Source organism: Tauraco erythrolophus, chromosome 5 (genome assembly GCF_009769465.1).
Source record: "Tauraco erythrolophus isolate bTauEry1 chromosome 5, bTauEry1.pri, whole genome shotgun sequence".
Taxonomy (NCBI): Eukaryota; Metazoa; Chordata; class Aves; order Musophagiformes; family Musophagidae; genus Tauraco; species Tauraco erythrolophus.
This window is the reverse complement of record NC_141469.1, coordinates 29,785,814-29,909,337: the sequence shown is the minus strand read 5'-3', so window position 1 is coordinate 29,909,337 and position 123,524 is coordinate 29,785,814. Positions and strand designations below refer to the sequence as shown.

Here is a 123,524-nt window from a genome sequence, read left to right as displayed (position 1 = left end):
TGAGATACATATTTTGTTTGTTACTTCATAGGGCACTTGCTCTGTCGAAGAGATTTCCTGGTGCCCAAGTGAGACTCAGTGATACGTTTTATATGAATAGATATGTGCCAATTTGCCTGTCTTCTGAGAATGTCCTATGCAGAATCAGACCTGTCTATTTTTAGCAATATCTATGTCACTAGACGTGTTGGACAGGCTTAGCTGGTACAAGCACATAGGTTTATTAATGTTTAGGAGGCTGCTCTAATAACTAACTTATGACTGATATTTGACCAAACATTGACCTCTTTAAGACCTGAACAAACTGGTGTCAGATGCTGTCGTGAACTTAAAACATCTGACTTCACTCTTCTCTCTGCCTCTGTGCATGCAGGTGTGCACGTACAGGCTCTCCTGAGAGCAGGAAAGGAAAAAGCAAGAAGCTAAAAAGTGATTGTTCTGAAGTAGATGAGGTAATCTTTTCAGAACCTGCTGTGTTTCAAGACACTTGCATGGTACCAGACCTTCTCCTGAGGAACTTGGGGAGATTCCTTTGATACCCGAAAAGTCGGTGCAATTGAAATTGAACTTTCCAAGACTTGTTTTGGAGTTTTAGAAAGCGGCATTCTTTATTACGGTGCCAGGTGCGTGGGGACTATCTCCTCCCAGCATACACACCTGGCTTCCGGACAGAAAATTAGTTATACACTGCAATCATGCATATTCATAACATATTTACATATTCTTAAACAATTGGTTAATTTTCTCTTGCTTTACATGTAAATTACTTCGCATGCTCAGTTCTCTTCCTCCGCCCCTTTCTTTTGGGTCTGGGGTATGCTTAAGGTAGGAGGTCCGTGAGTCGGTGGTCACAATCTCCACCTGCTGGAACTACCTTTTCCCTCAGTCGCTGCATGTTCACAGTTCAGAAAAACATGATAACAAAGCTTATACATTTTCTGGGATGTTCCCTCCAAGGGCAGACAGTTCTTTATCAAGAGTCTCCCTTTTGATCACTCCTGACAGCTTCAAGGATGGCCATCTCTTGTTAATTCCTTTAGGTACATGTAAATTACCTACTGCCTACTAAACCCTTCATTAAACTCTTACACAAAAACTTTAACCCCTTTATTGTTGGGTGACACCTTCTTCTGACTCTCAGAACATGGTTCCTGAGTAGCATTTGGTGTTAAAACATACTTACTCCTTCCTGGTAGAAATTTCATGAACAACAGAAGACAATCCGTTTCTCTAAGAGTGCTTGACTCAAGCCCTCAGTAGCATGTAAGTTCGGTTCTAGTGTCTGATCCTTCATTTGGTGTCATTAAAGTCCATAGCGTCTCTTCTTTTTCCTCTTAATATTTCAGTAAAAACTGTTATTGGCTGTTCCTTCATGTAGGAGAGTTGGAGACACAAGCTCTCACGACTGATCTTGCTTGTGCTAAAATTTTGTGGTCATACTCTGCATTGATCCAGAGCTGTTGGCTAGATGGTACCCAAGTTCTTCCTAAATGGTAGATCTACCTTGTTTCCTCCTTCCCTCCCCACGTGCTATAGGCACTAACAGCAGAAGTAACTCTGCCTACACTGGATTTTAAATGTCTTTTCTCCTGTTGGAAAGCATTTCAGTCTCTCTTTTTGTGAAGAGCTTTATGTCCATTAAAAGCTGTCCCACTGAGTTATAAACAGATTCTGTTTTCTGTGTCTTCTGTGATAACAGTGCCTGTGAAATCATCTCCTGAAGTATTTTGGCTTACTCTTACAGACCACCAGCTACCTCTTCAGCATTCCTAAAGTTTGAGGCCAGGGAAGCTAATAGAGTTGTAGACATGCTAGGTGATCCATCATACCTGAGCTGTCCAGGTAAGAAACATTGCCAGAGCAGTTCTCCATGCCTTTTCTTATTTTGTTTTTTTTGTGGCTGAAAGCTGCCCACAGAGTGAGTGTGTGTGTGTGGGGAGAGAGAGAAATCAGAGCAATGACTTGAAGGAAAATGTAAGGCACCTTACCTTGAGATTCTTTGAGCTATGTATTAACAAATGCATCTCCCCTTCTACAGAGTCCTTTGTTCTGGATCGTGGTTTGAATCCGGTAGAGCAGGAGCACTGTAGGAAGGCCCCATCCTTTTATACATGCTGGTTTTCCATGAAGGAGGCAGGTTGTAGGCATGTCCTGGGAGTTGCTGCTCGAAAACCCGACATCTTCAGTTCGGATGTTCAAGGGTTTAAATCCCCACAGGACCTACAAGAATATGGACAATGTGTTAGAGAGTCTCCTAGAGAGCTGCTGATGAGCGACCTTCTTAACTTGGTAATGTTCTTAGTGTCTCAGCTGTGTCTGATCCTAGAGAGTTGCCTTTCAGATAACTACGCTTACTCCCTCTTACCCTTATTTCATTAAATCATGCTTTTCTTCTGTTCTGCTCTCAGGCAACTGGCTTATTTGTATAATTTTTCTTTTTTGCCTAGAGCACTAGATGGGTTTGACCTGTATCCTTACACTGACTACACCCAAGACACTAGTCCATTTTGGAGTTCTTCACATTTTAAGACCGTTTTTTTAACTGATGTGGACTACTTAATTAAATGTTCAGTACTGCTTGGGAGAAAACTCCTGGACTCAGTTTACATATTATCATGTCTTTGGTTGAATAAACCTTCAGATCTCTGCTGCAGAACCACACTTTTCCTTTGGCTATTTCTTATTATTACTATTTATTATTTTTTTATTATTATTCCTTCTAAATCCAAGCCCAGAAGAAGCACATTTTTAAAAAGAAGTTTGAGTTACTTGTTTCAAATAATAACTCTTTTTATTACTTAAATTATTTCAGCTCCCTTTTGTGGGTTTTGTTATTCCATCTACACAAAGTGATGATGGAGGCTTCTGCTGGTGCAGTTTAAGAGCAACACTTCTTTTTTGGTTAAGAGGGTTTTAGTGTTGACCCTGAAGTGCAGTGGTGTCCTCGCTCCCCAAAGCTGTGGTGCCATCATGTGGCCATTTGGTCAGGTACAGGTTTTAGTGTCAGCACAAAAAATGTGTGCATTCCTTCGGGAGTGCTGATGGCTTTGGCTTGTTTTTTTTTTTTTTCTTTTTTACCTGTGTAGAAATGTCTTGGACACAAAGCTGGCTTCAGTATTGTTCAGGAGCAGCACAGCATGGCAGAACTTCTCTCCTTACCTGGAATGAAGGAAACTCCTGGTGGCCTCCTTCTTGTTTGAGTTCAAGATCTACCTAGAACTGTTGGAGTCTGGTCATAATTCTGATACAAAGGTCCTCCTGATTGGAAGGCCCGTCCACTGCGTATGCTCATAATGGTTTTGCAGGTAAGCTACTGAAGAGCCTTTAGAGGATAAGCTGAATTTACATTGCTGGCTTGCAGACTGTTGACTGGCTGTTGACCTATGTTCCTGAGCTCCTGTGCTGTTTTATGAGAGTTGATTTGTACACCAGGAAGTGCATAAAGAATAGGAAAGGAAGAACCTTGCATCTGAAAGGAGGTTCTGGATTCCCAGTCGCTACCCAAGCCAGCCCATGGGATAGTATGTCCCATGGGTGTCAGGAATGCTTCAGTGTGGTGTTTTTGTTTCCTGCAAAGGAGGAAGCTGTACCTGCTGGCCAGTGCTCCCTCTATGTGCAGCCAGGTTGTGGTAATACTTGCAAGCTGCGTTGCTTGAAGAAAAGTCATTTTCCAGGTAGAGGATCTGTCAGAAGCCAGCTTCCAGTGTCTTGAGTATCTTGTTCTTTTCCAGGCAATAGATGCAGTCTAGGTGCAGCCCAGATACCCAGGTACCAGCTCAGCAATAGGGTGCAAATCAGGAACGCACTGCCGAAGAACCATAGTCTTGTCAAATAGCTGGATGCAGTACACCAGGGACCATCATTTGCCCCAGCATAGTGGGAAGAAGATAGTTCTGCAGTAACTAGCTTAGCTTGGAGCATGGCAGTCATTTGGCACTGGAACAAGCGTCTGCTAAGTCTAGGACCCCAGCAGTGACAGTGGAGTGGTGAGTAATCATGGGAAGAGCCTAAGGATATAAGAATATAGTGATCTTACTGCTCTCATCTGCTGGCAGTTAAAAAGGATTTTTTGACCTTAGGTTCACCCAGTGACCGTTACCATTTTCAGACTGATGGGTATGTTTGTCTGCTTTCAGCTTGTGTTCCTCTCCTTTTCACCATCCTCACTGTAAATGGGACCTCACCTGGGGATTTTCACCCCCACAGCACTTACTGTTGCGTCCCACTTAACAAAAGCTGGGGCAATGGCAGCTAATGCTTGATATTGTGAAGAGGGCTGATGTTTGAGAGACACTCTGCTCAGTGTTTCTTATTAAATAAGTAGCTCTCCTTGTAAAAAGGTCACTTGGATATCTAACACCCAGGTGACTTGCAGCCAACTGATGCACAGTCTGGGCTGGCCCTCAGGTTTGTGATGCCTGGGTAGCTCAGAAATCCAAGTCTGCCTCAGCAGATGAAATCTCTGTCAGCACTTTCTTTACTTGCCCTGCTTGGATGGAGGTGTGGTTCCAGGCAGCTTTCATCAGCTGTCTTCTCCATACTAGGCAACATCTGAGAGTTGATACGAACTGCAGACGTGTTTCAGCAGGATGCCACTGCTGTCTCTGCCCCGTAAGGAGCCAACCAAGTTTTGAGACCCTCCAGGGCAGGGGCAGTGCCTTGGTTTATTTGGGGACACAAGGTTCACTGTCCATGGAAGAGCAACCAAACTGACAAGAAGGCGGCCCTGTGCCAGCCTAGGACATCGCTTTTGATCAGCCATGACGTTTTTTATTCTCTGTGAAACAACTAGCAAAAGTATTTAATCTCAACAGAGACAAGCCAGGGCAGGTCAGGAGTTTATAAATTAACCTATTTGTACTTCTCTGCCCTGAAGTGGCATCAGGCTTTTCCTCTTGGAAGAGTGATTCCAACTTGCTCAATTGAGAGGAAAGCAGCCTGCCTCACCTCCCAACTGGGCTCTGGTAGCTCATCCAAGAAGAGAGCTTTAAGCGCATGGGAAGGGGTTTAAGATACAATTTCCCTTTCTCTTCTGTGTGTCAGGCTGAAACTCAAAAGTACTGTCACAGTGGTGAGTGTCAACATCCAGTTCTTAAGTGCTTTTCCAGTATATGTGTGTGTGTGTGTGTGTACATGTGTGCTGTAGCTGCTCAGGGAATGCGTGATTTGCTCTTGGGACTTGGGTGTGTAGAGAAGGCTCCCCACAAACGAGGGGTGCAGTTTGTGGTATGGAGAGGGGACTGATCTGCTATCAACTCCTCTAGCAGAATAATCTCACTGACAGCGTTTTGTCAATGCGCAGGGCTGCTTCATCCTACAATGATGCTTATGCAGAAGTTGTCCACCACCGCAGATTCTCAGCCCACTGGCTGGGCTGTGAAACCAACGGTCCCACACAAGTCTGGGTGGACCTGGACAGACTGACATCAAACATTTTGTGCAGAGACTTGTAAAACTTACAAAGTTGAGGTGCGAAATGTCTTGAGAGCTTGCCTGCATGCAGAGAAAGGGCAGACCTCCACCGCTGCCTTGCCCTAAGCAGTTGGGCAGCATCTCTGCAAGGGGCTGCCACGGCTCAGTGCTGGGCCTGAAGCTGTGTCCTTAAGTCTGGTATTTTGCTTGCTAGCAGTAAGCAATCCAAGTTAAGGTCGTGTTTGACAGTGGGAAGCCAGCTGGCTACTGACCGGCCTACACCCACCCAAGCCAGTGATACCAGAGTCGAGAAGGCTGCCCTGTCTCCATTCATGCCTCATGTCTCCATGAGGCATGTTAACATCAACAGACTGTTGCTGCTGGAGACAGGAGGACAAGACAGTGTCCTTGGCAGAGCTATGGGTACCAGAGAAGGTCCTTGGCAGGAACTGGCAGGTGCTTGCGTCTCCTGTGGCAGGGGCTGTGCCTCTGCAGCTTGTGCAGGAAGTGCCTCTGGGCTGTGTGGTCAGGGATGGTGTGAGAAACTTCCCTTGTGCAACCTCCCGGCCCATGCAATGTAGGGGAGCAACCACACAATGTGTGGGAGAAACCACACATGCAGCACAGTGCTGTCAGGGCACTATGTGTGATGCCAAAGTGACCCTACCTGAGCCTCGGTGAGGAAAGTTTGAGGGTTTGGGTTAGTGCACACTAGCTGTTGGCTCACCATGTCAAGCCCTATGGAGGATCTTGGAGCACAAAAGACATGAGCAGCATGTGACAGTGCCTGGTCTGCTTGCTGCACATGTGGCTGGGGGGCTCTGCATGCAGAGCATCCACAATCCTGCATGAGTAGCCAGCTGTTCCCTGAATTTGGGAGAAGATGGAATGTGCATGAGATGTGGGATTCATCTGTGTGCAAAAGGAAATACTCTATCACAGTGGAGGCTCAGCAATGCTGATTACTCAACCAATGGGAGCAGAGGGAAATGAGAGAGGATCTCTCGACGCAGCTGCAAGATGAGGAAACCATGGGGACACCCGTGTCCTTCGGCAGCATTCAAACAGACAGGAGGACCTGGCCTCCAGGCATGAACAGCAAGCAGGATAGCCACCACATAATGTGGAAAATGGGATGGAGCCTTCCTAAACTTAATGCCCTCACCTCAAAATCATCATCATCAGGATTGTTGAGTTTGATCCTGATTGCAACAACTCAAAGCATCAAGTTTAACACCTTGGGGGCAACAAGGAGGGAGTTAAACACTGATTGGGAAAGATCTACACTCACCAGAGGGTGAATTTTGGTTATAACATGGTTGGTCTCGATTAAAATGGGAGCTGCTATCAACTGTGGACTCTTCTGCGGTTATTTTTCTTCTTGCAGGAAATCCTGGGTGTTTAAAAAAAAATGAAATCCTTTCACTTGACGAAGTCACGGGGGGCTGGCCAGCAGCCAGGCACAGGGCTTGTATACGGCTCTGCCTGTTCTTCTCTACGAGCCCATCACTCCCTCCGGGGCACTTCTCCTGCTTGTGTTTCTGCACACTGTGAGAAGAGCCTTAGATCAGCTCTTCTGCTCAGTGTTTAGTTTGCCCTACATTCTGAGAAGGCCAGTAATGTCTTAAGACCTGCTGTAGTCTCCGAACATAAAACCCCCCTTTGTTGGCGGGAGGTTGACTTGACTGAGCCGCATGATCAGTCAGGTGACAATACTGGGCACAAAACCGGAGGAGAATGAACAGCTGGATGTAGGAGATTAGCTGGTGATCTTGCCTTTTGACAAGCTGTGTTACTCCTCAGGAGAAAATGAGTGCCTGGCCCTCTCCTCTGCTTTGGAGCTTCACCACAGCGTGTTTAACAGGTAAGTCCTCCTGAAGCAGCGTTTCTCTTCGCTGGCAGAGCACAAAGGTGGGTAAAGCCATAATGGGCTTGTGAAAGCGATGGGCTTCACCGGCTCAGGGTGCTGCAGAAGCGGGGTGGAAGGCAGGAAGGGAAATAAGTGTTGAAAGATAGGTGGTGTTGGAAGAACATGGTAAAAATAAAAACTTGCTTTTACAAGGCTGGGGGGAAGGAAGAAAAATAGAGTTCTATTAATCTGCATATTGAGGATTTGTAGTGGCCCCTTCATGGCTTTATCCTAAACCCCAAGGAACGGGATGCCCCAGTAGGTTCACTTTCTTGGGGTGTTTTGGTAACTGGCTCTTCATAAAAGAGAGAGCATATATAATCATGTCTCTATCTGCTCTTCTCCTTGTTCTTCTCATCCTTTTTTATGCTTACCTATCCAAGAAAAAAATAATCTGCATTCTTATAGTTAGTTTTTTGCTATGTAAACTATTGCTATAGTTTATATTTTGCTATATGCAAAACTTGTTGCACTTCAGATCATGTACCTTCCAGGACAAGTCTGGCCATGCGCTACTGGAAGCTCCTTGGGGTGAGATGCTGCTCTGCTCCCTTCTCACTGCAGTCCACCTACATTTGGGGTTTGAATGCTGCCAAGGGGCCTGCAGCCATCTCCCTTGTTGGAGTATGAACCCGTCAGCCCTGCTAGAACAATTCGTATTTTACAGAGTTCCATGGCAAGGGGCAAAACTGCTTAGAGCAATTACCTGCCCAGCCTCATTTAGCTCTGTGCATCCAGGGCAGCCTGAGCACGTAACAAGGCACGAGCCATAGTCTGGCACTCATGAAATCAAACAATTTGCAGAAACTCTCCATTTCAGGAGCTAATTATTCACCTGTTGAATTCACCAAAGATGGTGGTTATCTTTACCTAGATCTGTAACTGCTGACTTGGTTGTGTTTTGTTTGGCTTAAAGGATTAGTTTTTCGGAATGGCACGCTGTGCAGTTGTGCAAGACAGAGAGAAGAAGAAATAAGGGACTGTCCATTCTATTTCTGCATCTTGTGAGTTCCTGGCCAGCGTCCGTGTGCCTCACAGGTCACAGGGCTGTCTGCCTGATAAACCAGGGAGGATTAGTTCCGTAGTTAAGAGTTCAGTAACATCCCTGACATCTTCAAGGCTTTTGGAGTGAAATATCATGTAGGCATCACAGAGAAACCCATCCTTGAAATGTCCCTGGAGATATTCTTGTTGATTCACAGTGCCCCTAAAAAAAAAAGTCTCCAGAAAGTGAAATCCCCGCTCCCTGGCATAGGCAGTGCAAATGCAGGAGAGAAAATGGTCTGATGCAGCTAAGGCTGAGTATTGTTTTTTCACACCTATGATACTATAAATGGTAAAACAAAACATCACCTGTTTTTATTACTTGCTCAGAATGATTTTTTCCAGCTTCACTACTTTTTTTTTTCTTCTCCAGAAGTTGTTTAAATTAATTTATAAAGTACTGGCTACTGAAGTTTTGCAAGCAGCAATTTAATGGCTATTTTAGTGACATGTTATGAAAAGGTATTTTCAATTTTTTTGAAAAAAAAATTCCATCTTAACAGTACCACTGTTTAACACCAGAACCAACCAAGGAAAGCTGATGAAGAGGCAATATTCAACTTAAAAAAAACCATTTTTTAAAAACCCAAACAAATAAACAACAAAATTCAGCCAGTTGTGTGCGTTCCAAGGTATTTAAATGCACTATGGTGTCTCTGGCTGGCAGAGCTGAGCAAACGCTGGGGACAGGCTGCTCTGGGAGACCAGACTTTGATCCCAGTGGTCCTTCTGAGAGCTTTTCCCAGGGGAACCTCATGGTGCCCTTGACTTACTGCTGGTGTTTCCTTTGAGATTAGTTTAATAAAACCCAGGACTGACTGGGCTCCTCGCCAGATGCGAGGAAAGAAAACCAGACTGACATCAGCCCTTAAGGCAAGTGAGTCAGACAGGGGAAATTGTGCATCTCGGTCCTGGGTGGAGGCATGGCCAAGCTAGCAGTGTCCTCTGTGGATGCTGCAGAGCTGCTCTCCTTGCCTAGGACCAACGTTGGCATCTCCAGGTCACTTGGATTTGGACTTGGGGCAAACAAATATGCCACAAAAGGACCACTGTTAAATTCAGTGGCTGTTTTGGGGTCTATAGCAAGAAAATATGGGCAGTGGCCCAGACAGCTGGGTGCTCATCTGCTTTACTCAATAGTTACGGAAAGAAGGGGCTTTTTGCCCTCTGCAGAGTACAAAGCAGGCAGTATGCAACAGGAAGGAGCACTCTCTCTCCTCGTGTGATTGCAACTTTGCAAGGACTCTTTTATTCAGTGTCCTGATTTTGCTGTAGAAATTTAACTAGAGCTATTAATCAACTTGGCCTGTGTGGTGGTGTTCACACCATGGCAGTGCTAAATGCTGGTACCCATGGTGCCCAGCCTCGTGTGGTATAGCCCAAATTGAGAGAGAAATCAAAGGCTGGGGGAGAAGCAGGCTTGGGAAAAAGCCTGCAGGAACCTGGAGGTCTGCAGCCACTTTGTACTTGTGCTGTGCCCCCTCTGAGTCTCCAGCTTCTCATCCTGCTCATGTCCTTCCTTGTCCACGTCTTGCTGTTGGGTGTCAGCTGTGCTCTTTGGGCTCCTCAAAACCTGTAAAGCAATTTCTTAGAACATTCCTTTTATTTTCCCTGACAACAGCCACCTGATTTCAGCAGGCCCACTTGCTGTGGTGGCTTAGCAGGTGTGTGCTGGTTGTGAGTGCATAAACATCACATGATTGACCACAGTCGTGTACTGATGCTGTTTGAAGTCGGATGTGCTCAGAAGCTGCAAATCCCTGCCCTGAGTTTCCCGCCCAAGCTGATGTGACGTTTGCTGTGGCAGGAGCTGGCTATTTTGTTTTTCCTTAGTTGACTTAGTACCACACTGCTAAATTAAAACCAATTTGTGAATTCTCATGTTTAGTTTTATGGGTCTCTCCTCCTTTCGGAGACTGGAAGACATTTGCATGGTTGTGTGCTGAGAGATGGCTTTCACCAGCAGATACGTAGTGGACTGAAATGCTATCACAGCAAAACAACTTGAACTGCAGTAATATCCCTTTTCTCTGAAGATTACAGCTGTCCCTGCTCTGACGAGGGAATTTCAGAATCAAAGCAAGTCTTGGCCTGCAGGTTCTCCTCTGGTTACTGGATGTATCTCCAGAATAGCTTAAAAAAAAATGATCTCCTAAATCTATGACTTTTCTTTGCTGATCCTTTTAATGGAGATGGGATAAACCAGCCAGCTACTTGACAAGCATCTTAAATCAGATTGTCGTGGAATCTCGGGGTAAACTGTCTCAAGGAGCTGCCACTAACAAAATTGTTTCAGGCAATTCTCACACCCTTTTATCTTGGAGTCAGACCTCCTGGACATGGGTATCTACCCAGTTGTGGCCTTGAGGACCTTCTAATTTATTTCCTTGATAAGTTTCTCATGTGCCAGGGATGCTCAGAAGCTGCCAATGCTGTGTGCTTCCTTGTTTCTGTATTGCTCTGAAGCAGGACATAGCAGAAAGAAGTTTCTGGACATTGAGCAACAGAGGTTACGCAGTTGGTGAAGACCTAATGGGAAGCCTCTGTTAAAGAGAGAACAGTAATTTAACCTCTAATGCTGTTTTTGGTTTTGTTTTTGGTTTTTTTTCTCTTAGGTATTGCTTTAGGCCAGACAACCAACACCCCGATCCCTATTACATCAACCCCAGTGCCTCCCAGTGCAACCACCACCCAGGTCCGTATTGTATCTACCTCAGTGCCTCCCAGTGCAACCACTGCTGCAGCCTCTGCTCCCTCAACTGCCTCTGCAACACTCTTGGCTGGAGTGGTATCAACCACTGCAAACCTTGTCATGTCCACGGCAGCATCGTCTGCTGATCCAAGCACAGAAAATCCTGCTCAGACTGTGCCTGCCACCACAGATGTGACCGTCCTCATCTCTGGCAGCACAGCCACCTCTCAGGCACCTACAGGACCAGCCCTGTCCACCAGCACCCCAGCATCCTCTCCAGGTGTGACTATGTCTCCTGGGGTTCCATCAGCAGCTCCATTCCTCACCACCACCAAGCCCTCGAACTGCAGCAGAGTGAACATGACAGCCTGTGCCCGCTGCTCCCCAGGGACGTTTCCCAGTGAAGGTAAGAGTCCTTGCCCATTCTGGCTTTCATGTTAGGTGGTAAAAGTGACTTTTCAAGGGAGGTGAAACCAGCACATATTCTCTTATTGGAGGCTTGGACAGACAGCAGGAATGGGAGTTAATTCTTGCAGCTTCCCAAGGAGGATGAAGAAGCAGTAAGGTTGTGGCTGCAAAGAGTAACACAAGTGCAACCTGATTTATTGGCAGGAGGATGTTGTTTTGAGAGGTGGTGCCAAATATAAGGGCAGCTTCCAACTCTCTGTCTTAAATGTTTGAAAGAGAATCTCTGCTATAGAAACAGCCTTTTCACTTGGGCTTGAATCAACCTCTGGTGTGGTCAGGAGCACAAAATATTACCTCTTCCAGAAGTTATTTATGTGTTGTAATGTGGTTGGTTTGGTTTTTTTTAAACACCACCACTCCAAACCCAAAAAACTCAAATAAAAAAAAAAAATCCATAAAATACAAGCCATGTACTTCTCGCTTACTTGCCTTGCTGCAGGGCACTTTTAAAAAGAGGAAGCAGCTCTGCTGCTTTAGGGTAAATCCGCAGAGGATGGGAGGTAATTCCCACCTCCCTTGTGTGCAAGATATTCCTCCAGAGTCTTCTCTAGCACGTGCTTGGTTGCTGCAAGTTGGTGGGACGGCAGGTCTGGTGTGTGCAGCTACTGCAAATCCCACCCCATTGCTCTGTGTAGCTCGGATTTATTTTGTGGAACAGAGAGGGTGAGTTTGTGTCTGGTGAGAATGCCATGGTGCCTGTGCTCAAAGAAAAGCTGTTACTGCTTAAGGGTTTTACTCTTCAGTTCTGTTTCCTACAAGCCTAAATTATCAGCAATCCAAAGGAGTATGTTGGGTTTTTTCTTTTTTGTTTGTGTGTTGGAGGGAAAACAAGGAAAACCCTCCTGGCCCCTCCAATTAAAAGAGGAAAAAGCAGTTGTCTTAATTACCATATTGATAGATTTGAGACCTTAGATGATCTTATGGCTGTTCTTCAGCTTCCTAACGATGCACAGCAGCATCATTAGCATTAATATTACAGTTTCAACCCTCTAAGACTGTCTTTCTGGAGGGATTGTATCCCACTTCTGCATTCATGGCAGTGACCTGTCCCTGACAAGCAGTGGACTTTAAGTCTCAGTCCTGATTCTGACCTTTTTGTTCTGATTTAGGCACCTCAAGCTGCTCGTGCTGTGCTGAGGGCTCATGCACGGACCCCAGTGCCTGCACCTCCTGCCCACTGGGCCACTACCAGCCCGAAAGTGGGCAACTGTTGTGCCTACCTTGTCCACAGGGGAGCTATGCCAAGTAAGTGACTGAGCCCCTGGGCATGGGGTGGTGGATGCTCTCCCTCAAAACACTTCCCAGCCAGAAAAGTCTCCTCCTTTGGGCTAAGGGAAAAGTGCTGTTGTCGTGGTTTAACCCAGCTGGCAACTAAACTCCATACAGCTGCTCACTCCCCCACCCCCAGGGAATGGGGAAGAGAATGAAAGGGGAAAAGGGAAAAAGACCTGTGGGTTAAGAAAAATTTAAGACTAGTAATAATAATATATGTGTGTATATATATGTATAATGATAATAATATACACGAACAAGTGATGCACAGTGTAATTGCTCACCACCTGGTGACCAAGGCCTGGCCCAGACTAGTGATCCTGAAACAGGTAAGTCCCAACACTGCAATCCTGGATGAGCGAGAGGCCCAAAAACAGAGAGAGCAGTCCAAGTCTGAGCAAAAACCCTCCTTTCTGGTCAACTCTTATTTTTATACTGGGCATGACGCTGCATGATATGGAATACTCCATTGCCCAATTTAGCTCTCAATCCTAAGTCTCAGTTCAAATCCTAAGGGGAGTTGTGGACCCTCTGTCCCAGCCATGCTCCCCCCCAGCCTGTTGTGCTCCAGCACACTGGCAAGAACACGGGAAGCTGAAAAGTCCTTGAGGTCCCAGTACCAACTACGAACATCAGTGCACTATCAATGTTCTTCTCAGAACAAGTCTCAGAGTAAAACCAAAACACAGAGCTCTTCTAGCTGCTAAAAAGAACAACTAACTCTATCCCAGCTGAAACCAGGATAGCTGCCAGGGTGGCTTCTCAATTGGAAGTGCAGGGTTTTGCATCCCCAAGAGGAAAAGGAGCCCTGGACTCAGTGTCCCAGCACTCACTCATGGTGCAAACATTGAGTGGTGGCAGCAAGAGGCCACGTGCTCCCCAGCTTCTTGCAGGGCTCTGTGGCGAACTGGATCAGGGACTTTGTTCACTGCAAAGCCAAAACAGCTACGTGCCTGTTAAAATAACCTACAAGGAGTCCAGACCCTGGAGAAAGTCCCAGGCTGCCCCTCAACTGTGCTTTAGAAGAGCTGCCCGTGGGGCAGGTAGAGGTGTGTAGGTGTGTGCCTCTCCAGCACTGCTAAATTCTTCTCACCAGGAAACCCTGGCGTTGGGGTGCTTGTACTGTGGGCTTCTCCATGGCACCTCTAGTTCTCTGTGGGCTGCCTTTTTTTTACCATGGTCTTTTGTATATATTAGAAAGGAATACGGGAGGGTTTTTTTTGATGTAGGGACACTTGGGAGTGAGGTGTGGGGTTCACCTCCTCAGCTTTTCTCTGAGATATCTCTGGCCAACTGGCTTCATTCTGAGCTTTGCCCAGTTACTTTCTATATTTTTGCCCAGTTACTTTGCTATTTTTGTCGTCTCCAAGGGATCTTACTACATCTAAGTTTCTGGCAACTAAAGCAACATCCTCAGCTGATACAATGTGGAAAAGCCAACAAGACACACAGCCCAGCTGTGCGATTTTTCCCTTGTCCTGGGGACACTGTGCAAGTGTCCTCTGGCTGCGGGGGCGCGTGCACGTGCTGCTCTCACCAATTCCCATTGTGTTTTCCCTCGGAGTATCCGATGTCTTCTGCAAGCAACCAGTAGGTTTTGCCCTCCGGCAGCTGCAAGGACAGGAGGGGTGGCGAGAGCTTCCCGGGACCATATTCCCTGCACAGTGGCTCCGTTTGAGTCAGCCTAGGGAGGGGGAACAAAACCCGGCCGTGGCGAAGGGCGACCTGACCGTACAGTTCATCTGCAGCGCCCCCCAGTTTGAAGCCCCCAGCTCCCTCTTCCATGCCCCTCCCTTGCTGTTTGTGTTGTGAGGACCTGCCTTACCTTATTTCCCCAAAAAACGCTTTAAAAAAACCCAATCAGGATCAGTCCCCAGGGCACTGCACAAAGGCTCCTGTTGGGATGTCCTGTCTCCTGTTTGCATGTGCCAGGGTGGGAGGGACACACCAGGAGAAGGGGGGATGCAGAGCAGAGGAGAGGGGGTTCGGCGGGCGCAGCGTGTGCACGGCCATCTCCATGGCAGCTGCCCGGGCCTCAGGGCTCCGATGGGATCGTTTAACATTTTTGTGGTATTTGGAGAATCCTGGCTCTCCTGAGCTTTGAGTTGCTCTGACTGGCGCAGGCCCTGTTTTGGTTCATTTTAAGCAAAGCATTTGCTACATTTCCAATTGATTTGTATGTTTTTCTGCAAATCTTGCTCAGCTCTGGGGTTTCTGAAGGAATTAAAGAGTGTGTCCTTGTTTTCCTCCAAATCATCCCTGAATATGTTAACAAATTCTTATACTCGCATCCTCGTGGTTGGGGATTTGACCCTGTTAGTGCTGAATGCAATACCTTTCCTCTTTCTCTGCTTTTCCCCCTCTTCCTCCCCCTCCTCCCGGAGGTCTGACATATTACATCCCCTTTCCCACAGTCCCTGTTACTTGAGGTCAGGACTCTCACACATCACTGCCTGTGGTTTAGCTCCTTTTTTAGCTCCTGAGTGGCCTGACTCTTAACAATGGAGCAGCTCCTTTTAAAATTGCTGATGGCTGCTGAACATCAAGCACCTTTCCAATTCAATTCAATTTCCAAGTGTGGATTTAAAAGCCTGACTCTAAACCAAGGACTTAAAGCCTGGTTACAACACATTTTTCAAGACCCAGATTTCAGACTCGGAAACCCGTTCCTTTCCGTATAGCCCACAGGCACAGGATGTCTTTAGTGTTAATCACAGAATCATAAAATCATTTAGGTTGGAAAAGATCTTTAAGAGTGAGTTCAACTGTAAATGTAACACTGTCAAGTCGACCAGACTTCTGTAATGAGGCAGAAATTCTGTAGTAAGGCAGAACACTTATTTCTTTCACTGGACCTTTAACACTCAGGCGAGTTCAAGTTGTTTTCCTGCCTCAACTCCTTCATTAGAATTACCCTATTTCTGGACTTGTTAGTGGAACAAAGAGTTGTGCTCTGCCCTCTCGTCTTCGAGTGGGTAGAGGCTCGGGTGACCGAAACCAGCACTCTCCTCTGCTCCCTTCCCTCCCAGCTTCACAAGGAGCACCACATGCCTTCCCTGCCTGCCTGGCCATTATGCTGATGAGTCTGGGGCTGCAGCCTGCAGAGCGTGCGAGAAAGGTAGGCTTTGATTTGTGCTCAACCCAAACGCGTTTTTATCAGGCTACGTGATGGTTTTTTTCCCCCATGGCCAGATGCAATTACCAGGTAACTTAAAAGCACCGAAGAGTAAACAGTTGATTTTGTTCAGGCTGAAAATAGAACAGCAGATCTGTTCCTGTTCTGTTATTGATGTTTTTATTAAAATGAAAAGAACAGATCTCAGAGTCATGCTTCTGTTTGCAACAAGCTAATACTAACACAGCAATGAAAGCCTTTTCCAGAAAGTCAGGAAAGAAGGTTTATGAAATTCAGTTACAGAATGAGGGGAAGGAGGGTGTCAGGAGAATAAAGTATTTCCCTATTTTTAATGGTGCAAATGAGTCTAAACCATCTTTGTTTTCAGTTAGGCAACCTTCCGCAGTCTGAATGCTAAGTGTAATACTCTCCTTTTTCCCCAGACATTAAAAACTGGATTTTCAGCGAGCTACATTGCACCTGGCTAATGCAATATGAGCCTGGTACGATGCGTTCGCAGGCAGTGTGACAACGTGTTCAAAACAGACTAGCATTTACTTATTCAAAAAACTTCATTAGCACAGGCACTGCAGCAGCTATTCTGTACACAGATGAAGTGCTTCCAAATCTGCCCACCAAACTGTTTGGCTGGTTCTTGGCTATCTCTTGCTAAGTTTGGGAGGAAAAAAGTCCTTAACTGGTGACAGCACTGCGATATGTCACTCCCTTTACTCAGCAAATTTGAACGCTGTGTTAGACCACAGAGGAGTCTGTGGGGGTGGCCCCGAAATCATGCAGTTATAAATTCTAAAAGTTCCTTTTTCCTTTCAGGGAGAGGGAGGTTGGTTTGTTTTCATCCTGCTCTGCCACAGCCTCTGCCGCTTGTTGCAGATCTGGGCTGGTTTGAAGGGCATGAGGCAGATCTTCCCCACACCACTTCAGCTCCTCTCTGAATGAAGGCATCTTAGTTCTGTCCCATGTGGACCCCTGGCAGTGAACAGTGTTGGGTGTCATCAGGCACGTTCCCAAACCTGCCTCAGCTCCCAGGCGATGTTCTCCTGCCTTTAGAGGTTCCTGTTGGTGTGGCAGGGACTCGCAAGTCAGGTCCTGCCTGCCCCCCCTGGCCAGGCCATGGGTATTTCAGGACATTTCATTCCTTGTTGTGCTTTGGGGAAGGGTCTGTATGTGCCCTTTGTGGTCCCGGTGGTGCAGGGAGAGAGTAAAAGGTGGATTGCTGTGCTGAGCAGAGCCAGCCTGGTTGGTGGGTCTTGTGTCCTTCCTGTTGGGGGGGCAGGAGATGCACCCCAGACTTCCTGAGGTGGGGGAACCCCTGAAGGGGTGGGGGTGACTGGAGGGGTTTCCCCTGACCAGAGACCTGCTCCAGCTGAATAACCCAGGAGCTGACACTGGGATCACCTATTTCAGCTTCATTCCTGTTCAGCCTGTCATGCTGGGAAGGTTGTATCAGGTCTCTCTGTCTCCCTGGCAGGGTTCGGATGTGAGTGATACCAGGGAAACCTGCCTGAGCCCCCCATGCTTCCCTCAGCTGCAGCAGAGGTCATTAGGAAATTTTGTAATGTTCTTTCAGGGCTTTTGACAAATAGAAAACCAAATGTCCTGAATTAGCCCATGAAATGCCACCTGAAGCGTGTTGTGCAGAGTTGATTTGGTTGCTTGTAAAATGGAGTTGAGCAAATATACAACGATGTGGGGCAGTGACGGTGGAGGGAAGACCCTGAAGCCTTACTCTTCTCTTTTTCAGGCTACTTCAGCTCCAAGCAAAATGCAGTTTTTTGTCTGCCTTGCCTGCCTGGATCATTTTGCAAGTAAGAAGTCTACTTGTGGTGCTGGCTATCAGGTGGACACAGAGGGGTGGTTTTCTTTTAGCCACTGAGCTAGAAGACCCAACATAGTGGCTGAAGACAGGTCACCTGCCTCTTCAGCTGGCGGGACGTTGGTGCTGAGCCCCGGTGAGAGAGGGATGGTGTGATGGAGGGGAGGATCCTGGCTGGATGTGGAGGTACCTTGGGATGAGGTGGTAGAGCATCAGCTTGCAGCCCACCTCTGCCATCCCCCCAGCTGACGTCGCTGCGTTGCATGGGCATTACACACCACTGACAGAAAAACAGATGCTGGTGCATGGGTTGAGCTGAGTGTCACTCTGGGTTTTGTAGGTTTAAGCTGATGGTTTGTCTGTCCTGAGTCGAGATGTGCAGAAGGCAGGGCAGTAGCTAAACTACCCCTGCTGTGCTGTCACCTTCAGGGTGGTGGGAGAGGTGATGATGGGGGTACCTTGTGATGGGCTCCACACCCTGCTGTGTAGGGATGCCTGCACGGAGGTTGCAGAGTCTATATCCAAATCAGGTGAATTGGCATGTGAATACTTACCTTCCTTCTGACCTCGCTCATCCATGTTATGCAGCAGATCTCTGCTGAAATTTGATTAAATTGCCAAAAGACCAAATCCAGGGCTTTACCAGGCTGTATCTCTAGTCTCTCTCCCCAACTCCTTTCATTACCCTTTGACCTGTTCCAGCCAAGTTTGCTAAGGAATAGTGACTTCTGGGGTAGCAAGTTCCTTTAAGTTTCATGCAAGTAAGAGGACAGAAATGCCATTATGTACCCAGCTCTAATTAGACATGGGAGAAACCACACTGCAGAGAGACACTGTGAATGGCCACAAAATGGCGCAAAAGCTTTGTTCTTGGTACACGCTGGAGATTTCAGATGTAACAGAGCTGGCTTTGGTGGGCTTGGCTGGTCTTGGAGGTGCTTGTCCTGCAGCATGGTCTGTCTCCTCTCCCCTCCCCAGCACCAACAGCTGCACGGAGTGTCTGCCTTGCCCCGGTGGGCATGAGGCTCTTCGGGAGGCATCAGAGGGGTGCGAGCCTTGTCTGCCAGGTAACTTCTGCAGTGGAGGGTGGGGGGGGGCTGTGATAGCCCAGCTGGGAACATACGGCTTCAGCAGGAAAGATTTCTTCCTGAGACTCGTCTCCCTTGCCCCAGTGGACCCTGGGAACACGAGGTGGCCTGAGGCTGGGAAGCCACAGTGGCAAAGGGCACAGTCAATGAGGGGAACTGAGGAAATGACTCTGCTCCTTGTGTTGCTGTCTTAAATAACACCAAACCACAGTGGGTGAGTCAGGGTGAGAGCAGAGCTCCCCACATTCCCACAACCACTGATGGAGAACCTCCTCTGCAGGGAGAGCACCAGTGATTTCTTGTAGTCGAGTTGCGTTTTAAACACGCAGAAAAGCATTTACTGCTTTGAGACCTGGGACTTCTGTGACCCATGGTTCCCACAAAGCTTGGGAAACTGAGTCGTGCTTTAAACTTTGCTCAGCAAGTTTCAAACAGCTGGAAAAGGTGTTTGAATCCAGAATTAGAGAGGATGGAACACTGCTGACCTCCAGCTCCAACCTTCGCTCTGCTTCAGAACCAGAGGTCACTACTATAAACCCGTCTCCCACCATACTCCTACTTACAATTACTCTATTTGCCAAGATCTAACCCCAGATATCCTCTGGTCCCTCTGTCCTTGTTTGTTCTGTCCTGCCCCTTTGCCACCGAGAAAAGACCAAAGTCCAGGCTCAGCTTTTGCTATGCACATGAAGTATTTAATGGTCTTTCTCCTCGTGGCTTTAAAGTTGAATCATCCATATGCAATTATGAAGGCTCAGGTGTCTAGTCCCAGACCTTAATTTTGTGCTTATTTGCTATTTTAGGTATGTTCAAAGGTCCCAGTGACAACAAATGCAAGCTCTGCAGGACGGGAGAATACCAGTTACAGCAGGGCAAGGAGAGCTGTGACCTGTGCCCAGAAAATCACTACTGCCCTGTGAGTCTCCATCAGCTGGTTTGTCAGCCTGGATTAACAGATATAGCTGTCCTGGGGCAAGCTAAACACACTTCAATTAACGGCATTTTTATCTGAGCATCTTTCCTTTCCTTAAACAGAGACAGAGCCCTGATAGGGGGAGATGGTTAAAGTTGTGACACCGGGAGTGCGGCTTTGTGCCACCCCTGGAGCTGCCCGGTCTCACTGGGCCATCGGGGGAAGGCAGAGGATAGTGTATCCGTTAATGAGGGGGTTTGATGCATGGATGTGCTGTATCATGACACCTGCACTTCACCCTACTCTGAGTAACACTACGGGGCAGACGAGCTGAATTTAATGACCGCATGTTAATTTCTTGGTTATTTTTCTTCTGTTTTTTTTCAATGCTGAAGTGTCACCTCCCTTCGCACTAGCTGCTTTCTGCAGTCTTCCCTGTTTGCTGGTGCTGAGCAACTTCTTCTTTTGGGCAGAGTCCAGATGTGAACCCGGTCAAGTGCCCTCCTGATGCCTTCTGCCCCGCGGGCAGCACTGAGCCAGTGTACTGCATGGAGATCTTTCTTTACAAGGCAGGGGACTCCTGCCAGCTTACTCCCCTGATGGTCGTTCTCCTGGCTGCCTTCTCAGCAGGTAAGTGTCGGTCTTCTCTGTCCCCTGGTAAAACTAGACACCCCTCTGGAGATGCGTGCCTTCGTGTTATGCCAGCAGTGTTCTCTGGGTGGCGTATTTTATGTTTCTGGAAACCTGGATTTCTAACAAAGGTTGGTTTCAATGCCAATGATAATCCTTTCCCCACTTCGAAGGAGGGATGTTGCTGTATTTGCTCTGAAGGAAGGTTAGCAGAACACTGAATGTTGTTTGTCCTTGGCAAGCAGGTGAGAAAATTCCCAAAACAGGAATTTCTTGGATGCCCCAAAAGTAGGAAAAGACAATTTCTTTTTGGTATGAGACTTTGTTTCCTAAAAGCATTCCCCACTGTAACTCCAGCCTCAGCATCCAGCAGGATCAATGCTGTAGTGTACCTTGTAACCAACAGAAGACAACCAGAACCTACTGAATACGTGGAGCATCCCTCATCCTAGATGCCACCTGCTGTAACTAGTTCATTAGGGCAAAAAAACAATGGTGGGGGATGAGCTTTTCCACCTGGAGCTACACCAGGAATACTTGTTCCAAAACACTGAATATGCATTTGTAGTCATAGCAAAGGAAAAAAAATAAGAGTTTAATCAAAATTTAGGGGAGGTTCAATCAGACGTAACAGTTATGATGCAAACAAGCAACTCTTACTGCTATGGATTGCAGAAAGGGCGGAACAGCAAGCGGGGAAGAGGGACTTGTCTCCTGTGTGCAGGCAGGTGAACAGAAACCCCAGTGCAAGTGCTGCTTATGCAACCAGCTCTCTTGACACAAGATTTTAAGTCATAGAGATGACTAAGTCACAAGAGGATAAGGAATTAGAGCCTCATATCCATGGGTTTCTCTGTTTTAAGCTCAACACTTACGTGCCTCCTGAAGACTCGTTCTCCAGTCCAGCTCACTGCTATTAAAAGACACTGGGGAGGCAAAATAGATGTGTTACTCCCTGCAATGAACAAGAGAGTGCGAAGCTGCTTCTCCGACAACAAAGCAGGGCTGGTTGTTCTCATCAAACTCCTCTCCTGGCATCTGAGGAGAGGACCCCATGGATACATAGGAGGAGGAAAGGGCTGGAGGGGCTGTAGCAGTAGCAGCACTGGTAGACTGCTCTTCTCCAGAGGGCTGAAATGTCCTGGTGGGAGCGGATGAGGGTTGTTCTCACAAGCTGTGGCTTGGAACTGCCTGAAAGCTCCTCCGCTGGCCCATATCCCCTTGTGCCAGGCTGTAGTCCAAAAACCTGCCAAAGCAGATGCCATCTGAAGTGAGTATTAATTAGAAAAAGCAGATTAAAATGAAGCATATAAAAAGCCCGTCCACATCACGACAATGGCCCATTAACCAGCATTTCTGATAAACAACTCTGAGGGTCACGGAACAACATTCCTTAGTGAAGTCCTGCCTGTCAAAGAGCTTGCTCAGAAGAGGGATAAAAGAACCAGCCCACACAGGAAACTGCGAGTGTTTCTCGGCTGGTCTAACGGATCAGTTGTTTACCAGGAGACTGTCTGCTCACACAACCTACATTTGGACGTATTTGTCTGGCCATATTGCATCACAGCGACAGATTTGTGCTCTTCTGTTAAGATCCATTTTCCCTGATTGATTATGCTTCTGCCAGAAACAAACAAACAGAATGTCACAGTACTTGATATTTGCCAATTATTTCCATGTCTATGCTCAACCTAAAAGTAATTTTTCCTGACAGTCCTGATGTCAGTCTAGACTCAAAGTTAATCCAGGTCAGTCACTACTTGCGTTCAATGTAGGCACTGCACAGAGCAAACTCATTTCTCAACGAGATCCTTCAGTGGGATCTGCAATGGACAAGATGCCAAGTGGAAAATAACAGCTGCACAGAGTAAAGGGGAGTAGGAAAGCAAATTAGTGAAATAATTCAGTAAAACCTGTTGTTATTCCCTGCAGCTTCCAGAGTAAAACTGAAATGCTGAAGTTGAATATTTATTATTACAGCTAGCCAAACATTTCTTTTTTTTGTGTGTGTGTGTGCGGAGTATGTAGGAGAAAAAACCCTTGTTTTACCAGAAGAGATTATTTGAGAGTAAAACATCACCTAATGCTTTACCTTCCCATCTGAAAATAACTGCCCTTCCTTACCTTCCAGGTGGGATTCTTGCCATCTTTCTAATAATTCTGAGAAGAAGGCACGAATACAGCAAGAAACCATTAAAGTCTCTGTTGCTACCCAGAGGCTCAGGACGACACACCACTTACGGGGGGACTGAGCACACAGAACCAGTCTATGCTGGCTGGTAGCACAGGACATGCTCTCAGCAACCACCTGCTGCGTTTTGCCATGGGGCAATACAGCTGTGTGTGTACGGGGAAAATTGTTTAATTGTGAGCAACCTCTTTCTGTACAGCTAATATAAGTGCTGTGAAATAAAACTCAATTTTTGAGTTGTGGCTACTTGTGCTAACTCACTCAGCTGCCTGCTCTACTAAAATGGACTGATGGAAAAAGTCTTCCCCTTTCAATTCCTGGCTTCGTTCACAAGTAAATATTTTTCTCCTTTCCTCAGGATAACACTCCAGCAAACAGTTATGTGTCTCTCTCCATTTCAGCAGTCAGCTCAACAAACTGAGTGAGGATTGACTGCTCCAGCTATTGGGGTTCCTGTGATACAACAATCGCTTACACCTGAGCAGGAACTAACATGAATGTGCTTCCTTTTGAGAATCTGCAATTATTTTTTTTTTCTTGCTATTCTCAAAACTTTACCATTACTTTAAGCAAGAGTAAGTCAAAGAAAGGGATCCCAAGGGTTTCCTCTTCCTTTCAGCTGTGGGAAAATACGTGCAATTAAATAATGGTTGACTCCTGGACCAATATGTCCCTTTTGTTTCCTGCTGTGAGATAGTGCTTCATACTAGAGCCACACAAGCAACTTCCAAACTTCCCAGCAAACCTCTCAGGAATTGTTTCTCCTTCGTGCCACACCAGTAAGACATGAAACTGTGGCAATCCTTTGGAGCTAAACGGAGCAGCATGCTGCAGCCATGGAAGATGCCTTGCATGTTTTTGCACACCTGGGAGATGTACTAGACTTGTTGCTTAAATGCCTGTGCAAAGTTCTTGCCTTGATCTGTGACACCTGATTCATTCCCCACCCATGAGAGCAGCATGTGCAATCTGTACCCCTTCTCCCTGCACGGAGCTGTGGTACTCCAAGCTGTCTCCTGTGCAGCTGGCCTAGTTTAACCAAACCATTGTTTGCTGTATTTTTTCCTATCATGTTCTTTCTCACAGTGTTTTGCTTTCTGTACCTGGTCCTCATGGCCTTTTGAGGTCTTGCCAGTATACCAGGCACTTGGAAATACCCATCGACTGTAACAGAGCCAGCTTCAACTGCTCCATGTGATCAGTACCTGAGGTCTCTTAACCTTCCCACCTTGTTGCCTCCTGTCTCCTACAGCAAAATTTGTACACATAGCAGGTGTGCAGTGTAACCCCAGACAGACCATCCAGCTGTGACCCTTTGTCACACCACTGCGCTTCACTGGCTCTACAAGCACTAGTAAAAATAATACCTACTCTTTAAAGATCTATGCTTTCAAATGAATGTGCACAGAGGAGGAAGCAGGTGTTACATCTCAGGTTTGTCTCATCAGTGGGCTAGTGCGGAGGCAGAGTCAGCTGAAGTGACCCAGCTGCTGGGAGGTTAAGTGGTTACTGCCCTCAGCTGCTCATTGTCTTATCCCCAGGGGAGGTGTTAGTGTTTGTTTAAAAAAAAATATCTGATCTCTCTCGACTATGTCAGATGAAGAAATGGATGGGAAGAGAGGCATGTTGTCCTTTGTGGTCAGATGAGTTGACCAGAGAAGTTGTGGCTTCCTCATCCCTGGCAGTGTTCAAGGCCAGGTTGGATGAGGCTTTGAGCATCCTGATCTAGCAGAAGGTGTCCCTGCCCATGGCAGCTGGCTTGGAACTGGATGATCTTTAAGGTCCCTTCCAACCCAAACCACTCTGTGCTTCTAATCTGGATCAGCAGCAACATGGATAGTAACGCTAAGCACACCCCAAACTCCAAGGCACAGCACGGGCAGAGCACCCCACGTCCTCCCCCGTAGTCTTCCTCACACTGCCGATTTAGTAGACAAGCATTAAGTTTTTCAACTGGCAAAAAATTGTGGCTTTTCACAGGTGCAGCAAAAGGACAGAATCCTGATGCACAGTGCCAGAGGATCGCAGCAGAACAGTAATCCATTAGCATCAGAGCAATTTTCTGAAACGCTTTAAAAAAACCAATGCAGCCGCTGTCAGACATGGGGGATTCCACCCATGAAGTCAAACCAGACCTAAAGAAAAAAACAACTGAAAAAGCAAAATGCAGTTGAACTCAGACCTGACCCAAGAGGAACAGCACCAGTGACAGCTAAACGAACCCAAGGGAACAGAAGTGGTAGGACTGGATGTCTCCAGCTCAAAGTTGTTAAAGGCTGTAAAATTCCAAGCAAGAGAAAACAGCACTGTAACAGGAAAAACAGTGCTGAAAAAAAAAAAAAAATTCTGTGATAAGCAACACTGTGAAAACAAGCCAAAGCACAATCGTTATCATCTCCATATAAGCTTAAAACATTATTTCCACAGAGTCTCTTAGGAAGTGTTGGAGTGTACTATGAAAGGGCAACATCCAGTTCCCTCACTGCCAAACCATGCTTGCTTGGTACGTATCATTTCACTTTTTTTTTCAAAGAAAAAAAAAATTGGTGCAAAAATAACTATATAAAGCTGTTGTACAAAAAAAGAATTACCAACTTCTTAAATAACTAGGAATAAATTTTAATATTTAATAAGACACTGAAGTTTCTCAAGCAGTCAGACATGGAATAATGTGACTCAACAATGTGGAAAAATCCCATTAATACCTCTTTCAAGATATTTCGCTTTTCCAAGTAATTAAAATTAAAAAAACCCAAACACCTAAAAACTGACCATGAACACAAAGCTATTGAACAAAACAGACATTTAATCTGATTATTCTTCCTAGACTGTATGAAAATACATTTAACATATTCAACGGAAAATTGTTTCCATGCTTGCTTGTGTGATAAAAGAACAACAAATTCTGAGTTTGGCTACCAGGTACCGGCTTTTAAGAGTTTGCTGGAAAAGTAAAGACATCTTTCTACTTTGATGGGCAAGACACTAAGTACATAATTTAATGCCACATAATATGCCATACTCATTCAGATGAATTTATATCAGAAAATCTTCCAAGTTGCTGAATGTTAAAAAGTATTGAGTTGCATCACACAAAAGCTTAATTTTTCAAGACTGTTTTCCCTTATGTTTGAACAGTGGGAGAAGGAAAACAGTGAAACAACTTCTCTTTTGTCTTCTTTTTTTAACAAAACTTCAGCCTATTTTCCCAGTGCCACAGAGCAAGGTACAGAAACCTTCATTAAAGACACCTAAACACGACCTTTCCTGATTCAGAAACTAAAATTCTACCAGATCACCACCTGAGTGACACTGCTGAGCTCATGGGGCTACATGGTCAGTACATATTAAGGGAGAACATGATCCACGTTTCAGAGATCCATCTCCAAAGTATGTGATCAGCAGAAGGAATGAATCCCTAGCACCTCAGAAGCAAACTCCTAGTTTGCAGTCTCAGTGACGCAAGCCTTCATCAGCCCAAAGAGCTGAGTAGTAAAGAGCAGAGAAGAGGTAGAAGGAAGCAGAAAGTCCAACAGCCACTTGCTAAGACCTGTTTGTGTCAATTCAACATGATGAAAAGAACGCCGAGAGGGAGTGCTTTGAACGCCGAAGTCTTTATTTACCCACAGACAGATACAAAACGGGTGGCTGTCCTGCATCCTGCCGTACTAAATGTGCTTGTGAGCCCACCCGCGAGGCAGGCAGGGACTGGGAGGCTCCACGACCGATCTTAGAATGGGTGCTGTTACTGCTGCAGTGCCAATCAGTAGCTATTTGAGATGCTGGCTTCTGGAAGTGGGTATCTGCCTCTTAGGACCTGGGGCATAACTGCTCCAGGGTGCCAGAGCTGTTACACCTATATATGAAGAGGAAAAAGCAACAAAACAACTAAAAAAAATTAACAAATTATAAAAGCAATGGAATGTAAAGGTAAGATTTTATAATAACTTATTTAAGGTATTCTTATAAAGCCTTCCTTACATGGTATAGTATTCAAAGAGTGGTCCCAATGACATCAAATTCCTTCATTTTGTTTAAAAGCGATGAGGAAAATCTTTCTGCATTACCACCTGATTTCACTTTCCTCCCCTCAAAAAACAATATTAGAGAAACATACATAATACTATTTTTTGGTTCTGATTTTAGGCACAGGCCTATGCTTCGGTCCTGGTATAACAACTATCTATAGCAGAGGGAAAGTTTTCCTCAAAGTCAGTTAAGAAATATGGAGTTTTAGCTTGAGTGCAAGGCTTGGCATACCACTTTAAAAAAACACAAACATGTAACACTTGCCCCTATTTTGAAATGTGCTATTTTTTGCAAAATTGCTTGAAACAAAATAACCTTCCAACAGTGTTTCTAAAAATTGATTAAAAGAACAAAGCAATTGTTTGGTCACAAAATAGAAACCAAGGAGTTCAGGATAAGGCAATGCTACATTTAAAACTTCTTTCAATTAATATCTTCTAATAAACGCAAAGTTTTTACGAGTTGGGAACAAATGGGGATTTCAATAATTCCAAAAACTAAATCTGCAATCAAACCCTGAAGAAATACTTTGGAAAAAAACATACACTTTCATGATATAGCAAGGCTTCATTTTCAAAAGGGCTACACAGTTTCTGCTCTATTAAAGGCAAAACTAAGCTAGAACATACACAAATCACTAAATGGACATGAAGGAGCACATTGTGTTTACACAGGCTAGATAACAATGGCACAAGTCAAAATTTACTTGTAACACTGCCTAATCACACACCAATGACATGCACTGGGAAGAAAACAGGTAAAGACATTTTTCTTTACCATTTTTTCCTAGTTCTAATATTATTTCCATCAATACTAAATCTTGTATATTTATCTCACTGCAAGTGTGAGAACCTAACGGGAGCAAAGAATTCAAAACAGCTTTGCTGACACAGCACAGTGGCGATAAGATAGGCAAGAGCAGAGCTCCTAAAAAAGTAAAGAATGATTTCAAACAGTCTGCCAAGTCAAGTAGCCAGTTTTATGCAAACTTGAGCAAAAGGAACAGTCTCAGGCTAAATTTCATGTTAAGAATTGTTCCTTACATGCTTCTTAAAAAAAAATAATCTATTTTAATTTGTTGTTTTGAATCTAGTTTTTGCGCTTTAGTCAAGTTTCACCTTCTGTTTCATTCATGGGGGTTTTTTTTTGTTCCTTTTTGAGCATTTTTTGCATTATCACAACTTGCAATGCTTGGACTCCAAGCATTCCAAAGAAATGTTTGCCTCTGTGCTTTATTTGACATTAAAGAAAAAAAAAATCAAGTAATTTTTTCAAATAATAGGTTTTATAAGATTTATTTTTATTAAGACATAAAAATCCTAGAGTATTGGGCCTAGATTGCAAGACAATATCCCTTTAAATCCAGACTCGTACAGCTCTGCAAGATCAACTCCTTTTTCGCTGGAGTAAAATACAGGAAAAAACAGTATAGAAAAAAATCTCTTACAATGTAAGATTTCCCCTCTCTGGTACAGGGTGTGCCTTTCCCACCACGCACTATATTTCTTGGTGGAAGGATATTTAAAAACATGTTTGTTTAAGAATCACCGGAGAGCTATTTTATAAGAGCGCAAAGAAATTGTTATGTGTGTGGTTATAGCGAGAGACGCACCTGGATCATGAACGGCATTCAAGCACTTGCTCAAAAACACACAAGGCAAAGCAAATCTCATTGGGACCACAGACCAAGCCATTTCTTACTTAAAAGGACTTGAGAGCTAATAACTTCTTTCAAGGATATACTATTTTAAACACCTGTTGGTTGACAAATACTATCTCAAAACCCTACATTTACGCCTACCTGGTTTGATTTTAACCTACCTCCAATCTGCAAGCATTTTGGAGGGAACCTTTTACATTCGTAACAATTCAAGTGTAACTGTAATGCTGAGTAACAAGTTTGGTTTGTCCTGAAATTTTTTGAACTATGCAGTTCGTTATCAGTGCAGAAGCAGCAGAAGACTGCTGTGGTTGGCTCAGTGGATTTATAAAAACAAAACAAAACAAAAAATCCCCCCCCATGTAACCTTTACAGAATATATGTAAAATTGTGTCCTTCCCTGGTCATATTCACAACTTATCTACAAGATAGTGTTGGCAGTAGAAACTGCAGTCCATGACTATTTGCATTCAGCTCTCATCCATCTGTTCCTCTGCTTTCTCTTCGGCTTCAACTTGTTCAGTTTTTTGCGGGGTTTCTCAGTCTTCTGAGTTTCAACAGAATCCACCCCAAGAACATGTTCAGAGCAGCATAACTGTCCATTCAACATAGAATTTAGTACTGTCCCATCTTGATGTTCCTTGCAGAAAGAATTTGGGCAGAAGTGGCAGAAAGACACAGAAGGTTTGCCACAAACGTCACAGTGGTGCCAAGGACACTCCCACTTTCCTGTGATCAAAACCAAAGAGTGCATTAGCAGGGAGTAAACCACATCATCGTCTTTCAAAAGTTTTGTGTTGTAGAAGCAGAACAACACATGATGTTCCTGGCTAATCTCAAAAAATCAAAATGCCACATCGTACTACTAAAGCTCAAATGACAGCAGTAAGTACCAGACTTGACATCTTTTCATTTAAATACAGCAGTGAACTCCAGCTAGAAGAAATTATTCAGGCTTTACTCAATAGCATTTTACAGAACTTGCATGGTGGTAGAACATCCAAATTTCCAGTCAACCGCTGCCTACTGTTACAATGCTCACCTGTTTGTTGCAAGTTTTGCTCAGAGATGGCTGGTGTGCTTTATCTTCAGATGTTCTTTTGCCCCAGCATATTTTACCAGTCATTGTTTCACTTGTTTCTCGGATAACAGGCTTTGCCTGCTTTGCTTTGTCATATCCCACCTGACATGGCTGACTGGAACCAGGTAACTCCTGTGGAATCTGGAAATGCGACCTGATGTTTGCTGCCCTTAACGTTTTCCTACTTGCCTTGTTCCAGATGCTGCTGCTATTCTTTTGGCTTGAACTCAACTAGCTTCATGCATTTATTAGATATTACCAACTTCCCTATGACAGGGCCACAGTGCTCCTACCAAGTGATGTACTCAATTACATACATTTGTAAAACAAATGGCTCATTTTGCCAGAGGCAGGAGGAAGGCCATCATTTTGCCTCCATGCTCAAGAAGAGCTCCTACATGATGCAGGAACAAAGTTCTTACCATATGAAAAGAATGTTTTCGAGAAGACACTCTTGACAAGGTTTCAGTGCAATAAATGAAGTACCTGCACACGTTATGTATTCACACGAGTTTAAGAGGAGAGCCAACTCACCAAAAGGACGTTTCACCAAACCAAGACAGGAGAGATGATAAGCTTTAGTACAAGATTTCCGGTCACACAATACCAGCTGGCCTCCATCACCACAACGGAAACAATCATCTTCAGATTCTTTCTTCCCTTCATTTTTCATTCTGCGTCTCCGTGTTCTCTTTTTGGTCTTTTTGCCTTTTTCTTCTGAGGCATTAGTGGAAGAATTCTAAAAGAGTGAGATGCAAACCTGTAAAAGCCAGCTTTGCAAAGGAAAAACATTACACAACCTAGCAAAACTGGTGCCATGCTTGGCGGACTGTGCACACAGGCAAAAATTTGACTTGATGCAGACCTGTCTAGTGCCTCGCCACACCTATCTGTGTTCATAACAAAACCACACTGACCCTTGTGAAAAGTCGCTGAAACCAGATCTTGTCCCTACAGTCCCTTCCTACTGGAAAGCTCTTCTACTTTCTTATCACGGAAAAAAGGTCTTCCAATTTCCAGTCTAATCTACCTGTGGCTAATTTACACCCATTTTGTTCTTGCACTACCAATCGCTTCACTACAATATCCATTTTTCTTTTCCAGTTGTGTCTATTCATGTGGGAATTACCAAAATCAGTCTCCTCTTTGAGGAACGGACACCAGAATTTCAGGAACTGTAGCTCTGCCCATGCTAGAAAGAATATACCAAACATTATCCCTATTTCAATCTGACATTCTGCTGCTTGTATTTCAACTCTCCTTCACCAAATCTGGATGATTTTTTCAGTATCTCTACCATCATTCCCTCCCTCACCCCAGTAATTATTACCTGCTTTCTTTAAAATTAGCCCATTCTATCTACCAATGCAGATAGTCCTGCAAAACTGAACTGTTAACACTGTATTTCTTCATGGCTGTCTGCGTAAATTGATCACGAGCTTATGTGAAAGCCCACATAAACCTCTCCCTTAATAAAATCCAGCTATGCGAATTCTGTTGATTTTAAGTCCACTCTCTGAAGTGAGAAGACACGGTCAAAATCTCTTGATATATTACTTGCCTTTGGTCTGTCCCCAAGAAATCCACTGCAGTTTGGGGCACCACATTTGCAGACTGTTTTTTCATTGCCCAGACAGTCAAGGTTGTAATTAAAAGTCAGCTCTGTCCCTGAGTGAGATAAGACATACCCTGTCATTATGAAGGACAAGGTAATGAAGTCTATCAAAATTATTACAAACAAAGATTTCATTATCTGTATTCTGGTTTTGTACTTGCTTGCTGATCTATTATCATAGCTACAGATGCACATAGATATATGTCTATGTCTTGTGCGTGTGTGTACACAAACCACAACATACATATTTTTAAACATCCTTCTTGCCCCACTCCTTAAGTTTATTATCATCACTTGAAGAAAAGATAGAAAAATCTTGTTTGAGATCTCTACAAAAATATATGCACTGATTCAGTTAAACCATGACTGTCCCACTCTTAACCATGCAAAAGGTTTAACTTAGGGAGTGAAACGAAAACCAACGTAAGCTGATATACCTGCAGGAATATCACACACAGCAAACAGGCCGACACGAGTGTCTCCATTTACTGTCCATTTTAGAGTTTCACAATTTGGTTGGCAGCTGTGATTCATAAAACGAGAATAGTTTCCTTTGGGGCCAGCATCAATAATACGGTCCTGGAGATCAAACCAGTAACAGAATGAATGTTTTTTATCCCCGCTTACAAAAAAAACCCTCCATAAATTAATTAAGTAGTTACATTCAAAACACGCATGGTGTTGCTACCCAGAAGAAGCACACAAGAAAACTGATGGCCCATGTTGTATTGAAAACTGTAGTGTCTCATGTGGCCTGGAATGTGACACTCCCAAAGCAATACTCATGTTCTAGCTCACATTTTCCCAGAGCTCATCTCAGCCACGTGGCAGGACAAGTGTTCTTGTGAGCACTGTGGTGGTGGTCATGATAAGAACCCTCTCCCTTCAAAACGCCTCAAAACTCCAACTCAGTCCATTTACCTTTTACTTTGCATTCACAGAGCTGTGACACATTTACAAATACTGTGCTTTATAGTATTTACTAAGTCACTGCATGACTACTTGCAGAGATCACCAGTTTCTCACCAGCTTTCTTTCCCCAAATCAGCCTAGTTTAAACAAAAACAAGCTTTTGGTAAACAAAACAAAACAAAAATATCCCATCCCTACACACAATTGCCTTTTAATTTCTATCACCACCAAACATACCAGTATTAACACAAAACAAAGTCTTGAAATAGCCAGAAGAATTTAGAAACTGTGATTCTTCGCAGGGCTACTTAAGACAGCTTTGGTTATTTATGGACAATTACTACCCTTTCCTTCTAACTCATATTTATAATGTACGATTGTCATGACTATGTGCACACACATCCAGTCACTCTAATTGCAAATACAGCTTGGCCTCATAATGGCGCGGGCATTTTTGAAAGACAGAACCACAATGATCATTTATTAACAACGGCGAGAGTTGAATACATGTTCAGTTCGGAGATTCATAGATTCATAGATTTCTAGGTTGGAAAAGACCTTGGAGATCATCGAGTCCAACCATCCCTAATCCCCATTAAACCATATTGCTAAGTAGATCATCCACCCTATTCTTAAACACATCCAGGGATGGGGACTCAACCACCTCCCTGGGCAGCCTATTTAACACACTGACATTGTGCATTAGTTTAGTAGCAGGGTGAGAAACTGAAGTGCTTAGAGAAACATGGATTCATCCTTCTTAGGTGATAACTCCTGTGCAGGAACTCCTCAGTTATGGGACTAATAAAAACAGGAGCTGTGGAAATAGAGAGCAAGACCATCTTGGGCAAAAGAAAGGTGATGAGGACTGAAAAAATATGCAGGACTGACAGGCAACTCTTGTTTTTCTCCCAGGTAGTTGTTTGGGGACTAAAGCAATATAATATATGTAATGAAGATCCCCTACCATCTGGATTCTCCGCTTTCTTCTCCTTCTCAGGAACAAAACACTCGGAGGTGCACACAAGAGAACCACAGATGCTGGATTAATTTACTGCGTCAATTAATCTGCTGGATTAATTTGCTGCAGAATCAATTTGTGGAGTGCTGGCTGGCCACCAATGCAGATAGTGCTTTCGGAAAACAGTTTCTACAAAAGCACAAGCCTAGTTTTGCTATAACCAAAGAAAGGGACGGATAGTTGCAAAAAAGATTAAATGCTCAATATAGGACACTGCCTCACAACTACAGTTGACACTACTCTCAAGTGGGATTTTTTGTTATTGTTGTTGTTGAAATTTTATTAAAAGGATTGCTAACAGTGATTCTTTCAACCGTATCATTACCATTTCCCAAAACTTCACACTTCCTTTTAAGACTAGGCAGATAAATACTTTTGCTGTACTTGATTTCAAAGAAAAAGCACAATTTATAGACCTTAATATATTCTTTATCACATTAATGAGATGCATGATATATGTAGAATGGAGCGAGCAGGCACAGAAGATACAACATTGTGAATATATAAAACTGGAACAAAGGTAGCAGAGTGCCCTACCATGGTGATCAACAGAAGGAAGAGAGATCAAAATAATGTTATAATTAAATAACTGAAAAAAATGTAAAATACTCTACCTTATCAATAGTAAGCATATAGAAGTGGGTAATGTCATTTTCATGTGCATATTTGATTCTTGCCATACATTCCTCTTCATCAATCAGCTCACCAACGTACTCATTCACGAACTCTCCCTGGAAGATACCAAGTATCACTAGTAAAGTATATACCAAACCCACAAACAGCATCATAAGTCACTGATTCTTTGCTTGGCAAGAATGATTCATACCTTTTTAATATCCCTCTTAGCAACCAGACCCCACCCTTTCCCATCGGTTTTGATGATCTTTGTCTCTGGGTATTGACGTTTTGTAAAGCACTGGTTTTGGCACCGTTCTCCTGCTGGGCAAACTTGTGGATGGCATTCATACATCAGCATCCGATTTAGGCACTCGGAATCAAAGCCACACGGGTTTTCATCTGTGGGTTTGCAGTTGCACTTGGGAATCTCAGAAATGTCGGCAGTATATATCTGCACTTTACCACAAGGTTTATTCACCTGAATAATACATTAAAATAGTCCAAACATCACTTTAAAGCATTTGAATTTATTGTAAGAGTTACTACAGTGGTTACTAATTTGCTTTTGCAACACTACATGTTCCAATGGAAGCAAAATTTCATCATCTTGTGACTGTAAAAGCACAATTACCAGCATGTCATTACAACCTCTCCTCCCCATCTCACTACTCAGCTCTTCCTCTCCAGGGCTGGCTTAGACCTTTGAGTATCCAGTGTAATGTCTTCAAACTTTACCTTAATATGCTTGTATGGTGGAGGTTTACGTTCACTTTCTTGGGTTTCTTTGGCTTCTCGCTGTAGCTTTATTTCTCGAAATCGAGCTTCAGCTTCTTGCAAAGCTAAAGAAAGATTGTTGTATCAACAGAAATGCTAGAAAGAGGATTACTCCCCCCCAAGTTGACTTGCTCATTCCAAAGTGTGTGCTTAACAAAGAATCATCTTCTACTTCCTAGTACCATCATTCAATTTTCTTGCAAACAATGCTCCTGGTGTATTAATGCTCTTAACAGATGTATCAATTATAATCTTTCTGTCTCCCAGTTACACTCATCATTTCCTTTCTGGAAAGTAACAATTATCAGAAATAATTCCAATTAGATGCTAGTCTTTTATAAGCCATGAAAATAATGCTTTCATTTAAAGTTAGTAATAGTGACTGCTGCCCAGGACAGCGAAACAATTGTTTTAATTCAATATTGCAAAACAAATGTACAAAACCAATCCTACGTCTATGTGTGAAGGAATGAAGGCATGCATATCACAAGATTATTTTAGTTTACTTTTAGCTATGTACCATTTTTGAAGACTTTTCCAATTCCTTTGATCCCCTGGTATCTACTCCCTCTGTCTCCCTCCATATAAGGGAACACCCGTGCTTGGTGTGTCCAATAGTAATCCTTAGAACCAAAGAAAAACACAGGAAATTCTCCAATTTCATGCTTCATTTTCTGGATATTTGGGGGAACATTTTTCGGATGGCAAACTTCTGCAGGCCACCATCTAGCACAGAAGTACAAATAAAAAAATGCAGCACTTTAGTCACACTCTTTCTGAAAGAGATAGTTTAACAAAATCACCCTAAACAGCAGAAACTGATTATTATTTCCAAGATCCAAGCGGATTAAAAACCCTCTCCTCCCCCCACTCACTAAGCAACAAGAGAAGGCAGGACTAGAAAAGGAAAGCCGACACTCAAATCTGCGGGACGTTTTGCCTGCCTGCAAGATAAGCATACACATAAAGCTTCTTGCATCTGGTTAGCAAAAGCATCGTCTCTAATAAGGGCTGCAATCACTGTAATTGTCAAAGATCAAGAGACAGCTGATAATAGCTATTAATGCTTTCTAGGATAAACCCTGCCCACCCTATCTCACTCAAATCTCAATGAAGTGTAAAACACTGACAACCTGAGTGACTTATCTCCCAGCCTGCAAGGTAGTAATTTAGCCAATTACAAATTATACCAGCTTAATTATTTGAAGAGATCTCTGAAACAAAAGGGGTTGAAGGCTCGTACACTGGAAGCAGATGTCAGAAGACTACAAGGAATCCTGAAGGGGTGACGCCTTGGCCGAGAGCAACAGTGAGCTTCAAGTCTTTGAGTTTAAAGCTTGCAAGGAGATGGGGTCCCTAGTTCACAGAGGAGTGAGACATCTGTGTGCAGCAAGGCTGGCCTACAGAAGCAACCAATTGTATGATCCTTAACTAAACCTGCTAGTACTGTAAAACAAAATAAATCTGTTCATCAGACCTGTAATTTCCCAGTTTAACCCAAATAATATCCTGGAAATGGAGCTTCTTCCCCGCCCTGCAGTCATTGCAGTACCAGCTCCCATCTGGCATTTCAATGTTTAAGCAGTCTGGGTGAAACGCTGCAGGACATGACTCGCAGCACAACAAGCTTCCTCCTTCAGAGAAAAAAAAAAAAAAGGTTGAAAAACATCAAGACAAAAATAAAACTTCTGCATTCCAACCAGGTTCAAAGCAGCGCGATACACATGTGGTAGGTTCGGTTAGAAAATAAATGGTTAAAACATGCTGGCCTGCAACAAATACAGGTCGTTTAGTTGCATACAAAACCCAGAAGGTCCTTCCTAATTTGAATGCCTGGCAGACTCGGGTTAGTAATACATACAAAATAACAAGCAAGCTAGCGATAAAGCCAGAATAATGCACCGCCAACTATAATTACTTTGTTTAACGACTATAATATATTTAACATAGTTTAATATATATTACTATTTCACTGTATGGAAAATTTTAACAAGAGATTTCTCTTATGTTTTTTTTTTCCTGGGGGGAGAGGGAATGAGGTTGTTAGTTTGTTCCATGAATTATCAACTGGAGAGTTAGCTGCAGCTTAAAAGCTGCTATGCTGCACATTAATTTGTTAACAAATCGGGTAAACTCTCACTGCTACAGTTTAATCAGCACTATACATTTTGTGGTTCTCTGTAAGAAATAAATTTATTGTACGACATAAACCAAAACACCTTTACTTAGTGGCACTCCCAGCAACAACTAATATTGATTCAATTTGCTGTCTGCTGCTAAACTAAAAGCAGCTCTTAAAATATGTATGTTTTAATATTATCTATCAGCAATGAAGAAACACAAAAAGCTTCAGTACATTGAACACAGGGGAAAGAACAGAGAAATAACTTCTCATTACGTGTCTCTGGTAAATAATTCAATCAGGCTTCTGGTTGCTGGACAAAGTCCAAGTAAAAACATTCTTTAATAAATTGTATCTGCAAAAAAAAGGGTACTAAGAAAACTTGAAGCGGCACAAGCCAACCTTAAGTTATTTCAATACCTAACAGAGCCTAACTTAATATGCCACATTTCTAATAATTTTCTATAAACAGATTAGTAAAATAAAATTCAAATTGAAGAATAAAACGTTTCGATGCTGCATTTATGAAAGAATTTCACATCACTTTACCTTTTGAACACACAAAGCACCAGCTCACATTGACATGCGCATGATGACTTTTTCCTTTCATGGCAGTGAAATGATTCGTACACACAATGCTGTTGGAAGCGATGACTGCACATCCCGCAGCAATGCACACGTCTCCAGCATGGTATGCAACAGGACAGCGAACACAACGCATCATCTTTCCTAGCAAAGCAAAACACTGCCATATTATTTTTGAACAAAACTGATTTATTATTTGAGCTAAAAAAAAGCTAGTACTGCCTGAGGTAGCTTATACACACAAAAATATACATCAATTACGTTTTCAGAATATGCATATTTGCACTTAGCAACAATACTGAATTAACAGAGGTTTTTAAAGAACCCTACACTGAGTTTAAAGCACTATAATATTTGAATGTGAAGGCTTTAACTGTGCACACCAGGGTAGACAAGCTTTCCTCAGCCCTGCAATTTTATCTATGGATGTTGCCCAAAGCTAAAAATATACACAGAATCCCACGTCTCCACACTCAGCGAGCCCTGTGCAGCATTTGTACGTTCACAGGTCTTGCCCTTGCTCTGCTCAGCCTGTCTCTCATCATCATATATGCATTCTAGATTTCATCCTCGCTTGAGAAGAAAACATGGTTAACTATAGATAACTGAAAGCTAGTTAAAAAAAACCCCACAAACACAGTAAATACTAATGTTGACTAAAAATTATGCAATTATTCGTTTTTAAAAAAATCTGAATCAATCAATAGTCCGTGCATGCCCGACAAATTGCAGCTAGCGGCTGCTAAACGGACAGATTCCTTACCTTAACATACCATAAATAGACTTAATTATCAGTCATAAAAACGTAAAATGAAACTACCTTTTGAAATTCGTGGATGTGAGGGGTTACTAACATGACAGCTTAGGCAGCTGTGGAGAGGACATCGAAACCCCCTGTTCTCAAACACAGTAAGATGAAATTTTTTCACACAAGCTTCATGGTAGAATTTTCCGCAGTGGGATACGACACAGCGTTTCACATCTGCCTTTCTCTCTTTACACACAAAACAGGTATGCACACCTAGTGGCAAAAGTAATAAAATAATGTAACTAATTTTTCAACCAAACACAGGAATTTAAAATGCTTCTGTTGTGAGTTTTCATTATGCATGGGTAAGTTGCTTTTGTTGTGTTTATTTTTTTTTTTAAACACACTCAAATCAAATTCTATTATTTGATGCAGCAATCTATTTACTTTAACTCTTTAGTGTTAAATACTAATCTGCTGAGATACAGATAAAATAAAGTTACAATGCAAACCCGAAGCCTCACCGATCTGCTTTTACATTCTTATTTATAAGCCTCAGTACACCAGGATGACTGTGATTTTTTTTTTTTTTTTTTTTAAAGCAATGAAATAGGATGATGTGTTGCCTGTGATCCTGTGAAATTTGAAGTAGGTCCACTAACCAAAACCAAGCATCCTCTAATCTCTCTGGATCACTTGGAACAGTTTTATTTTGAAGCAGCCTTGCTCCAACAAGGTTTACCAAAGTGTACTGAACTGAGCTTATGAGCAAGAATGCAAATCTTCTATGTAAAGTTTTAAGATTAAGAACTTCCAAGCAGTTATTATAGGATTAAAAGCAAATGGAATTAATAGCAATAAGGTAGTCTTTTAATAAGAAAAGCAAAAGATTGACACAGACACACAAAGGACTGAAAATGACTTAAAACATTTCACTTGCTGCTTTTTTTTCTAGGATTTCTTAAGTCTTTGTGACAGACTTTAATCTGTAATTGTACTCAGAGAGCAAATATTCTGCAATCATCAAGGCAATGGAATTCAGATTAAATCAGCCAAGTTGCAAGAGAGTTTTCACTGAAAACAGAGCGAGCTTTCTAAAACATGGCACACTTAATGGTACTGTATGAACTCCCACCCTGTCAGGCACCAAAGGACAAATACGGTTTCTCCAAAGATATGTGCTCCGTCCAGGAGGATTTCCTAGAACAATGTATGCGAAAACTACAACTTTTTTTTTTTTTTTTATTAATAGAAAGGGACAAACTTGCCTGATGTACATTCACTACAAATGAATTTTCCTGCTGGTCTTCCAGAGAGCCCAAGGCAGCTTACATGAAAAGCTCGATAGCAAAGTCCTTCACACAGTAGGAGATCACCTGTTTTTTCACACAGCTTTTACAACACAAAGGCATTGAATGTTAAAGAAAAGTTCATATGTGGAAGAAAATGTTTTCTTTATTCCTTTTCATATATTGCTCCTCAATATCTCTTTTCCCATTGTTGAAATCAAATTCAACAAGTGAAAGATAATTTTACAAATATCATCACATGCCCTGGCTTCCAGTCAAAACAGATAATAGAGTCGTTAAACCACTAGAAATCACTCATAGAACCATGGCTCACGAGTAAATACAATCTGAGAGAAAAAAGGAAAAGAAAAAAAGCTTTAAGAAATTTTCCCTGAGCACACTGATGCATCTGAGTAGGGTTAAAAAGCATCCTTGTTTTCCTTCTCCTTGGCAAAAGGAAATTAACCTAGATGGCACAATGATACTTCTATGTCCAAGTGGTTAGCGATGACACATGCATAACTAAAAATGAACCAAACAACAACGCTGGCAGAATTTAAGGGATTAGCCAACATTTAAAGATATATATATAACCTCATCGTCACTACGTACAAGAAATGGAAATATAACTGCTTGCCCAAGTCTCATGGAAAAAGTCTGACCTGCCCATTTGTATTGTGTTACCATTTGATAATCTAAGAACTCTTCTGGAACAGTTTGAGAAAGCTTTTTGCTTTCAATTAACATGCCACCTGCACGCTGCTACCAATGCATCACTGCAATCTCTGCTGCAACGCAGAAGCACAAAACCACTGGGTTTTACTTCCTCCTCTTTATTAACAGATAAGCCAGCAGCTCTCCTCAATCATTTAACGAGTTACCTGGCAACACTCGTGCACTTACTCTGAGGTACAAATTAGGCTTATCTTACAGATCTGGAAACTCAAGCAGAACGGCTAAGTCACTTATTGGAGGTCCAGAAAAAAACCAGTTAAGAATGAAGAATTCCATTTACTGGCATGCCACCCTCATCACTAACGGACATCTCAGACACACACAATAAATGTGTTTCTGGCCTAATATTGTCATTTTCATATTTAAAAAGACCCTTTCTAGGACCCCTCAGGAAACATGGCTTGCTGCCACAGCTAACATCTCTCACCTGACACACATGTTCTTTTTTTGTTCCTGCTCCTCGCTCAGATTTTTTGGATGATATAGACACTTCAGTCTGAGTTTCATCAGCACTTTCATAGGGAGACTCTGAGCGCTCATCTCCTTGGCCATCGGAGATCTGAAGATTAAACAGACGTGTTAGAGAAAGCAGTCATGTATGGTCAATTTTGTACAGAATATCAACTGAAGGAAGCAAACAGACTGCAAATTCAGACTAGCAGATTTAGGCACACTCTTTTGGTTTTGTTTCCCTCAACTTCAAAAAAAACCTTGATTAAAACTAGAGTATGCATTTGTGGAAGTCTCATCAAAAGGACTATACAACAATCATCCTCACCCACTCAACAGCAGCCAAAACAAACCACCAAAACTTTGTAATACGGCATTTTATTTATACTCAGTTCTGTAACAGAGTTAGTTAGAAGCGCCTAGCCGTAACACAGGGATACCTTCAAATCCTTTGATTAAAGTTTGAATATGTGAAATAGTCAATTTCAGAAAGAAACTTGGTAAACTTCAAGCTGCATATGAAAGTCTCTGACCCAAATATTCACCAAGAAAGTGGGAACAGTATATAGAAGACAGGAAGAAAGAAAAAAGCGGCTCTCTGAATAGGTCTAAGGAACATTATAGCTAACAATGAATTCAAAATACTACGAAAGATGTTACAGATATCCTGTTATGAATAAATCTTATATAACAGATCTAGCTGTATTGAAGATGGAGGAATTTTTAAAATATTCATAATATACTTCAAAAAAACTGACAACCCAAGTAACATATTAAAAAAAAAAACCACAGGACAGTTTTCAGTTTAATAGAATTTAGGGAGGGAATGGACAACCGAATCAGCCATCTTATCTCATGTTACATCAGAAGATGCAGAATTTCCTCTTGTTGCCCCCAGATGGTACTCAGTGAGTTGTGTTTCACTAAGCACATTCCCCAGGAAAGCATTACAATTTGGAATTGCAAAAGAAACCTGCTATTTCTCTTCGAGCTTGTTCTAATGCTTATTCACACATACCATCAAAAATACTGCCTCGTGTCCCTTCTGAGTTGTCTGACTGCAACTCACAGTCGATGATGCCTTCTCCAGGTATTTCAGCTCTATTAAAAGTCCTTTGGAACCAGACATTTTCCTCCCGTGGAAGCATGCTGCAATTAAGCCCGTTTCAATCCTTTCTGGTATGTCAGAACGCCCTCTTAATTTTCTCCCTAAGGAATTTTTTCCAGCCTTCAAGATAATTTTGGTGGGTTTTCTCTAAACCTTATCTGTACTTGAAAAAGGCTCTTGAAAAATCAGCTACAGAGTTGGAGGCAACAGCCCATTACAAGTCTCATAAGTACAATATCCAAAGCAAATCAACATGCTACTCTTCTTCATCGCTTCTGTTCTGCTGTGTAAGGACCTCCCTAAGTCTTTTCAATACAGCACTGAAACTCACTGTAAATCGCCGCAGTACTCAAGAGATCATTTCGCCAACAGCCGTTTGTCAGGATACAGATGCCCTTTATATGAAGAATTTGCTTTCTGTTTTCAGACATACGATCTCACATTTATCTACAGTAAAACACATTTTGTTAGAAATGGCCCAGCTTACTTAGTAATGGAGACAGTTATGTGCAACCTCCCTATCAGCCAATCTCCATGTAATGTGCAAATTTATTAGAAGTGATTTATTTTGAAATCAGAGAGGAAAACGTAAAGCTGAACCAGGCCTAGTGTTAGTTTTTATAAAATCCCTTTAGAAACACTGGTTTTGAGTGATCACTTCCCACCATTGCTGCCAGCTAACTTGCATTCCTCCATTTCGCATTTGCTTTCCTTGACCATATCTAAAAATATTTTGTAAATTGGATCAGATTGACAGTTGTTGGCTTCCAAATTACTTGCAAGGGTTTAAATCCATTTCCTCTGTGTAAATGCACACTATCAAAGTGATTTGTCCCTACACTTCACCCATGAATACTTCTGCAATGGGAGTGATTTGGAGATTCTGCCCGACTGACCCTTTTAGAAGTGGTTAAAAGAAACTGCATGTAAAATCGTTGCTTTGGTCGGGCAGAAACCTCTGTCCTGTGGAAGGAGCTGAGAAACATTAAACTGCAAACGCAATCCGAGTGCATGGCCAGGAGCAGGCAGCTCTTGCTGGGAAAGGGCAGATAAAGAAAGGTAGCGTGGGAGTTCAGGAAAAGCACAAAACTGTTTTCCCTTATGGTTTAGGTAAACTTACACACATTCTTATTTCTGTTTAAACTATTCCCACAGAAACATTAATTAGTATAAGCAGAGCACTGCTCTAACGTTTTTAGTGCCTCATTATGTTCCTGTTTCAACTAGCCAAAATTAGTCATATTTAGAAAAGAAAAAAAAAAGAAAAAATAAGCTGGAAGGCCTTAGAGATGTATTTCTTTTCTATCAAAAAAAAAAAGAAAAAAGTATGCTTTATGTTCTAAACTGAACAAGTGATCTTATGTTAGCCTGATACCTACAGTTGTCCCCGATCTTTTCCACACACCACAAAGTACACTTAAAACCCTGAGAAAAAACATTTGTGCAGCATGTGTTAAGATAGTCTTTCCAGCAGCGAAGCTTGAGGAAGGCACTCCTCTTCCCCCAGCTCACTACTTTTGAAGGCAGAGCAGAGAAACAGAACATTTCCAGTGACAAATATGTTCAGTCACAAGAGAATAAGGTTGGTTTCAAAGCAATGGTTTCCCAGCTTTTCTGTGGTTTATAGACTTGTAAAATGTTCATGGAAAGGTAACCCTATTGGCAATTGAGTTTTTCAGAAAGCCCCTAGATACAGGTCACCAAACCCCAGCCGTTTGTGAACCCTAGGTTGAAAGCCATTTTCCTACAGAACTGAGATTTTAGTGCCTCAGAACTGATGAACCAGCCCTTCATTTAGATTAAATAGTTACTGAGCCAAAAAGGAGCAGTGCTGGCAAGAACCAAACTCTACATCACAAATGCAGCCACAAAACCCAAATTCTATCAGCCCATTCAAGGTAAAACTTGGCAATTTACACCCGCCTATAGATGAACGCTGGATTTCAAGCATCAATACCAACACACATAGCATGAACAAAACATCTTTAGTTCACCAACCATACGGCTACCAGACTGAGAGTATCTTTCAAGATCTCTCCTTTACGGCTGTCAGGAGCCTCACACACTTCGCAAATCAAACGCTCTATTAACCACCAGTTTGGCACTACACAGACAAGCCTGGATACCTGCTCACGGCCGTTGCAACTCCTAAGAATCAATATAGTCATAAGAAGCTCAGCGATGTACTTCTACTGCCTGAAGCAAGCTGCTGCTGCAGAACGCACCTCTCAATCCCTGCTACCACAGCCAAAGGTTCAGCCATCGCATCCAACTGCCACGTTATCTGTAACTCACGTACAGCTCGCATCTGCTCCACCATCATCTGAAGAGTTTGCATGCTGGCTAATTTTAGGGGGCTAATAAAGGAGGAGGCTGGCAGATTCCCCGTGGTAAGAGAAGGAAGCATTTCTTCAGGATAATCCAGTTTGACCCTACTGCCGCCTTATTTGTATCTTGCAGAAGGTGAAACACCCTCTACCAGCCATCTCCCTTTGCAAATAAGCCCTGTTCTATACAACCATCTTTTAAGAAAGCTCTGTCTGTGAAGAGACCTAGAATTCAGCTCGGCTCCTGAAGCTACCCTGGAAAAGCTAATGGAAATATCATGGAAGTAAAATGAGTGTCTGTCCCTTCAGGCCTGTGTAGAAGAGGCTGATACAACCTTCATCTAACGTTTTTCAGAGAGGACTTACAACCTAATGACAGGTAGAGCACGAGACGGTTGGGAAAACTGTATTTGTACCCGAGGCAAGCGGCAGCAGCACTAACAGGTTCTGATTCACCGAGGGGATAGTCGAGTTTCACAATAAAAACATCTTTAGATTAAACAAGTCCCTAACTAAAGATGATTTCCAAGACAATTGCTGGAAATCAGTTCATGCTGAAGCGAAACACAGCCACCTCTAAAATTAAACATAGCGCGTTTGTGGTTTGTTAACACAACTTTCCATAATGAAAGGTGAAATAGTTCACGACAGTGCCCAAATCACAGCCTTCAATAAAAATCAGTCAGGTTTTTGGGGGGCTTTTTTTTTTTTTTAAGTTACGAACACAAATCTCTCCCTCATGATCATGCCAGAGCTTGTCTTGTCCTTACTTTTGTAATATAATCTCCTTAGCAAAGTAAATTGCATGTAATTAACTTTTCTGATATTCAGGCCAAGATTCAAAGTAATCAACATTTAGATTAGTGGCAAAACCTGTTAATTAGCAATTTGTAGCGATTGCTGGTTGGCTATTTTGTTCTGGTTTACATTTTGAGCAATTTCTTATTTCTCACAAAGGCAAAATACTATTTTTAAGAGGTCAAGTTTAGGGGAAAAAAGGCAAGGCCGTTCACTTCAGGTTTATAGCAAGTGACAAATTTCTGCAATGAAATTGTACCCGAACTCTATAACCACCTCCACTGTTCATTAGCAATTAACGATGCTGCAACATGGAGGACACCCTTCTTCTGCTGAAGTTAGTATCAGCGCAAGCACCATCAAACTTCACATTTTGCACATCAGTCAGGCTTTCCTTCCCATTTCCTTCAATTATTGAACAGCAACATTATTTTGGGAGGACTTGCCTGTAGAGGCTTTCACATCACACTGCCTGAACACGGAGCAACCGGGTGGTATTTCACAAATCAAATCCAGCTCGTTTTACTGGAAACTGTGCATCTGCCTACACGAGTGGAAGGGGAAAAACTGGCCTAAAAACCAAACCACGAGCTTTGCTCTCCACTGGGGCTGGGCCAGAACTTACTTCAGGGATTAAGGAGGTTCAGAATACTGTTGCTCGCAGAAGCGACAAATTTACAGTCAGATTTCCAAGGCAAGCTTTTCGTTCCCACATGTATCAGTTATTATTCATTATTCACACATGTAAGACTTGAAGGGAACATGTAAGGACACGTGACTGCATTTTTCCGAGTTCTCTATAGCTTTGTTATTGGAAAAATACTTGCTATGGAGTCAAACTGGGTCAAAATTTTGGCATCTCGGAGTTCTTTGGGCTTAGTATTGTATTTTCACCTGTGAAAAGATACAAATTGTGGCAATGCATCACTAGTTTAAGAATTGGGTCTACTCATCTCAAGGTATTTTGATCACGCATTTTATACTACTACAACTTTCTTTTGGCAATAGTTACTCAGAGCCACAACCGAACAGGAGTCAGCATGTCAAGACCTCGTATCCCCAAAGTCGTCATAATATTCTTTTGAATTGAGCTTTTCGTATATGCTAAAATTCCCTGTTCACAATAACCAAAAGAAGTGTTTAATGGATTCTTCCAGACAAACACTGACCTTTGTTTAGAAAGACTATGTAAGAATGCTTATACAAGCAATCTTTAGCATTAGCTCTTAACTGAATGAAGATGCTTTGCATACTGCAATATTTGATGTATAAAGCCAGGTTACACCAGCAACTGCCACTGAATACTGGGTAATTGTTTAAATGATAAATATAAGGATGAGATGTCCTTTTTTTTACTGCTTCCCAAACTACTTCTCCCCACTTTGTGCAAAAGGGATATACAATGTGCACAGGGATGCCACAGATGTCTGTGGAATAACAGAGTTTCCTTCTCATGATTACGCTGAGTAAATAAGAATTTGGTTTTGAAGGAGGCTGCCCGGCAGGCTCAAGAAAGGAGGAAATGTGTGCAACTCCATACATTTAAAATAAGACACTAGAGTATTAAAAGGAATTAAATTGAGTCAGCTATGTGCATTTTGTGAGTTTCTATGATTATATTCTTAATTTTGTCTTTTGATTGAAGCTCTCTAGAAAGATTAAGGGGGCAGACAGGAAGACTTGACAGCAGCATTGTGTACAAAATCACTTCTCAAACATTTTACCTACTGCAAGACTTTCCTCAGCTGCAACCCTGACTTCAGTTAACTGCATAGTTCACTGCACCATCAATTCAAGCGTTCAAAGGTGAAAGGATAAGCACTCACGCAGGGAAGCATTTCTCACACCATTCAGCACATCTAAATGTTGAGTTCAATTCTACAACTTTTTAAGCTTTTTTTGCAACCAGGTACCTGATTCCAGTCTTAACCACAAACCTCAGCAGAAACATGAGCCAATTCTTCATTCCCTCTGGCTTTTCTTTTTTTTTTTTTTTAAAAAAAAAAAAGAAGTTGGATGCAAGCTGGTAGGTATACTCGGCTTGCATATTTCTAAAATCACGTGGGCAGACATTGCAAATGATATCGTTAGTTCCACATCTGATGGCTGAAATTTCACTTATTAAACAAACAAACAAAAAAAAGATAGGTACTGACGTACTCTCAGTAGGCATCCAATCACACTGATCCATGATACAAGAAAGGATAGCCTGGAATTTAAAAATTTGAATGGTCCTATGTTTCGAAGAAGCAGGTGAGGATGAAGTGCAATACTTATATGTGGACACTTGCTCCATCCACTTACCCACTTGAGGGGAAAAAAAAAATAATTTCCATTTAAAATTTTCCACTTCCTTTCAGACAGCTCCAAAATCAAATAGTAAATAGCAGTGCCAGCAAAACAATTACACTGTAATTCCAAGGAAAAAGAGGTTCAAAAATTCTAGGTCTGAAAATAAGTGGCTGTACTCATCCAATTTGCAGCCTAAGAATTTTAAAAGTTACCATAGTAAGAACATAAAATGAAACTGTTCTGCTTGTCAAGACTGGCCCTCAATCAGCCGTTGACCTGGCTATTTAAATGTGCTTTTTGTTTTGGGCTTAGAATTAAGTCTTCATTTTTAGAAGCTGATCTATAAAAGCATTTTTGCTGGCTCACTGTTATCCTGGGGGTGAGGAGGGGGTGATGGTGTCTTTTTTTCTTCCCTGTAAGTACCTCCTGGCTAAAGGATGTCCTGAAGGACTAGAGTATCAGTATTTGTTGAGGCAAAAACTCATGCCTCACGGAGCAGAGCACGTTTCAAATACTATCCACTGTACGTTAGCAATTGCAAAGTGAACAACACTCACACTTCTGTGCTTATTAGCTTCACTAGGACTTCTCTTCTCCTAGATCCAATTCAGACAAGCTCTCCCTGCCCAGTGTTTGAACGTTCAAAACAAATTTGGAAAATGTAAGTGAAAAAGTTACTAACATTTATGCATCTATGGTGCCCATACTGGAATGGGCTCCAACAGTTACTACTCCACCAATCACACACCTTTTCAGATTTTTCTAGCTATCAAAGTGCATTAAAAAAAAATTCCCCAGAAAACTCACTTTGACTCATTCAGTCTTACAAAAACACTTCTTATATTACTCATATATGCCTGCTTAGCCTTTCTTAAGCATTAAGAACACAAGCTTTGATCTTAGTCATATTCAAGACAACGTTGTTCTGTCATGTTGTGCTCAAGCAGTTATAAAAGTAACTAAAGGGCAAATTTTTCCAGAGCCAAAAAATTTAACCCTCCCACTTCCCCTTGTTTTACTCAAGCATCTCTTGTTTTATAATCCCAGCTGTAGAACATCAAATGAAAATGAATTTCACTATCTATACTTATTTTAAAGCTAAGGGTATACAAAATGAAAATAAATCACAGTGGAAAATTGTTTCCTCCTGCTTTTCTGTTCGGTAGGCAAGTCGCCTCCACAGCCGGATCAGCAGGATCCATAACAGAAAGAGCCCATAAAGAGTGACCTACCACTCTGAAAGAGTTGTCTTAAGACACTCAGCTGACTTAAGTGGCATCCCCTCTCAGGTTATCTGCTATCTTTAACAGATACATTGCATCTTTCTAGAAGCATTTTAGAAGCATGTTTCCATGACTTCTGAATGCTGTCAGCTATTAAGTTCCACCTCGCTTAAAACCAAGGACACTGCTAGAAGCTCAGACTTCCTGACGTGACTTCAGAGTCAGTGATTGCTATACCACAGTCACCCAGGAGGAAGTGGTCCGGTCTGGCTAAGAGCTTTCTCTACAAAGCTTGGCATATGCATGTTCTGATAAGCAAACTCTTTCCACAGAAAAACACCAACTGCATTTTTTTTTTTCTTATTAACAAAATCTCAGTAGCTAGAGGGTTGAGGGTTGGGGTTTTTTTCAGTCTAAGCACAACTTGTATAAGAGTAAGTCAATAAGCAACATACAAACAACAGATCAGACTGTATTCAAAAGACAATCTATCGTGCACCCACACGGAGACAGAAAAACTGACAGAGCCAATTGAGTTACAGTTAACATTTCCTTTATTTCAGTATAAGAATTCCTGAACTGAATGAAGAATGATGTTTTGGCCCATACTGCTAGACTAGATAAATTCTTTAAGTATGCGGTGCCACAAGTGTACACAGTACTATAATAGCAAAAAAGACGGCCTGGGACAAGTTTCATTTTTATTATTAGCAGGAGTTAGACGTTTCAGATAAGAATATTACGCATTTCTGAATTTGCCTGGAAAGTTAATTAAAACTCTGAGAACATTTTAAAACATTATAAAATTGCCTACAGATACTCATGATATTGTGGTAGGGGATGTGGAATAAAAACCTACATCATGTAAACATTCAGTAAACAGATTCTCTGCACTCTGAAGCCTAAGTAATACACAAGATGAGAATAATTACATAAGAAACTTAATTTTCTACACAGAACGTGCTGCCAAAGAACGAGTGTCAAGCCTAGAACCATGTGAAAGCAGAAGCATCGTAACAAAATTGTATGATCTGGCAGGCGATGCAGGTCATTTCAATTGTTAGAGGCTTTAGTAGAGGCTTAGCAAGAAACAAGACCAATTACTTGCAGTGTTCTTCAAAAATGTACCCCTGACTGCTTGCTGGTGCTTTGAAACAAAGGGGAGAAAATAATAAAAAAAAAAATCTATAGGCATACAGAAACAAACAAAGGAAACAACTGTCCGCTAAGTCAGAGGATTTAAAGTGACACTATAAATTATCCTTAAGTATTGTTTTGAAGAGAAAATTATCTTTGAAGGAAGCTAGAATGAAATGCTAGTGAAAAGCTAGCACACCCATTTTGTTTAACAACTCGCAAGGTTAGCTTCAACTATTTTTTCTTTAGGGCAGTAGTTTGTTTAAAATATCATGAATTCCTTTCTTCTCTTTCCTGTTCTTAGGACCTCAACGACAGTTATTTTTACCTTCAGTAAGCGTGCCTAGAATATTTTAGTTGTATACTGCAGTACTAGACTCCAGGGTCAATAAACGGAGCTGACGTACTTTTTTAGTTGCAAGTTGTATGTGTCTCATGACTGCCTTCTAAATCAAATATCTTACCTTTTAATAATTGTACGTGTTTTCTCCCTTGTGTACACATGTTAATACCCATTAAAAAATGCAGATAAACCAAATCTGCCTCAAATCAGTAATGAGAAAAAATATACTGTTTAATATGCAGAAAAAGAGCAAAACTTAAGGCTTGTGTTATTATAACTTGCATTATTAGGCCTTAGAAAAGCAAGAAGTTGTAGCCATAACCAGTAACTGAGCTTGTTTCAACACTGGATGCTGCAGAAAGAATTCCCTCTAGGGAAGATATAAGGAATTTAATAAAAGCAACACCTTCAAAATCTTTCACAGGCTTCTTTAAACTGCCATCTGCTGGTCAGCTCATACTTCATGAGGATATGATGAATGACAGACTAGCTAAGAATTTAGAGTATTACATGTTCTTTATTTTGTCCTCTCTTAGAAAAAAAAAATTACAATTTCTTTGACAAAGATCAGAAGTAGTATCTAGACCCTGCAGGACACTATTACACTTATCTGCTGTCAACAAATTCATCCAATTTAATGAAACCAGTCAATAACCACAAAAATCGAATGAAAAGGTAAAGCAGATGTGTTTCATGCAAACACACCAAGTGTGTCGATAATCCAGCAGTAATGATAATGTAAAGCCTTTTTTATTTATTAAAAAAATACTGGTTACACTCTACTGGCACCTACTACGTTATTGAGAGGTGGAGGGCCAAGGTTAATAAAGAAATGAGAATACATCACCTGTATCTCTTCTCACAAATATCACGAGCTTTTGGATGGTTACACCAAGTCTTACATAGGCAGTAAAAAACCACTCCAAGCTTTTGCAGACTCTGAAGTGTTCGGTATCTTTCTCACATCGGGCCCTACCAGTCGTTCATTAAGAATCAGATTTTAAACAAAATTGTATTTCACATGAAGTACTGGAGGAAACGACTACTGATATCAAGTGCCTAGAAGTAAAATTAAGTCTTTTGTTTCAAGATTAAATGCAGGTATGGAATTAATTTATTCATTCATGTGTAAACGCCTTACTGCTTCTGTTCATCCATGTTAAACCAAATTCAGTGCCCAATTTTTCAAAGGCAGTGAAAGCCTACCTTTAAATCTCTGATACGCCAGGTCTATAAATGTTTGTTTGTTCTGAAAGCAGAAATCCAGACCCCCATCCCTGCCTCTCTCCCTTGTAAATTAGATACTCAAAGTAACCTATTGATTGAGAATTTGGCCTCAACTAATTTTATAATATCTCAAGTAAACTTCATTAAAAAAATAGTCCCAATAACAACAAAAAAGCATCCAAAATATTTTTTAAAAATGTCAAATAAGATGCATCTTTCAAACACTAAAAATCTGAGCATACCCCTCCTATTGAGCACATCTTTCCTAGAACTTAGTTGCAATGGACTGACATTTAAGAAGTGTGCAGCTAGCAACAGTCCTTTACAAATAACAGCCATATCCAGTTTCCATTCTGGAACCAGCTGTCTGCAAACAGTGGCAAGGAAAAAAAAAAATAAAAAAAATACCAGGATCCACTTAGTATTGCTTGTGGAGGTGTATGTGCTTGTGGAATATGCAGAATTTCTCTATCTTTGTTAAGAGAGCATCTAAGCCAACATTTAGAAGTAGTACAGTAAACACAGAAATATAAAAGTTAATCAGTAAATGTATTTAATGTTGAGAAGAATCACATCCTACTCAACTAGCAAGGCTTTCAACATTGCATGATTGTGTTTGTTTTTTAAACTCTTTCCCTTAATGCTCTGGAGAAGTTTTCTCCCTGGGTGAACGCTCTCAGGGTACACACACACTTAGCCATTTAGACAAGTGCTAACTAACAATAGAAAAGGGAAAAAAGTTTTTAAAGCCAACCACACAATCCAAAATGTTTATCTTTCCTTCTTTTGTAGAATAGATCAATAGTTAAGTTCAGAAACACGCCTGTCATTTTTGTTTTATTTAAAGGCAAAATATATCTAATATCATAGGAAACAAACTGGGTCCGATCCTTAGTTGGTACAAGTTCAGGTCAGTGCAGCTTTAAACCACCTAAGGATCCGGCCCACTAATCTACTCCCCCTTGCACCCAGCCCCACAAAAATCTCCATTATTTGACAGGGTGTGTTTTCTGTTAGGTTGATTGGGATTGCTTTGGTGTTTTAAAACCTTTTAAACCCTTCAAAACAATTAAATGACTTTCTAGTTTCTGTATCTGTGTTCTGTGAGCAGTGTATGATGTTATTTTTCCTCACATCTTTTGCCGTTTAGCAGTAGCTGACCAAATTAAGAGTTAAGTTTTAAAACTTTCATCTCAGCCTATAAAACCATATCCTTTTTAACATGTGAACCGTTAAGTCACAATCCAAAATTCTACAAAAATGAGCCGTGTGCTGAGAAAGATTTCTGGAGATTTCATTTTATAAACACAATATATAGAAATAGAAGAATCTTTCTCCTGAGATTACAATATTGAGAGACGCATATTTAGAGCCAAAAAGACAGTATGTTCCTTAAACTGGACTGGCTGAATAGATGGTCCCAAACACAAACAGCCATTACACAGCAAGTCCCAGCAGTAAAGCTAAAACAGCAGAAGCTGGTAAGCCATTAGATGGGAGTTTCTCAATCGAGAGAACAAAATGAGAACAAGTATTACTTTACTTGACTGACGCTATGGACATTATTTCCCATGGGACTTCCTTTGTTTGTTTTATTGGGGTACAGGAGGGAGAATTTGTTGGGTTTGTTTGTTAAAATATTTTTCCAGTTACAGTAAGATATACAGCCATTAACATGCAAACTTTTTTCCCCACCCGAAGGCAAACCATTTACTGAACATTGTCTAGATATTTTAACTGCATCCATCATCGTGTCTAAGCACCTCATGCATTTGTTAGGGGACATCAAAGAGTCTCTAGGATAGCTGTAAGCCTTACTCTCTTGTTAGCAGGCAAGTATTTTCTCTACAGCTTTTGTAATACAAACTGCTTGAAGCTGTTTGTCTATGGATATTTTACTAAATCCTACCAACTGCATTTCCAAACCCACCTGCAAAACAGCATGCATACTTCACCCTCATGCTGCCACTTTTCAGCTGATTGGTTTTAATAGTGTAGATGACTTGGGGAATGGTTTAATGTATTGTATGAATACACTTCTGGTACATACATTTCATTTATTGTATGTCAACTGAGAAGAATTACAGTTCCAAATATGCAGAGCAAAGACCATGACTAGTAAGTATCAAAAAGATACACCCTTCACTGCCTGTTTAACTCTACTGGGGATGAAGCTATTCGCATCACAGAGAAATAGCACTTAAACAGCCTGAAAACTAATTTGAGCTTAAAAGGGCTCTGCTCAGAAAACTGTCCAGTTCTAGATCAAACAGAGGATTAGGAAACTTGCTTCAATATAAAAGCTATGGCAACATGACAATATTGAGTTACATTATGTAACTAATGTAGTACACTTACATAAAGTCTGTAGAAGAAAATACAGAACACACTGGCATTTTACTTTGCCTCTAATAGAAGGTTACAATTCTAAAACTTCGTTGGTAAATACATTAAAAACCACAATAGTATCTTGACGTCCCCAAATCAGACGTTCGTGTTACAATAAATGAATTTGCAATGCACACATGAACAGGTTTCACAGAGGCCAAAACTGTAACTTGTCTAGAGCACCAACGTTAGAGAATTCGCTTTTGATTTTTGTTTTTAAACAAGATTCACACCTGAAAATTTCTGTAATTAAATGGCTGTGTGCAAACACCACTTTTTTTTTACCTCATTCTCAGTTAAGGAAGCTGAAGGAGATGAACTCTTGCTAAAAGCAAGAGTTGAAGATTCTGCTGCTGAAGCCCGATTTCGCTTCTTCAGAGGTTTACATGCATCAGACAGATTTTTCGTTGCTGTAAAATAATTTTGGTTTACAAAGTGAAGTTTGGAACTTTAAAACGTTATCTCCCTGAAGCCATTTAAAATATTCCTTCAGATAAAGGAAGGAATGATTTAGGCAGGTCTTCTGGGCACCTACGTAGGGCTGAGAGAACACGAAGTAAGTTTCTGAAACCATGTGTTATGGCCTGACTTTAAAAATAAAGAGGTTTCTATTAATCAAATACGTACTAAAAATGTCTAAGAAATATTTTCCAAATTTTTTTCAGCTCAGTGCTATTAAAATCAAAATATCTTGTGACTTATGACCTCTTTAAAGCAGAGGTAATAGTTATCTCCTTAGATAAACAACAGAAGGCCTATTTGACCTCACCACAATCTGGGTACCACTAACGTCTTGTTAAGAGAAATGTTTTATACAGGAGCCAGGTACCAGACATTATCTATGGCACATTGCCACTTCTACATTGTGCAGAACTTGCTGAAGCTTACTTGTCTTTGGCATATCATTATAATACCTAAAGACACGTGCTCTTACAGAAGTTACCTTGAACTTGAGCATCATTAAAAAGTCTGACTTCTGGATTTTGGCCCAAGGTTATTTAGAATTCCATCTCGTGCTCCACACTGCCTCCCATCAAGCAGCATTTAAAAGGATTAAAATCACACAGTAACTGATTACATTGATGGTCACTGCACTTGTTTTATTGGGCTGATGCACAATGACAAACTGAAGCAGTACAATTTGTGTATCTGCTTGCCAAGACCACAGGGCAACAGCTTTAATTTGGTGCCATCAAATGGTGAACTTGTGAACTGCTGCTCTAAATCGGCAATACACAATTTCAATAAAGTATAATGTTGCAAAATGGTGGTAGTGAAGGAAGAGGGCACGCTCCCCCCCATCTGTGGCATAGTGGCTGTAACTGGTTATTGCGTCAGCAAAATTTAGCCGGCTGCCTCAGACAACCTGTTTATTTTAAAATTATTTAATTGAAAAAGTTACATTAAAACTTATTCTGACCACATTACCTGACTGGTTCTTTTGTGAAGAGGAGGTTTCTGTGACCTTAGAAGAGTTTGTTTTTGCTGTTTTGTCATTGCTTGTCTCCCTCTGTCACAAAAAAAATATGAAAAAATAAAAAAACTCCTAATTTATGAGTGGTTGGATAAAACTGGCAATTACTTCTGGATTTATGTTATAAAAAAGAAAGTGTCTTTACAAGTATCTGAATGGTAATGTAGTTAAGCTAGCCCCATTTAAGTGATTTTTAAAACTCATTTACTCTACAGGGTACAAACCCGTAAACAAATGAGAAAAATTAAAGAACACAGTATTCCAGCATCCCACTTATCCATCCCAAACTCAGCATATCAAAAGGGGAGCTCTAAATGAACATGAAACATGTAAAATTATCCTTACTATTCTTTGTCTAAACTGGTCAAATTAAAACCTTTAATTATAAAAGGTAAACTGCAGAATTAGTACATAATTTTGAGAATAAACCCTGTGCACAATTTTAAGTCTCAGAGAGGCTTGCTTTCAACTCCATAACTTACAGTAGTGCCATTGTTTAAATTACTATGGTTAAGATTGTTTCAGCATTTCCAAAATAAAAACACTATTTTCAAGGGAGCATAAACAACACAGAAATTTGCTCCAGATTGAGATTTATCATTAAAAGTTTAGGCCAAAAACTGAGGAAGTTTTTGTCAAAGCTTTGTCAAAATTAGACACTTCCTTACACATGCCACTATTTTTTTTTTTGTTTTTGTATGTTACAAATTCATTCAAGTAATGAGTCACTAAAATTCTAGCCAAGAATGCTTAACCCTGACAAATGCTCACCTGATCACTAAGAATAATTCTACTGAACAGAAGACTTTCCATACATTTTCATACCCTTCATCTGCCATTCAGTTTCACAAAAGATGTGCAGATGAACGCCTCAAAGGCCAGAGAACTGGTTTCCTTTGTAAAAATAAATATGAACGGCTACTGTACTACAGATGTGCTACACTTACTGACTTCTCAGTAGACTAAGATGCCCTACCACTAATGCCATTGGAGGCTCCTAATACCAGTTTCGTAAGAGTACTGTTACACTTCCATGTATAAAATGAAGGAAAATGTACAGTATAGTTCACTCTTAAATTTAAAGCATGCTTTACAGAACCCCCATTTTGTTGATGTGCATTTTATGTACATCATGAAAGCACTGATAAAAACCTTAGTTTTTCAAAACTTCCATATGGGTACTTATGACTTCGTTACTTTGTGCAAAAACATTCAGATTTTGTAAATCAGAATTAAGGACAAAAAGGAGAGGATAATGCACAACTCTCATGCAAGAAGTAAAACTTCATGAAAAAAGGCCATTAAATCTCCTCCTATCCAAAATGATTGTAACAAAAGCCTGCAGGTAAACTGAGAATAGCAGAAGGAAAGTGTACAGTTAGTGTCTGCTTTTTTGAATAATTACATAGACATTTTCACTGTCATTCACTAAATATTTTACTAAGCAGCAGCATACATAGCTAGAAGTACCCTAGGCTGGTGAAGGCAGGAACCAGACTAAGAGATAATTCATAAAAGAAACCGCAAAGCAATGATTCTACGATACCTGACCCTTCTGTGGGCAGAAGCAGGAACACTGCTATACGCGTTTAGAGTTTCCAAATTACTTAATATTTACACACACCAGATTCCTTGTAACTAGTTCTGATAAACAGATCAGATAGAGGACGACAGTTTTAAAATGCACATTACTAAGTCAGTGTTATTAGCGGTAGGTATCTTATGTGAATAATTAATCTAATTTATTTATTTATTTTCCTGTTCATACTCACATCTGTATCACAGCATCAAAGATACCAGAACCTCCTCTGCATGAACTATACTGCAACCACCTTTCATTCTACTTGTGATAATGTAGGCTAATTGTAGTGTACAAATGCTGGTGGGACAGTAAAGAAGTAACTTTAGGGACAGTCAATACAAGGACTTCATAGCAGGAATTAATTACAATAAGTAAACTTAATTATTCCATGGATCTAGCGTATTACAGTGAATTCAAATCAATTAGACAAGTTTAAAAAGGGTCCAAAAACTTCTCCTAGAATATAAGACAAATATTCAATGACTAATCTGTTAGAGCAAGAAGTGCAAAAACCAGTTTTGGCCCTTTCTTTTGCAAAGGTAACAACATTTCTCTAAGAATTGTCTTTGTCCCTTGCTAATAAGCTAATGAGCTTATTAGCCAGCTGAAAATTCAATTTATTTTTTTACATAGAACGCTAAACAAGTTGTCTGAATACCCACAATACCGAGGCACTAAAATAACCGGCCTACCAAACAAACTGACGTCTACAAATATGACCTCCGCAATTCCTTTAAAAAATAAATCCACTACCTTTCCTTATATTAGGCTGTTTCATTTAATCACTGTATCACTAAAGTCCTGAGATGAGGTCTGCGATGCTCACACTACAGCATGGTACTGTAATAATGAATCTGAAAACACCTGTGAGGTAAGCTTTTCACACAAGGAAAACCCATGAAGTTCACTGTTGTACGAGCATGACTAAATAAGCCTATGCTTAAGCATCTACAAGATTTGGGCTGCATCCATATACATACTTTCAGTGACCTATGCAAGGAAAATTCTCTTTCTCACAAGTAAGCTAAAGTAAAAAGGAGCCCATGATTTGCGCAATAGATATACTGCAATTTATTTTATTTTTTAAAATTTATTTTATTTTTTTTATAAAAAAAAATTTACTGCAGTCTCCTAACTCAAGAAATGGGTGAGCATGCCACTATAAAATGTTCTATAGGCTTCCAGTTCTTGAAAAGTAGTTTTTCTGTTTTGCTTTACTTCTTTCCTCCCTCCCCCTACTTTGGTCTAAATTAAGTATTGACTAAAGATTTTTTTTTTTTCCACATTCTTGTATATATCTCTGAACTCCAATTCAGGAGGAAAGAAAAAGAACTACAAAGCATGACAACATGGAAAGGTCATGCCTCTGCACATTCCTTTGGGAAACAGATTTTCTCAGTATACATTTTCACCACAGTTGCTACTTAGTCCTATCTCCATCCTCAAAACCAAATAAAAAACACCCCACAGCGATAAGCTCACACGTATCTCTGAATATTTACAACAGTTTGGTTTGATATATAAACATTACTTTTTTAATCCTGAAAACGGAAATGCTGACAAACTTAACTACAGCAATGTGATCGGTGCTGCTATAAATCAACCCAAACAAACCAACGACATAATTACCTTCCGATTATTCTGTTTATCCATCCTGAGTCTTTTCCTAGGTGCTTCCTGAACTTCAAAATCTTCTGTAGGTTCCTTTGTCCTCTTTTTTTGGTTTCTTTTATTTCCATGTAAGTTACCTTGGGATGGGGGATGGGGGAAACTTACATGAAAAATAATCTAAAACCCACTTTCAAATTATTTTGAACTGATCTAGTTATTTAAGTTACTTTTCTTTCAGTCATTATTTTTAAAACATGATTAAACATTAAAACAGTTTGATGACCTCTTAATGCTTAAGGTCTGGTTTCTGGTGCTGAAGACTAACTCTGGAACACATCCAAATCAACTGCTTCATACTAAAGTTATTTTAGAAAGGTAAGTCTACCTGTATAAGCACTAGTTTAAGATCTGAATATCACTGCCCAACATTTGTTTCATATTGTCAGACTGCACATGATTGACCTATACAGCTTTTAACTCTCCTGCCACTTAGTAACAGTGTCTTATCACTGAAATGAATTTTTAAATCTCCTCCTTAAGTCTCCTTTAAGTTCTCCAAATGATACAGATGAAGATAGTGACGACATCTATCAAGGGACATCTGGAAAAGACAAGATATCACCAACTGTACAGATTAATTCTGGTATGGCAGTTCCAGGCTCTCTCACACAAGCTTACTTATATTGTACAGGAGACTGTAAGATCCCCATCCTTTGTGAAAGAAAATCCTAAGAACAGAATCAGGTTGGTCATTTTAAACCAACAGACTTATTCACATATCTAGATGACTGATCACTGTAAAGTTCAAGCAGCTGTTAAATTACAAAAGGTCACTGACTAACCTACATACCCCTTTTCCACAGGTTTAGCTATTGTTTGCACTTGCTCTACCTATCAAAAAGACAGATGAATGTTTAGGAAGGTCTGTTTCATCAGGATGAAATGACAACATTATTACACTCTCCAGTGCCTCTAGTTTACGAAGCTACAGAGTATTATTAGCATGAAGATTGCAAGCTCCAGGGGCACAAACACATTAACTGAAAATTGCCCTACAGCTACCAGCATTCTATTCCAGTGGGAACAAATAGCTGTAAGTATTAAAAAGAGAGCAACTTGAAAATATGGATAATTTTCAAATTAATGTTCTCATCTGAACAATCTAGGACATGTTCTATTATCAGACTCTGAATCCACAAAGCAGACTGAAATGGCTCCAGGAGAACCTGCTACTTACAAAAAGCCAGCAAAAGAAATCCCACAATATTCTTCCAAGTTTAAGATATGAGGATTTGGGTACGGGAACGATTGAACTGACATGTTTTCATCTGTAGATAACTATAAATGTACACAATATATGTACTAGAAACACCTGGTACAGGTACAATTTCAATTACATTTCTTGCAATATGACACTGAGGAAGGTGAACAAAATTCAGCACTACAGTGTTTAGATATTTAATTTGGGATCCATTAAAATTCTAACGTCAAGGAAGACAACATCTGAGATAAAATAAAGAGATTATGATACGTGGGCGATTACATAAAAAAATACACTCAATAGCTACTTATAACGATGAACTATTTGCACACAACACAAATTTCAATTACTTCTGGATCTTGATCTCCTTTTAGGTGAGTCTTGAAACACTTTACGTTTGGCCTCTCCAATATTCTTCAATGATGAACCTTGAGAGATACAGAATGTGGTTTTTTTTTTTTAAACTGATATCCAAATGTTTGACACTTAAATTTTAAAGTTAAAAACTTTTCAGTTTTCCACAAAATGATGTTATTTCACACACACACAGATAGTTAACAAAACTGACTGCCATTTTTATACAAGTTTTTCCAAGTCTCACAAACTTTCAAACACTCCCTCATTCTTGTCATTGCCCAAAGCAGCACCTGTTTGTTTCTAATACTTCCATAATAAGACTTCCTACAGTGCTGTAAAACTATTCAAATTTGAAAAATGATAGCTAGATAAATTTGATAAAGTTCATGCAAATGCCAAACTACCTTCCTCCTTCTTTCTCAAATAAGTGACTCCAAAACCCCTCAAATATTTTGCAAAATAATTGAGAACGTTTATCAAAACCAAACGCTAGACAACAGCAACAAAAAAATAAAAGGAGAAAAAAAAAACTATTTGCAATCTTTTACAATGTCCTAAAATCTTTGAGTAGCACAATAAAACGCCAAATGGATGAAAGTTTCAGAATAAAGTTTGGAATACTTCTTCCTGAGTTGACGATGATATGAGGTAATATATTTTCGGTATATATGAAGAAAAGGTGTAGCACTAATTAAACTTTTTGAACCATTTCCTAACTATTCTATAAAAAAAAAAAAAAAACACACTCAAATTTTACTAATAGCAACACTTGTGTCTTCCCTTCCCACCATCCACTCGTAACACGCAGTGGATGCAATGGCAGCTGCTTATGGGCAGAAGAAGAATGAGAAATCGGCAATCTCTAAACAGTAGAAGGTTTACATATAACAACTTTTCAGAACAATGAGCAAGAAATGTAGACTTCATGGGTTGCGTTTATTGTAACCATTGGCATTCCTTTGCTATTGGCACAAACACCAAGAATTAAAACTGGAAAACAGTGAAAACCGTTTTCCCTACAGGTCTCAAATATGTGCTTAGTTTACCACCACTATGTATATCAAATTTAGTTAGAGTACACTAGCACAGTTTTACGTTTACCAGAGTCTTCTTCAGATTTGGGAGAGGTCACTATGGCAAACTTTGTGTTATAGCGAGCTTTCTGTTTTTCACTAAGCATGTTCCACTGCGATTCGAGCAATTCTTCAATCTCCTCACTTGAAGCATCTGGATGTTCAGCAACCACCTATACATGCAGAAATAGGGTTGTATTAAAAAAGGTGACCATTGAAAAGAGTGGCGTACATACTTCTACTGCTCTGGAAAACTGGATACAAACAAGTTATCTAACATTTCTGCTTTAGACAGAACTAGATTAAAACATTCTGTATCCAGTTTTTCTTTGAATACCATTTCTCTCTCAAAAAAGAAAAAAAATCTATTAGCAGATTCAGAAGTAGTAAGAATCATTATGGAAGTATCTATTTGCCTTTCAACGTTCAAAAAAATGGAGTGAGTGTAAATCTTGTCTTGTGGCCACTCATAAAAATTTCTATTATTTCTTGACGAAGTTAAATCTATAGCACAAAAGACAGACAAGCAATACTGGAATATATGCTTGCCTACAAAGACATCCATCAATTCATAGGAAAACTCATTCTACATAGAACTCATTACACCTATCTTAGCAGAGAGATTTACACGAACTAGCATCTGATGCAACATTTTCCTATATTAATTCACCCTTTTATACTATGTATATGAACATTAGGAACTCAAAAAGCTGTGCATCTTTTCTTAATAATAAGAGCATGACACATAATAGCCATCAGCAAGGAATTTAGGAGAGTTTCTAGACGCTTATTCAACAAACAGAAAATCCAGTATTAAAAACAAAGAAAAAATCCTCCCAGACACCTTCAGTACTCCCATACTTCTACTTAAGGAAAACCAGATTCGATTAATCATAGAAGTCAAAAAGCTCTAAGAGTGTACGATCTACAGAAATGAAACAGTAGCTTTAAAAACAAACCCTCCCATGTCATCACCTAGGATCCTCCAAAATCCTATTAGTGGAGTGATGCAACCAACACCCCAAAATCATGGAGCGAAATAAAAACTATGCCAACAAAGCCAAGCATTCAAACAGTAACATCATTCAACAGAAAACAAATACAAATTTTCTGTGATAAGTGGAAATGATTAAACTTAATTTCTTAGAACTCAGTGTCTTAAAATTGCATTTCCTGTTGTCAAACAAGATGCAAGTGTGACTGAAGCTTCTCCAGGGGTTACAATAGTTGCACTACCTTCCTTCCACTGGGATTATTCAGTGCCCGGTAGGGAAATTCATACTGTGATTTTTCCGTTAGTAAAGCACTAGGAGTTCTCTTGCTTCTATATGGCATAATCCATTTGCATAAAGCTTATAGAATACAACTACTTTTGGAGGCCTCTACTCAAAGTTTGATTAAAATCCAACAATGTCCAAAAAGTTACTGAGTGGAGAACAAAGACAGACCCACAAGGTACCTCTCCCACAAATGTCACTTGTTTAGGTAAAGAAATTAGCATCAATTTTGATCATTGCTGCTAAGCGTATATTTCTTTGTGCACGTAACTAGCTTTGTTCGCACAAATGAGATACAAGTCAACATCACCTCCAGTCCCACCAAAATATGAATAAAATCAACTTTCAACTGATTCGGAGTGCTGTGAAATGACAGGCAAAAGACACCCATGGTTCTTAATGGTTAACGGATCCTTAAAAGGCGGTCTCCAAGGAAACTGCCAAGCAGTCTTCTCCAAAGTCTTCATACTGTAATACCCAATCTTGGCATACATATGGAATGAAAACTCCTCGATGTTCATGAAAATCATACACTTCTCCCAGGTACTTATTCTAAGTCTACGCTACAGAACACATAGAAGATCTTTTCTTAGATCTGGGAATTAATATCACTATAGATGTGGAAAACATGGCAATTAGACCAGACACATCCTAGCTCATCCAAGCAAAGCGTATTATTACTTTCACTCTTACTTGTCTTGATGTTCAACAACTCCTTACGCATGCAGAAATGTTCAATTGTAAACCCTACTAAGTGAAATGATTTCTTAATTTCGCTCAAAATAGACTCAAGGCCCAAATCAATGAATGAATATAAACAGTATAGCTGTCTGCCTCTCACTGAACGATACCTCTATCTCAAGTCAGACACTCCGTTCTAATGATTACTATAGTTAATATTTCACAGAGAAAGTGCATAAGAATGCCAACAGTACAAAATATATATTTACTCCTTTGGTAACAGCACAAAATACTTAATGTGTCACTACAACCATGAAAGTGCTACAAGCTTTCAATGCCTCCCTCAGGGAAGGATGCCTCTTAAATCATTAAAAACACTTTCCTGCAGTTCATGTAGTCTTCCAGCAGCCATCATTAATTTCTAAAAAGTTCAACTATTTCTCACCCTCCTATCCCCAGAAAAAGTAACATTAAAAGTAGTAACTAATAAAACCAAACCGATATATGAATCCTACTACCATGTAAACCTGGACTCCAAGCAAGACACAGCAGAAATGGCTCTACTTTTAAGAGAGCTTGTGAATATTAGAGGCCCCAAAAGAGAAGAATTCAGTCATTCCTTTCCATTCTTTCCCAAGTCTGGGAGCCAAAGATGGATCCATAGTTTTCCTTTCTTGTAAGTTTCTACGCGCAAAGGCTAAACAATGCAACCAATACAAGTAGCTGTAGGTTGCATTGTTTAGCCTTTGCGTGTAGAAACCTACAAAAGAGGTCTGTATTTTAGCCAACATTATCGCTTCTTATAAAGCATCCAAACATCTACAACAGCAACAAAACAAACTCTTGGATGGAAAGCAAACCATGCAAGTTGAACCAGATAAGCCTAATGGAAGGAGAAACTCCCAATACTACTTTGGATGCAACCTCCACCTTCCACCGTAGGCATGCAACTGCCGTTTTCAAAGTGACATGACAGGCTGGAAGTATAAACTAAACTCAGGTTCTGTGTAAGAAGCATGAATATCTAAAATGGTGTTTCCCATTTTTCCAGTTAACTTCAAATCAAGAGAAAGAAAAGACAGACTCTACCTCCCTGATCGGTTAGAGGGACTGTTATCTGCAGTTTTCATAACCTAGTTCTGTTCTGTGCACAGTGCTTCTGCACCTATTAGAATGCATCACACAATCAGGTGGACTTGGGTTTTCATGACTGATCTTATTAAAAGGTATTCTAGGCAGAAATTGTAAGATGTCCTCTCTCTAAATATATGTACTATTTTGAAACTTTCTTCCTTCTACTTAAAACTCTGTGCAATATTAGCCACTATCATCAGTGTGATTTTCAAGCTCATGCAAGTTTTTCAGTTTCACGAAACAACAGTGAAGACAAAGCAATTCCTCAATGTCAAATATTGTAATAGTCTTCATATTTTCCAACTATTTATTTGAGATTTACAGTATAACCATAGTAGGGAATGAAGCCTGATAACTAGCAGAGAATAGAGATATAACATCGGAGACTTGGCATGCCTCTTCTGTGGTAAGATACGTTTGTCTAAGAGTCCATAAAACCAGACACAATAATCTCATTTCTTCCAGAGAATTAATTTTATGACCCTCAATATTGCACAAGACTTATTGCTACCTACCTTAAAGGACAAGGAAATTCCCCCTTGTCATTGTACAAGACACAAAGTTACTTATAGAAGAACTGGAAATAGAACTCGGGTCTCTAAAACATGAGACAGCTGATTTACCCATACAGCTTTTCATAATGAGTATGTCAAAATCTGTATTTAATAGTCTGGCTACAAACCCCTTTCCTTTCTGGAGTCAGCAAACTGAACTGCCAATGCTTTTCTCAATTAAACAAAGTGACTAAAGGTGTATGTAACACTGTGTTCACTTGTATTCTCAATATTAGCTTAAGTTGCAATGATCTGTAAAGATTCTAAGTTGAACCACTACTAATTGACTTCCATGCAACAGAATCTGTTTTTCAGTTTTTCTTTATAATGTAAGTTTGTATCTATTAATGTTTTCTAATACAAACATCCTATAAAGAAGTCAACCATTCATCACTAACTTTCTGGTCCTTCTGTCGGTGTTTTGGAATAGTACAACTACATCAAAATACGAGAACTCATGCTTCTTCCAGTGCATGGAATTGTACTGCAAAAGGAGCAGAGGGTTGTAAGGAAGAAAAACAATGGCGATGATCTTAAAGCAATGAGCTAGAACAGCAGTACTGCTTTTATATCTCTAACAGTCTTCCTTAGAAATGTTGATATTAAGGTATTTATTTATTCTACTTTGTCTTTAAGTGTAATCCTCTCAAGAGGACCTAGTTTCTGTCCCAGCAGACTGCACACTAACAGTGATTTTCACAAGCTTTGTTAACTAGCTTCTTTTGAAGCTCAGCAAAAGATTCTAGGTGGGTAAATGGAGTTTTTCAATCGTTCAAAGACGAGGGAATAAACAGAAGGAACCGAGCCACATCTTCAAAAAGAATGTACAAGCTAACTACAAGTAGATTGTCATAAAAAGCACAACCGTTACATTTGCCTGAGCATATGTACGCATATCTACAATATTTTACATACATTAAAAAAAAATATGGCTAATACAAAAGACTACTAGATTATGTAGGAAGATACTAAGATGACTTACACTTAAAGTACAATGGCATTATCACTATCTTGTTTATATTGCTCATCTACATTCCTTTCTAGACTAAGTTTTGATTGCAGGCATACCAAGTCAAGGTCAGAGTATCATGGATTCTACCGTAACAGCTAGTTTTTGTCAACTGAAGTAAAGAAGGTTCTTTAAGTATAGAAATGAGAAGAGGCAATCAACAACAATAACAGCTAAAGGAGACTAACCTCATCTCTGTGCTTCTGACAAAAGACCAAAAACTGAGATACTGCATCGCCCTTTCTGCTTCGTGGAGTAGATGCTGGAGTTTTCTTTCTATTGAGAGGGGAGCCTATCCCTCTTTTGGATTCTGCCTGTTCGGATGACTTCTGAGGAGTAATATTCTTAGTCCCTGACAGACTGCTTTCTTGCGTATCATCAGTGGCAGAAAATTTTGATGTCCTTCTCCTCCTCTTGTTAGGAATGCCAGATTCCTTCACCGATTTCAGATTCTGAGTAGTTTCTTCGTTTGAGTAAGATGACTCATCTATCTCCTCTAACGGTTCCACAGCAATGCCAACTTCCTTTGCCACTCGAGGATTAAGATGAGGTCTGTCCCTAACATAGATGAAAGTATACTTGGCCTTCCGTTCTTCCACTGTCATGCCTACTGCTTCACTCGCTTGTTTAACACCCATCTCCCACTGTGGCCGCAGCTTCCCTGAAACAGGCTTTAACATCTGCAAGATAAGACAACAGTGTGAGAAATTTGCCCTCATTTGATTTCAAAATGTCAACATTAATACAAAGCAATTCCGAGACTAAGAGTAATGTGTAATTGTAATTCAGGCATTCAAATGTAATTGTATTTGATAGTACTGATACCATGCATAAATCAATGACAAAGAAGAGTACTGATTTTTAATAAGTAACAAACAGTGGTAAATCATCCCATTTTTTGCATCTATAAGTATAATATAAGACTACAAGCCTGTGTAAAACAAACTGTCTTTAAAGCTTTCCAAAATATCTATTTGTATCTGTACATACCTGTAACAGTAAAATAAAAAGCTGCAAATCTTGTCTGACTCAATAGCCTCTTACCTTTATTTTCTCTGCTTTAGTGAGGGCTTGTTTTGCACTTTCCTGGCACAATTGTTCAAACTGGTCTTTTTCTTTGAAGGGCACAAGGCTCTTCTCAAATATCCAGGCTCGCTCTGGGGCATCTCCAAAAAACTGAACATGATATTGGCGAAAACTCTTTTTCTGTCCTGAAAATTAAAAATGAATTAAAAATTTTATTTTTCTGTCCTGAAAATAAAAATGAGTTATATCTTAAAATTAAGATATAACTTAGGTTGTTCTCTGCACTTGCTGTCTTGAAAGCTTTCGTAAGCTGCTGTATTTGCCATGAAAAACGCACAGTACAACTGGTTAACCTTTCAAAAGCCCACCTAACCATCCTGAAAGTCCCTGAGCTATAATCTATGAAGTCGGACACAAAAGCTCAATAGTTTAATTCTAAACAAGAATATGCTTTGCTAAATTAAGGTTACAATCATCTGTCAGTGCTTTCCATGTATATTAACTTATGTGTAGGCCTGGATGTTTCTGAAAATGCTACATTTGAAAAAGTTTCCAAAGCTTGGATAGCCTGTGCACTCAGTCTCATCTCTGATTAGCCTCAGCTTTATCTCCTAATATGCCTGAATAGAAACACATACTTCAGCTAGTTTTGACACTTGCAATCACAACTTCATCTTAACCAAGCTTTTAAGGAATTAAAGCAAGAAATGAAAAGATCTGGGTGGTGGAAGGGAGAGTGGGAAGATAAGAGAACAATTCTGAAAACTAGACAAGAAATAATCATTCTTCTAAGATTCTAAAGAGGTATACTGGCTCACTGTAGTTAAGATACAGGCATACAACCTTTCCCTTCTAAATATCTCAGCTATTCTACAGTCAAGGGGGAAGACAAGACTTTCAAAATTCACAAAAGAGTTCACAATTAACAACAAACTTCTAAAAGGCAGTGGTAAGAAAATCAAACTTAAGATGTCCTCTAGCATCTCTATTAAAACTTGCAGATTTGTCGTCTAAGTGCTCAAATTAGGGTCTCATTTAAAAATAGAGAAGGTTTTAACTATGATGACCTACACTTCTGTTTGTAATTTCAATCCTGCTACAAAAGGATCAGTTACGCCCCTCCTACAGTATCTATAGTTCTTCAAGGTGTCACCACATTAGTAGGTCTAACATGTAGCCTGAGAGGAAATCAGGTAAAGATGTCTACCCAGTAAGAACAATTAACAGTCATAGTTCTCCGTTATAGATGTCTTCACACTACATCTAGATTTTGCCAGGTTATCCATACACTGCACGTCTTCTACTTTAATCAGAAATAGTTCTAGTTGATTGCTTCACACACTATTATTACTGGGTTTTCTGAACTTAAAATGACTCATCTGAGAGCAGGTATGAGCATCTATAGAGGGATGGCATAGGGAAAGGTTTTGGGGCTGTATGCATCATGTATCCAACCCAGTAGTATAATACATGTTCCAGTAATGCAATACATGTTCCAGTAACGCAGAATCAGAGGCAATTCTCTTACACAGTAATTACTTTGTCCTCATCAAGACAATGTTGCTTGACTAGTGACTACTGAGCTCCAATGACCGAAATCTGTCTATGATGACATAAAGGATAATTTTTATATTTTACCAGGACGTCCTAGCTGCACACAGAGAGATGGCACAAACTATATTTACAACCACCTGTAAAGATCTGCCTCTGAGCAGCCAACAGCCCAATTCCAAGCCGACACAAACACTCTTCCTTTTACAATATAATGCTAGACAGCTGTAACTGCCTAATTAAGGAGTGTAAGAAATAGTGTCTACCACTCGAATCTTTGAACTTATTTGCCAATCTTCAGATACCTTCTGTGGGCTGAATTCGTATCAATGCTCCTGGATAAAATAATGGAGTTCAATTAAGGGTTGTTATATACAAAGACATCATTTAGGGCACACAGAATCCTGGAACCACTAGTTATTAAAAGCTTGGGAGAGCATTCTGGGGACCCACCACCATTACTTGTTTTTTTCTGTACCCTAGCATATGTGGTTGACCACAGTTAGAGACAGGATATGGAATGAGATGGAGCATTAGTCTGACTCAGTATCGGCCTTCTTACACGAAAGCATGCATCCTGCAAGTTGAAAGTTATAAACTTTTCTCAAGCCTAACCAGCTGGAATGATGAAATCAAATATTAGGGTCCAGAAATTCAGACTGTTTATAAACACTGTTGAACCTAATGAGAAATTAAATGAAATTAATGAGAACCTAGAAATGAGAAATAAAGAGACATAGCTGAGTACTTCTACAACTCCCAGACAAAAGAACTCTTCCGTTTGGAACAGGAGACTTTTGATAGTGCCTCAATAGTAAACAGTAGGTGGAAAATCATACAAGACCGGAAAAACACAATGATGGAAATATGCATATCAGTGTGCATTTCTCAGTTATGATGGCTGCCCAAACCCAGTTAAACTTCCTGAAGGAAAAGGCAGGCCCCAAGCCAACTCCAGAGCAAATATCTGAAATTACCCTCAGCCACATTACTTCAAAGAGATGCAAGTTTAATAGACCTAATAATCCAAAGACTAAAGTCACAGGGACTGTCTGATCAAGACTCTGAAAGACCGCTACAAGAAAAATTTGCCTGGGAGTCTATATTAACCATTCTAGCAATCGTATGAATGCTTGAAAGGGTTCTCAAGAAGCCATTTAGTTTAATACCAACATTAAGTCTAGCAATAATCCCAGAGATCCTCATTCAATTTGTTCTTCAAAACCTCCTATGAATGAGATCACACCATTTCTCCAGGCAATCCACCCCAATGCTTCACAATCTTTATCCCCTCCAAGCTCTTCTCAATATGTAGTCTAAATATTCATTGCTACTAAGCTCTCTTCTTCCCACAACAAGAAGAGTTTACGCCTTTTCCTATTTGCATGTAACTTAAATTATTTAATGCCAATTACTGGGCTCTTCTTTAGTTCCTCCTTGTCAGATTACACAGCCCCAGCTCCTTCAGTCTGCTTGTGCAGACTCCTAGATTTCTCTTCATGCTGTCCTCAGAACCTTCTCCATTTGGTCCAGGTTTCTTGACGAGATGGCCCAAATGGGATGAAATAAACAAAGTACTCCTGCTGAGGCCATGCTACCACTGGAAGAGCAAAGATCTACTTCATGCTTTTTATAAGCAGCACTATTAATTTATGTTAGTGTGACTTTGGTCTTTCTGGAGAAAACTACAATGGGTTATTATGACCCTCAGATTCCTTTCTGTGAAAATGAAGCTTTCCACTCATTTCCCAGCTTGATCATTTACCACTGTAAAAATCCAACACTTACTCCTACCGAACTGAATTTTTTTTCAGACCACACCTTCAAAGTGTCAAGATTATTCTGATTTCCAATCCTACATGTTTACAGTCCTTCCACATTAGAAATTTGTAATTCCTGTGTAAATTTTAGATGTGTATTCTAGTCTATTCCCATGTAAATTTTAGATGTGTATTCCAGTCTATTTTCCAAGTTCTCAATGCAACCTTTAAAAATTACATAAAAACTAAACCACAAAAACACTCCTTTTCCAGATTTGAAAATACATAGTTCAAAGTTACTGAAATCTCTAGCGACAAGTAAATGTCCTACTCTTTTCATACCAATGGAAACCAATACTTTTGCCTGATCTAATAAAATACATAGAAGTATTTAGACACAAAAATATCAAAACAAAGTTAGGTGCTCCTACTTTAGTTTGATATTCCTATTACTTCTTGCTTTTCTCCCTTAATCTGCAAGTCTTCTAAACTTTCAGTGCAGTTTGGTATAAATATAGCAAAAAATAGTTTACAGTGCTCAGTTGTGGAGTTAAAACTAGTGAGAGAGATGCAATGTGCAGCAAGAAGATTTCCTGTAAATACAACAGTAGCAAAAAGGCGGCTAAGGAATGCTAACACTGGGGCAGGAAACTGAGTGACAAAGGTTGCAGAAAACGCTGGGTTACGCTTTGCCTTCTCTCAGTGTTTTTTTTGTTTGTTTGTTTTTTAAACTGTAACATCTGCCCCCAAGCCTCTAGGTCCCTTAGTCTAGTGATAAAGGCTGCAAGACTGAGCCACTACCCACAGCATATTAAGAAAAAGTCAAAGCACACTTAATCAAATAGGACATCTATGAGATTATGGGACCAGATGGGATGCCTCAGAAGGAGCTGAACATGTTGGCCAATGTGACTGCAAGGGTGATCTCTCTAATTTTTAAAAGGTCACAGCCATCAAGGGAGATACCTGATGACTGGAAAAAGGCAAACATTGTAAATGTCGCACCCATCTTCAAGAAAAACAAGAATAATCTGGGGAACTACAAGCAAGGCTGACTAGCTTACTCTCAATGCCTGCAACTCTATGGGGCAAATTCTCCTAAAAGACATGTCCAAACACATGAAAGACAAGAAGGTGTCCGGAAAGAGCCAGCACAGACTCACCAAGGGTAAATTGTGTCTAATCTTTCTGATTCACACAGTGTAAATACAAAAAGGCAACAGACAGAGGTTGAAACAAAGGAAATCTCAACTAGGTAAGGGAAAAGTCATCTTGCCATAATGGCTGTCAGTCACGGGAACAAGTTGCCCAAAAAGGCTATAAAGCGTCCATCCTTGAAGATACTAAATATTTGACTAGGCAAGGTCCTGAGCAACGTGCTCCAACTTGAGAGACCATATGATATATAGAAGTTCTTTCCAACCTGTATTACTTTATCATTCTACAATCAGCACAGATAAGCCAGAAAAGTTTCAGGTATCAGAACAGAGAACAAAGCTGCAAATGAGACTAAGAAATCATACAGATTCCTACTTAAAAATTTCATTAACACTTGGTAGTCCCTGTCTTTAGAATCTACTAATGTTGTCTGTAGATAACTGTATTGATTCTATGAATCACGGAAAATTTTGATGCTTGAATTACAGATTGCTTCTAGTAAAGCATACTTGTCAGAAGTATTTCATTCCCATTAGTTTTGAATAAAATTTTTAGCACTATCACTTTTCCAAGCATAAAAACAATGGAAAGCACCACCAGATAATTTTTTTAATAAGACTCCATAGAGTTTCATAGACCACAATTTTTGTATCTTTCAGAGAATGTTCAGCATTAAAAAGAGATTGTGGAAAAAAATCTCCATCTGCTATATGCTCAGGAATAGAGTTTACATGATTTTAATATTCCCTTCACCACAAAGAGCTGATTCAGTTACTGATACAACTGAATAGATAAAATAAACAGAATTTACCCAAAATAATGGTTACGTATACCAGAAGAAATCTGGATGTTTGTAGCATCATTGACATACCTTTTAGTTTAGTGTAGGAATGGAGAACGGGATCAGCAGAAACCATACATGGCCACCACGGAAAACCAGACACTTTTGACCACACTAGATCTCCTATATTATACTTCAACAGATGGACTTTGTCTTCTTTGACGGTACTTTGAGTTGGATCTCTCTTAGCAGGAGCCTTGAAAGAGAAAAAAAAAAAAAACCACCATATTTCTTCAGATATCCACTAGGACTACTAAATAGCACACAAAAATAAACAACAAACTACAGTTCATAATCTGCTTAAACATTCTCATTACATGCAAAAACACAGAGTGCTAATAGAAGGAGGGAAATAAGAAATAGTTCACCAGAATAAAGAGCTATCATGTTTGCTAACAAACAATAATTATATTTCATGTGTAATAAAAACTTTAGCTCATAATTTTTGTTCTCTCACAGAAAAAAAATTCCAAGTTCCATTTATGTTTTTGGTTTTAGTTAGAAATATTACCAAGTAAGCTGTGGTTTGCCTTTATCTTTCAAGTAACTGCTGAGAGATCATCAGGAAGGCTTACTTTAATTTCAAACACATTAACTGAGCATTGGATGTGCAACCTCCCTCTGTACTTAATATTATTAATCAATTTAAGCGCTACACACACAAATGTGTTCTTAGATTTAAAAGAAAAAAAAAAAAAAAACCAAAAACCAACCTGGAAAAGACTGAAATACTGTCTTTATATCTGAATAAAAACTACATAAATAACCAGTTAAAAAACCCCAAACTCTGCATCTTTCAGCTGTCTTTTTACATACTGAGAATTTGTGACATGAACCCTTCCCCACACCCTTTTCCAAGATTTTTCTTCTGTTCCATTCTAGCAATAAAAGTTTGTGAAGGCACAGCTGGTGCTCTAAAGCTATTTTAGCTATTGGAAAACAATTACAGAACTATTTCCACTTCAAGGGATAGATTTAACTAAAAGGGTGTTTTGTGTTCCCCTACAATAGACAGACATTTTTACTACATCATAACAAAGTTCAGCAACACAGACATTTATTCACCAACTCAAACCATTTTATGAAGCTAGTTACATTTTGTCTTTTTGGCTTCATCTGTTCTATTTGATATAAATAATGAACGCCTTTATCTAGGTGAGCACTAACTCTGGATGTAAGAAAGCACAGAATGTGTCTCGTTACAGATATCCGTAAAAAAAACCCACATATTTTTAATCTGTTTTTCTGATTTTGTAGTACTAAATTTCTGTGCAGCACATTATATCGTTCATCTTATGTAGTACCAGCTCAACATACAGAAGGTGGACCAGAGCTTCAGGCTTTCAGTGGATTTAATGTTAGCGTTGGCGCAAAATTCTTTTTTAATTAATCAAAAGCAGCACGAGGAAAGAACAAACACTGCTAAGAAATTGGAAACCTAGAATGTGGAAACAAGTATCTGGAGCGTTATGTTGAATCAGAGTAGATCAGGTTACCTTGTACAGATTTTTAAATCCAGAGAATACTACCATAATTAACTACACATTATTTTCCAAACACAAACAACAAAAATCTTTGATGTGCTTGCAACAGCATAGAGGGTTTTTTGCAACTCAGTCATAGAGGTACATCCAGTCAAAAAACCTAAAGCTTAAATGTACTCAGAAACTGCTTTCCTCAAAGCTTTTAAAGCTATGCCTGGTAAACACACATGATGCTGGGTCATTTGATTGTTAGGGACAGTTACTTATCCAGTGATTCAGCTTTTCTGATGAATTCAGACTTGGTTCACGTGCCTCCAGCTGGAGCCATGCTCCCATGTCTCAAGGTTTTTGGCTCTCTAAGGATTCTGTAAGACTGTCAGAAAACCCCTCCCGCTGAGCTTGCCTCAAATCCAGCACTCTCAATAGACCTAAAAGATTCCAAGCAGATGTGAAAAATCAAATGCTCCTTCTAGCAGTTAAACATGACATGGAAGGCTATGCTTAAAAGCTAAAAATTAAGAAATACGTATGCCGAGAACAGATCTGGAAAAACTTCAGCATTTAAATGAAATAGGTAGGATGAAAATATTTTTCAATTAGTTACTTTTCAAAAATGGAAAAGTTACTCAGGATTCTGAACCTCATTTTTAATTTATGAGTCCCTGTATTTTTCAGAAAGGGCAACTAAGCTGCAAAGATTTACGACTACAGTCTGAGAGGGAGCCGGCTGGAATAATGAGAAGGTTCTAGCAGTGCTTCTTACTACAGCATAATCTAAAATGAGTGGCAGCACAGGGGTGAATATTGCATTTCAATACATTTACAAGCACTTCACAAATTTTAAAAATGCCCAGAATTCTTTTACTGTACTGGATCATGATAAAAAACTTGAAAATAACAGGCTCTGATAAAACCTGAAAGGTTTATCTATACAATGCTTGCTGTATTTATGTTTTCTTTTATTGATAAAATGTGCATATTCTAAAAGAACAGCAAAATACGGCACAGAATTCTATATACAAAGAGCTCTCATATGACATTATTTAAAAACCTATACAAAACATCATCATGAACTCGTTCACTTTCATCTTACTTTCCCACATTATTCTGGTTTAGTTTATTTTTTCATTCTGGGAATTACTCTCATCTATTTAATAGGTATCTCAAAAGTAAAGAGTGAGGTGAAATTCCTAGCATATACTTCTGAGACAAGCAGCTGTAGGACATCAATAGTCTCTTCAATATTTCCTCTCAAAAATATTTTTGCAAACTGCTAGCATAGCATTAAATGCTTAAGTATTTAAATTGTCTAAAAACATCAGAAAAAGCTAGATACCAAACAGTAGTTATATGCATAATTTTACTTCAGTATCCAGGTTGTTTTTTTTTTAATTTGGGATGGTCTGAGATGGCAGGAAGAGAGCATTTCTAAACAAATTTGCCACCTAGCCCCCGATGGCATCTATGTTCTCATGCGATGAGAGCTGGAACTCTTTTATGAGACACTTGTACTCTCTCCAATTTTTAAGAATAGGAAATCACCATTCGAGTTACAAAGTGGTATACAAAAAGTAATTTGACTTGCAGGCTTTTTGTCTTCCAGAACAAAATAGAAATTGTTGTTTAGGCAAGTTTTCATTCTTAACAACATGAAATCAGACAGAACAGGGCATCTGATTGTGGAAGGAGAGGAAGGACTAGAAGCACACTCTTGGTGGTCAGTGTGAACGCACCAGAAGACAGGGAATACCTCCTCCTGCAATAGCTGATCAATTCTTTCTGTGATGATACTTTAGCAAGCAAATTAAGATGGGAGACTCCTGATTTAGAGCACAACTGCAAAGCAACGGAAGGTCACACAAAAATTTTAAAATCCCTTCTCCTCAATTTTTGGCTCTTCACGTCCTTTTGATGACTTTTTATTTCTTGAAATTGTCCTCATTTCTAACTAGATCTCCTACCCATAAATGCCAACAAAGTAAAGCCTGTCATGCTTTCTGTGCTGCAGAGGAACACAGACAGTCTTTGCTTGCTGTCATTGCTAAATAAGTCTGGACTGCTTTGCATATGCCTCATCCTGTTACCTTTTACTGCAGTTTTGACAGAAGTAAACACATACACATTTAGTCACAGAATTTCCCCTCCCTCTCCTTCCTTAATTATAGGCGAGCTCTGCAGCCTGTGAGATCACCACCACCTCAATCACCTTAGCCTCAAACTTTAAACCAGTTACGCTATACAGAAGAAGGAAAAAGCTTGTGATCGTATTTCTTTTCTACTTTGGGAAGGAATTCCAGCGTTTTTTTTTCCCCCTTTTGAACACCAGACTGCAGAGAAGTTACATAAATGGGCAATCAAAGCTTGGGTGAGCAGGTGATGACTCCCACACAGATCAGTTCTAACACCGAATACACAGGCCATTTGACAGGCTCTGCACTACTCGTATGGCAGACATCGAAATTCCTGGCTTTCCAGATTAGTATCCTAATGAAAGACTTGCTCTGAAAGGCAGCTAGACAGATTTGATTTTATTTTGTCTAGGGGTGTGTGGAGCGTGGAATGGAGTACTTCCCTTACTGCAACTGAGTTTTTCTGTGATAAATTATGCCTTGAAGAGTACCAGCATCCTTAAAAACTCATCTGGGCCAGCAGCTGCAATAGGCTGAGAAGGACCCAAAAAGGAAAAAATATAACATGCCTCTCCTCTTCCCTTAACATTTCACAGATTTGTTTGTCATTTCTCTCAGCACTTTCATAACCGATGAGTGACAAGCAGATTGACAAGAATTTATGACACTGCTGTCAGCATTCTACCAGCCTCCGAAGAAGTGGCTTGGCCACAGAAAACACTGGCATTTAATTAATTTTGCCTACATCTGATCAAAAGAATCCAATTAGTTTCCATTTAGTTCTGGTCTGACTAATGAATATGATGAGACAAGAATACACCATGAGCAATGGATAATTTCAAAGCTGAAAACTATCATAAAATGAGCAAAGAAAAATGCATTTAAAGGCAGCATCTTTACTGTGTTGAGAGCTTCAGGTTTGTTTGTAGACTCTGTTATGAAAATACCATGACGAGTGTTTAGTAAACAACGGACAAAAGTTTTTTTATTTTAAAAAAACAAAAACAGAAGGCTTACTAGGTGGAGTCAGACCAAGATAACTTTATCCCTTTTAAAGTGATCAGTGGTAGAGATACTAATATTGTCTATTTTGTATATATATGCTCGTGTGCATACCTGTGCAAGGAATTAGAACTCCTCAAAATTTATTTATTCAAAATTATTGTGAATTACCTTAGGCATCAAAAAGCTACTATTTCACTATACAAACTTGGAAAGCTATAGAAATCATTAAAAAAAACACTTCATCTAGCTGTAAACTGTCAAAAAGGGATTAGACAAAGAACAATGTTGAGGACTGGTGAATAATACATCACTAGAATTTAATACTGGACAAAAAAAAAGAGAACAATTAAGACAAGTGAAGATAGTAAATGCTTGCCTTTGTGTAACATATGGGAAGGACACATTGAACAACTCGCAGGTATCTGATATCTCCCTTTCTGTTTTCATCTTCAATTCAGTTCCGTCCTGTACCAAACAACTTCCACTGGACTGCGCTGTACCAGAAAGCCATGCTACAAACACCAACTGCTGGAAGTCTGCTTGCGCTCCAGAGTAAACAATCTACTATCATTACAAAGAAACTAAACCAAAATAATCACAGTCCCTAAACAGAATACATTCAATTAAAATGCACTTTGAATCAAAGTTAGAACACACAAACTGAGACAGTCAAATGTGTTTCTTTGCTATGGAAAAGATAACATTGCTTGCTGACCAAAACCACATATCTTGCTGCCTACTTGTGCTGTGTTTCATCCACTAATACTCCTATTTTCTATCGTGTACTTATATAATAAAAATAGAAGTAAAAATGTTTTGTCTTCTCTTGCCTCTCTATCAGGAAAGATAGTGAGCTAAGGAAGTGGTTGTAGAACAAACTTCATTTCTTTCAGAGGTTCAGAAGATGTAGTAGGTTTGTCTGCAGAAAAAAGGTTCAACAGAACAAAAAAGATTATTTTTGTAATTTTATTCTGTCACTTGAGTTCACCAATGATGAAGGACACTATAAACAAGCAAACAAACAAACTAAATAAAAGGGCAATGATTCGAAAACACTTCTTCCCTGAAAAGCTACCATCATAATTATGTCTTAGGAAAGCTCTTGCTTCCTGAAAAATTCAGGAATTTCATCTGACAAATACAAATCACCATTCAATCTTCAGGAAAAGGAACAGAGGGATGCAACTACCTTTCCAATTAGTGATGTCCTGTCATTCAGGACACAGAAATGGCTTCTTCTCACTCTGTGATTGAGGCCAAATCACCTGTGAATTTGAATGAATTTAATCACTTCAAAACAAAAAATTACAACTTGAGATGATTTAAATCTATGCAAAACTATTGCTTCAAATGAAAAACAGCAGCAACATAAGGTCTGTTAAGAAATGGCCAGTGCTCATTCCAAATGATTCTGTCTATGAAAACAACAGTATCCTCACAAACTTAATTGCCTTAGCACGTAATTGTAGAAGCTTTTCTTGTTGCCCTTGATGTCCCTGGTCAGACTGAATTCTATCAGGGCTTTAGCTTTCCTAACCTGATGCCTAGCAGCTCAGATAATTTCTCTGTATTCCTCCCAGGCTACCTGTTTCTGCTTCCAGCCTCTGTAGGCTTCCCTTTTGTGTTTGAATTTGTCCAGGAGCCCCTTGTTCGTTCACGCAGGCCTCCTGGTGTTTCTGCCTGACTTCCTCTTTGTTGGGATGCATCACTCCTGAGCTTGGAGGAGTTGATCCCTGAATATTAGCCAGCTTTCTTGGGCCCTTCTTCCCTCCAGGGCTTTATCCCATGGCACTCTCTAAACAGATTCCTGAAGAGGACAAAGCCAGCTCTCCTGAAGAGCAGGATAGTGAGCTGCTTGTGCTCTCTCCTCACTGCCCTGAGGATCTTGAACTCCATTTCATGGTCACTGCAGCCAAGATTGCCCTTGAGCTTTACATTCCCTGCCAGCCCCTCCTTGTTGATGAGAACAAGGTCCAGCATAGCACCTCTCCTCGTCGGTTGCTCTATCACTTGGAGAAGAAAGTTATCAATATATGTCTCGTTATATATTATCTAATGGAAAAAAGCTGTGTAATTACATATTCAGCAAACCACTGCCTACAGAGAGAATGTTTCAGGCAGAAAATTAAAGAGTATACCAGACCCTCATAAGAAGATTAAAAGAAAATGCTGAATTATTACTACAAAATGGAGAAAGATGAGGAAACGTGGAGAAAGAAGCAATGAGTTGGCAAAGGTTTGTGTTCCATCTTCAGTAAAACAGAAAGGGACACTTCAGTAGAGCATCCAAAGACGGTAGTCCTCAAAAGGCCATTGCATCAATCTCTGCACAATTAAATCTGCAACACCTTCATAAAATATGCGTTATATTATGCAGTGAGGTAAAGACTAAGGGGGAAGAGGACATGAAAAGTCTAGATCGAAACAAAACAAATGAACAAACTATACTGAGGGTTGACTTGTTAGTTTTTCAGATTTCTAATTGTTTTATCCCAAGCCAGAGATTTAACTAAAACTTTCCAAATTCAATTTCAAGAGCAATTACATTATATGTATTTCTTCAAGTTATCTTTTCTTTTCTTCTATTACTAGTGGCTTACTTCTTTTCTTCTATTACTAAAAGAGGGTCAAATCCAGATGTGTGAAGAATTACATTTGCAGAAGACTAAGTTTGAATCTTCTTGTCACAACCAGGATTTATTTCTTTTTTCTTCAATGTGCTTAGATGGTAAAGCTATAAGACAAGACAACAAAAAAGGCTGAAGAAAATCACTGCTCTAGTTGCAGATCCCCTGAAAACTCTTCTGTGCTGGCTGACGCTCTTTGAAACTAAATGTAAGTTTTGTGACAGTGAGTTTGTTTTCTCCACTTCTTTCCACAAACTCATCTATAGCAGTTTGTGGACAGCATGTCAAATATCACCGTGCAGGAACCTCTCCTCCAAGAGGAAAAGCAAGTAGAAGATAATAAAAATCCATTTAAGTTTGGACAGAGATTCATAATGTAGATTACAGATTTTAAAACAAGATAAAAGCTCAAATTTGTATTTCAAATCAACCACTAAACTCCTGGTTACATTTCAATTCTTCTTCCTGGATTTGGTTCCCTCATTCGCAAGTCTCCAGCAGATGAGAACTTCTTTTTAAGATGCTTTTACATTTAAAAACAAGTCTGTCTATCCAAATCAGCAATTTTCCTTTACATAAACACTATATGAGCAAGTATTTTAGAAATCAACTTAACATGGTATTTTAGTAACTAGGATACAACCCCTTTTTCAGCATAAAGAGTTCAAGAGAAACAGATAGATCCAGTAAGATGCAAGTTCTGGAACACTTTCTCACTCTTAATCTTTCTTAAAAATGTGGAGAGCAGTTTCTTCCAGCTGCTTTACTCAATTTCTGCATTTACATTTAGATGACCTCTTAAATTTTAAGTTACTGGCTTATTGTTGAAAGGTTCCATGTTTCAGAAATTTAAATTAGATAAGGCTTTATCAGAATGAATGAAATCTTCTTTTATACTGAGTATTAGAAAAGGATTTCTGCCTACATCCAACTTGTCTAACCTTCAGCCACCCTCAAAAGTTTGCACTTTTGATGTGGTATCTGGGTGTATAAGACAGCGTGGATACGAGATGCTACAGAAGTCTGGAAAAGCGTAACTGTAGAGCCACGAGGAAGTCTGGAACAGGAAACTGTTACTTCTGAATAATTTCCATATGAATTTCATATGGGATAACAGAAATAAAGCTAAATCATCTCAGAGTACCTACAGATTTTCAGAATGCCATATCCATATGTATTTTGTTATCTGCATGTACAATGGTTCCACATACTTTCAAGATCAGAATCTTGCCTTACCCTTAACACTCTTCTATGCCCTTACAGAGCTCAGTAGGAAAGAGTTTTCCCAAAACACTTTCTTAACAGATATCCTCCTCTTGGCAGCTCAGAAACATCCAAGGTAGCACAGGTAGATGTTCTGAATTCTAATATTCTTGGTAGAAAACAGAAAACCTTAAGAATAGAGAATACTGCCAACAGGCAACTAGATTAATGGAACATTTTTTTCTGGTGAAGGCAGATAGTTATCTCTATGCTTTTTTGCAGCAAGAACACTTCTGAAAGAAGCTGCCTAGGCTTAAATAGAACAAATGCTGATTTGTTATAAAGGGGCTCTGTTAGCAACTAAAATTTTGAAACAGTTCAAGAACTACTTTGCCTTTAAGATTATACCTTTAAAATTAATTCCTATATCTAAAAGCAGGCTCAGGATATTTCCATCCAGGTTGTGTTGTTACATATACCTGGTAGGTCCTCCTTGTCTAGAGATGAAATGCAAGAAAAAGTTTCAGTGGTTAATCAGCCTAAGGGTGAGTGAGAGGAAAAAAAACCCGAAGAACCTAAACAGACAGACAGTACTTCCATTTGGAAATGCTGAAGCATATTCCTGAAACATTCCTTATTTTCAGCAATAAAGATGTACAGAAAACCTGGGAAACCTCAACCAGAAATATCCCAACCCCATATGAATATTAAAATAGTGCAATCATTGCAGTAAATCATCATGAAGCACATGATCAAAGTGCTATCAATTCCACAAGAACTAAGACTCCAAATTATTTTACTTCATCACAAGCATCCTCAACATACACTTGAGTTCACATTTATTTACCAAACCAAACCAAACAACAACAAAGAAACAAACCCAAGCTTTTCTAGCATTAACTGCTGCTATGAGGCCACAGACTCACTTCTCTTCTTCATATAAGTGCAGCAGGACTTGTTCAACAACGGTCTGCACAAGATCCAGTTTTCCCTCTTGCACTAGGCTTCCGAAGTAAAGCATTTTTATGAACTGTCTTTCTGAGAAGGGAATTAATTCCTCATTATTGACAACTTACCCTTTCAGCTACTGCCCATTTTATGACGCACAAGAGGACAACTCCTGTAGGTACTTCAAGTATTCTCAAAAAGCAGAAATATAAATGTTAGTCTGGTTGGACCTATTTATTTATCATAGGGGGATAACAAAACATGGTAATAGACAAACATAAAATTAGTGTCTGTGAACAAAGACCTCTTTTGGAGGTCCTAAAGTTCACATGCCCTACACGAAATTCACTCCAGAACAAGGAAACTTGTAAAGGAAGTTGATATCACCGTTCCAAGACAGATCAAAACATTTTGATTTTGCTACTTTGCCTAAGGGTTACTACAAAGCATCTTTCTTTCTTGACAAAAGGGGACCTTAAGGGCCAGAAATGACATCTGGTACAGATCACTAAAGTTGACCAAAAAATCTGCCTGTAAATCCCTCCAAGTAACATAACTCTGAACTGTACATCTAACTCTCAGCTAAATACGAAAGTTACACACGTTAATTTGGTTAAGCAAGACACTAAGCAGAGCAACAGAAATTTTAGCAATAGCAACACTATTTTTGTCCAGATTTTTTTGGACAGAAAATCAGTGAAAACAAGCAGATTCCTTGCCACACCAACTCGTAATGATCGATATAATGTAAAGAAGAGATGCTGAGATGACAGCATTCATTTAAATCATGACAGTATCAGTGCAGCAACCAAGAAACAGTCTGGTCAACTTAAAAAACAATTAAACCAAAAAAGTGTCGTTAAACTCTCAACTGTGTTATGGGACGCAATCTGCTATTGAAACATAAAGGGAAGTTAGTTCTTCCAGAAGATGGCCTATTCACAGCTTTATTTGATCTGTCATGTCCACCACAGCACTCACAAAGACCAAAATAAAATTAAAAAAGTCCTGGAATGCAGAAACCAAAAATGAGTATGAAAACAAGGCAACAATTGCTGATATTCTTCAAATTTGAGTTAGATTACATCCATGAGCTCTTTTGCACAGAAAACTGGAAGAGTGCTCAGAAGCAGTCAAGAATCAATGCAATGCTAAGTGTTATTTATAATGAAAAATCATCAAATTGAGAAAAATGTAGAAAATCATTAACATGCCACTATATGCATCCACAAGACATCTGTATCTTGAATGTCCTGTACTGTTATGGTCCCTCATTCTCAAAAAAAGAGACAGCAGAACCTAAAAGGCATTGCAGTTTAGAAAAAGGATAATAGCAAGAAGTAACATTCTAGAATGTCTCCTATATGTAGAACAACATGCTAGGACTCTTCAAGCTGAAATTAAAAATAGAGCAGGTTTGTGAGAAATCTATAAAGCTATCAGTAATACAGAAGTGTGTCCATGATCCCTTCTTCTAGTATTATAAGAGAATCAAGTGAGTCAAGCAGGTGGCAAATTGAAAGGAAAAAGACCTGCTCTATTACTCTATTACTTAATGTCATGGATGCAAAAAGTTCACACTGGCTCAAAAAGAAACTGAGGCCTTCTTCCATCAGTTTAGCTATCTACAGCTATTAAAAACAAAGTCACCAGCTCTAGAAACCTCTGAGTCACAAACTGCTGGAGGCTGAATGTATTCAAAGAGAGCACCACTCCGTGATTTCCCACATCCATACTCTCCATTATGCATCCCCCACTGAACCTCACCCCTGAGCTGAGGTGCTGAATTAAACATCTCCTTGATCCAACTTGGCAGAGCTATTCGTATATAGCATTTTTGTCATCACTTCAAGATATTACTTCATATTTGATTTGGATTCTTCCCCCAATGTGTTTATGTCAAGAGAAAAAAAAATGTTATTTACATATTATTTATTGAGGCGACAGTTTTAGGCAGAAAATATACTTAATTCAGGCACTTTTGCATACAAGAACAGGAAGTGGGGTATGGAGAGCCTTGTACAAATACTTAGGCTTTCTGTAATTAATTTTGTAGCCACTGAGTATACTCATAGCTTCTAATCTCCCCTCAAACCAGTATATTTTTGACACTGCATGCTTTTTGGTGCTTCTTAACCTACAAGTAGCTCTTTAAGATTCTTTTCCAATGAGGCATTACGAACAAACAATTTAAAGTTCCAGAGTAACATTTACTGCTGCACATTGTGAGCTGCTTAGCACAAACAAATTTTCAAGGCATAGTTAAACATAATCCTTTTCTACTGGCCAACGCAAACCAGTAGCTCAGGAACCTTTCCAAAAAGGAGAAGTTATTTCTCTTGTTCCTCACTCAAGGGATCACTCAGAAGAGATTTGTAGGGTTACTCCTACTCCTTTGGGATTCTGATGACATCAGCCAGATAGCCTGTGTTATCATTTGCCTGAAGACAGGCTCTGATACCTCAAGAACAGCCTGTTAAAAAAGTAACTCAGTTAATTTTACTCTACAATTACAGATTCTGTCTCCCGTGGTAATTTAGCTGCACATTTTATGACAAGTTCAGTAATTGTACTTGACCAGGAATTCCTAATAACTGATTATGAAAAACAATCAATCAAGCCCTCCTTCTGAAAAAGACACATTTATTTGACTTCATTTTTTCTTTTTACTTTTTTTGAAATTAAAAAAAAAACAAGTCACCTCAGGATCCGGCTGTAACAGCTATAGTAGGATTGGATGAGCACAGGTCTCCAGTCTTATAGAGAGAACTTGCTGGTTTCTGCTCATCTCTACTGATTAGAAGCAAGTGTAAGAGCAACATTACCACCTTCAGTGGTCCTCATCTTCCTGTATTTAGTTAGCACAGAAGCACAAAAAGCAGCAGATAATCCTCAGACTGCTTCTGTTCTATCCTTACTAGGTTTCTGAATCTTTGCCATTCACTGGGAAAAACATTATAACAATATGTAGATGTCGGATATAATGGAGTTGGCCAGGAACAGTTTTTCCCTGTGAAGATGAAATGGCAACACAAACACATGACAAGGACTAGTAGAATTCCTCCAATAACTTGCAGTTGCACCCACGTAGCTGCTGCGAAGTCATTATAGACTGTACCGAGCAGAAAGAGTAACAAACTGCCAACTTTCTGGTACAATACTAAAAGAGGACTACAAGAAAACCGGATAGGAAGCTATGTGGATTTGGATCATATACATCTTACACAGCTGGAATCCCTAAACTAGCAAGTATAGCAGCGTGTGGACTTCCAGGTTTGTTCTGGACACAGCGTTGCTCCTTTTCTGAGCTGCTGCACCCATGCTAGGAATTCATGGCAGGAAGCCATGCCAAAAGGGCAAACTGCCACTTACGGGCCCAAACCAGCTTATGCAGAACAAGCTCAAATGTGCCAATATCACATACTGAGCTGCTCTTAGGGTCAGAGAGCACAGACCTACTTTGTGACCACCAGCAAGAGAGCTCCAGATACATGTACTCTCTCTATTACCTATACAGAAACTTTAGATTGCTCTAGGGATTGGATTTGGATTACTTCATATTAGTATAAGAAGTAAACCTCTGTCATTCTCCTCCAAACATGACTGTTTCACTTCTAACAAAAGCACTGAGAAAAATCTAGGAAAGTCCTTGCTCCTAACTGGTAGCATTGCAAGAACTGACAAAACCAATGACTCAAAAAGCAGCCACCACCACAAAATCTAGTACTGAAGTGTACTGCCACTCTCATGAGCAGCACTATCAAGTGGACAACTATTGGAGTCTGTGGGTTTGGCGTTGATTCAAACATCCAACACGTGATACCTACCATCAATAACACAGAACATTTGGAGGTGGTGTCAGACCACCGTAAGTGTAGTGCCTTGGCACAAAAGTTGCTAAAACAGACCTTATCAGAAGAGGCCTGGATTTTAAAGTGAACTTCTTAAGTGAAGAGATATCAGGGCGCGGAGGGAAGAAGGGTGAAAGGTAGAAGGGGATGGAAGAAAGAGCCATGGCTTGTCCTACTTCCTCTCCTTTACCTGGGGAAAGTGAAAGCAGTACAGCTGTTTCTTGGAAGCCTGGAAAAGGGGGTGGTTATCACCAGAAATCTAATTCATGTCAGAGCTGGGCAGATCATGTTTATTCCGAATTGAAAACTGACTTGCAGATAAAGTTTTAAACAGCCTTCCTTCAGGTTAATGAAAAATGCCCAGGCAACAAGAAAATGCAACAACAGAGCACGGGAATATTTGTTAAATGATATACCTCTCACCTCGGCAAGGTAGTAATCTGCTATGTCCGTCAACCAGAGATATGATTACCTTACACAAAAGGCACTACTTGAACCATGGTGATTTTCGCTAAACCAAAAGATTAAGAGCTTGGACAACGAGAAATTGAGAGAAGAACTAGCCCAGAAATAAAAACCAGACAAACAAGTTTTACATTAACTTGCAACCTACAATAAACAGATATCTAAGTGCAAATTTAATCAGCTTTCAGTCCAAGGATATTTCTCTAACTTCCACTTTGCAGCCACAATCAACTACATAAAACCACAGTATGATGCATTAACATTAAGGCTTTGGATGTTGGTGATGAAATAACAGCTAGAGCAGGGGCCTGCAACCAAAACACACCAATATTAAGATATTACAGTTATGATCCCACAGAACACATGTATATCACTAGTCTACATGTGGACAAACATTTGAAACATCTTCTTCAACATGCTCCCTCCCTATGTTTTTCTTCCTTTATTTTAAACCCACATAGCTGCAAACCCTCCCTGTGAGAGAAAGAAACGTCTCAGACTTTTTACAATGAAGGAGCTATATCATAAAACACCACCTTGTGACCTTCAAACGCTTTTCCTTTTGCCTTTTGTGCTTTAAAGTGCACTACACAAGAAAAAAAAAAGCCAGAAGCAGGACCCTCTGTTTCAAGTGTTCTGAAAAGAATAGGGTTATAATATTATATGTAATATCTGAGATTAAGCAGGTGTGGTTGTCCTAATTTGATAGTTTGGTGGCTCACTGGTTTGGCACAGGATTAAATAACCCTATCACTCTCCAGCCATCAAGTCTCAAGCACTCTGGGAAACAGCGTTGACATGGATTTCTCCTGATCATTTTGTGCCAAAAAAACAACTCAGAAAAGCCAGACCAACCTTTCTTTTAATCTTAAATGAACAGGTCACGAGGAAAAATTAAAGGCCACCTTTAGTCAACAACCAATGTGAAAGGCCTCAGAATAAACTATGTAGATGGGCATATTAAATATTGTCTCCTCTTTCTAAAAAAAAAAAAATAATAAAAAAAAAATCCAATTTATCCTCATCAACAATGAACAGGACAAAGAATTACTCACACTATTGACTGTATCCATACTTTTTACCTCTCAGTAGTGATTCAGAAAAGTCTGAACCAATTAGTGTTAAAACATTCTCTTTAGGAAAATTAAAGAAAACAAACTCTTTAATAAAATTCCTGAAAACATCAGTATTGATCATTCTAGGATGAATAACATATTCAAATCATAAATAAATGAGAAAATATTTCTGATACTTAGAAGAACGTTTACACAGTTCTGTAAACTCATTCATTAAGCAGTTTTAATGAAAATAAAGGTAAATAAAACAAGTAATACAGCAGCTATGTGTGTGGTGGTTCTCTGCACGCGTGATCTAAGGAGCAAGTAAGAATCAACATTAACTAGTAAACCTGCAGTTAACAGAAAACTGTAACACACATTTCGTGTTTAAGCTGTGTAAAACCAGAACCTGTTCATTAGCCAAAGCATTAACGTTTACCATTGTTATATGATGCTATTCTGCATTACTCATGGAGAAATTTAAGATATATATAGAAGTATCTCTGCTATGTAGGTTTCTTCCTTCAAGATAAAACTATTACAAACCACATTCCAGGAGTCTAGCAACAACAACTAAATAAAAGGGTAGGAGGGCTCCTAGCAGCATTCTTATTTACAACTTGGTAAAGCAAATAAAAAAAAGTGAAACTTCTATTTCTGGCCATGTTTAAAACAAGTAAAAAAGAGATGAATCTGACCACAAAAGTTAATGACATTTAATATAAATATCTAGATCCTTTAAATGAATACAATTCACTACATTATAGCAAGCAAAACCAACTCTTTTCAGATGACAAATAGAGTAGGGATTACATATCAGCTGCCAAAATCTGATGGTAAAGAGCCTAGCTTATCAGCCAACTGACAGCTGAGTACATTTTTAATTCATAAACAGGACTATAGAAATAGTTTTTTGGGGTTTTTTAAACATCTGTTTATTAGGGAGCCAGAATACCTCATGCTCCAACAGCTAAAGGCCATCTCTAAATTTGGAGGCCTTCTCAGCTCCTTTGCCTAGGTGCACATCCTGGCTAGGTCTTGGCTGCATGTCTGGATGACTGGATGAAGCTTCTGTTTCATACATCCCGTACTACCACATGCCCTAATTTACTCTGGAGACTTATTTTACTTATATGGAAACAGAATTTATAGGGTACTCCCAGCCTAGACAAGAAACACAGACCAGAACTGGAGTGCATCTGTCCTTCGTTGAGACAAAGAGAGAGCACCACAGAAAGTGACCTGTTTATGGGAAGCACCTATTGAAATACTCTAAATGAACATTAGCATATGAACAAATGAAATCTCAGTATGATTAACAAACCTACCAAAGGAACAAATGATTAAAAAAAAAAAATTACTACCTTCTTTTCAGTGGGGCTTGAAGTCTTTGATACTAACGCTGCTTCAACAAGACCTTGCTCAAGTAAGGAGTCATATTTTATGCTTCTTTTTCTGTTTCTCCTCTCCTTGTTTGCTGGCTTTGGTTCATTTTCCTCTGACTGAGACACATCGGCACCATTGTCTCCACAAATGGAAGATTCAAACAGAGGCTTTCCATTCATATAGGTTTTAGTGATTTTCAGCTTAATTTCTGGAGAGCCATTCTTGATAGGAGTAGTGTTGGGTGGTGTTCCAACTCCCTTTATTTCCTGGGGTTCAAAGCGCAGCTTGGCATCTTGGGCCCCAGACTCGCCATTAAACACACGAGAGGTCAGATCTTTCAATTTATCAGCTGGAATAAATGGAAGAGCCTCATGGCCATTATATTTTTGCATGACACCTTCTTGTAGAGTGGCAGAAAGTTGTGCTTTGCCCAAGTAGACAGAACATTCACGATTCACTTCGCAATTCTGAGTTTTCCCATTGGTATTTCCAAGGATCTCTGGTACCTGCTTCATTTTGATGTAGTTAATTTTTCGAGTTAACAGTTGAGAACTCCTTTTGATGCTAAAGTCCATTCAGCCCAGATGTTTCCAGTCTTACACTGCTATATTAAGACAAAAAGACAGGGAATATTTTTAATAATACAGAAACGTAAAAAGATACCAAGTATTCAGAAAGATATGTCCTCACTCATATAACACTCAAGGTATTTCATTCAAGTTTTACTAAAAAAAGTGTTGTTTACAATCCTCATAACCAAAATACTTCAGTATCTGTTAATATGCATTACAAAGAAGTCCAAGAAAAATAGACTGATGAACCACCAATTTAATTAAAACAAAAGCAGAGACAAATCACAAGAGCAAAACAAAATCACAGCTTTCATTTTAACAATCTGTTAACAATCTACAGCATGAATCTTACCCACATCAATTAGCCAAAGGTATTGCACTGTTTAAAACAAGTTAGACCTAAGATAGTATCATTAATAACAACGTAAAACAGATGAGTGTGTTTCTAAGAGGTTGTGCCAGCGTAAAAAACCCACGGGCTGTGTATCAGCTACACCATGGACAGCAGCATCACAAGCTTCTCCTCCTCACTCTACAAACAGGTCCTCAGTCTTCCATCAAAGCACACCTCCTGAAGAAACAACACAGCTCAGTCTGTAGATGTATCCCAAAGTGTTCTGGCTCTGAGAAGAGTAACAGCTGAGCATTTGGTATCATGAACACCAGCCCATTGGGAAACAGCTGATCCTTCAGGCCAGAGGCCACACCATGCAAAATTTAAACGGTCAAAGTAACTACTGGAGTTCCATCTTTTTAGAAACAACAATAACATCATCTAACACTCACTTTTCATATAGAAATTTGAAAACATCCAACAAGCTAAAACTGTACTATTATCTGCCCTAGACAGGTTTTCTGAGGGTTCTCGATGCTAACCCTGCCCATTTCAACACTATACTATCGTAGCAAACAAATGAATCCGGCAGGATGACTCCTTTGTGCTCCTAGACCAGGCAAAATGATTGTTTTCATTTTTAAAATTCATATGCATGGAGTCTTCATATTACTAGGTTCAATGTATACATGATATAGAAATATATACCATTATAAATATTATGAAAGCTCAGCACAATAATGATTATATCCGTGCTCAAGGTAACCAATTTCATATATGATTAAGTCTAAGGACTATCACATCAAATCAAAAACTCATCAAATCTAGTCTCATATGCTTCCAAAAAAGTGCGGTAAAAACCACGATGAATAACTATTGAATTGTCAGTTGCTATGGAAAACATCTCTTCTGAATCTCATCACCTTGTTTATTAATGTACACAGTTACAACGCTTATAACTGGCACATTCCTGAAACTTGCATATTTGCTACCTCTACATCAGGAGTACCAATGTACAAACTGAGCATTATCCTAGCCTGGTAAAGCTTCTTAACGGTGTCAAGCCTGAACAATTGGCCAAAACAATTGGCCAACATGAAACCTCTTCATGCACAAAGATGCAGAAAAAAAAATAATCCAAAAATCGTAACATAGTCACAGCTCCCTAACAAATGCTCCCATCTCCCTAACATGCTGCTCTAAGGTACCTATAAGATAGAAGGGTATCTCTATATACAACCTATATAGATTCATTTGAGAGATGAAAACCATTCTCCAGAGACAAAAAGCCACCTGAAAAGCTGGCGTTAAAACAGGAAAGAAGAGCAAGTATACCTGAACTCCAAGTGAATCTGTGACAGGAAAGGTTCTAATCTTTCCTTAGTCAGATGAAGTCTGAATTACCAATAAAATATCTGATAAAATGAGTGGAAACCAGCTAACTGTATTAACCCTTTTAAAGAGGAGTAAGAAGTAAAAAAAAATTCAAAACTCCACCAGAACAGAATAAAGAACTCACTAAGCTGAAACAGAACTCATGTACTTTCACAGATCTTCTCTGGAAACATGGTCATGAGACAGACTCTCAACCCAATTAAAAATACAACAATGTTTCAAGCTGTGATTCAGCAGATTTAACTGAAATCATATTTATTTTAATAAACAGCTAACAACAAATATTTATTTTAAGAAACAACTGAAAGTAAATTCTGTAAATCTCTAGGCAAAAGGCAAATTCATTACAGAACATGCGACCCTTATGGTAACAGAGACGACAGCAAAACTCCTTAAAAAAAACCCATAACACTGAACTGTTGCAAAATCTGAACTTCCTTCTCACAGATTCTTAACAGAGTAAACCAAAATGCAAAAAAGAGATTTGATTTGGGCACCTAAATTCCCTCTATCCAAAGAGCAAGCCTACAAGCGAGCGGCTTTTCCTCGGCTGCCCACGCCCTCCAGCGGCTGCCCGAACCGGCCGGAGCAGCAAACTGCGCAGCTCCCACTGACCTGCCTGCCCCACTGCTGCTCAGCACAGCTGCTCGCAGGAGGACCAGTCCCAAAAAACGCCCTGTGTGACTTCCAACTGCCCACCGCCTACACGGTTAAGTTAAAAACCATTTTTTAATATGGCTCCATTAGCTGCTTACCACGGTCTGGATTTCTGGATCGAGACATCTGTATTTTGTAACTCTTGTTTTCATCCATAATTCTACTAGTTATTTTTCTGTCTGTCTTAATAATAACTCTTACTCTCATCACTTAACTTCTTTAAGCTAGAAAGCCATCAAGCTTGAAGCAGACCAGGCCAATGCAAAGAAAGCAATAAACAATCAAATTGGACGACGTTATTGGTGTACTCAATCTCAAAACAGTGGATGCGTTAAAAAGTGATAGCTCAAGAGTTTCAAAACATAAAAATCATCATAGAATCACAGAATAACTTAGGCTGGAAGAGACGTCCTCAGATCATCTATACTAATCCCCTGCTTAAATGAGGGCCAACGCAGATCAAGCTGCTCAGGGCCTTGTCTGGACAACAACCAGTCAACTAAGTGAGAAGACATGGCTTAAAGAAATCAAGTTACTCTCTAGCTAATAAACCTAAGGGTAGTAATTCCATATTATACAAATACAAGGACCAGTACGACCATGCAGTGAAAGACCCTGAATTTTAGGAGTTACCTTGATTTGCCTAACATGTTTGAAGATACCCACTATGCACATTTTACAGCTTCAGTAAGTGAAGGTTCAGTTTATGATTCTCACTTAATACAGGTCACCAAAAACCACCTGAAAGCACTGAAAAAGGCCTCTCAAATTGCTGGAGCCTAGAGAGACAACAAATCCAGCAGTGTACCTGGTAAAAGGAACTCAATGTACCCAGGCCAACAGCAAATGGCAAGATGAAGACAAAGGCAAGTAATTTGAGACAGGAAGATTAACAGAACCAGGAGATACAGATTATAGAACATGGAAAACAGATCATGTTTGTAGAAAGACTGAATGGAGCTAAATGAGAAGAGACTTTAAGTAAGAGGGAGAATAATAGGCAAAGATAAGAGATGTGAGTACCTATAAACAAATATAGCCCCACTGGGGAGATGAGACTTGTAGGGAGCAACTTGCAGGTTAGTCATCATCTCTGGGACAACCAATGGAGGGAAATTGTCGGTATGCATCTCAGTCCTCCTCGTAAAAATTAAGCTACATTGTGGAGTCTGGTTAAATGGAAGAAGCTAGCAAATCTACACACAGGAATAACAAAAGGTTTCACGAAAGAAGGGCAAAATTGAAGCTAGTTAAATTTTGCACAACCTTTGCTATCTAAAATTTATGGTAGTACAATACCATAAACTAGAAGAAGGATTAGGCTCTTTGTGAGAAGAGGGCAATTTAGCAGCAAAGAAGAAAAGGGTCAAGGGAAGAAAATGATCAGCAACAGATAAACAAGCAGTAATGTGAACTTAGAATTAATGCAAGGAGATCTAGAAGACAGGACACGAAAGAATGAAGTGAGATAGATCACAGACAAGATCAGGTTGATCACAGTTGTAAGAGTAAGGTCCTGAAGCAGCTGAGCATATGATTAGATTTGGTAGTTAAAGCAAGTGCACTCATGCCGGATCACCGCATCACACAGAAGCAAAAGCAATCCCTTATCATCTTCTAGATAACTCTGTATCTACAGAAAAGGAAACTGGGGGGAGGGCAGGGAAAGGACAGGGACAAAAGCACCACACACTAGTAGCAGCTAATGAGCTTAAGCTAGTATCGTCCCATCTCGACTGTCTGGTGACCCAACAAGTACTATTTTCACTAACAAAGAGGAAAAAACATGATAGCCAAGGAGTCTGCTGAATAAACATGATATTTTGGCTTGCGAACAGCTTTCAGTAAGCAAAAGGAGATTTGACATATCAGAGAAAGGTCTCTAGGTATTTCAACTGGACAACAACAATCAGACAATCCTTGCAATGGCTTTGTACACATTTTATACTAAAGAACCAGGTTCTACATAAGAGAAATTACTTTGCAGACATTTTAAATAATGTTATTAATTACTTGAAGGTCCATCATCTGACAGGAGTCATGAGCCAAATACAGTTAGTCTGCATGTCAGATTCCTCCTTCACTGTCCAGGCCATTATCATTTATGTGATATTTATTATTCATTTCTTCCACATCTGCTGCAATTTCAGAGATGCTTTTCTTGTGTGTCAGAAATAATGGAGTAGTCCATTCCTTCCAATTCTGCCAAAGGGAGTGAACAGAGTAAGTAATCAACAACAAGCATCACTATTAAATACCACTTTTGTTTGGTCTAAGGGTTTTCTTAAAGCCATTTCTCAGGTGAATTACTCGGGGCAGGGGAAGACGGCACACCTAAATACAAATTCACAGTAAGAGAACTTTATCCACAAAAGCTATTTTTATTACCTACAAATCAGGCTTTCAGCTGGCACTGAAAAAGCCAGTAGATGGCTGCTGCTTTTTTCTATAAAGATAGCTTTCTGTTAAGACTTCTCCATTCTCTCATCAATTTTAAAACCAAAGGTTATTCCTATTTTCAGATCAGAATGAGACAAAATACTTAAAGAGATTAGTAAAGTTACAACACATTCTTGCCAATATATTTGAAAACTTGAATATGCTTATTCACATTATCTTGTATAAAAAACCTAAAATATCAAATAGGAGTGAGAAACATACTCACTATCACGCAGTACATTGTGACTGTTCTTCAATAAATTAAAATAATGAAAAATTACTACAGGATCTAAACAGAATTTCCTTTTAGAAGAAAACACGTAACTGAAAATTGCATTGTGAGTTTGCCAAAAATTGTTACAAACCAGCTCTATCCAGCAAATTCAAAAGCATTGTCTCTCATGAAGAAAACCATTCCTGTAGTAGCTGATAGAGAACAGAAAATAATTATACCAAGCCTTTCCAACAATTTACCGCTAGTCTTAGAAAAGACTTAAAAAAGAAAAAAAAAAAGGAAACTTTAGTTCAAAGGAGCCAATTTTAAGTTTAAAAGCATCTGAAGTAAAGACTTCGTTAGTCTTGCAGTAGATATACAATGATTACAGTTAACTAGTCAGCTGGCAAGGCTGATCTACAAGGTTTTTTTTTTTAATGAGTACATGAAAATTTCCTTACAGTTACAGTACAGTGTACTTACAGTTGCAGTTATACTTATGTGCCACCAAATATTTTTAAAAAAAAAAATAGTAACCATCTTTTCTAATTTGTTTTGGTTTTGCTTTCCTCCAATGGATAAAATTTCAGAACTTAATTGTTACAGTCTATTTTCATCAACTGAAACAACTATTTATTGCCTTCTCAATAGGCAATACCAACTTGCACAGTTAAGAACTGTGGAATGTCAAGCAAAGAATTTCTTCACTTTAAATGTTACTTGCTACTGCAGAAAGTAAGCTTACAAAACTGATGGACTTGACTTTTTGCTCCTCCTCAGATAAAGGTTTTGCAACCAATCCTTGCTGCTGAGGATAAGGCTAGAAGATTCTGTAACAGGACTCCTCCCCATTAATTAGTTTTCTTCAAAATCAGAAGAAATATTCTTTTTTCATTGCTGCAGAAACTGAATTTTGTCAGTTCCACTCCTGCTGCTGAAGGTGGGTGGTGAAGGAAGAAGACAGATTTGTGTAAATTCAAATTCTTACAAAATGTTGTATTTCTGTCTGAAGAGAGAATACAGATGCTACTGTGGTGGGACCACAAATCAAATAGAAAAGAATTGCTCCTCCTCTGCAGATAAGCAAAGAGGAACATTGGTGCCTAAAGTAGTAGGAACTACTGGATTTATCACCAGTATTTAATAAACACTAAAAAGTAGCCCTCAACAGGTGCTTAACAAATGGCAAAAAGTAAAAAAAAAAAGTTATGTTTTCAAACACAAACTTGAGACTTTTCCATCTCCTGGAGGGTTCCAAATGGTTGAAGGGAACGCCCCCTCCCTAGCAAAACGGGACTTGACAATCCAATGCAGCCAGAATGCTCATTCAGTCTAGGTCTCTGCTCACCAATGAAATGACGTCTGCCTCTCCGCTGGGCCAGAGTTGTGCATCTGGCTTCTGCTTAGCTTGGGAATGAAGAACCAAATGGCATCACAAATAACTCAGCACTTAGGTGCAGAGCTCCTTCCGTATTTACGCTACTTTTTCATCTAGTCCAAGCCTACTTTAGTTTCTCACCCCTTCTTTAATCCCATCGCTTTTTCTTTTCAGCATCCTACCTCTGCTCCTTGCGCCACACCTTCAGGACACGGATCCTCTCGTTCTACGTAATACTCACTGCAGTAGAAAAACGCGCTATTATCTGTTTGTTTCCTCTTCACTGTGGCAAACGATTCTGCCCTTATTCCCATATGTAGTCACGACAGCATAGCAATTGCCTGAAGCTTCACTGCGAGTATCATGAAAATTTCTGATCGTGCAAATTCTGAGAAGGGAAGATCAAATCTGGGATGACACCACAAAATAAGTTATCAATAGAAATAATGGATCAAACTATAGTAATTAACACAACGTTATCCACTACACCTCTACAGAAATAAATAATGTCCAGATCAGGACAGACAGCAACTAAATTTTAATACAGAGGATACAATCACTTTGCCTAGACCCTTAAAACTCTGCTAGCTTTGTCTATCACGGCATTAAAACCTGTTCATCCAATTAGGAGGATTTAGATGCCAGAAACACGCTTGGTGCACTGGAACCATTCTAAAAAGTACTGTTGTGACACTAGTGATATAAAAGGCCTTGTCAATAGTACGAAAGTCTAGCTATATGTACACATAGGAGAGAATCATAATCTTCATCATAGAAGAGTATTTGGTTATGTCTTCTGTTGTTTAGAAAAACATCAACATGCTGCACTCATAATGTACCTCTCTAATGTGGACAGGTAACGTGTGAAAGTATATATGATTTCTTTCATCCAGTACATTCAACTTCACATCTCAAAACATTAAGTAAAGAACTGGAAGGTAACGTTCAGAGATAGTTAATACTGACTCAACAGCGCTACAGAATTTTACTTATAGACTAGCACATTTCATCAAGAACTGTATATATCCATATCAGACCAACGTAACTATGTTTATAATGTAATTATGGCCACACTGTGCTATTTCTGGTCTACTTTATACATAGACTGCTACTATATACATGCAATTATGTTAATTAAACTATCAATGTATCACCTCAAAGCAAAATACACACACACAACTGGCAGACGTACATGTTGAGGAACACTCAAACGAGGCCCAAGACTTGGAACGCTACACACTCTCCAAACAAATCCAAATACTTGCTATAAAGTGGCCTTTCCGGTTCAGACATTTTTTGTGCTGGGGCTTTAACATGCTCCTGACAAAATGCATTACTACCATTTGCATGGTTCTTAACTTCCTTTCTAATTTCTCTTGCTAAGTCTACATCAAAAATCTCTCCAGAAGAGTGATTAGCATAACTGTTACAGGTAAAAGGTCTGGAATTCGAGGCAAGTTTTAGGTTTCTGCAGATATAGTGTAACTTACCTATTTAACTTGGACAGAAAGATAAAACACTTCCTTGTCCAACAACCAATTTCTTCTTGTCCACTTTCCAAAACATCTGTGTCAAGAGGTTTGAAAATGGGTCTCTTGCCATTTTTGCTCTCCTTTCTTTCAGCACTAGTTCTGTGGATTACTTCATTGCCTTATCAAATTTAGTTTTTCAGATAAATTCTGTTGTATCTACTTCTTATGGGAAAATCCAAAAAGTACTGACTGTAGAAATAAGTCATGTTAAGCAACTGTAGTTGCTACCCTGACTTGCAGAGCTTCTGAAGACTCAACTGTCACTACCACTTTTAAGCCAAGCACTCACCTGACGAATAGATATTGTACATGCACTTTCTACTACACATTTTAAGCCTAGTATTTGTTTTTTGCACTACTGCTGAATTTCAGTCATGTTCCATGTTTAATCACAGCATTTGTTTCTGGTTTGTTCAGGAGTACTACTATAAAGCAGCTTCTGATGGTCTGCATTTTGCACCCACAAAAAAATAACATTAATTTAATTCTGAAGGATCCAATTGAAAGTTTTTGCCAACTATTCCATATAGTGAAGTGATCCATATTCCTCCTATTTTTCATCCTACACTGCTCTTCAAGGTTCATACTTTGGCTTAAATTCCTCTGGCTTTATTATCAGACTAGAATCTCAGCATTCTTTACTACAGAGGTAACTCCTCAATTCAGATGTTTCTGAGTGCCAGTATGGTCAGGTTCTTTGCTCCGATGGCATCCCACCAAGGCTGGCAAGTTCTGCAACTGATTTATCCGATACATGGATCTTGGGAACCTCAGCTCCACAGACTAACCCATGCCACTGCAGGAACATTTACACTTCAACTTAATATAATGAATTAATAAATTAAATGGGTCCCAAACGCAATGACAGGAGGCTGCATTGCTGCATCTCCTTCCTATTGCTTCTTTTACTATCTTATCAGTAGCTTTTCAAAGTATTTCAAATGGTGTTTATATCACATTTCTAATAAAATCTTCCCTAACCTCACCCTTCTTTCTTGAAAATATTTTTGTCAGAAAATATTTCATCTTCTACTCGCTGGTATATCTTTTATTTAGTACAGCAGAACTCTGAGAACAGGATGACATTCACTCTCTATTCTGTTTTTGACCATGGCAAAGAAAATATGGAATTCTGACGTTGGCCCTCAAGGCCAAATACGGTTAAAGATTATTATTATTATTTTAAAACACAATTTTTCTAATTTGTTATGTGTGCTTTAGCACAGATGTGAGATGTCAGTATTTCAATATTATGATACAAGGCACAGGCCAGAAGAGGTTTCACAAAGACACTTAAATGGCCATCTCAGTCAGCCAACAGAACAAGAGCACCCTATGCTTCTCCAAAGAGATACACAGAAAACTGACAGTATCCTTCACTGACAGCAGAAGAAAACCATTAAAGCTTCTGTGAAAGTCTACTGCAATAGCACATCATGCTACAGTTTTCCAGTCATTTGCCACATACGTATCCTCACCCCAAATATGGATGAATATAAAATAGCTCCAATTTGTGCTGGGGAGCTGAATACCAAAGTTCAAAAGAAGATCAAATTGCTCTCTTGCACTAAGATAAAAATAGGACAAGTTAAAAGGATGGGAACAAAACTAGAAACTGAGCCATCACCTGTTGATTAACTCCTCCAATTTAACACATGCTTTAAGTCACTTATATATTTTAGTAGTTTCAAATTATGTCAAATATGAGAATCTACATCAATGGTGCCCCAGGGCAAAGCAATTTTACCCAACACAAGAATACTCTGAAGTAGGTATGGGCTAGCACTTCACTCTTCCATACTCTGTCAATTTAATTTGATTGCTATGAAATGTCCGAAAGGAATTTCAAACATCTACTTTCCACATGTAGCACATCACACCATTGTGCTATCAGAACAATTTTCATGTAATGGTATTATTTCTTAACGTTAGCAAGCAGGATAGTAGAAACCTTGCTTTTCGTTCAACCATGATTAACAGGTTTATCGTACACAAAATGTGTTTTAAAAAATTCAGTTTATGGTACAATCTATTCTATGCTTTAGACAGAAGCAGCTTTTCAAACGTACCAGAAAGTCAATAGATTATCTGGTGCTAAAGTTTAGAGTTGCTTGCAAGTAAAGTAATGCGTGACGGACTATGCATTAACCTTTCGTCACCACACACAAGGTATTAGTACATATGAATCGTTCTCCAGGAATCTTGTGCATTTTTGTAACTCCCTACTCACCAGAAGGGCTGCAGAATAGAGTATGGTCTAAGCTTCCCTTATAACATGTTCCAAAAACTTCCCTTCCTGCTGATGCTTGGAAATATGAAATAACTATGTTGGACACCATCAACATGATAAAAACATTAAAAATAGCACTTGACGTATCACTTGTGTAACTTCTGTCAGTGTAAAGTGAAAGAAAAAAAGTAAATACATTTATACAGCTGTCTTATTACCTCCAATGACTGCAGGTCATAGAGCAGCTAACTTGAAGGTGAAGGGTGAATTCAGGTAGTTTCTCTCTTTTCCTTCAAAAATGTTCTCAGAACAAAAGCCTTCCAAGTAACCATTAATTTTATAAAAGAGCTGACCCATTCAGCTACACAAATTTACAAGCTACAGGGTGACTACTGGCACGTCAACAAGGCTCTCCTCACCGACCTCTTCTCCCAGGTCCTCCACAATTATGCAACAAGGGAAATTTGGACTCCCATGCCAAGCTCCGATTGGAAATTATTTTCTCTCTCCACTTTATCACCTGACCACTTATCCTGGTGCTATATTCTATTTCCGCCTTCTCATTTACACCACCGAGATTCCACCACATCCTCGGCGAAGACACTTCTTAAAGCTACATCCTAACTGGAAAGCGATGCTTCCTAGGAACATGGACTTACTTATCCACTTAGATCCACTTCACTATCTCCATTCTCCCTTCATTCAAAGGCTAGATTTGAGAAGTATACCAGATCTATCATATTTACTCAGCCGTAAGGCCATTTCATTTGTCTTTGAAGAAAAGTAATGAAAGAACTCAAATAGTATAGCCACAAACGTAGTATTAAAACATGCAGTCGTCATCATCTACTGCATTATTATTAGTCCCACCAAGCATTTCTTTACTGATGTTTGATTACTGAATGTTAGGCTATCTGTTGTTTTCAGCAAAACCACTCAATGGATGCTTCCTACTGTGCAGCACAGTGCTCTCGAGGAGAGGTGAATTTTTTTTTTTTCCCCAGAAAAGGGGAGGTGCTTTACCTTGTTCTACACAGAAAATACTTGCATTTCCCATGCATTCAACCGTCTTCTATGCTTAAAATCTAACAGATGTCTTGTAGTTATGTAAGCAGGAGTGACCAGAGGTGACTGAAATGCTGCAAGAATTGAGCTTGTATCTTCTCATCACAAACTACATCCTTGATCCAGTAATCTGACCAGAGCGGGTGAACCTTTCTATATATGTAAGCATGGAGTTCCAATGCAGTCAATAGGCTTTGATCGACCACAAGGAAAGACACGCATTTATCAGTCCGCAGAAATAAGGCCTCGTTTGGGAAACACACTGACACCGGTGGAACAAAAAGCAGGCTCAGTGCAAAATTGAGAGGTGAATGGGCCACAAACAATAGGACACTGAAAAACAATCCCTTCTTTCCATTCCTTTGCCATTTTGTTAGTGCAATGTTTTGGACACAACCTCACATATAAATATATATATGCACACAAACATATACATATACACGCATCAATTTCACTGTCCAAATATTAGAAAGCAATCCCCTCAACAATCATTTTTGCTTCCAGTCTAAAACAGAGTGGGGTTGTTTTTCTTGTAATATCCAGTCTATTGCATGCAGGCAGTAATTTAAATGCAATAGTCTCATCTGCAAAACAACCACTGGCTTCAGAAAAAGCACACAGCCCTACAGATATTAAAATTCAATTTTTTTATTCTTACTAGCCATTTGTTGGATTCGTATTGAACTAAAAGTAAATATATCTTACATTTAATTTCCATTTTCTAAACTACCTTAAATCTACCCCCTTAAAGCATAATGACCTAGTTTCTTCTGACATTTTCAAATAATACTTGATAGATGAGTAGGGTTTACTGTACTTTTAATATCTGATTTTTTGCAAGTACGTATGAGGGTGGATACTCCTATAACCTTCACAAGAACTAGTCATCTCTAGGAATGACTCTCCAGGAATATTCAGAGCTTTTATATTCAAATACTGAAAAAAACTGTCATATTTTCTGATGGCTGCATACTAGATGAAAATCCCAGTATGTTTTAATACATGGGATATAGATGCTTACTGAAACAACAAAAAATTGCATATATTTTAAGCACTGAGCCCTGAGTAGTCCTGCAAAACAGTGGTTTTATTCAATGATTACATCCAACAGTCAAATAATACCACACTGTGAAATTGAGGAGTTTATTAAGGTTGATATGCTGTATTTCCTGAGCAAAATTCCCACAGTGAAACAAGCAAATAACAGCTTCAGCGATAGATTTACAGAGATTCTTCTAACACACGAACATTCTGGTGAAGAACCAATTTATTCTTACAGCTGAAGCCACACATTCCATGTTTAAGGAATTCTAGTAAGCATATATGTCTGCATAAACCACCAGCAAAGACTCTTTACAAAATCTATTACAAACTTCACTGTCACCCTACAGTGTTTACAGTTACCTTCCTTAGATGTCTGAAAAGGCTAAACGCCAAATACATCTTCCCTTTTTTATTATTTTTTTAAAGTAAATCTCATTTAGCTTACTCAGCGTGGGCAGCACTACCTCCTAAATTTAGGAATAATGATTAAACCAATTTTAACGCAGATGCCAATAAGGAAACTATTAACACACACAAAATAATGGGCAACGACTGATACCAGCCTCTTGCCTGCTTAATGCTTGCTAGCAAGAGGCCCATTTTCTATGAAATACGTTTAAATACAGTGTTTACTGTCTCTGTACTTCTACTAGTATTTACTCCTCCTTTGAGCTGACATATTTAAAAAAAAATAAATCAAAAAGCAAGGATAAATCCGTTCAAGAAGTGTGGCAAATTCCCTTCTCCACCCCCAGAGCGGTAAAGCCACAGCGGATGAGCTGTAACTATGGCCTTGGGAATACAAGTTCCCCAGGCTCTTTTACCACACAAATATCAATCCAAGTTACAAGAGCCCTATCCTCTTACACTTAATGAAGATTGAGCCAACGAGCCCGTATGCCTTCGCAGGAATGTTTTCTTTCCGTTTTCCTAACAAGGCTCTCCTCCCATACAGGTCCAGGATGGACCGCAGAAGGGTGTAAGTAGAAGGATCATCACACCAGTGTTTAGTGGAGGAATAAATCAAACATGGCTTCCCCCTCCATACATTTCCAGAGTTACATTCACTCCTGCTGCCGTACAATCCCAGTCCTACCCGGAGGGAAGGGACAGGAGCAGCCTCCACCTCCCCACAGTCTCACCGCCACGGGGGGGACATTTCCAGCCACCTCACCCCTTCACAAGGCGGTTTAAACCCTGGGGGAGGCTTTTTTTTTTCTCTCCTTCCCATCGGTTCCCCCCCACCCTCCGGTCTTCTTTCTGATTTGCACTGATTGATCCCCCCCCTCCCCGGGAGAGGGAGGTGGGACGGGTGGGCACCTCTCCCTTACCCCTTTATGCTGTCCCCGACCTCCCGCAGCGCGGAGGAGGAGAGGGAGGGCAGGGGGGAAAGGATGAAGCTGCAACAGCCGGGACTCCGGCTCGGCATCGCTCCTTTCCGCTCCTCCGCCACCCAAGAGTCAGGCCCAGCCAGCAGCAAAAATCCTGCGGCAGCCTCCGGGGGAGAGGGGGGGGAAAGACGAGGAGCGGGCGCGGGTGGCGGGGGGGCCCGCGGCCCCTCAGCGAGGGCCAGGTAACGGCGGGGGAGGGAGGGGGAGAGAGAGAAGGGAGCGAACAAAAAAAAAACCCTGAGGAAGGGGGAAACGGGAGCTGCGGGCTGCCCGTGCAGGGGCGGGCGGTGGAGACGGCGGGGCGCCGGCGGTAAGTTTGAGGGGAGCGGAGCCCCGGCGAAGGGGGAGTCCCCGGGGGAAGGCGGGAGCGGGGGGAGCGGATGCCCCGCGACGGGACCCCCAGCCCCCACGCCGCCACCACAGCGCTTTGCCGGACAGGGCCTGCGGTCCCAGCCCGGGAGAGGGCTCCCGGCGGCCGCGCTAAGGCGCGGGGTCGGGCGGCAGCATCCCCACGGGCGAGGGAGCCTCGCCGCCGCCACTCCCGCCTCCCGCCCGGGGCCTGCGGGAACGTGCCCCGGGTGCCTCCTCCCTTCCCCAGAGAGGCGGGAACCAGCCGCGCTGCCGGTCCACTGACCTGTGCCCTAGCGCATCCTTCTGCCCCAGGAGCCGAGCGGAGGCAGCGGCGGTAGCTCGGTACCGGCGAGCGGCGGCAGCGGCGGGAGCTGAGGCGACACGGCAACAGCGGCGGCGGCTCCGGCAATCCTGCGCGGCGGCCCCGCCCCCTCCTCCGGCCAGAACCAGCGCGAAAAATCCGGGCCGCTGATTGGGCGCCGCCGCTGCGCTGCCCCTGGAGCGGCTGTTTCAAATCCCCCCGCACGGAGCCGCCCGCACGCGCGGCCCGGCGGCGGCCGGGAGCAGCGGCGGCCGGGAGCAGCGCCAGCCGCGCCGCCGGCGAGCGCGCGGGGACGGCGGGAGCGGCGCCGCCGGCGCAGCCCGCCCGCCCTGACGGGGCCGCCGCCGCTGGCGGCGGCGCGGAGGAAGAAGAGGGCGGGCCGGGTGCCAGGGGAGGGAAGGCTGTGGGCGAGGTGGGGCCGAAGGCGGGAGCTGTGTGGGGCCCGGCCCGCCCGGGGTGGAGGGGGACACCGGCTTCCCGCGGCGGCGTCCCCAGGTGGGCGAGAGCGCGTCCCGCAGAGGTCGGTGGCGAACCACTTGTTTTTAAAATACTGCTCGTTATTATGGCTCTGTCTCCCCCGTTAGGCACGGGGCCGCGGGCCGCACCGCCTGGAGACCGTGCCCTCCTCACCCGTTGGCCTCAGCAACCGCACACGTGCGCTCTCTGGAAATCCTGATTTAAGCCAAATGTTTTGGCTTTCGGTACAACTGCAGACAATTTCGAGGCTGTTGGATAGCTGTAAGAACCCGAGTGCACCTGGCTGCGAATTACCTGCGCTGTCTCTTCTGGAATTATGCCCTGTCTTTTTTTTTTAAAAAAAGCTTTGCATTAAAATAAGTACATGTGCTTGCAATTTGCCAATTGAAAGCACAGCTATTTCTTTTAGGCCAAATCGTTAAATATCTGTCATGTTACAATAGGAACAAATATTCTCATGAGCCGTTGCACCAGATAATGTAAAGCAGGTAATGGCAAGCTTTTTCAAGCTTTTGATGGTATGGTACAGGATTTGTGGAGCACTCCGAACCTATGTTTTCTGTACAAGGCAGAGAATATAGTTCCCTGGTGTTGTGGATACTGTATCAGGTGGGTAGCTAAGGGCCTAACCTAACTCCTGTGAAAGGTAAACAGATGATAATGGAGATGGGGAACACACCAGCATCATACTTTCTGGATAATGGTGAAATTACGCCATCTGTTACAGAAAGGTTCAGATACACTTTTTTTTTTACGTAATCTTTAGTCTTAGACGTTAAAGATCGTCGATGTTTTTACGTGTGTGTTTAATGGTGGGTGCACCTTTCTTAGCATAGCAGTTAACTGAACAGTGCTAACTTAGTGTTAATTACTTAGTAATGAAAAACTTAATCACTGGCTGATTAAAACTTTAATCTCAAGGTGGTTGAAGAAAAGCTGTCTGTAGTGATAAAGGTACCTTAACTTGTTTTACAGCCTTTCTGTAAAAAAAATGCATTATCTGTAAGGTGTTAGACAAACAAGATTTAGCTTCTGGAAGTCAGCATTTACAGCATTAAAGATAGTGTCATCACATTTTAAAATAACTAATTTGAATTAAGAATCATAATTTTATCTTTCAGCATCCTTTTTAAAGTTCAATTATATGCATTTACAGGAAAAAAAGTTTTTAAATTAAAAATACAAACAGGTACCCTTATCAATACAAATAAATACAAGTCCAAATATGTGAATCCTGTTGTTTTGCTACATAAGGGCATATACAGGTGTGCTTTTCTTGCATAGTTGAACAATAATGCTAATGTGTTAAAAGTACAAAGCATGCTATGTTTGCAGGGGTGCTTGCTTCCCCTCCCCCCCCCCCAAAAAAAAAAAACAAACAACAACTTGCATAAGAAACCAGGTTAGTTATCAATAACTGGCATGCTACAAATGCTTTATCTACTTTCTCTTGGGAATAAATTCTGTGTTCAGGCTCAATGATATAAATCCATTTCTATGTATGATTTATAAAAGAGAAGCAGATTTTTATTCTATACTTATTACTAATGCATAAGATCCTCCAGATAATGCAGTTCTCATGTTTGCCTTCTGTGTCAGTTGTTTAAGATTTAGGTGGAAGGATTTTGCTGTCATGGTCAAGGCGACAACAAATCTCCCTTAGTCCCTTCAGCTCCTGTAGATCATTGGCCTTGTCTATGGTACTAAGATTTGCAACCATGCAATTACCTCCTGATAGACTTGCCATGCAAATTTCCAGGAAAGCTTATGCTGGGAATTAACACCTTTAGCTGGGATAGCACCAGTTTATACTGTACGTAGACACTGGAGCAAACTTCTCCAATGTTATGACTCTTTTAAACAGAAACTGTGCATGCATTTTTTTAATTTCAAAAACAATTGTCTGTTTTCTTGAGCTTGTATCACGATAATAAAAATATCTCGATTTTTCCACCGCGGTACACAAAGAGGCTGATTCTTTGAAAGTGGATGTAGTTATATTATGCTTCTGAAACCCGAGTTCAAAAAAGTTTTAACTTCTGATGCTGTATATGCGCATGCAGTGCAGAATGAGCTTGTGCTGACAAACAACAGGCACACTACATCATACTTGAGTGATGGCTTCAGAACAGTTGTAGAAGTCCTCTAATCTGTTTCTAGTAGTTGCAAACTTTCAGACAACCTCTTGGAGGTTTTACCCTCTTTTATTACGTTTTCTTGGGACTTTGAATTAGCCAATATTTTTTATCAACTTGATGTTTCTCAGATAGCTGAACATGTCATTGAAACCAAAAGATGTACTAAAGCAGATAACAGTATTAATTTATTAATAACTCCTCTTTCGTTTGGTATCTAAAATTTTATTGCTCCTCGCTTTCAACTTTTATGGTTATAATGTGTTAAGAAATAGTATCAAGATCAATATCCCTCTGTTCAACTCAATGAAGGAACTTAAACAAAGGTAGTGGTTGCATATTGTTCTAGAAACATTTAAATGTTTTAGAGATTATCAATTAGTTACTAAACTGAGAGATAATTTACAATTTAAACACTTTTTCAAGATCACTTATTCAGCAGTAATGGTGAGTGCCCCTGACCTTAGGCGTATGTTAGGATATGCTGAAATTCTGAAGGAAGATTTTTTTGTTGCCACCACAGGGACAGACAGTGCCGGAAAAGCTAAGGCCTACATTGCAGTTGCTGTAGTTTCACTGCATTAGGCAGAGCTCAGAAACAAATTCTACGTGCGTGGCACTACTCCATGCAGCAGTGCAGAACTCTCTCCCCTGAGAGTTTGGTCAGCTCTGTTAACAAGACGATGGGGCACATTTTGGGGTACTTCTTGCTACTAGAAATAATGGAGATTAGCAGTCCTGCTGCTAAAGCTTTGCCTTTCTCCTGGCAAAGGCCAATTGTAATGATCGTGCAGCATGTTTAATCTCATTGTTGATCTTTGAGGCAGGAGCTTCAAGTTTACATTTCTCTCCTGTATGGATCCTCAGGATTGATTGCTTTTTGAATTCCTTTCTTGTATCCTTTTAGATTTTTGTTTCAGGATTTTATATAATTATCTGTTTAGTAAATATTTTCCTGAGTGCAGGTCATCTTGGTGGCAATGTAAACATAACTACAAGTAGAGTTAAACTGAAGTTATGTCTCTGCAGTTGATGAGTTAATCAAATATTCCCAAGTTAGTACAGCAGCACAGCATGTCCACAGTGTTTATTGTACTATAGGTGTTTAATGAGATAAGGACTGTACTAGGCCATATAGAATCTACAAATGTAGATTTTTCTTGTTTCACAGACTTTTTCCACCTATTAGGGCCTAAACACTGAAGACATTGTAGTTCTACTTCAAAATGCGAATACACTGGAAAAGTTAATGTCACCCATTGTTCTGTTTTATTGTGGCACTGATGCAGAGAGATCTTCCCAGCCTTGTCCCTAGTATCGCATTACTCTTTCATGCTGTCAGCTGGCAACCCATCACCTGAGTGCTGACTTTGGAGAGCAGTCCATGTTCTTGCTTCGGATTAACAGGGAGTAATCATTGTTTCCAACCTGCCTGAACCCTGTCTGAACCTAGCCTTAGCTGTGTTAGGTATAGCTGGACAGAGCCACTGATCCTTCGGTGTGTCAGTCTGTGTCACCACAACTGTTAAGAAAAATCTTTTTGGGCATGTATGTGCTGTTTAATATGGAGACAGCAAGCTGCTTAAATCAGTGTTTCAAAATATTTTATATTAAATGTAACATAGTCATCCTAAAATTATAGTACTTAAATGCATACATGAGAACCTGCACATATAGTTGCTACTTGATTTGAATAAAAGTTCATTGAAAAGGGTTATTTAAAAATTCAGCATTGTATATTAGAATTGTTTTTACTTTCAAATTAACTTGAAAATGAGAAGGTACAGGCTTTTCAGACTTTTCATATGTTTTGTGTAATCTCATATAAAAACAGAGTAATGGCAGTTTTTAATTAAAAGTTGATTCTTTGGGAAAAAGAAAATAATCTCCTTAGAGAATTTCAAACCGAATCAGTCTCTGTCCAAGTGAGAGACATCTTAAGTGCAACTATAGCTTAAATACTATTCAGAGTAAGAAATTATAACCTTGATGAAATGATAGTTAAATGTGAATCTTCATGCTATGAGTTATGCACCAGTCTGTTTAGCAGATACATTTTCAGTTACGAAAAAAAAGGAGCAACTGTCACTTTTCTTGCAAATACCTATTTCTGTTTGCATTGTTTGCGCTGAGCAGAAGGAAAGGAAGTGTCATTGAGGGAGCAAAAGGAAGAAGAAAGTTGAAGACATGAGGGAGTGGGATACATCTTCAGAGGAAGGCAGAGGCCAGGAGAAAGGAAAACCGAGGAGCTTGTCCCTGCTGTTTTCCAGTGTTGGGATGATAAAAACCAGCTGTATATCAGTTCTAAGCAGCTAACATGCTCCAGCTTGATATAAGTAACTTCAGTGTGCTAATAAATTTATCTATAGAAGTTATATGTCTCTAATTATCTTCAACATCAGTATGACTTAACTTAAACATTGCTGACATTCAGAATAAAATAAATCTAATTTATGCAGAAACATGCAGCTTGAGGATCCAAAACACATTAACTCTTCTATCTATTGATAGCATAGTATGTTACTGTGTTTATAAACATAAATTTAATCTCATTTAGAAGTATAAATACTGAAATACATTCATAATCAGAATTAATGTTTAGCACAACAGAGCAAAACTACAGTTTTTTTGCAGTATGTTTGCTATGCGTTTCTAGATCTTAGCTTGTTAAGGCTAAAGTTTAACTCTAACTCAGCTTTTGATAAGCTGTGATGTAGGCTTGGATGTTAATTCTACTGCATTTCAAATTACTGACTTAAGCTTAATCTTCATGTAATTATTGTTCAGTGATAAGCACAATGTGGTAAGTTATATAGCAATGGAATTCTTGTTGGCAGAGAAATGACTATTGATAGTCTCACTCTATGCCAGTGCCAAAGAATAAAGTTTGTGAAGGGTTGAATAGGCCAGATAGATAATGCTACTTCTGTTTTCAGCAGACGCTAATGCAGTGTTTTATTTTGCACATATATTAATCTTTGCTGCCTCAGTACAGAATGGTGAGGGTAACTATGTCGGTCCTAAAGGTTAATTTCATTCTTTTTTTAAGGCATGCCATTATTCTGTTAACAGTAATTGCTCTTTTTTGAACGATTAATTTGATCATATGAACTGTTTCTAATTATGTTGGTGGCTGGCAATTTCCGGTACTGAGAAATTGTAGCTGTGATCGTATCCCACTTACTCAGTATATATGCCTTGAGAAAAATGCTCATTGACAGACATTTTCAGAAATATCCACCAATTTTGAGAACTTGTTAGAGACTATATATAAGATGCCTAGCACTTGTTTTATATTGGTGCTGAGTATGTGGAAATGTACTTGACAAATGAGGGCTGAAACAACTGGATTTGAGGCATAGGATAAGCAGGTTTGCAAATGCAGGCCTAACTGCTGAATTATCACCTGTGCTGTTTTTGCTGTGAAAACTGAAAGGAGTAGGACGTGTTGCTTGCACATTTTGCCGTGTTCTTACACTCTTCTTGAGCTCAATACGCTCGCTCCTCTAAGCTATATTTGTTCGCTTCAGTTATTGTTAATGAGCCAGAGCTTACACTTTGCTAATCAGTGCAGGCGTTTTATGAGACACCCTTGCTTGGTGAACAAGCCCTAGCAGGGAGTGAAAGGTGGCTGCTGAGCTGCTTGCAGGAGTTATACTGCGGTTCACTGTCAGCAGCTCAACCCTAAATGCAAGAGTGATCCCACTGTGGCAGTTCTGGCTCCAGCGCCAAATCTGCATCCAGTTTACATATGGTAGAAAAACACTGGCCTGTCTCAGCTGCATTTACAGCAGCTGAACTAAACTGTGATTCAAATGAAGAATGTACTCGGCAGAGAAGAGGTGTTGAGCTTGGCCAGCACGTAGGAGACAGCCTACAGGAAGATTCACCCACTCTATGTTGTCTCACACTGAAGCTGGGCCTGGCTGTAGTACCATTGCGCTAATAATAGCGTCATTCCCATGGACACAAGCCATCATGTGTTGGACACTCCTCCGTTTGCAATTGCTACAGCAACCGGGCACGCAGTATTTGCTGAAGGGCTGAGGTTACGTGCATATTCTGGGTTTGAGCTGTTTCTTTGAGGCAGGAATAAACTGTTTACACTAGTCCAGAGGAGGAGATAGGCACCTACACGGCACTCGGCATCCAGGAGTCTAACCTGTGATTCAAAGCCCCAATTTCTGTCTCAGCCCACAAGTCCTTTATACGGGCTAGAAGAGGTACTTTTGCATCTGACTAAAAGTACACCACTCCCAGCATGCAGCTCAACTAAAATACCAGAATCTCGAAACCCAGCATTCCATCCGGTGATCTGGCATAGAGGCCTTCAAAGTGTGACTAAATGCCTTGCCACAGCATACCATCTTAAATGCACGTTCTACATGTGTTCCTTATTTCATGGACACTTGTAAAACTGTAACGTTTGACTTATATTTGGAGTCACTCTGGCAAATATATGTACTTAGCATTACGTACATGAGTTGTCTCTTTGCAGCCCCAATCTTACAGCTGTTTTAATGCAGCTGTAATCCCCAGTGCCTGCAGGGAGTCTGGTCTAAGCCCACTCTAGACCTGCAGGAAGGAATAGCTGCATGCCTTTTTGTGTTCCCTGATTTGCCTGTATCTGTCCCCATGGTTTTTTACAGGCAGGCAGCAGACAGTCTGTAGACCTGCTATGGACGTGTCCCTCACAATACATTAAAGAACTTTATTGGATTTTCACTGGTTAGTTAAAATTGGACCTGTGATCCCTGCCCCTGTATGATACACACTGCCTCTCCAGCCATTATGTTGTTCTCCCTGATTACAGCTGCCACCTCTGAGGCTGGGACATGTGATCTGTTTGTGAACCAGCCATCAACTGCTGCAGTTCTCAGCCTGGCCAGAAAGGTCAACTAACTCCCTTCATGAATGGATCCCACGTTCCTGCTTCAGTCCTGGGCCAGGGAGCTGCTCCTGCCCAACTACAATCCACTGCTGCACGGCTGTCTGCCTTCATCTGCCTGATGCCATCCTAAAATTGTAATAAATTAGGAGGCATGCTCTCAGAATTTATGAGTTTGCTGACTGTACGAACAGCCAAGAGAAATCTGAAGGACGCTTTGGAGATGCTTTTTACAATGCAATATAAACATAGTGACTTGGCCTCTTGAAAGGTCTATGGATATGCCCACACTGGGACAGTTGCTGGGCCTAGCTGATTCAGGAAAGAACATAAAAAAGTCATTGATTCAGTGGGAAACATTTACCCAAGAGTAGTGTTTGAACAGCTCGGGTCTCGGAACAGAATTCCAGTTTGATAGCGGTCAATATTAATTTAAAAATGTACTGTGGCTTGTGAGAATTAGTTTCTAGGTCAGCTTAAATAATCAGTTACCCTATTCTTCCATTTCCCTTTCATGGTGTTGTAGGCAAATTATTTGTATGTAAGTTAAGTATAAGTTAATTTAAAAAAAAATAATTTTAAAGATTTGATTTATGACCCAACTATACTTGCCTTCTGAAAACTCACAAGGGCAGAGACATAAAAGTCTTACATGTTTGTATGGCACCAGGACCAGAGACCTCGGCACGAAGGTGTCCTGTAGGCAATATTGAAATGCAAATGTTAAATAATGGTGTCTTCTGAAGGTAAGAACCATGTTTTTTTGCAAGCTTTCTGCACACTCATGGTATGTGCCAGGTAGACAAGCACTCTGGAGTTTGAAAGATAAGTGTCTTTTGAACTATAAGCATCCCGTCTCAGTATGATTCCTCAGGCAAAAATCTCTTGTCCAAGCTTTTTGGATTTACGTAGGCCCTGTGAAATTCACTGGTGGGTTTATTTGGCAGGTGGGCCTTATTAACCTGCCAGCAAGGGACTATTTGACCTGCTTAGGTTTGTACAGCTTGTAAATAAAGATTCTGTCAGGAAAGAGAGATTCTCTTGTGCTTCGGACTATTTATATCTCTTATAACTGTGGCTGTTAAAGCTTATAAAGAAACAGAAGGTCTGGGATGTGAGACAGAAAGCCCTGAGGGAGTCTTACGTGTTGCATTTGGATTGCTGTGTTAATATCCTAAAGTAAACACAGCATGTCCCAAAGTGGGGAATACTTTTATTGTAATTATTTTTAACTCAAAGACCTAAATTATTGGTTATTGAATGGAGTACGGCCGAGCTTGGCTGCAGAGGACAATAAAAATGACCTCTTAGTTTAACACTAGCAGCTATTGGGCAATCAATGGTAGCAAGACATTTAATCAGCTTCATTTATCTGTTTTTTTTTTTTTATCTTTTTTTTGCATTGTTCTCAAGTTTAATAATTACTAGTATTAATACTTTTACAGCTCAGGTTAATAATGAATGTAATAAGTTTACAATAAATCGTAATCATAATCAAACTGACTGATAGACTCTCCATCAATGGAATTACTTTAATCGGGCAGAAATATTATATTGAAAGGTAAGTTATATTTCAGGTAAAAAAAAAAATCCCTTCAAGATGTCTTTCCATCTGTTCAGTGCAGGTCTGATGACAGGGTCCTCTCTAACACTATAACATGTAATTTTTTTATAAGTGTGTCTGAATCATTGAAAAGACTTTATATTATTTTATTTATATTACTTATAATGTAAGAAAATTATTTTCTTTTATTCAGAAGCCACTAGTTTGGACTAGTTGAACATAAGCAATAATTTTTGAGAAAGGTTTCCTTCTGCTTCAGCTGACCTACTCAGACACCTAAGTGCTACCGCAGATCAAATGACACTGGGTTCAGCATCTGCTAGAGTTGAGATTTTGAGTCTGTATTCCTTGTTCATTCATTTGGAGGTATATTTTGCAGTATTTCTGCCTTCTGCCCTGAAAGGGCTTAATAAATGTTCTTTGACCTTAGCCGGGTTAGACCGATCTGCTACTGACGCATTCTAGTAATATTTTAAATATTAACAATCACCAGTTTATAGAGAATCTATTGAATTGACAGTTACAAACATATTGGCTGCAAAAGTACTTCACCCAAGAGTTGCTGCTATGGCCCAGGAGAGCTTGATACTGGGGAAGGATGGGTAGGGTATTACCACTGACATGCACTGAGGGGAGAAAGGCTTCCAAATTGTGCTAGGCACCAAAACTTTATCAGTGGAAGCCACTCAGCAGAGATGCCAAGACAGGCAGTGCTCTTTCTTGTTTTGTTCCACCTCTTTTCCAAATGGGCATCTTTCTCATGAGCTGGATCCCCTGGCTCCCAGCCTTGCTATGCTGTTGGCCTGGCGAACTGCTGTGCACCTGTTCTAGAGGGATTAGCCACTGGTGACAGTTCATACCCAGAATTTCCTCCACAGATGCTAGTACCCTTCAACAAGTGAGTCAGAACCATTTGACTTAGAGCTTTTTATAGTTGTTGTTGAGGGTAATGATAATCATCCTAATACAGTCTAGTTCTTAATCACTCGTACTTAATGGTTTGCCATTGGTCGAAGAAGATACCAAGCTGCTTTTCACTCCCATCCCTATTTGCTTTGCCAGCATAGCAAAACTTGATTAAGCTTTTATGATCATCTGTCATTACGTTGAAAAGTGAGTGTTGTCTGGTGGGTAAGATGCCAGGCTGAGTCCAGAATTGACTCCGCTAATGAATTCGGCATTGGGAAATTTAAGACCGTATTACTTCCTCTGCTGTTTTGATTTTTCTACCGACAAATACATTCGTTTGAGAATTCAATAAACAGCTCATGCTGAAACCCAAGCATGCCAGGATTGCTTTGCAGAACTGGGTCTTACACTAAGTTTTCCAGTCCAAAGAATCAAATATTGTGTGTGTTTTATTCATATATGTTGATATGCACCATATATGGTTACAGTGCTAAATGATTATAAAAATAATATCTTTTTTTCTTTTTTTCCACTGCTTACAGGCCTTTATGTCATTCTAGTAGAAAATGTTTTTTGATATAAATAATTTATTTTATTACTTTTGAAAACTGTGTCCATATAGCTGAGGGAATAAATGTCCTAAATTTGATTCCACCCAAGTGTATTGTATTTTTTTTTCTTTTCTTTTTCCTTTCTACAAATACATAAAAAGAATCAGGCACTTCCTGCTATGCCCTAAGCACAAATTTAGTTCCTGGTATATCCACTCTAATGTATTCAGGAAGGAAGGAATAATCTCTCTGAGGCTGTAGTGCTTTTACAGCTGCAGTAGCTGTAGCTCAGACTGTCCGTAAGTGAAAAATACAGGAGGAATTGTGTAATATTTGATCTTTGGGAGTAATAAGGAATGGTCCCATTCATAGGTGAGAATAATATGCTTGGACTAGCATTGTGCAATACAGTGAAGCAGGCAAATGTTCCTGTGTAGAGGAGACTACCATCTGCTATAATTAAACAAAGTATTCATACCAGCCACAAAATGCACTGAATAAAAAGTTTTTTTTCAAAAATAAACCCTTCCATTTTTCATCCAGGATAAAGTAAAATTGATTAGATACCACTTCGAAAAGGTGGATTTTGTGACAGAGGGATGTTAAGTGTGCTGGAGACGGAGGATTTGCAAGAGAAGGGTGATAAGATAAAGATTTGTCCAAAACAGGCCTGGGAAGTGGCTAAGTGGGAACTGTGAGCTGAGCGTGTGGGAGGGAAGGAGGCAAGCACTCATTTCACCCAACACTAAGAGAAGAAAAAAGGCACAGCTGGTGGGTAGATTTCTGTTTCTTAGTCTGCTTAACATTAAATGACCTGTTGATTTCAATTCTGGAAGGTATTAAAACTGTTAATTGGGCTTTCGATGTATGTTTATCAACTAATTTTTTGTTAACAGCTTGTATCTGTCCTTTCTTCTAATTCCTCTCTTTATCTCACCAAAAATATCCAAGGAGTAGCACAACCAACCTGATTCACCTTTCAATTCAATGAGATTCTACTTGATTTAGATCCAGCAACTTTGCTTTAGAGATACCGGCTCTGATTTTCAGCAGCACGCTGTAGGGCTGCCCTTGGTTTCACCTGCCAGCAGTCAGACAGGTCCGAGGTACCCTCACACCATCTACAAGACTTCCCCAGGCCCCTGGGACAAGCGGTTGTTAGGACAGAGTAGCACAGAATAGGTTACATTGCTGGTGCGGGAGGAAAACAGAGCTGCTTGGTAAAGCAGCCTTTTGTGTAGCATATCAGGAATAGAGCTCCAGCCCCGTTTTGCCATAAATTAGCCTTTTTAATAAACATTTCCTGCAACTTTTAGTAAACAGATTGGTTCATGCTTTAACTTGTTAACGTGCTCTTATCTTTTCTATAAAAATGTATATAATCAAGAGAGATTTCTGAGTGATGGAGTGGGTTTGTGAAAACATCCGCATAATGTTTTTCCACTTGCTTTCAGCCCTGTTCTTGGATTTGCTGGCGGAGACAATGTTTGGAGTAAAGTCACATGATCAATCTGCATTTTCTTGCAGTCTTCCTGAGCTGTTGCACCACTCTTTTTCATGCTAGGTATTCTGTTGATCTAGAGATCTAAGTTCTTTCTTTTAAGGGTCATAAATCAAAATTATACAGTGTTTAGGATTTCAGTCAGAAAGATTATGTCAGAATTAGCACATTCCTGAGTGAAGGTCATATAAACCAATCCTTCAGTTATTCCATTTTCAGTTTCATTGTAATGAACAGTACCCTGCTTGCAGTGAGAAAGCTTATGGTGCTAGAATACTGATAAGATGATATTGCATTCAGAGTACATTTTCTGCTATTGGATGAAATCTGCAATGCGATATATGACATATATGCAAGGGTCTGTGTTGAAAAGCCTCGAAATTGTCGAATTATAACATTCTAGGGATGAGGCTGGTTTGCAAAATCATTGAATCATCTTTACTGCAGAAAGAATTTTAATGCACAAAGTAATAACAAAGGTCTTGTAGTAGAAATGTAAAAGAAAAACATATTATTTCAAAGCTATCATATTAAACAAGTTATTGTTGTGCATTCTTAACACTGGGGTGTAATTTTCACCTGGGTAGCAATGTCTGTCAATTAACATCGCTTTTCATGCTTAAAGTACTTGACAAGTGATGTTATTCATTATAACATAACATAGCGAAGTAGCCATTTTAATTGCTTGTGAAATCGTAACGCTGAGAAGTAAGGAACTTGGGATTGGGATCAGACTGATGGGATTTGGTGTGCGCTGCTGATTATTCCTTGTTGTCAAGTTCCTTGATTATTCACACACATAACCTATAAACACTCCTTAATTTATATATTGAAGCTGTGCTCACAGGACAGTATAAAGCAAATATTACTCTTTGAACACACTCTTACTCACTTTACCCTGGGGAAACAGCTAAAGCACGCATACCTGGATTTATTTATTTACTACACACAGCCCTCCACTGGCATGCCAACATCCTAGGGCCTGTGTATTCCAGCATCTTTGCTTGCTTACTTCCTTTTCACTGACTCTGCTTTTCCCACCAGCTTCCCCCTGGGTTAGGCAGATTTGGTTACCACTCAACCCTGATTTGCATGTGGTTTACTCCAGTTTCTGTGCACCCCTGCCCCGTGCAGAGGAACAGCTGGAGGCCACAGGGAGGAGGAGGAGCTCTCCAGGGTTCTGCTCAACCTGAGGTGCAAGGATTTGGGGAGAAAGACCTCAAATGTGCCCTTCGATCCAGCTAGCTTGGATCAGCTGGCAGAAATGAGAACATGCCCAGTGGCTGTGGAGGGCAAATAATGCATCAAATCAGTAAAGGCTCTCCATCGTGACATTAAAGATGGAAACAGGAATTCTGGCAACTCCCCATCTACCTGCCTGCATGGTGATGTTCTGAGGAGTGCCTCAAGTGTGGAGCTTGCAGTCCTCTATGTCATGTTTCTGGAATGATAGTTTAAGTAGACCAATGGAGCTGGAAACAATGGTTGCACTGGAGGAGACAGTGGAGGAGGAGGTGGCAGAGTTTCAGGAGAAACTCTGAAGTTGTGAGCTCACCAGAAGTGAGCCTGCAGCTGAGGGATTGAGTTTCTGAGGGTCCATTCAAGAAGGATCCCATGGTGCTGGGAATTGCAGGGTAGTCCTGAATCAAGGGGCAGCATAGTTTTTAAACACAAATTTTAACAAGATTTTTTAAGGAGATGACATAACCATTACCTTTCTGTTTGTAGTGGAAATCTAACAGCATTACCTTTTTATTGGCAGCTTCAGCTGGGACATTTGAAAGAGTGAGCCTCTCCATGACCTTGACTCAGGCTACGCATTCGCAGAAAACATTTGCAGAGTTTTTACACTGCACTGATCCTGCTGTTGTGGAGTATAAGAACTAAGGGATGACAAGCTTAAGATAAAGCACAAGGACCACAAAGACTGGTGATGATAACCATGTGAAAAATAGAAGAACCAAAAAGAATGGGGAAGAGATAAAGGGGTACAATAAGAAGTGCACTGAGATACTACACAGCTCTTCAGGAAACAACCGCAGATGTTAAGCAGCTCATTAGGGAGGAACAAATCTCTCCAAAGCATAATACTAGACCTGGCCAACTACAGCGTGACTGCGAGCGTGGGTGTGTAAGTGTGGGCTGTGTGTGCCTCTGCAGTGCAGAGGCTTGAAGACAGGTTTGCCACAAGCACACGTGCACGTGAGCTGGGACACAGCAATACACAAGTAACCTTGGTGACAGAGGCAAGACTGAAACACGCAGATTCATAGCTCCCAGCTCTGTGCTCAGACCACTAGACTACCTTCTGTGTTTCTTTATCAGCAGTGATGAAATACAACAGTCACTGCTGCAAGCAGAGAAGGCTAATGGCAGCAATGCTCTATGCTCGCCTATTTCTCCTACTCTTTCTATAAGCACTCGTTTCTGACTATGACCAGAGATTGGATAAAGGGACTCACAGGCCTTTGGTTTAGCCCAGTGCAGTTGTTTCAGTTTCTGTAGTGCCAAATGAAGCCCTCTTCCAACCTAAATAAAGAATAGGATGTGGCACTGTAAGTTTCTTTGTTTATAGCGTCTTAATAAATTCTAGAACAAATGTACTCAATTTGGAAGCAAAAGAATATTTTCTTACTGTCAGCTCTACAAACTGGTCTTGAAAGCTGATAGTCACTGGATTTTTTTTCCTGTACATCAATGCAAGTAAAGCTCTGGAGACAAAATCCGTAAATTTCTGCAGCGCTTTCTCCCTGCCTTCACATCCTGTCTCGGCGCCGTCTGCAATTCTTACCTTCAGCAGGTTTATGAAATGTCTCAACTGAATAAAAATATGTTGTTACTGATATAGGAGAAGGGATTGGAATTCATTTAATCTTTATTAAAGTGAAATGAAATTAGTTATGTTGACATCTCAGTTATAAAGAGAGCAAAAGCTACAGTAGTTTTTTATCCATGTAAGTAAAATGACTCTGTTGATAACACCGATATGCTGTACAGCAAAATTACTTTTGTATGATGCTGTTTCACAAAATAATGTAAATATATGGTTTGCATAGGTGTTAGTAGGAACAGAATTTGCTCAGAACAAATAATCCGTGATCTTTGTTTTAGTTAAATTTCAGTTCATCTTCATTTCATTCATTCTCCTTGTGATACTTAAGTTTGCCATAATAAAGACCGTTGGGATTCTAACTGGTGACTTTTGAGGAACGCCATTACCACAGTGAATTGAGAAGAAGGTCAGTGCCTCAAGGAATTTGGAAAATACTTGAACTGGAGCAAAATGTCTTTCCTGTTGGTTTATTTAGATAATTCTAAGTTTTATAAAGAAAGGTAACAGGTAATGATAAATACGGAGCCTACTGTCACTCAAGAAATGTATTATTATGAAAGCCTGACCAAAAAATTTCTTTCAACCAGATGTATCATTTTTCATTTGGAAAATATTGGCTTGTTCATCTTGTTTTTTGAAATGTGCTTAACCAGACAAAAAAATCAGAGTAGTCAGAGAAAGGAAACACCTTTGAGATTCATCCCTAATATATTTCCATTAATCTCACTGGAGTAAGAGCAATAGTATCTAGCCTATATGCTCTGCAAAGGAGAGAAATGCAGACAAAAGGCATGGTCTGGTTAAATCAATTTCTATAGCATCTTGTCTCGACATATTTGAGAGCACTATCTTTCTCAATTAATGTCAGCTCTGCTCTGGGAATACTCTGGTAGTTAACTGTTGCTGTTAGAGAGCTAACTTTAGATATAACACAGCTGGCTTATGTATGTTGCTGTTAATATTTTCGGTAATGGAACAACAAATGCAAAGCTAACTACTAAGCAGAATGCAGAAGATTTTCCACCCAAATAAATCAACTCTAAGGATAAGAAACCCAACTGTAAATTTCTTTTAACTGACTCCAGACAGAAAAAATCAATTACAAACCTCAGGAACCCATTTAAAGTTAGGTCTTAGGGGTTTATTTTTCCCAGATTTCTAAGTCTGCAGCACACTAAGGATTGCACACGTGCCTCTCTGCAAACACCAGCAATCTCTAGAGTATTCCATTTTAAATTCATTCTTGGGCAGCTTCTTTACTTTCATTTCCACTCACACCAAAGTCAAATAGAAAACACTCAAACAGCCCAACACCTCACACAGCACAAGAACAGAGGAAGAGCAGACATGGTTTTTAGAGGGTATCAAGTAAACACTGAATGTCTTTGTGAGAAAATTCAGAGAGGAAAGAAGAAGAAAGCAAACTGAAGAAAAGACAATGGAAAGTAAGAGCAAGGCAAATTTTTAAGGCATGCTTCCTCATGGCTTTCATGGGTAATTACCCACTAGAGGGAGATAGACTGTAACTTGTTGCCAGGTGGATTATGGCAGAAGTTGGACTTCATCAAGTCCAGACAGGAAACACTGTGGTAAGAAAGCCAGAGAAGATGCACGTTCCCTACCCTGATAGAGTTTCATGCTGCAAAGTTCTAGGTAAGTTACCAAGTGGACTGAAATCCTTGCCCTTTCTGACCTGACTTTCATTACACTTTTCTTCGAAAAATACCCATCTCTATTAATCTGTTTGTTCTTTTGTTGGTGACAGGAACACCTGGAGTTGTAAGGACAGCAGAAACAGTGTTGTGCTTGTCTAGGAGTAACTGAACTGCCATGGTCCCCCAGCACAGGGTGAGCCATGCACGCCCCAAGTCAAGTGGCTTGAGAGCCACCAGCAGTGACCCTTCAGCCTACCTCAGACACCTGCTTAGTTCCAATTTAGGACTCACATCCTACGGTTTTCATTAGCTGCCCACGAGTAGTCATTTATGGTCTCTTATTCTCATCTCTATTTGCAGAATGGAGGAGGCTTTTAAAATTCAAAGCAAGCTCAGGCATGTCCTTTCCTCAAGGGAAACCAAGAATGGAAGTAGTAATGGATGCTTAGAATTGGAAACAGGGCATAGGAAAAGGAGCTCTTACCTGCTCGTGTCATTCCTGCTTCTGAAAATCAGTAGCTTAGGGACTTCCTAACTTCCAAACCAGATATTGCATCTAGATGAGCATGTCAGAGACTTCGTTAGGCCTAGCTCCCTTGAATTTGTCTATTTTCTTTTGAACCTATTTATTTATATTTTGGGGGTTTAGAGCATCCCATGGCAATGAGTTCACGTGAAAATGTAATCCCCTCTGTTCTTTTTTAAACCCTGCTCCCTGATAAACTGATTGAATTAATATGGTATTAGGAGCAGTGATAATAACCATTTTCTATACACTTTCCTCCCACCTTCATTATTTTCCAGACCTCTATGTATCCCCTTCCTGTTGCAGTACAGACTGCAAGCCCCAGTCTGGCTCCTGTTTATACTAGGATTTTGAATGATATGAGGGCTTTTCAGAGTCAAGCTATTAGCAGTGACAACAGTCTCCCCTTAACTCTGGCCTTGCCTCTCTGCATAAGAACTACTGGATAAATAAGTACATAATGCAAACTCGGAAAAGATGCATAATTATTTCCACACAGGAAGTCTGCAGTTGATAGTTCGGTGTCACAGATAGAAATGACTAGTCTTAACATGCTGTGAACTAAGTCAGAGCCAAAGCAATTTTCTAATGCCTGTGAACCCTCGGGGTCAACTATACTTTCTGCTACCATGCTTAAAGCCAGAAAAGTTCGCTAACAAACACCAGCCATCAAAAACACTTCTTCCTCCCAAACTCCATGTGACTAGTCTTGAAAGTGGCCTGCAGTTATATCCCGCTCACCTTCAAATTCCCTCAAAAATAGTAGAGGGGTTCTAGGCACTATTGGTTCAACAACCCTGGTTTAAGGATTGACAAAAAATGACATGGCTCTGTTTGCCAGCACCCTGATATGATCCTTAACACAACCAAGTTAAGGTAAAATAGTGTATTTGCAAAAATCCAAATATAAGCAGCACATTTGCATTGCTTATCCAAAGCAATACGTAGAAATGAAAAGAAGTAGGATGTACATGACATTTGTGGACCTGGAAGAGCAGCTGGCTGAGGTCTGTAAGAAAACTAGGCACAGGTGCTGGGATTGAGCCCAGGGCCCTGATTCCCAGCTGGCACGCTGAAAGAGGCTTCCCGCTCCTGGAGAGTTAGATGTCTGCTCCTTGGGAGGAGAGGCCTCAGAAGGGGGAGGAGGTTGTTCCCTTGGCATGACAGGAAAGCACTGCCGGCTGAGCCAAAGCGGAATAGAGTTTTTTTTGTTGATACGTTTGGTGTATTTCCTCTTCCAGCTGTTAGGTTAGTGATTAAAAAAGAAAATGATCGATATATGTTGTATTGGAATGAGTGTGGGGCTTGTCATCCTGTCTGATAAGCAGTCTGGATGGCTTACTTCTACCTGTTGGTCAGATTAGTCCCAACGAGTTCCTCTCACTCTATCCAGCTGATGAACTGCTAGATATTTGCAACTCCCAGCTAAGGGTTCGGTTTGCACACAAAGTTCCCTCTGGAAGTTGCTTTCAGAGGAGAGCACCTGGTTTGGGGGACTTGACTTCCCCTGGATGCTGATCATATGCAACGGTAAAGCTCTTTTATGTCAACTTTGTATTTTCTTATATACACTTATAACCTGCTAGCCACACCTTATACCGTCACATAACCAGGATTAAAGCATGTGATGCGTCACTGAGAAAATAACTAATTGCTTTAAGGTAACAGGACATTTGGGGGTGGAGTCTGTCTCTAGGGGATACTATAAGAGTAATAAAGTGAATTGAGGCCTAGGACAGGCAGGAGAGAGGTTGCTGATTACATGGGGAAGCCCAGACAAAGCGTCCTCTGTTTCTGATGTCTGAAATTCAGCCGCTTAAGAAAAAGGCAGGATACTTGCAAAGCACCACTGGGATGTACTTGTGCTGATGGTTCTTTGTTGTTATTCTATAGCTTCACACCATGTTTTACCAGGTATTTCGCCTCAAGATTCTCATATACCTTCGAATCAGTCCAAACCAAGTGTTGTCAACAGAGCTGCTGCTTCACTTGCCTTGGAGGTTGCTACTCTTTCTGTGTCACAAGAACAAAGATAAAAAATGTTAATTTTTAGCCCTTTCCAACACTTTTATGATACTATCTGGCAAGCACCAGGATTTGATTTTACAAATACGTAACTGCACTTGTTCCTCTACTGCTCTGCGACCGTGAATGTTACTGATAGCAAAGGGACATGGCATGCATATGCATGTGCAGGATTGGGGCCCAACAGCTTAGGTCCTGCTGAGGTCAAGGCACAGACATCCAGACAAACACTGATTTAGAAAATTTACAGTATAGAGGATGGTTGTAGAAAGGGAAAGCGAGCTGACCATTCCAAAGGAACCAACTCCTTTTTTAAATCTCTTAATCTGCTTTTCATTATCTCTGTGGGGAGGCCTCTTGAGAAAAGCAGCTCTTTGACTTGAATAAAGGAGGGGCTGTGGGCTTGCATGCTGGAATGGGGAGGTCATTGTACAGCAGCACGGAAGATGGGAGTGTTAGTCAGGTCAAGAAGAACAGGATAAAAAAGGGTGAGATCTGTGTTACAGGCTCAGTCAGGATTATGTAAGGTAGAAAGTTTAAATCTGAAACGTAAACAAGAGAGAGTGATTTAAAGGTTGGAAAGACATGTTCTGGTAGGGTCATTCAGGCTGATTGTTAGGGAAAAATATGGGCCAGGACTGATAAGATCATCAGTAAAATGAGCAAGAAAGAGTTAATAACAGGCTCAAGAAGGCTACATTCTACACAGGAATTTTAACCATCAGGCTTCAGCAAATCAACTTCTTCGTCTGCAATATCTTTCTTATTTGTTCTTTTAACAGAAATACTCCCATCTGCTTCCCTCCATAGAGGCAGACAAAGCCCCAGTATGCCTGGGGGACAAGGGGACTACATAGCATTTTGGCTGCTACCGAGTCATACCGCTGTGTGCATGTGCTGACTGTAATCCTCTCCCTTCTGAATCAGTGCTTATCACAAGCAGCCTCAGCTTTGCCAAATTGCTAAAGAAAGTTATGTTATTGCCGCTAAAACCGCCCTTGGAAGTAGCCCATTTTTCTCCTTTTTAGAATACAAAGGTAAAAATTCTTCTAAAATGGTGTGCTGACCTTCTGCTGTTTCTTCAACAGACACGAACTAAAAGGTATCTCTGGTTTGCAGGGACCTCCTATTTTCCAGCACTCCTGTAATGCTGGCTGACTTCACCAGGAATTGGAGATATATAAGGAGTGAAGGATCAGGTCTACAAAATCCAGGATCGGGTGAAGGGAGGGCTTCCCTGGTCGCATGCGCTTCTTGTCTCACTTCTTGATGGGTTTATGAAAGCAGAGGTGGCAGATTTAGGGCTTTTATTGACAGTAACACAACATTTGGTGTTTTCTTTAAGACTGAACTCTGAGAGGCAGATGAAGGCATAAGACTGTTGGCTTTCTGTGTTTCTAATTGCAGACAGGAACTTGCAAACCTTATAGACTCAAAAAAAACTGGAGGCAAAGGCTAACTCTAAAAACCTATTTTTAAAGCCTGTCATTCATAAAATCAAACTGACACATTGGAGGTTATCTCAAATACAGGATTAGTAATTTTGCAGCAAAATCTCAGACCTTCTTATATCACCTGGAACTAACAGGTGCATTTTTAACACTAGAGACTCCTTTTGTCCTTTTTCCCTCCGTATTTCTCAAGGTGTCAATCGGTTTACCCATTATCACTATGTTTTTCCCTTTTTGCTATGCGTACAGCCTGAACATCCCCTGCCCTCCCTCCTCTGCTTGATCCTGCCTTGGCCAGAACCTTCTAGCTTTTTCCCCATGTCCTCCTCCAGTCCTGTAGCCAGCAGCGCCCCAAAACACTGCTTTGTGCAATGATTATGCATCTTTTCCGCTTGTTTGTTTCACATAAGCTCCATCTGCTGGTTAAAACTAGAACCTGGGTGATTTTCACCAGGAACTGCAAATGCTACTTCTTGGTCAGTTTGAAAAGATTTTCAAAATTATCTGTTTGTACTCTCCCAGCTGTGTTC

The 123,524-nt window shown here is 40.2% G+C and overlaps 2 protein-coding genes across 3 annotated transcripts; one reads left to right on the top strand and one right to left on the bottom strand.

The window, feature by feature from the left end:
• Window positions 1-7,101: 7,101 nt before the first annotated feature.
• Window positions 7,102-22,757, top strand: LOC147528705 (uncharacterized). Its single transcript, XM_086612098.1, has 9 exons — window positions 7,102-7,276; window positions 10,981-11,463; window positions 12,635-12,770; window positions 15,827-15,915; window positions 17,675-17,738; window positions 18,725-18,813; window positions 19,638-19,750; window positions 20,221-20,377; window positions 22,509-22,757. Exons 1-9 carry the CDS (start codon window positions 7,222-7,224, stop codon window positions 22,658-22,660), a joined length of 1,338 nt encoding a protein of 445 aa, XP_086468224.1. The 5' UTR covers window positions 7,102-7,221; the 3' UTR covers window positions 22,661-22,757.
• Window positions 22,758-28,641: 5,884 nt separating this feature from the next.
• On the bottom strand, window positions 28,642-88,130 carry NSD2 (nuclear receptor binding SET domain protein 2). Of its 2 annotated transcripts, XM_086612559.1 has the most exons (22): window positions 87,534-88,130; window positions 71,430-71,595; window positions 66,108-66,274; window positions 65,252-65,743; window positions 60,437-60,581; window positions 59,329-59,406; window positions 57,736-57,854; window positions 54,479-54,560; window positions 53,336-53,460; window positions 40,185-40,316; window positions 39,002-39,125; window positions 37,806-38,006; window positions 36,950-37,129; window positions 35,756-35,912; window positions 34,799-35,004; window positions 34,240-34,343; window positions 33,713-33,982; window positions 33,501-33,617; window positions 31,391-31,532; window positions 30,900-31,006; window positions 29,873-30,077; window positions 28,642-28,986 (listed from the first exon to the last, which is right to left on the bottom strand). In XM_086612559.1, the coding sequence occupies exons 1-22, from the start codon at window positions 88,128-88,130 to the stop codon at window positions 28,718-28,720; spliced, it is 4,185 nt and encodes a 1,394-aa protein (XP_086468685.1). In that variant the 3' UTR covers window positions 28,642-28,717. The 2 variants fall into 2 exon arrangements, with proteins under 2 accessions (XP_086468685.1, XP_009982350.1); XM_009984048.2 differs by lacking the exon at window positions 59,329-59,406.
• Between the last annotated feature and the right edge of the window lie 35,394 nt (window positions 88,131-123,524).

Bases quoted from the DNA above. Each gene is read 5' to 3' on its own strand.
- LOC147528705 (XM_086612098.1), top strand. From the start codon at position 7,222: ATGAGTGCCTGGCCCTCTCCTCTGCTTTGGAGCTTCACCACAGCGTGT. The intron at 7,277-10,980 runs GTAAGTCCTCCT...TTTTTCTCTTAG, and splicing joins CACCACAGCGTGTTTAACAG to GTATTGCTTTAGGCCAGACA. The intron at 12,771-15,826 runs GTAAGTGACTGA...CTTCCCTCCCAG, and splicing joins CCACAGGGGAGCTATGCCAA to CTTCACAAGGAGCACCACAT.
- NSD2 (XM_086612559.1), bottom strand. From the start codon at position 88,130: ATGGACTTTAGCATCAAAAGGAGTTCTCAACTGTTAACTCGAAAAATT. The intron at 66,275-71,429 runs GTATGTCAATGA...TTTAATTTTCAG, and splicing joins TTCCTACACTAAACTAAAAG to GACAGAAAAAGAGTTTTCGC. The intron at 57,855-59,328 runs GTAATTGAAATT...CCCCATCCCAAG, and splicing joins AAGGAGATCAAGATCCAGAA to GTAACTTACATGGAAATAAA.